Source organism: Trichomycterus rosablanca, chromosome 5, assembly GCF_030014385.1.
Source record: "Trichomycterus rosablanca isolate fTriRos1 chromosome 5, fTriRos1.hap1, whole genome shotgun sequence".
NCBI classification, from domain to species: Eukaryota; Metazoa; Chordata; class Actinopteri; order Siluriformes; family Trichomycteridae; genus Trichomycterus; species Trichomycterus rosablanca.
The window spans coordinates 10,957,231-11,101,409 of NC_085992.1; the positions used below are offsets into that span (position 1 = coordinate 10,957,231).

The window sequence follows — 144,179 nt, forward strand, 5'->3', positions numbered from 1 at the left end:
ATGTAGCAGAACATCCAGAGCTGAATGCCACAATGTTTCCTATGCTGTGAAAGAATGTGTGTGCTGCACTGAGATGGATTGCTGCTTTGTCCAGGGTGTAATCTCACCCTGTGTCCACTTTTTCCAGGTAGTTCTGGACTCACCATTACCCCGACCAGGACAAATAAACTGGTGTGAACCATATAGTTGAGAAAAGTCCAATATAAATATAAAAACAAATCCAAACCAAAAGAAAACCGGTTTTAAGTGCTATTTAGAGACTAGGACCAGACTCAAGTTCTTCAGTTGTTTCCACTTTAGAATTAAAAAAGATATAAAACAAAGAATTTATAACTTAAAGTATGTGGACACCAGGCTTCCTAAAAATTACATTAGAATCTATAGGCATGAATACACTGTATGACCAAATGTAAACACCTTTACAGTGGGGCCAAAAAGTATTTAGTCAGCCACTGATTGTGCAGGTTCTCCTACTTAGAAAGATGAGAGAGGTCTGTAATTTTCATCATAGGTACACTTCAACTATGAGAGACAAAATGAGAAAAAAAAATCCAGGAAATCACATTGTAGGATTTTTAAAGAATTTATTTGTAAATTATGGTGGAAAATAAGTATTTGGTCAATAACAAACAAGCAAGATTTCTGGCTCTCACAGACCTGTAACTTCTTTAAGAAGCTCTTCTGTCCTCCACTCGTTACCTGTATTAATGGCACGTGTTTGACCTCGTTATCTGTATAAAAGACACCTGTCCACAGCCTCAAACAGTCAGACTCCAAACTCAACCATGGCCAAGACCAAAGAGCTGTCGAAGGACACCAGGAAGAAAATTGTAGACCTGCACTAGGCTGGGAAGAGTAAATCTACAATAGGCAAGCAGGTTGGTGTGAATAAATCAACTGTGGGAGCAATTGTAAGAAAATGGAAGACATACAAGACCATTGATAATCTCCCTTGGGGTCAAGATCTCATCCCGTGGGGTCTAAATGATCATGAGAACGGTGAGCAAAACTCCCAGAACTACACGGAGGGACCTGATGAATAACCTGCAGAGAGCTGGGAACAAAGTAACAAAGGCTACCATCAGTAACACACTACGCAGAGAGGGACTCAAATCCTGCAGTGCCAGGCGTGTCCCCCTGCTTAAGCCAGTACGTGTCCAGGCCCGTCTGAAGTTTGCCAGAGAGCATATGGATGATCCAGAAGAGGATTGGGAGAATATCATGTGGTCAGATGAAACCAAAATGAAAATTTTTGGTAAAAACTCAACTCGTTGTGTTTGGAGGAAGAAGAATGCTGAGTAAACACCATACCCACTGTGAAGCATGGGGGTGGAAACATCATGCTTTGGGGTTGTTTTTCTGCAAAGGGGACAGGACGACTGATCCGTGTTAAGGGAAGAATGAACGGGGCCATGTATCGTGAGATTTTAAGCCAAAACCTCCTTCCATCAGTGAGAGCATTGAAGATGGAACGTGGCTGGGTCTTCCAGCATGACAATGATCCCAAACACACCGCTCGGGCAACGAAGGAGTGGCTCCGTAAAAAGCATTTCAAGGTCCTGGAGTGGCCTAGCCAGTCTCCAGACCTCAACCCCATAGAAAATTTGTGAAGTCCGTGTTGCCCAGCGACAGCCCCAAAACATCACTGCTCTAGAGGAGATCTGCATGGAGGAATGGGCCAAAATACCAGCTACAGTGTGTGCAAACCTGGTGAAGACTTACAGGAAACGTTTGACCTCTGTCATTGCCAACAAAGGTTATGTTACAAAGTATTGAGTTGAACTTTTGTTATTGACCAAATACTTATTTTCCACCATAATTTACAAATAAATTCTTTAAAAATCCTACAATGTGATTTCCTGGATTTTTTTTTTCTCATTTTGTCTCTCATAGTTGAAGTGTACCTATGATGAAAATTACAGACCTCTCTCATCTTTCTAAGTAGGAGAACTTGCACAATCAGTGGCTGACTAAATACTTTTTGGCCCCACTGTACATGATTAAGTTTAGGGGGTTTAAACTCTCTCATTTCTAACAGGTGTACACAGCTCAATTCTGTTAAATAAATAACGTGTCCATCTTTTTGAGCAAGCTCCTTTCCTGTTGTAGCACAACTGTTCACAAAGCTGTGCGCAACGCGAGGTCCATAGTGATGTTGTTTAGAGTACAGGTATTCCAGTGGCCTGCGCAGAGCCCTGACCACAACCCCAGGAAGATTTTGTAATGTCAGAGTTTATAAATAATAGCATTGTTTTTGGTAACTTCTTGTTTAAAGACCTGTAATGACATCAATGTGAGCTCTTCTCTAATGTCAGGAAGTCAGCACGTGGAGTTCAGGTCCAAGCTAAAGTGATGATTACAAACACAGACCCTGATGATGAGCTCAGGGATTCTAAGAAACACAAACACATGTGATGAGGAGTGTGTGTGTGTGTGTGTGTGTGTGTGTGTGTGTTTGAGTTTAAATGCTGACATACACACAGACAGAAACATTGCTTTGAACTCAAGGTAAGACGTTTCGATTAATTGTCTGCTCTCAATACGTTTAAAATACAAACTTTACATACACACTTTAATGATTTCTGCAACTGTTCTTTTTCTGTGACTGAATGATTGAAACACAAACCTCTTTGCCAAAAAAAAGCTCTACAAATTTGGGGTAATGTTTACGCTAATGTTCGGGTCAAAAATTTTCCTTTTTGTGTCTTTAATAATTATTCTGTCCACTTTCTCCAATACATTGGTTTTGGTGACAGCAAACCGGTGCTTAACTGTTATCACAGTGTGCCCGAGCGCCAGTGTCACTAATGATTAAAGAGGAATCAGAAGGCCAGACCACAAAGTTAAGAAGAGTTTAAGAGAAGTTAAGAAGTGTTCGTTCTATTCATTCAATCTGAAAATAGAACAGTTATAGAATTGATTAAAAGCACACTGTCATGTTCACTGTTTACTATCAACAACTGTTTCTCTTGAATTATTATTTAATTATATCATAATTAAATTATTTGGGGCGGCACGGTGGCTAAGTGGGTAGCACTGTCGCCTCACAGCAAGAAGGTCCTGGGTTCGATCTCCAGGTGGAGTGGTCCGGGTCCTTTCTGTGTGGAGTTTGCATGTTCTGCCTGTGTCTGCGTGGGTTTACCCCGGGTGCTCCGGTTTCCTCCCACAGTCCAAAGACATGCAGTTAGGCTAATTGGAGATACTAAATTGTCCAAGACTGTGTTTGATATAACCTTGTGAACTGATGAACCTTATGTAATGAGTAACTACCTTTTCCTGTCATGAATGTAACCAAAGTGTAAAACATGACGTTAAAATCAGAATAAACAAACTAACAAACAATTAAATTATTTAAATAAGCTCACTCAAGTGTGGCAGCAGTAAATTACGCTAGCCCACTTCCACTGGGATCCACAGTTTGAATTCCCAGTGGTGCTATTGGTCGGTTAGGCGTCTACCTACAGACATGATTGGCTATGTCTGATGGGGGCGGGGGAGGTTGGGGAAATGGCCGAGGCCCTGAATTGGACTGGCGTCCTGTCTGAGGTGTGTTAAATAATAAAAGCAGTTTTTGTTTGTCAGTTTAGATTAAAATGTTAATTCTCAGGTTTCACTGGATATGTGTTCCTCATTTCTCCAGATTAAGGGTGTTCTGTGTATTGCATGGTGATGTTCATGTCTGTCTCATCAGGAAACAAAGATCCCGGACTCAGAAGTGGATCTCTGCTCAGCAAAACATCTTCCATCATGACTGAGATGTGAGACTGATGGTTTCTATTAAACTAAATTAAAAATTCTCTATATTTCATTGATAATCAATATGAATCAAATAAACAAGTCTGAATATCCAAACGCTTGACATTAATGGCTACCATAGGTCTTCTGTATTTTATTTCAATTCCAACCTTCCAGAAGGTTCTCCTGACATCTCTGGAAGGGCTTTGTTTCCACCAGGATTGTTTACACAGACCACCAATGAGATAAAGAGATACACATTTGAATAATTTTTTATGGAGCGACTGTGTCAATGACTAATTGTTTTGTTTCAGAAAAAACTTTACACTGCCATGTTTGGACTTAGAGAACTTCCTCTCAGCAAGGATCAAACTGCGTCAAGAGGGACTTCTTGATTCAACCATAAAAACTAATTTGGATTTCGCAATTCAAATTTTAGAAACATTTCCTATTTCCAAGCGGCGTGACGTTTCTCTCACTCTTGAGGGTGAGAGGCAGCTGGTTCGGTTCACTGCAGGAGCCCCGATTCTGTTATATTCCGTCCGTTTGGGTCGAAAAGGTCCAGAGTTTCATCAGAAAGTCCAGGTTGGGTCTCGTCTTACTCTGTCATGCCTGACCGAGTCTAACTTCTCTGGCCATTGCTGCAAAGATGAGGTGGAAAGCTGTATGAATCAAGCAAAGAGACTTTTATGTGCTGAAATCGATTCAAATCCGTCTTTAGCGAGTGAGCTTGAGCTGAAAATAGTTTGTGGAGAGTTTCGTCTGACCTATGCTACTCCACAACCACAACGCAGCCTCTTGGTCCACACTCGGCGTCGAGTGCTTTTTGGAAAAACCCTAAATCTGGAGAAGCTTCTAGAGATAAAGACACAACTGGAAAGGAGTGGTGAGATGGGAGAAGGTCTGCTGGTTTGTTTCCAGCACCTGCTACTGAACTACAGTCAGTTTCAGGAGAAAAACTGTCGTATCGTCATGCAGAGTGACGGAGAAATGATCGAGCTCCTCTGTGGACGTAATGACTATCAGAGCACTCAACACTTTATCTTTACAGATGGACAGAAGCAAGCACACAGCCATCGAGTTCAGGATATGGAGCTTTGGGCATATGACTGAGATCAGATGGCAATAAGAAATAAAAATGATCAAGCATTAACAGCATCACTGAAAACCTCAATCAAATACCGACCTGCCAAATTTAAGGTTACACATACAAACACTTTGGCAGAAAACCTTGCAGTACTGCTCATCTAAATAAATACTGTATCATTTTAAACCGGCACAATACTGGTGTGAGAGAACAATAACTGTAGTGCTACAATGTGGGCATCACCAAAAACACAGACCATGAAATCTCCTACTGTATTCAGCAAGGACAATCACAAAAAGGCTAAATTAACAAGGGTTACCAGGTCTCTAGTCTTAAAACGGAAAGACTGTAGGTAAAGTAGGTAGGTGAGTGGGTAGACAGGTGGGTACAGTAGGTAAAGGAGTAGGTAAGTAGGTGGGTACAGTAGATAAAAAGGTGAGAACAGTAGGGTAGGAAGGTGGGTACAGTAGGTAAGTGTTTAGGTTGGTAGGTGATTACAGTAGGTAGGTAGATGGGTAATATACTTAGGTGAGTAGATAGGTAGGAAGGTACAGCAGTTAGGAAGGTACAGTGGGTAGGTGAGTAGGTAGGTAGCTGGGTACAGTAGATAGAAATGTGAGTAATGTTGGAAGGAAAGTAGTGGGTGGGGGGGGGGGGGGGGGGGGCAGTACATAGGTAGGTAACCAAGTAGATAGGTGTGTACATTTGGTAGGTAGGTATTTAGTTAGTAAGTTACAGCAGTTAGGGAAGTACAGTAGTTAGGTGAGTGGGTAGGTGGGTACAATTCAAGGTAGGTGGGTACAGTTTTTAGGTATTTAGGTGATTAGAAAGCTACAGCAGTTAGGAAGGTGCTGTTGGTAGGTGGGTAGGTAGGAGAGTAGGTAGGTTGGTAGGCAAATAAATTAGAAGACCGATTTATGTTGTGTTGATGTTTTAAAGTTGTGATAAATGAGGGTTGATATTTAATGTAAACAGGTTTAGCATGATGGTACCATGTCTTTCACTCTTGTCTTGTAAATATAACACTGAATTCAAACTTATTTACATTTATACCTTCATATCTCCTATATGTGAGCTACATGATCTTCTTTGTTACATTTTCTGACCTGTACATAGTTTCTACCTGCTAAAAGACAGTTCTATTATAGACCGTTTAATCAGTATAAAACCTTTTAATTATGTAAAAGGTCCTTTGGTAAAAAAATATTCGAATGATAAGTTTCTTCTCACTGTCTAGTAAACTGAGTAAAACTGGTTTAGCTCTGTAGTTAGATACCAAGGTTGCTTATATTTTGTATATAATGATGATGGCGCAAAAGCTTTTTTGGTATTTTTAATTTGTACATTGTATATCGGGCTACTTCCATCTTCCAATTGTAACTAACAGTAATGATTAATAGTAATAAATTACCAAAAATGGTTATCAGTCTGTTGCTGTAGTTTTATACACTTGTAAAAATGAAGGTCCATAAATGGCTGTTTGTTTGGTCTCTAGATGATTTTGCTGCATAACATTCCATTATGTGTGATTATATACAATTACCCTGATTGTGTCCTCTATACAGATTCGACCCTTCACCGCTGACTGAGGACGCCTCTCAACTGACGCCCCCTCCGGTACGCACAGTCAGTACAGACTGCATTTTTCACCTGCACGAGTCGAGTTCATACACTGATGGGCACTGTGCACGGAGGGCCACACCCCCATCAGCATTATTCCTCAGCCCTGTGCAGGCGCCATCAGTCAGCCAGCCAGCAGGGGCCGCAGTCGCACCAGTCATGAGGATCTATGATCTGATTTTTTTACCCTCTAACCCTGAACAACAGCCAATCGTTGTTCATGCTGCCGCCCAGCCCAGTCGGAGAGGCAGAGCTGAGGTTCGATACGATGTATTTGAGACCCCAACTCTGGTGTGCTAACGTACTTCACCGCTGCGCCACCTGAGCGGCTACCAATTGCAATAAGTTTTAATAGGTTTAATGGGTTCAGTGTGTCAGGAGTTGTGCAGTTTTAATTCGCGTATGTTCCTTTAAGAAGCAAATTGTTCCTGTTTAGGAAACGAAACTTAAGTTTACTGGAAAAGTGAAACTGGAAGAGGCTGGTTAGTTTGTTACTGTTATGCAGAAAATATAATCACGATTAGAGATCTACAGACCTGGTAATCATTTCTATACTAAATTAAAATGTCTTATCGAGATTTATGTAAGAGCTAGATAATGTTAAAAACGTTAACAGTTTATAGACGCTTATAATGGACTGAAGAGACAGTTATTCATTTATTCTTTCAATGCAAAATAACAAATAAATTTTGGTCTGATTTAAAAGATCATTTGTTTAAAACAACTAAAGCTAGGCATTGTTGGAAGCTTAAAGATGTAATATGCTACTATAATAATGATGCCAATAGACAAATAGAATATACTGTTAATTTTTTTATTCTATATGTTCTATAAGTTTTTTATTCTTCAAGTTTTTTATTCATAAAGTAAAGTTTTTAGGCTCCAGACGTATGTTACTTTTGTTTTTACTGGAATTTAATTAACTTCTGCAATCTTTAAAAGCATTAGGTTTATAAATTACTTTGAACGTTATTTTGGGGAGGATTGTGATGAAGGTTGAATGGCTTTCCTTGTTGTTTGTCGAAGTATGTATGAGTGTATGTGTGTTACCCCTATTTTTTGATAAGTTTGTTTAATAACAGAATGTGATGTTTGTACTGTAGTTTATTGTGCTGATACTTTATCCTGATCAATATTGTATATGCAATGTTTCCTTTTCCTTTGTTATTTTTCTAAAATGCAATAAAAAAAAATAAAAATAGCGCAGAGTCCCAATAACTGCCCTGTATCAGATGTATTTTAAATAAAAATATTGCTAAAAGACTACGCTCATAATAAATATGCTTCTGTGTATGTTAAACAGGTTTGTCTTTGCTGAAAGAGAAATATTTACTTCACCACGACATTGATCTCTCTTCTGCATTGTGTTTAGATATGGAGTAAGTTCATTTATTTAACTTTTAAAATAATTCATTCTTTATTTTACTGACAATGAAATGTCATATTTGCTGTATGATATTTATCGCTTCCATTGTAGCAGTACTGTATAGTGGGAGTGGCTGAACTAGTAATCGTAAGATTGCTGGTTCAAGCCCCACCACTGCCAGGTTGGCACTGTTGGACCCTTAATCCTCAACTCCCTTGTATACAAGTGTCCACTAAATTCTGAAAATATCAGAATATCCAGCACAAAAATGACTTACCTGGCTTACCAGCTAAATTTGCAGTAAGAAAATCTTCATTCGACTTTTGACTTTTGTTCATCATACATAAACTGTAGTAAATATATATTTGTAATAGATGATTTATGATTCCTTAGGATCTGTAACACAATATCATACAGTATATTTGGATATTGTTTTTCTCTGTGATCTCTGAGGCCTGATCTCAACCCTCTGATACATTTGGTATGAACTGGAATGTAGCTTGCGATCCAGGCTTTCTTGGCAGAGCTCACAAATGATCTTTTGAATGAATAGGTAAAACAAACTCCCATAGACACTCTTTAAAAAGTCTTTGCCAGAAGACTGGGGGCTGTTGGGGGTGGAAAGCAATTTTAAATTAATGCCAGTAATTATGGGATAGGACGTTCAGTGAGATCAGGTGTGCACATCATGATCAGGAGTTAACACCTTGTTGGTAATATAGTGTATTGCTAAATAGAAAACAGCATTAACAAAACACATTTTTTATTTATCACTAGACACTTAAAATGCTTGAGCTACCTGATACTTTCACAATAAACATTTTTTAGGATGCCTGATGTCCGTCCTGACACGGTATTCTGTCAGTGAAGGAAAAACTAAAGGACAATGGATGTAAAGATGAAGTTCTCCTCTCCAACCTGGATTTTTCTGAACGAGTCTTCAGACACAGTCTACTTAACAAAGATGTGACTCTGCTGATCAAAGGTCAATGGAAATGTGTGCGAATTGGCAAAAATCAAGACAAAATCTACACCGTGTCATCTGAAGATGGTCAAACACGCATTGATTGTGCTGTCACCTGTAGTGGGGATTATATTTCAAGGTGGTATATTAAGAATTTGCATTTCAGTGTGCATTCCTGCCAAGATGAAAGTAAATCGTGTTTTGAACAAGCACATGAGGCACTGAAATCCAAAATACCTGCATTAAAAATCACATGCAACAGGTTTTCGATCACCTACATGGTTAAGCATTCATTAGTGGAGCAGTGTATATCTATCAAAACAAAATGCAAGTTTCATTTTGATCAAATAACCGCTGAGGGTTTGCTAGAAAGGAAATGCTGGCTGGAAAAAGAGAAACCAAATTGCAGTAGGCTGAAAAAATGCCTCGACTTTCTAATAGAGAAATATCTCACCATGCCTGAATCTCCGAAGTCGAACTGCAAGTTCATTTTACAGGGAGATCAAGAAATGCTAGAAATCTCTTCAGCATGTCCAGATAATGAAATGCAGACAAGATACATCTTGATGAATGACTTTGCTTTAAAAGTGTCTATGTTTCCTCCAGCTTGGTAGTAAGCTAGAAGTGATAAACATCTTTGGTAAGCCAAGCACCATTTAAAGTAGGGATGGGCATTTTGTTTTTGCTATAATATAATAGTACTTCATTATTTACTCATTTTCACTAACCTTTTTATTCTGTTCATGTTAAGAGCATTATCTGTAGAAGAGATGTTTATTCAGTTGCCTTTTCATTTTTACTTTACATTTTTTTACAAATTTTACAAATTACTAATTTATTTTACTAATTACTTTAATTAGAGAATCAAATGACTTAAGCAATATTTATCTTGTATGGTCATCACTTATTCCATTCTGTCTTTAACTATGCAAGGTCTTTTACACCTCAGAAACTACCCCCCCCCCCCCCCCCCCCCCCCCCTTTGGGGGACCTTTAGTACTTTATTATTAAGAGCATTATTTTGTATATACAGTGGGGCCAAAAAGTATTTAGTCAGCCACTGATTGTGCTGATTGTTCTACTTAGAAAGATGAGAGAGGTCTGTAATTTTCATCACTTCAACTATGAAAGAAAAAATGAGAAAAAAAATCCAGGAAATCACATTGTAGGATTTTTTAAGAATTTAGAGAATTTAGCTGGAGATCATCTGTTATAGTTTTGAGTAGTGGTTTGAGGTTCATGTTATATAACTCTGACAGTTGAGTGGAAACTTTAATGCCCAGGTAAGTTATGTGCTTTGTGCTCAGGGGGATTGGCAGAGTCTGGGAAGTAGTGTCTAATTTCTCCATGTTAAGTGGTAGGATTGCTGATTTGCCCAGATAATAGAATAATCAGATATTTTGGGAAATTTCTCTATTGTTTTGATAATCTCGTGCACTGATGAGATAGGGTTCTGAAGGAAGAGTAAAATGTCATCTGCATATAGGCTGATCTTGTGCTCTACAGTCCCTGACAGAAGTTCTGTCGCTTATCCCTGTTGTGGAAACAAAAGCTTATAACCTGACTTTAAATTCATCCATTGGTTTTAGAAATGACTCATATGAAAGCTGAAACCCTCCCAAATGAGGTTTAATTTACGAAAATAATTTACGAAAAAACGAATTTACGAAAAAAAAATTTGCTTCACTGCAGAAATATTGATCATTTAATGAACACAGAAAGGTCAGATTTTGGCAAGACAAAAGTTTTGTTGCCTTGTCATATAATACACCCAATCCTAGTTTACAGCCTCACCTGTGCTTACTAATTGATCGGTTAATTAGTGGGTGTGTATAAAAAGAACCCCAGCACCCCAGACCTTCACTTGAACTGCAACTTCACCTCTGACAACATGCCAAAAGTCCAACCTGTGACCAAAGCCTTGATTATCAAGAGGCTGAAGACCAGATCCACTGCAGAGGTGGCTGGCACCTTTAATGTGTCTCAGCGTCAAGTACAAAGAATTAAAAAAAGATTTGAAGAGACTGGAGATGTTTTTGACAAGCCCAGGTCCGGCAGACCCCGCAAGACAACTGCTAAGGAGGAACGTTTGTTGGTTAGAAAATCCAAAGCCAGCCCCTCTTCCACTGCAGCAGAGCTCCACCAGGCCTGGTCACCTCAAGTCCCTGTGTCAACTAGAACAGTTTGTAGGATTCTGTCTCGAAATGGCCTCCATGGTCGAATCAGTGCCCAGAAGCCAGCACTAAACAAAAGGCAATTAAAAAACCGTGTGGCATTTGCCAAGGCCCACAGCCTGCTAAACGGATGGACGCTGGAAAAGTGGCAGAAGGTGGATTTCTCAGATGAATCTTCAGTTGAATTACACCACAGCCGCCGCAAATACTGCAGAAGACCTACTGGAGCCCGTATGGATCCAAGATTCACCCAGAAAACTGTTAAGTTTGGTGGTGGAAAGATCATGGTCTGGGGTTACATTCAGTATGGGGGTGTGCAAAACATTTGCAAGGTGGAAGGCAATATCAATAGCCTAAAATATCAAGAAGTATTAGCTACCTCTTACATTCCCAATCATAAAAGGGGTCAAATTTTGCAGCAGGATGGTGCTCCATCTCATACATCCATCTCTACACCAAAGTTCCTCAAGGCGAAGAAGATCAAGGTGCTCCAGGACTGGCCAGCCCAGTCACCAGACATGAACATCATTGAGCATGTTTGGGGTAGGATGAAAGAGGAAGCTTGGAAGACAAAACCAAAGAATCTTGATGAACTCTGGGAGGCATGTAAGACTGCATTCTTTGCTATTCCTGATGACTTCATCAATAAATTGTATGAATCATTGTCGAACCGCATGGATGCAGTCCTTAAAGCTCATGGAAGTCGCACAAAATATTAAATATGGCTCTAATAGCACCACAACTTCATTCACCAATGTTATGAAACATATCTTTGTATTTCAAGTAAATTATTTGTTTGATTTTCACATTACTTTCTGTGGGCGACAAAACTTTTGTCTTGCCAAAATCTGACCTTTCTGTGTTCATTAAATGATCAATATTTCTGCAGTGAAGCAAATTTATTTTTGTAAATTAAACCTCATTTGGGAGGGTTTCAGCTTTCATATGAGTCATTTCTAAAACCAATGGATGAATTTAAAGTCAGGTTATAAGCTTTTGTTTCCACAACATGGATAAGCGACAGAACTTCTGTCAGGGACTGTAGGTTCAGCGTCTGAATACCCTTGATATTTTTGTTTTGGCGTATAGCAGCAGCTAATGGTTCTATAAACATTGAGAATAGAAGGGGAGAGAGTGGAAAACCTTGCCTGGGGCCTTTCTGTAATGTGAAACATTATGATATTAGTCCGTTAGTGTTAACCGTGGCTTTAGGTGCAGTGGTGCACCTAAAGCCTCAGAAACTATTTTAAGTTTTGCAATTGTTGCTCCTTAAATAGTGTAAAATAACAGTAACTGAAATGATAGTGACCATATAGTGCTTCTTCCTTCAAGATTAAATTGTTCTGCTTTACACCAACCAGCATGCCTAAATATTTAAATACTGCTATGTAGAATGTACAATTATTATTAGGGCTTATTATCGGGGCCAATCAAGGCATTTTTTAACTGATCGGTATCGGCTTTACTAAGGCCGATCCTAAGCCGAGTTTTACGTCAGCATGTCCGCTGTGTGGAAATACTTTAAATTGGAAAGTGAAACAAGTCCAACAGTGAAGTGTAATGTCTGCAATGCGAGCGTTTTACGAGGCGGTAGGAGCAGAGCTGCGTTCATTACTGTAGAATTTTACTATTTATATGGTGTGTGAGTCAAGGATCACTCCGTTTACAAAACAACGTAGTGATGCACTTGCTTAATAAAGAAATAAATACACGGTATAATCACAAATTGTCGGGGGCATAACACTTTATCAACTTCTTCTGTTACGGTACCGAATAGCAGACAGCTAGAGTCATCGCGTTAGCCAAGCACGCTATTCCATGCACTATGGAAGCCCCAAAGGGTCAAAACACACTGACTTCATGTAGAAACGTCCATCAAACCATTGTCACAATACAACCACAGAAAAGTTTGTTACAGTTACAACACGCATACAAGTGCTTGGTGGCTCATAAGAAACAAACCAGATATCATTTAACCAAACGATCTACAATTACTACCAATTTGATACAGCACCTAAAAAATAAACGCTCAGCCGAATACAGCGAGTTTATTATTATATGATAAGAAGAGGGAACCGGCTAACACGGCAGAGATGCTGATTTTCCTCAAAAAGAACCTTCACTTCATCTTGAGTGTTCTAATTTTACTACTACAATGCTGCACTAAGTTTGTTTACTTTTATTTTGTAAAAATAAAAGAACATTAAGCAATAGCTTGGATGCAGGCAATTTTTTCCTACAGCACGGCAGAGCTATTCAGTTGTTAAACATATACATTGGATTAATTTAAATAACTGTAATGTACTTGAAGTGTGCACTGTGTGGACAGTATTATCTAGTTCTTATCTAGACGATATCTAGAAAATATCGGTCTAGAAAGTATCGGTTTGAGACTCGGTATCGGATCGGGATCAAAATTAATGATCAGGATCGGGCTCGGGAACAAAAAAAACGTGATCGGGACATCCCTAATTATTATACTGAACATTGTATACTTTTGTATGCACATTTAATATTTTTCTTGCGATGGGGATTGTTTGTCGATCAAATAAAAAGATCATTATTAAACTTTAACAAACCCATTTGTAAGTGGTTATATTTATTCATTCATTTCATTTTCATGTTTTACCACTGCTCTTTGTGTGTGTGTGTGTGTGTGTGTGTGTGTGTGTATTTGTATTTGTGTGTGTATTTGTGTGTGCATACTTTTTACATAGTTTATGGTAGATATGTCCTCATGTAGATGTTGCAGCCTTATTCCAGCTTCAGTTTCTGAACTGTCACATTTACTTCCAGAATTTCTTTTTTTCATGTGCCACTGCCTTCCACACAACGCAAATGGCAAAATATATCCAGCCCGCATTTAATCAAATACTAAAGTTACATTAAGCCCCCCCAACCCCCAAAAAAGACAATGTCTAACTTAATAATAAATAATAATAGTAATAAAAGACAAAAACTGACATTTGGTCATTATTTAGTCTGTTGCTGTAGTTTTATACATTTATATAAAATAAGGTTTATCAAGGTTTTTTTTGTTTAGAAAACCTTTATTTTGTATAGCACATTTTATTATGTGGAGTTTTTTTGTGGTTGAAATTGTTCTTCAGTGCTCAAAAAGATTATTGAAGGCTGAACCAAGGGGACCATTAGAATTTGTTTGTAGGCAAATTTCCAACAAGCTCATGGTCAGGTGTCCACAAACTTTCAGCCGTTTGTGGTAAAAAATAATGAAATGAGGGTTTCTAGATGATTTTTTTGTCATAACATTTAATCATTAAATAGCTTCTTTTTTATGTGCTCTGCTTGGAAGAGATCAAGATTGTCAGTGTGATTCTAGGTGAAAAGTGTTATTGTGTTTTATTCAGGGGAATTTTAATGGGTTCAAAGTATCAGGAGTTCTGCAGATTTAATTCTCGTATTATCCTTCAAGAAGCAAATTGTTCCTGTTCAGGAAATGAAACTTAAGTGTTTACTGGGACAGTGAGACTGGTCAACTTGTTTCTGTTGTGCAGAAAACCTGATAATCAGAATCAGAGATCTACAGATAAGCAGATGGTAAGCATTTCTTTACGAATTTAGAAAGTGTTATTGAGATTTATGTTGAAAACAGTTAGAAAACGTTACATGTTCACAGATGCCTGTAAGAGACACACTTCATTGCATTTTTGAAATTTTTCGTGATTTATGTTTATAAATGGATTTTCTTTACCTAAAATGTAATATATTTTATAAAATATTTTAGGTCAAATATAAAACCATCTGGATGAAAGGTTTGTGGTCAGATGAAAGAAGAATTTGAGTTGTATAATTGCAATATTAAGTATGTTTGAAGGGGAAATGGTAAGGCATTACAACCCAACAACGCTGTATAAATCTAGTTAATAATAATAAAGAACTTAGAGCAAAGATGTATGTGATTTAATCATTCAGTCACAGACAAGATCTATTGCAGAGTCCCAATATCTGCCATGTAGCGGATGCAATCTGAATAAAAAGATTTTTAAACACTTAGCACATAAAGCATATAAATTAATATATGTTCCTGTATATTTTAAAAAGGTTTGTCTTTGCTGAAAAAGAAATATTTACTCCACAACATTGATCTCTCTTCTGTGTTGTGATTAGATATGGAGTAAGTACTCGTTTATTTATTTAACTTCTAAAATAATGTATTCTTTATTTTATTGACAATTAAATGACTAGTGAACTCAAACTACCTGAAACCTTTATAAACAAAAACTATTTTCATTTTTAGGAGGTTTAATGTCTGTCCTGACACAGAAGGTATACTGTCAGTCAAAAAAAAACTAAAGGACAATGGATGCAAGGATGAAGTCCTTCGCACCAACCTGGATTTTGCTGAGCGAGTCTTCAGACACAGTCTACTTAACAAAGATGTGACTCTGCTGGTCAAAGGTCAATGGCAATCTGTGCAAATTGGTTTAGATCAAGAGGTCGTCTACACTGTGTCATCGGAAGATGGTCAAACACAAATCGACTGTGCTGTCTGCTGTTATAATGATACTATTTTGTGGGAGCATGTTAAGAGTCTTCATTTCAGTGTTCATTCCTGCCAAGATGAGAGTAAATCATGTTTTAAACAAGCCCAAGAGATGTTGAAAACCAAAATACAGGCACTTACAATCACATGCAACAGGTTTTCGATCACCTACACAGCTATGTCTGCACATTTATCAGTATATAAAAGGAAGAGTGTATCCATCAAAACTAAATGTAAGTTTCATTTTAATCAGATAACTGTTAAGGGTTTGCTGAAGAAGAAATGCTGGCTGGAAAAAGAGAAACCGAAATGCAGCGAGCTGAAAAAATGCCTCGACTTTCTAATAGAGAAATATCTCACCATGCCTGAATCTCCGAAGTTGAACTGCAAGTTCATTTTACAGGGAGATCAAGAAATGCTGGAAATCTCTTCAGCATGTCCAGATAACAAAATCCAGAAAGAATACATTTTGATTATTGACTCCAAGGTGTCTATGTATCCACCAGCTTGGTAGTAAGCTAGAAGTGATCCGAATCTTTTGTAATCGTTTGTTAATCTGTAATCTGCTTGTTCTCATGTTAATTTCAAGCACAGTTCAAAGCAGGGACAGACATTTTGACTATTTTTGCTGTTGTAGTACTTGATAATTTACTAATTTTCACTAAGCTTTTATTCAGGTCATGTTATAAACATGATCTCATCCTGCAGAAGAGAAACATGCTCAATCAGTTGCCTTTTCATTTTTATTTCAGTCAGACATTGTTAAGTACAGAACTTGCAAATGACTTATGTAATAGTTATAATTTTTGTCATTTATTCCACATCTTTATCTATACAAGGACTTTTACACCTCATGTAGGTACAAAAACTATTTTAAGTTGTGTTATGTAAAGTTGGTTGTCATGCAGGTTGTCTTTGCAGTTTAAACTAGCGTGTTCACTACATTTTATTTGGTGCTTGGAGCAAGCTCAGGTTGCTAGTGATTATCCACCATCTTCGTCCTCATCCCACGTCCAAATGGACAAAAATGTATTAAACTTTAGCTTTAAAAAAGAAGCAAAGAAACACTGAGAAAGCCAATAAATGTAGAAGTGTTAACTTGACAGAGCATTATAGATGTTCTTATTTAGAATCCCAGATATGCTTTATGTTCAGTAAACATTCCTCACTGTAGTACACTGTCTAAAAACCAATCCAGTTAAAACCTATTGCATGGTTATATTTGTTTGGACAAAAAGAGTGCAAGGTTAGTGTTTGCTTAAGTGCTTAGTGAAGAGATGGTAAAGATCTTCAGTCCCATCCAGAGGAAGTGTATTTCAACACCATGCAGAGAACAGACTTGAAGCTTGTCTTCTTAAAGTCCAGAGATGGGTGAAGTCCAACCAGTCTTGTGGCTCAGAAGGTACAGAGCTGTGTTTAACATACAAGAACAAACACCAAGTTGCTCCTTAATTAGTGTAAAATAACAGTAATGGAATAAGTGTAGCGACCATATAGCTCTTTTTCCTTCAAGATGAAATAGTTCTGCTTTACACCAACCAGCCTGCTTAAATATTTAAATACTGCTATGTTGAATTACTTTATGTACAATTATTATACTGAACATTGCTTTTGTATGCACATGTAATATTTTTCTTTGTTGGGATGAAGATTAAACCCATTTATAAGTGGTTGTAGTTAAAATTGTGGTTAAAATTGTTCTTCAGTGCTTAAAAAGATTATTGAAGGCTGGACCAAGGGGACCATTAGAATTTGTTTGTAGGCAAATTCCCAACAAGCTCTTGGTCAGGTGTCCACAAACCTTCAGCCATTTGTGGTAAAAAAAAAGAAGGGTTTCTAGATTATTTTTTGTCATAACATTTAATTATTAAATCTTTTTCATTTGCTCTGATTGGAAGCGATTAAGATAGTCAGTGTGATTCTAGGTAAAAAAAAAGTGTTATTGTGTTTTATTCAGGGGAATTTTAATGGATTAAAAGTATCAGAAGTTCTGCAGATTTAATTCTCGTATGTTCCTTTAAGAAGCAAATTGTTCCTGTTCAGGAAACGAAACTTCAGTGTTTACTGGGACAGTGAGACTGGTCAGCTTGTTTCTATTGTGCAGAAAACCTGATAATCAGAATCAGAGATCTACAGACATGGTAATGATTTCTTTACTAAATTAAAATGTTTTATTGAAATTTATGTAACAGCTAGATCATGTTAAAACGTTAAATGTTCACAGACTCCTGTAAGAGACACATTTCATTGCATTATTGAGATTATTTTCTGTGATTTATGTTTATATATGGATTTTCTATGTATGTTCCTATGTCGAATATGTCAAAATGTTTTAGGTTTCAAATAAAGCTGTTGTGTTTATAGATTTACATGCATTTGAGATGAGGTATTACTGTTCCTCCCCTTTAGAGGGCTCAGTGAGATTATGTGCTAGAGAGAATGTGAGAGGAGAATAGTAAGATATGTATGTGTGAAATGGAAGCTGTTGAAGAGAGTTCAGGAAAAGCCACTAAACTGTAAACTTGTGTCCTCCTCTGATTCACGCACCAACACAACAAAAGCCATCTGGATGAGAGGTTTGTGGTCAGATATAAGAACATTTTGAGTTATACACTGGCAATATTAAGTATGTTTGAAAAAGAAAGGGTAAGGCATTAAAACCCAACAACGCTGTCTAAATCTAGCTAATAATAATAATAATAATAATAATAATAAAGACCTTATAACAAAGAAGTATGTCATTTAATCATTTAGCCACAGACATGTTGCAGAGTCCCAATATCTGCCATGTTGCAGATGCATTTTGAATAAAAAGATTTTTAAACACTTAGCACATAAAGCATATAAATGATTAAATATGTTCATGTATATTTTAAACAGGTTTGTCTTTGCTGAAAGAGAAATATTTTTTCCCCAATACCAATCTCTCTTCTGCATTGTGATTAGATATGGAGTAAGTACTCATTTATTTTTATTACTTCTAACATAATTTATTATTTATTTTATTAAGAATGAAATGTTATATTTGCTGTATGATATTCAGCCCATCCAATATAGCAGTACAGTTCATTAAAGTATCTGTGTAGGGTATCTGTATTATATATTAAGGTTGGCGATTGTGGAACAGGACATCTGACAAGATCAGGTGTTCACACCTTGTTCAACATATCGTTAATTAGAATTCAAGAACGTGTTTTGTAGATAATCTACCAGTGAACTCAAACTACCTGAAACTTTCACAAACACTGTTATTATTTTTTTTAGGACATTCGATGTCTATCCTGACACAGAAGGTATACTGTCGGTCAAAGAAAAGCTAAAGAACAATGGATGCAAGGATGAAGTCCTTCGCACCACGCTGGATTTTGCTGAGCGAGTCTTCAGACACAGTCTACTTAACAAAGATGTGACTCTGCTGGTCAAAGGTCAATGGCAATCTGTGCAAATTGGTTTAGATCAAGAGGTCGTCTACACTGTGTCATCGGAAGATGGTCAAACGCAAATCGACTGTGCTGTCTGCTGTTATAATGATACTATTTTGTGGGAGCATGTTAAGAGTCTTCATTTCAGTGTTCATTCTTGCCAAGATGAGAGTAAATCATGTTTTAAACAAGCCCAAAAGATGTTGAAAACCAAAATACAGGCACTTACAATCACATGCAACAGGTTTTCGATCACCTACACAGCTATGTCTGCAGATTTATCAGTATATGAAAGGAAGAGTGTATCCATCAAAACTAAATGTAAGTTTCATTTTGATCAGATAACTGCTAAGGGTTTGCTGAAGAAGAAATGCTGGCTGGAAAAAGAGAAACCGAAATGCAGCGAGCTGAAAAAATGCCTTAACTTTCTAATAGAGAAATATCTCACCATGCCTGAATCTCCATCGAACTGCAAGTTCATTTTACAGGGAGATCAAGAAATGCTAGAAATCTCTTCAGCATGTCCAGATAACGAAATCCAGAAAGAATACATTTTGATTATTGACTCATGTTCGAAGGTAACTATGTTTCCACCAGCTTGGTAGTAAGCTAGAGTAGTAAGTTAGGTACAGAGCTGTGTTTAACATACAAGAACAAACACCAAGTTGCTCCTTAATTAGTGTAAAATAACAGTAACTGAAAGTGTAGTGACCATTTAAATACTGCTATGTTTAATTACTTTATGTACAATTATTATACTGAACATTGCTATCATGTAATATTTCTTTCTTGGAATGATTAGCAGATTAAAGCTTATCGTAATAAATAAAACTATAAATGTTTAACAAACTTATTTGTAAGTGGTTATATTTATTCATTCATTTAATTTTCATGGTTTACCACTGCTTTATCCTGGTCAGGGTCGGAGCAGGTCCAGTGTTCCCGGAATCACACCAGACAGGATGCAAATTCATCAGGGTGCCTTGGCTACCTCCAATCAGACATTGCCAGTCATATCTGTATATATACGCCTGACCGGTGGCCATCCGGGTGCCTAATATCATTAGTACTTTGTTGCACCCTCCTTCTTGCAGAACACTGTTAGTTCTGAGATCTTCTTGGTATGCACAGCATGTATAAGAGTCAAAGATTCATGTCTTTATTTTTAAATGTTTAAACATTGCACATTTTGACATTTAAACAGAACAATATTAAAGAATTACAGAAGTAACAGTAAACAGCACCAATTCAAGTTTAATCTTAAAAAAGATCCAAAATGTTTAAAAACACGCACAGGTACCAATACGTACCGAGTCTATAATCAGAATCTGAAAACAATTTAATCGTGTATATATATTTATTTACATGTTATATCTGAAAGTTCTGTGACTGATCGAGGATCACATCTGTACAGCGCACATCAGTTTAAAAAAACTGATCCAAAAAAGCTGATTGACCATTTAACCACTTTTTCACCTTGTGTTTATACGAATTGTTTTAAATGAACTACCATAAGTAATTCTTCAAAATTTTTTCTTAATTTATTTTCTAATTGTAGCTCATTTAGTCAAACACAATTATCCAACATAAAACCTAAAACCATCAGGACCTGCAGAACAACAAATCAAACACAACTATTTTGGAATGTCTTTTCAAAAGTCGTGACCTTTATCCTGTCAAAAAATGTTCACTATACTTCATTTTTTGTCAAGGGTCGTGGAGGGTTTGGTTTCTCTGGATTCACAGAGTGCATTACAGTAACAAACCCTGAAGAGGACACTGAGCCATCCTCAGCCACGCCCCCTCAGTCATAGCCAATCATGTCTGTATGTATATGCCAGACCAGTCAATAGCACCAACAGGGATTTGGATCCCAGAAATAGTGGGCTAGCTCAATTTACCACTGCATCACCTGAACGCCTGTGTACTGTACTAAAAATCCAATTCCATGTCAGAAAACCAACTAAATAGTCAGCCTATCAAAAGTGTCTGATCAAAGTTAGCTAAAAACAGTTAATAATGATATGCTATAAAGTTAACCTGATTCAGAAACAGTTAAAAACACAAATTTCAGAGCATGTGATCAATCTCTAGTCTGACTGCCAAGTTACGTTTGAGACTGCGAAATTAGGTTTTACCTGACTGGAATAATGTTAGCTTACTGGTTTGGATCCAATTAACGAGTTTGCTGTACACCACTATTAATCTATATAAATTATTCATCATTTACCATATCATTAAGTTGGTTCTTTCTTCAGTTTTTTCCATTAAAATCGTCGCTATTTTCTCCCTTGCTGATCCCAAACTAGCGCCCCCTGGTGTCCTGTTTCATTGCCATTTCCAACATTTGCATCTTGTTTATCTTTTATACTTTGTTGTTTTGCTCGTAACATAGCTTCGCACTGGTCCAATCCGGGACAAAGAGAGTCAAGATCCTCCTCTGTGTTGCGTTCTTCCTCACTGACCTCTTCCTCATCTAAATGTTGCTCAAGGTCATTTGTTAATAATGGCGAGGATGATGAAGGTTCAATTTTCTGTTTATAAATGCACACTGGGAATCGCACATAGCGACTCGCTTCATAGAAGCAACAACAATCAGAAAGACACTCATCTTTTTCCTCCTGAAGCAAACGCAACCTCTTATGGCCCCGGTCCGGATGGGTAAAGATCGGCATTGTCAAGGAAACAGGGGCAGGACCTGGCATGAAAGACCACGCCCTGTGGAGAAGGATTTCGGTTCGGAGGCGGCGCAGGAGGTTGTTGATGAGAACGGAGCGGCGCAGAAAAGCTTCAGGATCATCAGTAAAGCGCATCTTATCCAAAGAGAGATGAAGCACATGAGAGTGCTCCTCCAGAGATTCTACTTGAGACCCCTGCAGGATGGGAGAGAAATAAGGAAAATATTTCATCAAAGCTTGCACTAATAAATTATAATGTTTTGCACAGCATATCATGATATGTAAAGTGTCGTTATGACAAAAATATGCAGACACCTCTTCTATTTAGTGGGTTCTATGACTAACCACACCCATTGCAAACATGAGCAGTAGAATTGGTTAGCACTTGAAAGCAGAAGTTAGGCAAATTAGTTGCTTGTACAGCTGTCTTGCACTGTTAATACTCACAGTGTAACTGTAACTTCTGAATTTTATCAGAGAATCCTCGTCCTCCATGTATTTCCTCTTGAAGTAAGTGATTTGTCTGCAAGCAGGCTCTAGATAAAACACAAAACTTTAAAACTTTAAAACCTTGGCAAGAGTCCACTGTGCCATGTGTTCCAATTATTCAGACACATAAAAAAAAACAGCTGAAGAGTAACCGAGGTGTGAGCAGAACTGTATGTGTGTAAGTTACTGACCCCTACTGAGCTTGTGGGTGTCGCCCTCAGGTGTAAGGTGGTTGGGATTCCTGCGTTCAGACTCCCAGACTGGTTGGTAAATTGGCGGTGCAGCTTCAGCTTCATGATCAAAGAAAGGGTTTATGGACAGGACCAGTGTCATCGCTTCCTACACGTCTCGAAAAGGAAACCATTTTAAAAATGATATACTTTCATATTTTAAAGAGAATTCATTTCACCAGCGGATTCATCCTGGTCATGATTACAGTGGGTGTGGTGCCACCTGGAAACACAAAGTGTAGAAAGAGGGCACCAGTCCACCACAGGACACCACTCACTGACTATTCATTTATTTACTCAAACTGGAAGAGTTTTATTTATTAGTATTTGCATTTTATTTTTATTTTAGTGAGTTTTCATTTGGTTTCAGCATTTTGATTGTGTGAGTGGAATCATCTAGTTTTTTTTTAGCAGAATTAAACTATTTGTACTTGAATTTGTTTAGGTGATTTATGATTGTTGTGTTATCTATTTGATTACACCTGATAAAATTGCCGATAAGTTTAATCAGTAGAAAATGTAAGCTTTTGTGTTTTTGTTCATGAAAGTGTATGTATGCATGTGTGTGTGTGTTTAGAATGCTTTTATTTATTTATTTATTAGGATTTTAACGTCATGTTTTACACTTTGGTTACATTCATGACAGAAATGGTAGATTAATCAGTTTACAAGTTTAATGTCAAACACAGTCATGGACAATTTTGTATCTCCAATTCACCTCACTTGCATGTCTTTGGACTGTGGGAGGAAACCGGAGCTCCCGGAGGAAACCCACGCAGACACGGGGAGAACATGCAAACTCCACACAGAAAGGACCTGGACCGCCCCACCTGGGGATCGAACCCAGGAACTTCTTACTGTGCCCAGAATACCTTACTATTATTATTATTTCGTGTGAAAACCTTCTTAAATACTTATTAAATGCTTATATACAACATAAATTTAGGCCTACATATAGTATATTCATATAACATATATTCATATAATCCGGTCATTGTTTGAAGTGTTTGGTATGTTCACCTCGTTTAGTACGTTAAATTCATTAAATAAATATAATTTGTGCATTAAAACGTAGAGAAAAAAAACCCATTTAAGCTTGTTTTCTGTAAAGGCAGTGTTAACTAACCTAGAAAATCAAAACACCGCAGTGTGACCAGAGTGCACAAACTTTTGCTTTATTCAACCGTTTTTCACTGTAAGCTTAAAGCACTCGTGCATATGTATTAAAGTAGACGCTAGTACATCAGTAGTTCTGCAAAATAACCGTGCTTGCTTGTTAACACTAAAAGTACATGTGATTGTGCATGTATTCTACATAAGTGCACAAGAATAATTCTGCATGTTCTTGATGAGTGCACTAAACGTCGTTTTCTGTAAATGCAAACTAAAAGCAATCAGGGAAAAACTGCATTCTTCAATAAAACACAATGATGCATGAATTTATTGTAAGATTTATTTAACATAACGATGGCTGAATCTGCATACGTGTACCAAAAAAAAATGCTCGTGCATGTTTGTTTATGTGTGCAACAAGCGCGCGCTTACCTCGAGCTGCAGGGTTGCACGTGCCTGGATTTGTTTTGCTGACGGAAACAGTTAATAAACAATCATCGGTGGTAAATGTTCGTATTGTCCGATGCTGTATGTGCATTAATTAGATTGGCAGAAATTCTGGTTTCAGTCGTGAATTAGATACAGAAGTAAGCAGACGGTGCAGTTGGTGCTTCCGCGTCAGCAGCGCAAAACAAAAGCGTCTGTAGATCATGTCACGGAATGTCTCGCGCATCCGGTGACCCCGTCGCACACCATCATCCGAAACACGCTGGATCTGGTCTGAATGTAAAGAGACGCAGATCTGCTAAATCTTGTTGTTCATCTACCCAGCACTTTCTCACTTGGTTCTTTAATCCTCCCTCGGTTTTCTTTCTTTCTCATTTCCTTAATCCACCCCCTCACTCTTGCATTTTTCTCTCTCTGCTCCACCATCTGTCTTGCTTCATTTTTCCAGATGTTTGGATTTGCACCAGAATATCCTCAGTAACCCACAAAGTGTTTCAAGATAAAGGACAATTCCCTGCTAATATATTCGAATTCATATAAAAAGAGATTAGAAGAAGCTAATAAAACCTTCAGCGCTTCAGTCAGTGTTCTTCTACATGCATGGAATGGTTTGTGGTTGGATGTTGGAATGGGTTTAAATCTCAGCAGAGTCACCAACCTGGCCAGGCGTCCACACAATTGGCAGTGTTTGAGGGAGGAATGGTTGGACAGGGTCTGGTCCGGGCCCAGGATCTTAGGGTCACATGGAGCTTAGCATGGCTCTCTGTACAAGATACAGCTCTGTGTGGGAATCCAAAACTGGCAGGTGATAACAAGTGGTGGCGGATTAGAAACGTCAGAGTGGTGTGGTGTGCCAATTTTTCTTAATCAAATCAAGGGTTGTACAAGCGGCAGTGGATTCACAATTGGAAAATGAAAAAAGAAATATCTTGGACAGTACACAAGTCTATCGCAAGTCTTCAGCCATCTTGCCTCCTCAGACACCGCCAGTCATGTCTGCTTGTGGACGCCTGGCCAGCCAATGGCACAGCTGAGATTTGAACCAGATGTTGGTGCCATCTGAAGGTTGACAGTGAAAGTTCTGGTTTGTTCTACATCACCTTCTGTGTCTGTGTATGTTTAGATGCCCTGATGAATAAAAAGCTCAGAGACGACACAGAAATGTAGAAGAATTTTTCTTTGAAACCATCACATACAAATCTTTAGTTTTTTCATAAATCACTGCATACAACATTTTAACAAATTTCATTTGAGAATCAGATGTACATACATCACTGCAAATGTAAAAACTTCCCAAAAACCAGTAAGGCACCGACAAAATCGGTGAAATTGAAATGTTACAAAATACACTTGAGTATCCTTAGCATATGCTGATATTCAGTGTTTATGAACCAATATTACTATATCCAACTATAGTTTAAGTCAAAAGTTTAGAGACACTTGTAAAATCTGCTGGGTCAAAAATATACAGAGAGCAACTCGGATGACTAATTTAAGTGCACTTCCCAATGGCTAGGCTGGTTGGCCATCTGCCCCTCTCAAACATAACCAATCAAGTCTGTATAGATGCACAACTAAATGATAACACTGCTGAGATTTGAACCCAATATGTCAGCAGTAGTGGGCTAGCGTATTTTACCGCTGTGCCACCTGAGCACCCTTAACAAACCCACAATGAACTTGTGAAAAAAACTCAAGGTTTCTATTATTCAGTCACAGAAAAAGAACTGCTGCAGAAATAACTGAAATCCCAAAAACTGTCATATAAATCATTACAAATGGCTATAAACTTTATATACAGTAATGTTCATGTTAAAGATTATAATTCTGATTATCAGCACATACATCTCTCACACTCTCTCACACACACACACATGAATATACACTTTACTCGACCCTGGTCACTCACAGGAAACAAAAATCTTTTCATATTTAAGTTAGTTTGTTTACCAAATTGTATATATTGGGGAAACATAAAATGTGTCATAAATATATAAATAATGTTAAATTAAATAAAAATTAATTAAATTAAATAAATAAACAGTAAATGTGCATTGAAATGTGCAGCTGTTTGTGTCTTGTAGAGAACGTGTTCACTTACATTCAAGTACAAAAATCAACAAAATATGGAATCTGTCCAGGGTGCACAAACTTTTGCTTAAGCTGTTTAAAATGCTGAACACACACTGAGAAAGTTCTGATTAGTTTTGATTGGATCGGAGGTCCATGTGCTCATGTTAATCATTCCATTCAAATATTTCGGTCTGTGCTGGTGATCAGTAGAAGGTTTTTAACCCTTTGCCCTGCCTGAACACACACACACACACACACACATACAGTGTATCACAAAAGTGAGTACACCCCTCACATTTCTGCAGATATTTAAGTATATCTTTTCATGGGACAACACTGACAAAATGACACTTTGACACAATGAAAAGTAGTCTGTGTGCAGCTTATATAACAGTGTAAATTTATTCTTCCCTCAAAATAACTCAATATACAGCCATTAATGTCTAAACCACCGGCAACAAAAGTGAGTACACCCCTAAGAGACTACACCCCTAAATGTCCAAATTGAGCACTGCTTGTCATTTTCCCTCCAAAATGTCATGTGATTTGTTAGTGTTACTAGGTCTCAGGTGTGCATAAGGAGCAGGTGTGTTCAATTTAGTAGTACAGCTCTCACACTCTCTCATACTGGTCACTGAAAGTTCCAACATGGCACCTCATGGCAAAGAACTCTCTGAGGATCTTAAAAGACGAATTGTTGTGCTACATGAAGATGGCCAAGGCTACAAGAAGATTGCCAACACCCTGAAACTGAGCTGCAGCACAGTGGCCAAGATCATCCAGCGTTTTAAAAGAGCAGGGTCCACTCAGAACAGACCTCGCGTTGGTCGTCCAAAGAAGCTGAGTGCACGTGCTCAGCGTCACAGCCAACTGCTGTCTTTGAAAGATAGGCGCAGGAGTGCTGTCAGCATTGCTGCAGAGATTGAAAAGGTGGGGGGTCAGCCTGTCAGTGCTCAGACCATACGCTGCACACTACATCAAATTGGTCTGCATGGCTGTCACCCCAGAAGGAAGCCTCTTCTGAAGTCTCTACACAAGAAAGCCCGCAAACAGTTTGCTGAAGACATGTCAACAAAGGACATGGATTACTGGAACCATGTCCTATGGTCTGATGAGACCAAGATTAATTTGTTTGGTTCAGATTGTCTCAAGCATGTGTGGTGGCAATCAGGTGAGGAGTACAAAGATAAGTGTGTCATGCCTACAGTCAAGCATGGTGGTGGGAATGCCATGGTCTGGGGCTGCATGAGTGCAGCAGGTGTTGGGGAGTTACATTTCATTGAGGGACACATGAACTCCAATATGTACTGTGAAATACTGAAGCAGAGCATGATCCCTTCCCTCCGGAAACTGGGTCGCAGGGCAGTGTTCCAGCATGATAATGACCCCAAACACACCTCTAAGACGACCACTGCTTTATTGAAGAGGCTGAGGGTAAAGGTGATGGGCTGGCCAAGCATGTCTCCAGACCTAAACCCAATAGAACATCTTTGGGGCATCCTCAAGCGGAAGGTGGAGGAGCGCAAAGTCTCGAATATCCGCCAGCTCCGTGATGTCGTCATGGAGGAGTGGAAAAGCATTCCAGTGGCAACCTGTGAAGCTCTGGTAAACTCCATTCCCAGGAGAGTTAAGGCAGTTCTGGAAAATAATGGTGGCCACACAAAATATTGACACTTCAGGAACTTTCACTAAGGGGTGTACTCACTTTTGTTGCCGGTGGTTTAGACATTAATGGCTGTATATTGAGTTTTTTTGAGAGAAGAATCAATTTACACTGTTATATAAGCTGCACACAGACTACTTTTCATTGTGTCAAAGTGTCATTTTGTCAGTGTTGTCCCATGAAAAGATATACTTAAATATCTGCAGAAATGTGAGGGGTGTACTCACTTTTGTGATACACTGTACATAATTGAAAGGTTCAGTGAAAAGTCCCGGGATTCTGAGGGGTGGCACCGTTGTGTAGCATTTTGAACTGCCCTTATGTCACTATGCTTAACCAACCTGCAGGTTCCATGCCCTAGGCCAGTCCGACCCCAGTTCCAACCTCACTGTTCCCAGTCATCATTTCACTGTTATAGGTGTGTGCATGTTTGTATTTGTGTGCGTGACCTGGAAAAAAAGACATTTCGGCTCAGGTCCGACAGTGCCATCAAGCACAATAAAATGAACTGAAAGACATTTTGGCTAGCTAACCGTATTGACCCTGGGAATTCCATTCACTGCTGTACAAATGTGACGCTCTGCTTACCCGCATGGTTCATTAACCTGATTGATCTCATTTTGCAGTTGCTGCTAATGCTAATAAAATGTGGAAACTGGACAACATTAGGAATTCCCCGTTTTCTCCAAGTCTAGTCATTTACAATTCCCCATTTCTATTCCTCTGTCACCTGGCCCACCCCTGCACTGGCTGAAGGGCCATTATTACTAGTCACGCCATCCCCACTTATCATCATCCACCACTCATGCAGGCGCCTCGACCAGCCAGCAGAGGTCATGTTTTTGCAGCACCAATGAGGACCCTCATCAACCCTCCGCCAAGTCTGGCTGTTGGATGGATGACTTAGTCGATTTCTTAAGGACAGAAGCCAGTTCCATATTGCATGTGAATGTCAAAGGGAAGTTAATAATCTAATGCACATTTTGCACTGTGGCTGTGGTTTTTTTGTGTAAAGCACAAGACTATAGCAAAGGACTACTTGTTCCATTTAAAATTTAAGATCAAGACAAAAAAAGATTTTTAAAATACTATACATCCCGTTTTCATCCATACTACATTGTGTTATTTTTCAGATTTTGCTTGCTGAACAAAAAAATAGTAAAACAATTACATACAGCCAACTGTAATACTCGTTATTTGTTTTGTATTTACTCTGATTGGCTAAAAAATACATTAGATTTTTTAAAAATCTGTAATGGGGTGGGTTGCTTTGTTACTGAGACATTAGGTGTAGCCCAGCACCTGCAAGAATAAAAAAGAACCCAAGTGCAGAATGCCTAATCGAAGTAGAACAATTTTGTGGCTGAAAACCAAGGAGCTGGCAAAACTGTGAAACAGAATTCGTGGTGTATAGAAACACTCCCACCTGGAGCGAATTAACACTAACAAGGTGCAGGTGATTGTCAATTAAGAGAAATCAACAAATCAATCTGCGCCTCTGTGCCCCATCTGCCGGCCAAAAATGGCAGGGCAAAACTCCAAAGTGGATCACTGTTAAACCGCTAAGTTGTCGACTCAGCTAAGCCACATTGGAGCTTGAAGCGGCAATCAGATGGTGCATGGAGCCCCTTACTGCAGCTATGATATGTGTTCTCTGGGTCTAATATGGGTGATGGCACAAGTGGTGGAGGATTCACACAAAGCACAGCGTGACTGTCTGTACCAGATACTGCTGGTTGGTAAAGAGAGGAATCCAAAAGAAGCAGCAGAGGAATTAGTATAAAGAATCGTAAATGGCTAGATTGGGAGAAAAAAGGGTCAAGTGTGGTTGAAGGAAAATCCTGTCATCATTCTGACTCTAACAACAGAATCGGATTTGAAAAAGAAGAATCCTGATTTGAGATCTTTATAAATTAGGGTCTACGTGTCTGTGCTATTGATTTTCCCCACAATGCATTGCTGTGATGATCTCCTTGATCTCCATTGGTTTATTTCCCTTTTTATCTTCCCCCTCACCATCATTATCATGCCTGTCAAGTCTTTTCTCCAACACTTCTTTTGGTGATCATCAGCCTGGGGTTACTGGGAGGTATTTCCCTTAATGCATTGCTCATTTTGTCTGTCTGATTCCTTTACTGTCATTCTTTTCTTCTCATCATCATGTCATTCCATCGACACCGCTTCACCTGCTCTGTGATTTGAGGATGATTTTTGTTTGCTCCTCATCATCATTACTTTGAGTCCTTCACATTTCTTCACATCGTTCCTCTTCATCGTTACCCATCCTGCACGACTCACTTGAGCTCCTGGCTTGATGATTTCATCACTTTGCCCCTCTTTGTACACAGGGTGTGGTTAGGACTCTAGTAGACTGTGCCATCGACACACCTGCTGTCCTTTCGACTCCTTCATCTGAGTCCAGTGAGTGAGCTCCTCCTCCCCGGAGCTGTTCAGGCCCAGCGAGATCCAGCCAATCATCTCCTTTCGCTTGATGCTGCGCTTGTTGTAGACAGAGAGGATGAGCGTGACGTCCGAAAGCTGGAACAGCGCCACCTGGAACACGAACGTCTCCCTGTAGATAGGGTTGGGCTGGCCGCGGCACAGAGACGTCTTACACTTGGACATCTCCTGACCCATCGAGTTCAGCAGGGTCAGCTTCACATACGTGTCTAAAGAGAAGGACAAAGAGGAAGGACCATCATCACAAGTGCTTCTATACATTGAGTTGCTTTGTGTGGCCTAATGTATGCGTACATGCCTCCTAATTATTTGCTTCATGTCGATAAAATTATTTATAAAAATACATTTTACAGTTCAAACTTTGAGGCAACAGTTTAAGGAAGCCATTTCCTGTTCCTGTTAACTGGGCCCCATTTTAGTGTGGTGAACTAGAGTAGCAACATCAATGAACATTCACTATGAATTGGAACACTGATTGTAAAGACAATACAGGTGCCTGAACTTAAACATGCTTTTTTGACTGACAGGGCACAAATTCTCACAAAGACTCCAAATTTTTTTGGTCTCTCTTGTTCTACAAGCTAGTGCAATGTGGATGACAGCGTCCACAGTCACGTGAGCTCTAAACTGTCATGAGTTTAAAAGGCTGGTATGCAAGGAAGAAGCTTCTGCATCTGCTTTGTGTCTGTGCTGATTTTGGAGCAGGAGCTTCTCTTTGCACGACAGCCTCTAAGCCTACACCGATGTAAAGCTTGCTTGGCTGTGGACAGTGACACCCATGTTCCAGCAGCTTGTAATTTGTGGCAAACCTATTTTGGATTTTTGGTGGTACTTTTAGTGGATTGCATTTGGCTATTCAGAGAGGTTTATTGTCAGGATGAGTGGTGTTTTTTTAAGCGTGTTAGCTGGTCTGGATGCTGAGCAGGTTGAGAAGAGAAAAGCAGATGTGCACATAATGATCATGTAGGTAATGCAGAACAACTAAAAAGAAAAAAGAAAAACAGCAGTGACACCCCACACGTACGGCTTTGATTCATTTGCCAGCTGCTTTGTGTGAGAAGATGCTTTCAGAATCATTTCTACTCCTGCTTTATTTAATGCAGCTGCCTTCCAGCCACTCTAGATCTGCTTTTAAATAAAAAGAATATGAAAAAAACAACCCACAGTTCTCTGTATGGTTTCTCTCTCTCTCTGATATAAAGCCGTGTTGAAGTGAACTGATTTGCTGCTCGGGAATAAAAGCCGCGGTGACACTTTAAGTGCTTTAGTGAAGCAGTAATGGACCTCATGCTGGTGAAGGTGAAAGAAACGTACAGTGATTAAGTGCGAATGATTGGCTTTATTGAGCGAACCTTTGTCTGAGTCTAAAAAGGTCGCGAGGGGTTCGGAGGAAATGCTGAAGCTTTTGTGCTGCACTAACAATTTCATTTAAAAAAAAGCTCGCCGCAGGGAGGGACTGTGCATCAGTGTTCCCCAAACCAAGTCAAGTTTTAGAACAAGTCCATGTGAAGTTCAAACTCATCATGGAAAAACTCCCCACACAATTCAACTGAGGCTGCAAGCACATGATGCACAGCGAATCTACTCTGCGCTGGCTGTGCTGTTGTCTTCCTACGGAGTGAAGCTGGCACGCCCACAGTTTAACGCTGACCTTTTCAAAATGCCGCCAATCTGACAAATCATTTATATGACAAATTTATACGAGTCAAAAGAGACACACAGACACAGCAGAGAGAAACTGATTCTCATTGTTTCACAAAAACCCTGAACTGTTTCAATCCAGGGGACGGCATGGTGGCTTGCGCTGTCACCTCACAGCAAGAAGCCCCTTGGTTCAACTACCCGGCTGGACGGTCAGGGTCCTTTCCGTGTAGAGTTTGCACATTCTCCCTTTGTCTACATGGGTTTTCTCCCAGTGCTCTAATTTCCTCCTACTAGTCCAAAGAGCTCCAGTCCAACTGGAGCTACTAAAAATGGCCCCTAAAGTGTATGTGGGTGAATGTGTATGTGTTCACCCTGTAATTGACTGGTGACCTGTGCAGAGTGTTTCCTGCCTCTCAACCAAAAAATCAGCAGTGATAAAACAGACAACGAATAAATAAATGTTTTAATCCACCTTAAATCTAACATGACGTTGTGAGAAAAATCCAGCAAGGTGACTGATGAGCTGTGAAACAGTGAGAGTGGGTTTACATTACAGATAGCAATCCCACCTTCCATAATCCTGGAACTGCCTTCATCTTGTCACAGCTCCATAACTGCATGCAAATGAACTGTCAGAACTGTTTATTGTTTTCCTGCTTGCAGCTTGAGCAGAAAGCACTAGAAATAGTTTAGAATGCTTAGCACCGATATGCACCCAGCCTCACCGTAAACAAAGTCAATTACGCTAGCCCATCACCACTCACCACAGGTTTCAGCTGTGTCGATGGCCTGGTCAGGAGCTCTGCAGGGGCTGGATGAAGTACCGCCTCATTGCCTTATGCTCAGTTCACACTACATGACTTTTAAGTTGTTCAGATCACTGTACAGTTCACACTACACAACTTGATCCCTTGTAATTGGGAGTCTTTTAAGTTGTTGTGGTTTTCACACCGACGATTGATCAGCGATAGGGGGTCCAACACTACACGATCTATCACCAGGAGGAATCACAGATGAGTCTGTCTGGTCTCTCAAACTACTTTTTGTCACAAAAACACAAGAGTTCTCTCACATGTGAGAAGTAAAAAGGGGTTTAATGATACCATGTCCAAAACTGCATGGGCTTGTCTGTTCTACAGAGATAGTTGAAGGTAAATAAATATTTTTTGCAATGCAATGTTGGTATTATGGTTTGGTGTGGACGATGAGGTCACAAATACTGTAAAGCTTGTGTGTATTCGAGGTATTCTGATAGAAACTATATTATGCCACTGCCCCTCACATTTACAACTCCTCCCCCAGGTTTCCTCTAACCCCATATCTTGTATTTTTATTGGCTGTAGTTCAACACTGCACCCATTACCAACCAGTTGAATCATCAGCATCAGCAAATCAGAGACATGAGGTAATTATAACAATAAATGACACAACAACGAGCACTCGTAACAACCTGCAAGCAAAAAAAAACTGACCAGGGACAAAATGTATGTGGACACCTGGTGACATGCTTACTGGACATCCATGGGCATTACTATGATCTATTAAAATGATGATATAAATATGTATAATGTTTAAATCAATAAAATGATATTAAATAAATGAAATACTAAAAGAAGTGAGCTGCATATAACAAACAAGTCAACACGCACCACTACTGTGATCACAGTTTACAGAAAAGAAAGAAAGAACCAAACAGATATCCATGCAGACGCAGTTAGTAAGCCAGAGAGGGGGAAGGACTCACCTCGAATAATATAAACCTGCCCACCTATCAAATGCTTTACACAACAGAACAGTCCATCTGACGAGGGAAAGAGAGGAACAGTGAGAGACAGAGAGGAGTTAAAGGTTAATAACTAGGGAGGAGACAAACAGAGGAAAAAAACACTGAACCATCAACACGAGACAAAGAAAAAAAGCATGACGTTTCCATCCATCAACTTCTGACGAGAAACCAAGAATTAAAAAAACCTTATTAAAGATGTTAATCAATTAATTAAACATGGCACTTGGGTGGTGCAGTGGTACATTACGCTAGCCCACTACAGCTGGGATCCAGGGTTTGACTCCCCAGTGGTGCAATTGTCTGAACGGACATGATTGGCTATTCCTTAACGGGGGATGGTGGCCCTGTACTGGATTGGCATCCTGCTTGTGGTATGTTACTGCATTGCACCCAGTGATTCCAAGGCAATCGGACCCACTGCAACCCTGACCAGATTAAAGTGGTGCCAAAACATGAAAATGAAATAAAAAAATCATTCCTAGGTAACATTTATTAGTTTACTCACACTACTAATTGCATTTAAACCAAAGTGATGTGTTCATGGCCTGTATTGTCATCATCCACTGTGGAAACGTGTCATTCATTTGTTTATTTTAACTGCTTTATTCTGGTTGGGGTTGTGGTAGATCTGCCACTACCCGGAAACACTTTTTGCAAGGCACGAATAAATTTTGATGAGGGTTACAGTTCATCATAAGACATGACATTCCTCACAAGACCCAGGTTTCTATATGACACTTATTCTACTAGCTTTTTTTGCTAATAAAACAAATATTAAGAGGATAAAATGATCTTTACTTTGGAGAGTGCATGTTGAATAGATGATTGACAAAAGGCATAATGTGACATTCTGTACACAACATGGCTCTCTGCAAGAAACCACTGCTGGCTGGTGGAAAGAAGCAGTCTTGGTGGAAAGAAGGTGACTGCACGTGTCGGAGGGGGCACGTGATAATCTGTGGCTCTCATTGGTAAGTGTGTGGGTGGGGCATGCTGCAAAGGAGCTGCAATCGTGAAGCAGAAATGACTAGATTGGGGGGAATGACAAAGAAGAAAGAAAAATTGTGAGACCATACACAGATGTGTGTGTGTGTGTGTGTGTGTTCGTATTTACTGGGTGGTTTGTTGGTGGCGATGTTTTTAAAGTGACAACCCTTGATTACTTCCACAGAGAGACGACCCGTGGTGGCGTTGTAAACAAGGCCTAGCAGAATCTCTGGTGAGGTTCTCTGAGCTGCAGACTGGAAGGTGGAGGCCGTCTCACTGCAGGATGCAGCAGATGCACTCAACTGTGATTCACTGGCCTGAAACAAAAACACATATATGCATTTATCCATCTAACCAATCAACCAGCCAACCATCAATTTAACCAACCAACCAGCCAACCATCAATTTAACCAACCAGCCAACCATCCATCCATCCTTCCATCAAACTAACCAACCAGCCAACCATCCATCCATCCTTCCATCAAACTAAACAATCAGCCAACCATCCATCCATCAAACTAACCAACTATCTATCCATCAAACTGACCTGGTAACCATCCATTCATCCATAAAACCAACCAACCAGCCAACCATCCATCCATCAAACTAACCAACTATCTATCCATCAAACTGACCTGGCAACCATCCATCCATCTATCCATTCATCCATAAAACCAACCAACCAGCCAACCATCCATCCATCAAGCCATCAAACTAACCAACCATCTACTGTATCCATCAAACTGACCTGGCAACTATCCATCCATCCAGCTATCTATCCATCCATCAAACCAACCAAACAGCCAACCATCCATCCATCAAACCAACCAACCAGCCAACCATCCATCCATCAAACCAACCATCCATCCATCCATGCATCCATCCAACCAACCATTCATCCAACTGACCAGCCAACTGACAAACTATCCATGCCATGCATACACAATTCATCCACAATCTATTCATCTAATCATCCATTTATGAATTTATCTATTCACCTCTCCACGAATACATCGATTCATTCACTCACTTCCATCCATCCATCCATCCGACTGTCTATCTATTCGTCCATTTATTAACCCCATTCCATTTCCTTTTAACATCCCCACTTATTTGTAAATGTATCTACCTAATGCCACTAACTGCTTTTATTTAACTATTTAAGATGACCTGGTTGGAGGTCAGTTGCGGTGTGGTGGGGTAAAACCATAACTCCATCCGCCCCTCGCTCTCTACTCACCGCAGCACTGCAGCAAGGCTCCAGTGGGACGGGAACAGCCATTTTGCCCTGCAGGTTGAGTTTAGTGAGGTAGAAGATTTTCTCTCCCAGCAGTTTACTCTCTTTTTTCACTTTGCTGAAGCTGTAGAGGCGGAACCTTACAGAATAGTTCCCAATGCTCTCTGACAGGACGTGGCTGAAACGGAAAGTCTCACTGAGGTTCCGCCCTCTGGAAATGCCCGTCTTGGCACGCTGTTTTTTGGCGGGAAGGAGAACCAGGTGCAGCTGCCAGGCCAGACCTGGGGTCCGGCGAGGTGATGGGAGATCGGTCACTGCAGTGACAGTGACAGAAAGGCAGCGCTGGTGGGAGTCGTAGTCGAAAATGACGTGCAGCGTCCCGAAAGGTGAGAAGGGCGAGTCGGGGGAGTAAAGCTTAAGGAGAGGAGAGGAGGAACCACGTACTGAAAGATCCTACACAATGAGATAAAAAACTGAAGTAATTAATGTTGTAACATAGTGTATACACACACTCACGTGCACTCACACACCTCAGGACTGAGTACGGCTGTGCTGTCACTAGGGACGTCCTCCTCGAGGGCCTTGGTGTTGCTGAAACTCTCAGGCTCATGAGCTTCACTTTTGTTGTCGGCTAGTTCAGAGGCAGAGCCGTCCTCATCTTGATAGGGCGGCGGCTGCAGCTCGTCAAGGGGCGGAGTCAACCTCATCCTCTGAATGCAGTTTACTGGAGGACAAAGAAACCACAATTATTAATTGAATCATTAGTTGTGCTGAAATCTGACTGTGACTAGCAGACTAACACCAGCCGTTTGCTTATTTTACACCATCCAGCATTGTCACAGAGGGTGCAAAACTTCGTGAAATGTTCCACCAATCACATTACTCGATGCCTTATCACCTTATGCCTGGTTCAGTCCACACCTGAAGTGTGTCAAAACCTTTTTGATCATCCTGCCTTCTCCGCACTTTTCTCTCCCCCTGGAGCTTAGAGAGTAAACAGTAGGAGAGGCTGAGAAAAATGATTTTTGTCTTCTTGGCAGCCGGGAGAAGTCTTTGATCAAAAATCTTTCACCCTTTTTAACCTGAGGCTGATTTAGGATGCGGGGGTGAGGAAGTGACAACTTTCATCTCTCTCTCTTTTATCTTTTCCAACCCTACTAACTGGAGTGTTTGCTTTCTTTGCTATTAAATTCAGCTACATTTATTCACTTACTAGAACTAAAAACTACATCCTAATTAGGGTTGTGGTGTGTCCAGAGCCACCCAGAAACTCTAGGGACCCAGGACATGGCACCACACTCACACATTCATGAACTTACTCACACTTTGGGTTAACTGAAGGGCATTCTTTATTTACTTATTTATTAGGATTTTAATGTCATGTTTTACACACTTTGGTTACATTCATGACAGGACAGGTAATCGCTTGTCACACAATATAGATCAGTTTAAGTTTACTGTCAAACACAGTCATGGACAATTTTGTATCTCCAATTCACCGAAACCGAAACTCCCAGAGGAAAGCCACACAGACATGAGGAGAACATGCAAACTCCAAACAGAAAGGACCCCGACTGCTCCACCTGGGAATCGAACCCAGGACCTTTTTGCTGTGAGGCTACAGTGCTACCCTCTGAGCCACCGTGCCACCCCTAATTAAAGGGCATTAAAGAAAAAATAAAAATAGACATAGACAGAAGGGAATCTCTCCCCTCTCAAATCAGGACTATAATCAAGGCATGGATGAATACCAGGTCCTCAGGACCCCACCAATTAACTTATGATGTGAATGTGATATACTTTTTCTTAAGAATGCTTCACGTTTATGCTATTAACATAGCTCTGACACCTGGACGTTGTGAAGTGGATAATCCTATATAAGTGGATAATCCTACCTAATTCATAGCCATGAAAATCCCATCAAGTGCTACAATGACAGATTAGAAGAGTAATCACATGACTTGTAACTTTTGTTCTACAGGACAAAACACCCACAATTGAGGCCCTAATGAGTGTCAAATATAAATCTAAACACAAGCATTTTATGGTGCCTAATAGCACGTCTAACTACAAGATGCTCAATCTGATGTATACTCACCGTCTTCAGCTGAGGCTTCACTGCTGTAGCCATCATACTCAGACGACAGGGGGCAGTATTTCGTCTGAGACTTCCAACTAAAACTTTTGTGATGAGGGGCTTCTGCCCCTGCGCATTGACCCCGGAGGCCCCGCGAGCGTGTCATGGCTTCCTGATACTGACCCATCACCTCATCATCACTGTCTGATGACCAGGCCTGAAAATCTGCCTCTCCATAGCTTTTATCTAATCCAGACACACACAGACAGAGAGAGAGAGAGAGAGAGAGAGAGAGAGAGAGAGAGAGTTAGTTTATAATTTCCTCTAATTATAAACATACAGAGAAGAGCAATCAACTTCTGGAACCATCTAAATGAGAGCGACCCCCAATCTTATCATTATAAAGCCCTGAAACACCAAGAGCTGAGCAAACATAGCAGTCCCCTCATCCAACTGGTCCTGAGTCACTACACCCATACACCACTAACACACACCGACACACTAATAACACACACAGACACTCTAACACACACAGATACACCACTAACACACACAGACACCCTAATAACACACACAAACACATTACTAACACACGCCGCCACACCACTAACACACACTAACACAATAAAGACTCAGGAACAGAAGAAATCTGCAAACCCAATTAGAATAAACCAAATTACACAAAAACTCCGAACTAAATATCTGAATTATTGGGAAACTGAAACTAAATCTCAAAGTAAAATGCGGTTATTTGTTATTTGGCCCTAAACAGACACTACAGTTCAGCACATTATCTGAGCACAGTATCCGACCCTAAATTAAGAAACACCCTGACGAGGTACAGACTGAGCGCACACGACCTGGCCGTGGAGACGGGGCGACACACCCGGTCCTGGCTGCCCCGGGAGGAGAGGTTGTGTCAGCACTGCACTCTCAGTACAGTAGAGACGGAGCTGCACTTCCTCACCCGGTGTACCAAGTACCACCACGTCCGCTCCCAATTCTTCCCTAAATTTAATAACATCATCCCCAACTTCACCTCCCTCCCAGACCCCGACAAACTGCCCCACCTACTGGGGGAGCACAGAGAGAGCTGCACACTAGCAGCACTCTATACACACACCTGTCACCAGGTGAGGGACAGTGGGTGACCATGTCTCATACACACACACACATACACACACACACACACGCACAAACTGATTGTTTTACTACCTCATTATTGTAAATATTATACTTTTTATTGTTATTATTTTGCACTGTTTTTATTAATATTTTATTCTATTCTATATTTTTTGCACATGTAACTATTCTGTATATTTTTGTTCTTTCTTATTTTTATTGTTTATATTTCTCTGTAACTTGCTTTGGCAATACGAATGTCCTTATTTGTCATGCCAATAAAGCTTCTTTTGAGTTTGAGTTGAGAGAGAGAGAGAGAGAGAGAGAGAGACTGAATGGTCACTAGAGGGCAGAAGAGACCAAGAAACACCAACGTGCACTTGCAGTCAGGCACTCACACGGTCTGCTGTGACTCTGGCATATTGTGTCCCATTTTACACAGACATACCAAGTTGCAAAAACTCATTTCAGGAAGGTATCCCCGGACCTCCACCCCCCAAGCCCGAAAAAAAAAAAAAAAGCTAAAAAACCTCTCGCACACACCAAAGGATATGGGTGATAACAGAACTTTTAGGAGCTGCTAACTGAGCTACTAAGCTAACTGTTCGCGTCACAAACATTAATGTGTACTACATAGTGCACTAGATAGTGTGAAAGATAATAGATTTATGTTCCCTACATAGTGCACTAGATTGTATATTAGAAAAGAATGTATGTTCCTTATTTAGTGCACTAGATAGTGTACTAGATAATAGACTTACGTTTCTTACATAATGCTTTAGGTAGCGTATTGGTTAACGAATTTAGGTTCCCTACATAGTGCACTAGATAGTATTTTAGATATGAATTATGTTCCCTACGTAGTGCACTAGATTGTGTATTAGATAACGCATTCATGTTCACTACATAGTGCACTAGAAAGTATAACTAGATGATGATTTGTGTTCCTTACATAGTGCACTAGACAGTATATTAGACAAATGATTTATGTTCCCTACACAGTGCGCTAGATTGTATATCAGATAACGGATTTAGTACGCGATCGAGGAATAAAGTCTGTGTCGCCTGCGTGCGCGTGTGTGTGTGTGCGCTCTTGGCCGCTCGTTCTAGATTCCGGGAGATTTTATCTGACTTGCGGGCATCAGGGAGCCGCTGTGTATATGCGGGGAGACTCCCGGAACTTCCGGGAGACTTGGGATGTCTGTTTACACGACAAGCTGTGTGACATTATGTAAACATCACGTGTCAGATTATACAAGCAGGTTTGCCATTTGATCCACCTCAGATCTTCTGGTCTGTACCAGACACGACAATCTTCATGTACTCTACGTCTCTCCTCGGACCACAGAGAGTCTGTGAGTACTCGCCACTGCTGCCTGGAAGATACTTCAACCTAGTCCATTAAGCATAACAGTCTAGTCCTTTACAAAATCCCTCAGGTCTTTATGCTGATCATATCTCCTGCACTCAACATGTAAATTACGAGGACCTACCATAGATCCCTCTCCCTCATGTGCACAACTGGCCACAGTCTACATCCCTACACAAACACACAAACACACTCACCTGGCAGGTCCTTGCTCTTCCTGTAGTGGTCGAGTGGTTGTGGAGCGACGTTCTCAATGGATAGTTTGTTATTGAGAAAGAGAAAAATGATGATCATAAGAAAAATAAAAACAGCGATGGCGGACAGGAAGCCCAGAGCTTCAGGAGACACTGCAGAGAGACAGAAAGAGTGAAGAACATCTCTCAATACACTGTGCTGACGTGTGTGTACAGATACTAAAACTGACTCTGTGTCCATATTATTCATTTAAGAAAAGAATCCCTTAATGGTGCGGGTCAACTCGTCTGAGTGTAATCTGATTCTGATCTGAACTGAAGAGGACAGAGGAGAGAAACCATATGTTCATGAACCCAAACCCCCTCCAACATCCCGCTGCTATTACGGGAACTCTGATTGATTGATGTGTTGAGTGTTACCAAACAGAGGCTGATCGATGGCGTGATCATTTTCTCCTTGTGTGCCTTCTGTCCTTCATTAGTTTCTACATAACCTTTATCAGTGCCTGGTTTTTGGGCTGATCAGTTCTTCTGTTTTACTTCTAGGGCAAGCAGTAGCCTAGTGGTTAAGGTACAGGACTAGTAATCAGAAGGTTGCTGGTAGGGATGCATCGATACCATTTTTTCCCAGCCGAGTACGAGTACAAGTACATGTATTTTTGTACTTGCCGATACCGATACCTATTTAGAATACCGTTTTTTTTTAAACAAAAACACACGTGAGAAGTGACGAGAAGTTTAATGACACCACGTCCAAAAATGCACGTCAACAAGTAGCGAGAGATCAAAGTGTTTGTGCGCTGACGTGATGAAATCAAGGAGGAAAAATAAATGAATCTGAGTGGATTTGGCAACACGAATAGCATGGATTGTTCTGTAGTGAGTTGGAGGTTAATAAATATTTTTGCAATGCAGTGTTGGTGTTTTGTTGTTATGTTTTGTAGAGAACGATCAGGTAAGAAATACTGTAAAACGTGTGTGTGCCGGTGTATTCTGATATAAACTATATTAAACCCCTGTCCCACCGGTTTACACTCCTCTCCTGCGTTTCCCCTCACACCGTATCCTGTGTTCTCATTGGCTGTTCGACATGTCACTCACTGCCAGTCGCACATCTGAGATCAGATATCTGACATGCTAGACGAGCGCTCGGTGAGCCGGTCGGATCGAGTTGTTGGATAGTTCACACTTAGCGATCGAGAGCCGAGTTTTGATCACCGAGCAAACGCCGAGTTGCTCCCGAGCACCAGTCGCTGAGCGAAAATCAGGGCAAAAATCATGTAGTGTGAACTAGGCATAACGCAGCAACGTGCACTAGGCACACGGTATCGGATGTTTAGCATCGAAGCCTCGTTTGCGAGTACGAGTACGAGTTAATGAGCGCGGTATCGGGCCAATACCCGATACCAGTATCGGTACTCATGCATCTCTAGTTGCTGGTTCAAGTCCCACTACTGCCAGATTGCTGCTATTGGGTCCTTGAGCAAGGCCTCTAACCTTCAATTGCTCAGACTGTATACTGTAACTGCAATGTAAGTCGCTTTGGATAAAGGCGTCTGTTAAATGCCGAAAATGTAAATGTTCTGTCCTCTACATGTTCATCTGAAGTGTGTTGGTGGTTGAAAGTGAGTCCCAATGCTACAATAGTTTACATTTTTAAAACTATGGAATTATAAAAGCAGAGCATCCAAAGTAGGTTAGCTAAATCCACAGCCTTGCAAAAGGTTGCAACACGCTCACAACATCATTTATTCAGAAACGATGTATCGGGTTCTCAGCTGGCACGGAGGTGTAGCTCACTGCGGAGCGCTCCAAGTCGGAATCTCAGCGGTGCTACGAAGAACAGACACATTCGGCCTGAGGAAGGAAAGGTCATATGGGGTTTCTTCTCGCTGCCGCTTTGATATGCAAATATCTCCGGTTCTGGCCACTGGTCTGTGGTGGGGGGAATTCACATGGAGCATAACATGACAGCTTTGTGAGATAAACCTGCCACTGGCAGGTAATAAGAAGTGACTTGTGAGTGTGTGCATATGCAAGTGGAAGTACAAAAAAACCAATATTTACTCTACAGTTCCAAAATGTATGTGGACTTGACTCGTACTCAGTGAGTTCTGTAACAATATCTGCTTCCAGCACTTCCGTCAGCAACAGAAAGCACAGAAGCATTGTAGTCCTAATTAAACTACATTCCTACATTCATGGAGCACTCATCAGAGAGTATTCGCATCACCTGGTCTCAGCACTGTATTAGTGTGATCTTGGATCAATGCGGTGCTGAGTCCTTACTCCACACTTCACTGGTGTTGAAGAGATTTCATAAAAAAAGAATTCTAAAGAATAATCTTGAATGTGATAATTGTTGTTGGATGACCGAGCAACAGTTACTTCCTCTTGTCCTGCAAACCGATCAGTGTAGTCAAGTTTTAGTTCCTTTCATTTCTGTGTCAGTCACCCAGCGGTTCAGCACAGTGAGTAGAGCATTAGTTTTCAACACTCTACACTGCCCGTTCAATCCCTGCACTTGGGTCCTTGTCATTTGGTTTTTCACCACCCCACCTTACAGGTTCAGGTGTTTTAGCCACACCCTTTGACTACAGATATATATAATTTGTGGCAACATTTTTTGTCCCAGCATGACTGTTTCCCAGTGCACTTGACCTTTAATGGTCTGCACAGAGCCCTGACCTCAACCTCACTGAACATCTTGATCATAAACAGAAATGTTAATTTCAGATCTGTCCAACATCAGTGCCAAGTCCAAATCCAACGTTTAATCCATATGATTTGGCGTGGCACTAAACAGGGCTGCTGCAAGGATCTAATGACTACGATGAAGATCAGACCAATTAATAAGGGATTAATGCCTGTCCTGGCAAAGGGTTCTCCAACTTTTTCCCACAATGCCATTCAATTTCCTACACTATATAACCAGATCATGAGCTTGTAAAACATCTTATTGCAAAACCAATGGCATTAATATGGACCTTGCCCTACCCCCCAATTTTAGATATAACAGCCTCCACTCTAAGAAGGCTTTCCACAAGATTTTGTTTGTGCAGGTGGGAATTTGTACCCATTCAGTCAAAATGGTGACAAGTAGGCCTGGCTTGCATTTCAATTCATCCCAAAGTTGTTTAGTGGCAGTTGATGTCAGAGCTCAGTGCAGGCCCCCTCACAAAAACAAAAAAGTGTCCACATACTTCTGGCCATATAGTGCAGACAGATCTGAGCTTTGTGAATTTCCATCATGTTTTTGACCGTTTCTGTGTGTGTGAGTGGCATTTTGGTCCAGGATATGGTTAGACAGTCATGTTGTCATAGAAACAAGCATCATCATGTCAGTATGCACACACACAAACAGTTCTCTTAAGTGCCCACGTATACAAACACACTCGTGCTACACGTACCACACGTACTACATTCTGTCAAGGTCAAACGTTTACATGCACTTCATGACAACATTGGGATCTCCATGAATTCCGCAACAGTCGTTTTCTGTGACTAAATGATTAAAACACACACGTCTTTTACTTAAAAACATATGAACAGAAAAGAGATTCTGTAAATCTGTTTAACTTTGTGGCATGTTGTCCAAATTCCTCATTAATAATTATGATTGGTGGGCGCTCGGGTGGCACAGCAATCTGTTACGCTAGGCCACCTAGCAATCAGCTGGCGGGTGACTATACAGACATGATTGGCTATGTCTGGGTAAGGGGGGCAGGGTGGATGAAGCCCTGTGATGCATTGGTGCCCTGTCCAGGGTACTCCTGCCTTGCCAGTGTTTCCCGGTCGTGACCCTGACCAAAACAAGGTGATTTATGGAAATTACTGCTTGACCGCAATTATTCAGAAGTCGTGTCATGCCAGGGTAGCAATAAGCATCTAAACTGCCCTGAGGGTCAGGTGTCATCTAAGCAGCACTGAAAAACTTCGGTAGGTTTTTTTATTCATGGCAGACCCTCCCCTGGTTTATGTACTTTTATTAGGTACAGCCAAATTAGTCCTATTACTTTTCCAGGTTTTCTTCATTCATAAATAGACACTGTGGTTCGGTGGAGTCTGAGCTGATTGACTGCTTGATTTTGAAGGTAGGGTTTTTGATGACTTATGTGCTTACTGGGTAACAAAGCGTGTAATTGCTTTATGCTGAGGGTGATGGGTGTTGGATATATTGATATCTTCATTTCATATGAATGTGATGGTGTTTTTATAACATGTTTTCTTGGTGTATTTTCATGTTTTGTTTAGTAATGAAAAAGGATTTAGTGTGACAAATGTGCAACAAAAGGGGCGATTCATTTTTCACAGCACATCAGGACAGCAGCGTTTCTGAAGTGGCCACCTACCTTTTCTGATGCAGATGAGTTCATGTACTCCACAGCTACGCTCGCCGCCTGTGTACAAGAAAAACACTGATCAGAACTGAACTGTGAGAACAAATACAGAAATAAAAAACAGTGTTTTCAATTGCCATGATCAGGATCTTGGTGGGTCCAGAACAATCTATGAGTGTGAGAAACACAATCACTCATTCACTGACTCATTTACTCACATAATCACTCACTCATTTGCTGACTCATTCACTTATTCATTCACTCATTTACTCACTCACTCATTCACTTATTCATTCACTCATTTACTCACTCATTCACTGACTCATTCACTCATTTACTCACTCACTCATTCACTTATTCATTCACTCATTTACTCACTCACTCATTCATTTACTCACTCAATCATTCACTTACTTATTTCCCCATTCATTCACTGACTCATTCACTTATTTATTTACTTGTTTACTCACTCATTTACTTACTCATTCACTCATTTACTCACTCACTTATTTACTGACTCATTTACTTATTCATTCACTCATTTACTCATTAATTTACTCATTCACTGACTCATTTACCTAATCACTCACACTAACTTATTTACTGACTTATTTACTCTCACAACCACTTATCCACTAACTTACTCATTGACTAATTTCCTCATTTATTCACTCTCTCGCTCACTCATTCACTGACTCATTCACTCATTTGTTCAAGCATGCGCTTACTCATTCATTCACTCACTCACTCACTCTAACAGGTGTTGGTAGTAAACTGTTGGAATGGTGAGAACTGTTCAGGATCTGAGCTCTATATAACAGTACACAATGACAAAGGACAAAACTTCAAATTTCATTATCCACATACACCGATCAGCCATAACATTAAAACCACCGCATTGTTTCTACACTGACTGTCCATTTTATCAGCTCCACTTACCATATAGGAGCACTTTGTAGTTCTACAATTACTGACTGTAGTCCATCTGTTTCTCTGCATGCTTTGTTAGCCCCCTTTCATGCTGTTCTTCAATGGTCAGGACCCCCACAGGACCACCACAGAGCAGGTATTATTTGGGTGGTGGATCATTCTCAGCACTGCAGTGACACTGACATGGTGGTGGTGTGTTAGTGTGTGTTGTGTTGGTATGAGTGGATCAGACACAGCAGCACTGATGGAGTTTTTAAACACCTCACTGTCCCTGCTGGACTGAAAATAGTCCACCAACCAAAAATATCCAGCCAACAGCGCCCCACGAGCAGCATCCTGTGACCACTGATGAAGATCTAGAAGATGACCAACTCAAACAGCAGCAATAGATGAGCGATCGTCTCTGACTTTACATGTACAAGGTGAACCAACTAGGGAGGAGTGTCTAATAGAGTGGACAGTGAGTGGACACGGTATTTAAAAACTCCAGCAGCGCTGCTGTGTCTGATCCACTCATACCAGCACAACACACACTAACACACCACCACCATGTCAGTGTCACTGCAGTGCAGAGAATCATCCACCACCTAAATAATACCTGCTCTGTGGGGGTCCTGACCATTAAAGAACAGCATGAAAGCAGGTTAAAAAAGCATGCAGAAAAACAGATGGACTACATTCAGTAATTGTAGAACTACAAAGTGCTCCTATATGGTAAGTGGAGCTGATAAAATGGACAGTGAGTGTAGAAACAAGGAGGTGGTTTTAATGTTATGGCTGATCAGTGTACATGCAGCAGATTGTAGAAAGAGACTGTACACACAAAAATCCTGGAGTTTAACTGTAAACTTTATATCTGCAGTTCTACTGGAGAGAAACGTCATCTCTCACACCACTGAGACACAAATCTAAGAGATTCTAGAGTTATCCACCAAACCACCCTGCAGTCCTTCAACAAACAGCTCACTCCTCAAATCCCTCAGCTGCCTGACTAAAAAAACAACACTACTGACAGAAATGGCACATTTAAGCTCTCCGACCTTCTTTCTCTCCTGCTTTGGCTAATGAAGGCCAACAGTCAACTGGAAATTCCAATCCAACAATCACTATCCAGAATACATTATAACCAGCCACATTAACTGGTGTCTGTGTTTCCCATTGCACCTGGACCTCTATCACATTCATGACCCACGCTGGCTGAGGAGGGCTGCAGGCCAGCATAATTCTTTTTCCATGGTAGAGTGGCAGATTCCTGGCTATACTAGGATTTAGATGATTCTAGATAAAACATGTTTATCGTGTGTATACTGAATCCCCAGCATTGGGTATAAGAGGGTGTAGTTCCTAAGAGACAAACAGACTGGTTACCAAACACACACCCATGCCAGTCGGCTTCCAGGGACTGATACCCTGGAGTCAGTGGTTCATCTGGGAGATGGTAGGCATCAGCAGACTTAACTTACTCACCGAGCACTTTATTAAAAACAGTAATCTAATATCTGACATTTATTAAGTATTTTATAACATACACCAACCATACAGATATATTTGTAGGTAAACAATAACTGACTGTTGCCCATCTGTTGCTCTGTACCCTAATGTTTGGGTGGTGGAATAATCTCAGCACTGCAATGATACTAACATGGTTATGACAAGGCAGTGCTCCTTACCCAACAGACTAGCTAAAAAATATATGATGTATATAAGAATTTTTAATCAGATTTTGTGAAGCCGTGCCAGCTGATATGAGAGCATAAAAGCTGACGATCTGTAAGGAGGTGTATTCATCTCTGTGATGATCATCATGAGTGTTGGACTACATTAATGTGTGTGTAGGCTGGATGTGGGTGAGTGTGCGTGGGAGGTTTTGAGAGGAAGGTTAGACACTGGCAGCTTTAGGCTTTTAGAAAAAGTGGCAAAGCTCCATCACACAAATTCACACCAGACTACTAGAAGCTCCAGGACACAGTCTAAATATGAAAAATTCAAAGGCCCGTGAATCTCCAGACCCAATGTTTACGATGTGGTGAAAATGCACACTGTGATGAGAAGAATGATACATACGTTATGGAAACCACAACAGGTTGTTATGAGTGGGCCACACATAAAAAGAAGGAAAAACAATAAGTTTAAAGATGTAAGGCCCCTGTAAAGTCTGTGATGTGGAGAAGAGAGATTAAATTGAGGACTAGAGAGATTAAAAAAAATACCAGATACTGTAATGTGGGAACCCAACACTGGCAGGTGATAAGAGGCTGCAAATTGGACACGTGTGAGGCGCTACTCACTGCACCACTGTATGTGTTTTGACTAGGGCTGGGTATCGCCACTAATTTCCTGGATCGATTCGATTCTGATTCACAAGGTCCCACACAAGGAATCGATTTTCGATTCAATTTCGATTCAACACATTTAGGCATATTTGAGTTACATTAACAGGTCTTGTTTAAATATGTACAGATGTTCAGAGAACAAATGTGATAATTGTACAAAGAACATTTATTATTAAAAATATTTGTGTATTTTGTTTACATAAATAATTAATCCAAAACAGAAAACAGTAACATTCATTTTTTATTATTATTTTATATGTCTGACACGCTACAACATTGTAAATGTAATGTAAACATACACCTGGCTGTTGAACAGCTTATGCCAAGTTTACACTACACGACACTCTGATTAACACCGGGTCGCTGTAATGTTCACACTACACGACTGATCGGCGATGGGGGGTTTTACACTACACCATCTATCACCAGGGGGAATCACAGGCGAGCTTCTCTGGTCTCCAAAACTACGTTTTGTCACGAAAACACACGTGCGAAGTGATGAAAGGTTTAATGATACCACGTCCAAACATGCACATCAACAAGTAGCGAGCAATCAAAGTTTGTGCGCTGATGAAATAAATGAATCTGAGTGGATTTGGCAACACGAGCAGCATGGCTTGTTCTATAGTGAGTTGGAGGTTAATAAATATTTTGTTTTGTAGAGAACGATCAGGTCAGAAATACTGTAAAACTCGCGTGTGCTGATGTATTCTGATAGAAACTATATTGCGCTCCACCACCTGTTTACAACCTCTCCCCTGTGTTTCCCCTCGCTGTTTCTCACATTGATCGAGAGCCGAGTTTTGATCGCAGAGCGAACACCGAGTTCCTCCCGAATCCAGCACCGACCCGTCGCCGAGTGAAAATCAGTGCAAAAAGTTGTGTAGTGGTCATAACTTGAGCTTCTGCCATGCTGAACTGATGTGCAGGTCAGATCTCGTTACATGAAAAAACACTGGCTGGTCACGAGAAATTAAAGGGGGTAACAGATTTCCGTGTGCACCGTAAAAAGGGGCGTATTTAAAAGATCGATCTCGCGTTTATATGAATCGATATCGGATCGTTCAAATAAAGATCGATTCGAATCGAGAAATCGATTTTATAAACCCACCCCTAGTTTTGACCCTGCAACTTTTATATTTTCAGATTGTAATATTTTCAGAAATTCCACAACAAACCCTTAAAAAAACCTTCTGATTTTTGAACAAGGAATGAAGTTTTAATTATTCAGTTACAGAAAAAGAACCACTGCTGAAACCAGTCTAATCCCAAGAAGGAATGTTTTGTTGGTAGCTTCGACCCCAAACCAGTACAAAAACTAGAAATGAAATTCTGGACCGATCAATGAGCTATGTCGGATGTGGGATTCAGTGCAGCATGGAAACAGACTGGTAGAAATGATATTAAGGTTGTGGATCAGGCACACGTTGCACATGGTGGAATGTTGTTACCATCTCATATTGTGGAAAGAGAGTCAGCTGGAAAATGCCAGTGTGGTTTAGCATTTCTCCATGTTATGTAGTAAGTCCATTACCACATCATGCTCACTGTAGAGCACACTATTTTGGGACTCCTAACTAAAAGCATATTAGAGAATGCTCCCACCAAAAAGAAAAAAAGTGTAAGATGTAAAGTATGTCGACTGATGATGGTAAGGCATTTCAAATAATGATGAACAAAGTGTGTAGTAAAACATCTTTCATTCTATTGTGTGTATCAGTGTGCTGCATGGTGCACTCTTAGTCCTCAAATGGTGTTTCAGAAATGTCACAGACTAATAACCTTTCATTTTGACCTTACTGGGAGAATTAATGAGTAGATCTGGCATTTTATAAATGTGTATCAGTGTAAATGTGTGTCATGGAGGTCTTCAGATTTTAATGATTTGTGGGCATTTAAATTTTTTTCTATGTCTAAATGATGTCTGAATTCTGTCTGAATGCTTTGAAGATTAATTTCAGCTGTGCTATTGACCGACCAGGCGCTAACACAGACATACCTGGCATTGTCTGATGAGGGGGGGTCAAACAGGTTCCTCATTTCATGCAGTAGAGATGGTTGTTTCATGGACAGCAGTGTGTGACTCTCCTTAGGCAATACTCCTCTCTGTGAGACTCAGTTATTATCCATACTATTTCAAAAAGCAGTGTGTGATCCACAATCCAAAATCACTAAACTTTTCAGACTTGAATCTCAGCACATAGTTGAATGAATAAATGAATGAATGAATGAATGAATAAATAAATTAATGAATGTATAAATGGAATATAGAGTAGGCATAGACACTTAGGTGGTGTAGCAGTCTATTACGCGAGCCCACCACCAATGAGATCCAGGTTCAAATCTCAGCAGTGCTATTTGCTGGCTGGGCGTCTACACATGATTGGCTATGTCTGAGGATGAACAAAGTCTCGTAATGATTTGGCACCCTGTCCAGCGTCAGCCTATTACAGAGTTTTAGGGAGCTGTTCCTTCAGCACCACAGACAGCAAGCTGACCAAATGAGGGTTTGATTTAAGCTGCCATTACTTAGTACTGTGATTCTGGGTGACAACAGACCTACCATGACCCTGACCAGGATTAAGCAGCTGGTAAAAAAGTAAATAAATGATGTTCCATAAAGATCAGCACAGTGGAGCAGCAGATCATGTGGGTGCAAACATCTGGGTTTGATCCTCACCGAGTTTGTCCTCTCCCTGTTTGACCTAGTTTCCTCTGGGTACTCTGGTTATCTCACACCTCCCAAAAAATATGCCAGCAGTTTGAGGCTACTTTAATTAACAGTCAGTTTAAAGTGTTCCTTAAATATTATAAGGATAGGAACTGGATTTCATGCCCAGGGTGTATTTCAGCCTGCCATGAGTGTTTCCACCACAACCATGACCAGGGTGAAGAGGTTACCAATAAGGAATGAATGAATGATCATTAAAAGTCAACTACAAAAACACTAAAATAAAAAAGGCGGCTGTTTAAACCAGAATTTGGCCATGTTTGCATTTGAGGAATGTAGGAAATAACTACAACATGACAGACAGAAGAACAGAACAAGTCCAGCCAGAACCAGTGTTTTTCATAGTTAAGATCAATAAAACACTGACCAGGCCTTCTTTAATATGTTAGTGCATATCCAAATGCTGATTTATTCCTATTAGTAATATTTCCTGATCTTGTGTGGGAGGTTTAAAGCTTTTAATAAAGGTTATGTAAGATTTTGACATTAAAAATGCACCCCAGTAGAAAACTCTTCACCACATACCCACACAAACTCAACGTGTTGCCATAGCAACCAAAACCCGTCAATCCAGAGCAGAGGACTTAGCATCAGCGGCTAACAGCAGCCGTTACTGTTAATCACAGCTTCACACTCAAATCCCTTCTGATTCTCCCTCACTTACACCAGAACATCACATTCCCCCGAGCACTGAGGCTTAAAACACCCAGAAACAGCACATAACCAAATACAGACCGATATAACAGCAGGGTTCATAAATAATAGACACATATATAATAACAAGAGAAAACCGTTACTGCTTACCATCAACCGCCATGGTGTTCTGGATCAGGACTAAACCATTCGAGCGTTTAAACAGGGAGAGAAAAACCACTGATGTCTAACTGGGAGGGAGCAAGACATAATGGTACATTCTAGAATGATGCTTCACTTATTATTAATGACCGTTACGAGTCAGTTCACCGAATCGATTCTTTGAGCATCATAGTTGAAATGAAACAGACTGAATCAAACGATTGACTTGATTCCTTATGAAGCTTCCAATCAATCTAATCGTTGCCAACTCCACCATTGCAATTCACCTGTTAGTGTGATACAGTTATCTCATGCACACAGTCACGCTATACACACAGTAAATACTACCCCAACAGTGCAGGCACCTCGACAAAAGCTGAAACTGCACAGCAGCAATGAAACCCCATCAGCTTTCCTGCAGGTATGGCCAGTTGTGACTGTTAAATGCTCAGTGAGGTTGATAATTCAAACGTCTAAAGGGTTTGAACAACATTTTCAGGTCTGTTATCCCTTCCCTGTTTTTTGAATGACATTTCCATGCTTCCTGTCAGATGAAATGAGATCAGACCTCATTAATTACAGGAAGTAATTATAGAAATGAGACTGGGAGGCAGAGATGAGAGAAAATGATGCAAATGATGAGATGAAATGGGCAGCCTGTAGTGTTAGAGCTGCACAGTCATGCATGGCTGTATTAGGATTGTAATGATTTCTTTAACCATTCTTTTCTGTGATTAAATGATTGGAGCAAATATATGTTAACACAGGTAAACAAAATGCAGAAGCTTGTGTGGACAGTGAGACCAGTGTTCCATGAGATTTTAATAGACAAAATAAAAAAGAGAAAATAAACCCTTCAGTAAGATGCCCCTCTGTTAACTTTCATTAAAAACCTGTTTTCATGTGTAGAAGTGATAAATAATACATTTTAAATAATAAAGCCCAGCGAAATAATGCATGTGATTTAAAATGTTGAATTTAAACAGTTTATTTTTGATCGGTGTATGATAGCCTCAAATTATCTGGTGCCCTTATTGTTCCATACACTCTTATGCTCTTTTACACACTGGAGAATCCCACAAAGATTTCCATTATAATCGGCTCCCACCATCATAGACACACACACACACACACAGATGAGTGAATGGGCAAATGAACAGTGTGACCTTCAGCACTGACAATTTCTATCTGCAACCCCCACCCCCCAAAAGAATCCCAGTCATTTACCAGTCCAAACTAAACATGGTGAAGCAGCATTTAGCTGTTGGGCTGCATATAACTGGAACAGACTGCCAGGAGATATTAGATGTTCCTCAAATGTAGAAATCTTTAAATCCAGGTTAAAAACATTTCTTTTTTCTTGTGCCTATGATTGAGCTCAAAATTTTTGCCATTACCCTCATTTTACCATATTTCTTCATATCTCTCTTGTTTGAATTTCATGTTCTTAATTGTAACTAAATGTTTGCAAGAAGTCTTTCTGAGGTTTTAGATCTCAGGAATGTTTTAATGCTTTTAATTAATATATACAGTGTATCACAAAAGTGAGTACACCCCTCACATTTCTGCAGATATTTAAGTATATCTTTTCATGGGACAACACTGACAAAATGACACTTTGACACAATGAAAAGTAGTCTGTGTGCAGCTTATATAACAGTGTAAATTTATTCTTCCCTCAAAATAACTCAATATACAGCCATTAATGTCTAAACCACCGGCAACAAAAGTGAGTACACCCCTAAGAGACTACACCCCTAAATGTCCAAATTGAGCACTGCTTGTCATTTTCCCTCAAAAATGTCATGTGATTTGTTAGTGTTACTAGGTCTCAGGTGTGTATAGGGAGCAGGTGTGTTCAATTTAGTAGTACAGCTCTCACACTCTCTCATACTGGTCACTGAAAGTTCCAACATGGCACCTCATGGCAAAGAACTCTCTGAGGATCTTAAAAGACGAATTGTTGTGCTACATGAAGATGGCCAAGACTACAAGAAGATTGCCAACACCCTGAAACTGAGCTGCAGCACAGTGGCCAAGATCATCCAGCGTTTTAAAAGAGCAGGATCCACTCAGAACAGACCTCGCGTTGGTTGTCCAAAGAAGCTGAGTGCACATGCTCAGCGTCACATCCAACTGCTGTCTTTGAAAGATAGGCGCAGGAGTGCTGTCAGCATTGCTGCAGAGATTGAAAAGGTGGGGGGTCAGCCTGTCAGTGCTCAGACCATACGCCGCACACTACATCAAATCGGTCTGCATGGCTGTCACCCCAGAAGGAAGCCTCTTCTGAAGTCTCTACACAAGAAAGCCTGCAAACAGTTTGCTGAAGACATGTCAACAAAGGACATGGATTACTGGAACCATGTCCTATGGTCTGATGAGACCAAGATTAATTTGTTTGGTTCAGATGGTCTCAAGCATGTGTGGCGGCAATCAGGTGAGGAGTACAAAGATAAGTGTGTCATGCCTACAGTCAAGCATGGTGGTGGGAATGCCATGGTCTGGGGCTGCATGAGTGCAGCAGGTGTTGGGGAGTTACATTTCATTGAGGGACACATGAACTCCAATATGTACTGTGAAATACTGAAGCAGAGCATGATCCCCTCCCTCCGGAAACTGGGTCGCAGGGCAGTGTTCCAGCATGATAATGACCCCAAACACACCTCTAAGACGACCACTGCTTTATTGAAGAGGCTGAGGGTAAAGGTGATGGACTGGCCAAGCATGTCTCCAGACCTAAACCCAATAGAACATCTTTGGGGCATCCTCAAGCGGAAGGTGGAGGAGCGCAAAGTCTCGAATATCCGCCAGCTCTGTGATGTCATCATGGAGGAGTGGAAAAGCATTCCAGTGGCAACCTGTGAAGCTCTGGTAAACTCCATGCCCAGGAGAGTTAAGGCAGTTCTGGGAAATAATGGTGGCCACACAAAATATTGACACTTCAGGAACTTTCAATAAGGGGTGTACTCACTTTTGTTACCAGTGGTTTAGACATTAATGGCTGTATATTGAGTTATTTTGAGGGAAGAATAAATTTACACTGTTATATAAGCTGCACACAGACTACTTTTCATTGTGTCAAAGTGTCATTTTGTCAGTGTTGTCCCATGAAAAGATATACTTAAATATCTGCAGAAATGTGAGGGGTGTACTCACTTCTGTGATACACTGTATATATATTTTTTTCCCTTATGTAAAGCACTTTGAATTGCCACTGTGTATGAAAGGTGCTATACAAATAAACTTGCCTTGCCTTGCCTACCTTTTCAATGAAGACCAAAAAAAGACAAACAAAAATGTACTTTGTATTCTAACTACACCTTGTACTTTCTGTATAGGATCGGTACCCAGTGCAGGATGTACTTCTGTCCTGCGGCCAGTGTTTACAGCATTTACTGAACCCAGGGTGACACTGATCAAGATCAAGCAGTGATTAAAGATGACAATGTGTGTGTGGTGCTTGGCTGAGACACTATGAACAGTTATTTAATTCTCTGAGTCTGAAGAATTTTTGCTGAACATTATGTGATGTTTGACCTTGTTTTGCTTTACAAGGTTTTTCAGGCTGTACAGGTCAGTGGAGGTGTGGTTGTGTACAGTGGCTTTGAGGTTGTACAAAGGTTGAGCTGTGTCCTTGTAAGATTATTTTAAAAGCCTTCTAATGTTTTGTGAGAATGGAGCATGGATGGAGGGATGGATGAAGAAGGTAAATGGAGTACATCAGATGGAGCTCTACAAGTACAATCCGATCCATCCCATCACAGAGCAACACTTCATTAAAATCCAATCTCTGATAATGGATGCACATCCTGGTCTGGACAGTAGGTGCAATCTGACCTTGTACATTCAGATTGTTATTCGATCTGCATATCTTGATGAAAATCACAACCTGAATTGCGATGTATTTAAATAGGCATTTTATTAAGAACACCTGTACCGCCCTTGATCTGTTTCAGGGACCAACACCAGAAAGGAAAAGAAGTCTGACTGGAGTAAAGTAATTTTCGAGACACCAGTTTTTTCTGGTGGAATCCGGGGAATGCAGTTCTGTGGGCAGAAATGAAAGAGAGGTATACTCTCTCCTTAGACATACATTATAGAGCAAAAGTATATGGACACCACTCCTAAATACTAAGTTCAGGTGTTTAAGCCACACCCATTGATAAAAGCTGTATAAATGAATTTATAGAACAAATAATTTGCTTCTCTCTTTGCAGCAACAGTTTAGGGAAGACTCATTCCTGCATGAACTGAGCACAATGCAAGGGTTTGACCACTTTGATGTGAAAGAACCCCAGTGGCCTGGCCCGAGCTCTGACCTCAACCCTATAGAACACCATGGAGCCTTCCCATCCAACATCACTGTCCGGCTACATCACTGTCGGCTACATCACCTCCTGACCCCAAAAATGCACTTTTGACAGGATGAGCATAAATTCCAACACAGTCCAAAATATTTAAAAAGAAAATGGAAAAGTGTATGCTTTTAGAACAGGATGTCTGACAGGCTTATGGTCAAGTGTTCATGTACTTTCTGCAATATACAGTACATGTGTATTTAAAAACTACTGCTTTTGAAGTACTTATGCCAAATCAAACCCTCACAATGTACATGGAGCCACTTGTTTTTCTGGACTAGAAAATGAATGTGTGGAAAACAATACAGTATACAATAACAATTTCAAATAATATTTTCAATAATTTCAAACACTAAAAACAAACAGAGAGAAAATTAAATCCCTTTATTTTTATAAAGGGGTATAAATGTAAAGTTGTCCAATCTCAGTAGGGCTGAGACTTGCTGTATTGCCAGTCAACTGTACAGTCTATCTGTCATATTTTCATTTATTGTCCAAACTGCACCCCCTCCACTCTCATTAACTCTTCTCCTCACCAGTAATGAAGAGATGGACAGATTTGTTGGACTGGATCATGTTGGCGGCCCGCTCGGCGCCCACGATGGCGGCCAGCGTGTACACGTCATAACGGGAATACAGGGCGGTGCAGGTGAAGTTGGCGCTGCTCTTGACTTCAGTAGTGCCAACGCACAGCATGTTACATACCTCACTGTAGAAATTAGCACGAGTGGGCAAACCATAAAAGATCAGGTTCTGGATTCCCCTGATGGTGTATCTGAGAGGAGAGGAAAGCAGTGGAATGTGTTAGATAGAACCATCAGTATTTCTCACATGAAACACAAAGTCCATTATTTCCATTTTCTCCTCCCAGAGTTTCCCCTTTAATTCCCCACTACAATTCCTATGTGTATCAACGTCTTGACCAGGCAGCAGAAGTCGCTACTGCGACCCCCCCCCCCCCCCCACACACACACACACACACTCTCACCCCAATAATAATACTCGAATTAGATTGAATTTATTTCAGTATCACATCAGCAGATACTTGTAATATCAGTACTGACAGGGAAAAATCAGACAGGGTGCCTCCCTAATCATTAAGTGTGCTGCCAGTTACCTTTTGTAAAAGTGGAATCTCTCTGTGAAGAGCAAAAACTGTTTTTCTCCGGTCAGGAAGTGATGTCGTGCCCGGGAGATTTCTGAGCTGGAGGCGTACTCGCCGATGACAGTAAAACTTGCATCCTGCTTCTTCAAAAAGTTCCTCAAACGTACGAAATCAAAATATGATGGTACGTAGATCATAGTGTGCGACATTACAGAGTCTCTGTACTGGGGCAGCACCTTGTCCACAAAGAACTGGAACCTGAAGCATTATGGGACATAAATTAACATGTTGGTTTTATAGAAACTATAACATTTTTATGTAAATGCTGCAGTTTTTCTTTATCTTTGGAAAAGAAATGAACTGAACGGCTCCATCTAGTGTTCAGTATCCATACAGCAGGGTGAGAACTAGATTTCACCATGAGAACGGTTTGGAAAATATCATTATTTATACCAAACTGACCTGGCATCATGATCTGTAAAACTCTCAGCCGGGAACATCTGGAAGACGTGAGGCAGCTGGATGTGGACCTGGCAAATGGAGCCAGTTTTAGGGAGGTTTTTAACACACACCTGAAATGCAGAGAGAAAGCATGATGTGCATGTGTTCGATAATCTCAAATCTGTCAAAGCTAGACACCACAAGAAATCCTTGCTAGTGTGTGTGTGTGTGTGTATGTTACCTGTCCTCTGTAGCTGTGTCAGTGTGTGTGAGTGTGTGTGTTACCTGTCCTCTGTAGTTGTGGCAGTGTGTGTGTGTTAGCTGTCCTCTGTAGTTGTGGCAGTGTGTGTGTGTTACTTGTCCTCTATAGTTGTGGCAGTGTGTGTGTGTGTTACCTGTCCTCTGTAGTTGTGGCAGTGTGTGTGTGTGTTACCTGTCCTCTGTAGTTGTGGCAGTGTGTGTGTGTGTGTTACCTGTCCTCTGTAGTTGTGGCAGTGTGTGTGTGTGTTACCTGTCCTCTGTAGTTGTGGCAGTGTGTGTGTGTGTTACCTGTCCTCTGTAGTTGTGGCAGTGTGTGTGTGTGTTACCTGTCCTCTGTAGTTGTGGCAGTGTGTGTGTGTTACCTGTCCTCTGTAGTTGTGGCAGTGTGTGTGTGTTACCTGTCCTCTGTAGTTGTGGCAGTGTGTGTGTGTGTTACCTGTCCTCTGTAGTTGTGGCAGTGTGTGTGTGTGTGTGTGTGTGTTACCTGTCCTCTGTAGTTGTGGCAGTGTGTGTGTGTGTGTGTGTGTGTGTGTGTGTGTTACCTGTCCTCTGTAGTTGTGGCAGTGTGTGTGTGTGTGTGTGTGTGTTACCTGTCCTCTGTAGTTGTGGCAGTGTGTGTGTGTTACCTGTCCTCTGTAGTTGTGGCAGTGTGTGTGTGTGTGTTACCTGTCCTCTGTAGTTGTGGCAGTGTGTGTGTGTTACCTGTCCTCTGTAGTTGTGGCAGTGTGTGTGTGTTACCTGTCCTCTGTAGTTGTGGCAGTGTGTGTGTGTGTTACCTGTCATCTGTAGTTGTGGCAGTGTGTGTGTGTTACCTGTCCTCTGTAGTTGTGGCAGTGTGTGTTACCTGTCCTCTGTAGTTGTGGCAGTGTGTGTGTGTGTGTGTTACCTGTCCTCTGTAGTTGTGGCAGTGTGTGTTACCTGTCATCTGTAGTTGTGGCAGTGTGTGTGTGTTACCTGTCCTCTGTAGTTGTGGCAGTGTGTGTTACCTGTCCTCTGTAGTTGTGGCAGTGTGTGTGTGTGTGTGTTACTTGTCCTCTGTAGTTGTGGCAGTGTGTGTGTGTGTTACCTGTCCTCTGTAGTTGTGGCAGTGTGTGTGTGTGTGTTACCTGTCCTCTGTAGTTGTGGCAGTGTGTGTGTGTGTTACCTGTCCTCTGTAGTTGTGGCAGTGTGTGTGTGTGTGTGTGTGTTACCTGTCCTCTGTAGTTGTGGCAGTGTGTGTGTGTGTTACTTGTCCTCTGTAGTTGTGGCAGTGTGTGTGTGTTACCTGTCCTCTGTAGTTGTGGCAGTGTGTGTTACCTGTCCTCTGTAGTTGTGGCAGTGTGTGTGTGTTACCTGTCCTCTGTAGTTGTGGCAGTGTGTGTGTGTGTGTTACCTGTCCTCTGTAGTTGTGGCAGTGTGTGTGTGTGTTACCTGTCCTCTGTAGTTGTGGCAGTGTGTGTGTGTGTGTTACCTGTCCTCTATAGTTGTGGCAGTGTGTGTGTGTGTTACCTGTCCTCTGTAGTTGTGGCAGTGTGTGTGTGTGTTACCTGTCCTCTGTAGTTGTGGCAGTGTGTGTGTGTGTTACCTGTCCTCTGTAGTTGTGGCAGTGTGTGTGTGTGTGTTACCTGTCCTCTGTAGTTGTGGCAGTGTGTGTGTGTTACCTGTCCTCTGTAGTTGTGGCAGTGTGTGTGTGTTACCTGTCCTCTGTAGTTGTGGCAGTGTGTGTTACCTGTCCTCTATAGTTGTGGCAGTGTGTGTGTGTTACCTGTCCTCTGTAGTTGTGGCAGTGTGTGTTACCTGTCCTCTGTAGTTGTGGCAGTGTGTGTGTGTGTGTGTGTTACCTGTCCTCTATAGTTGTGGCAGTGTGTGTTACCTGTCCTCTGTAATTGTGGCAGTGTGTGTGTGTTACCTGTCCTCTGTAATTGTGGCAGTGTGTGTGTGTGTTACCTGTCCTCTGTAGTTGTGGCAGTGTGTGTGTGTTACCTGTCCTCTGTAGTTGTGGCAGTGTGTGTTACCTGTCCTCTGTAGTTGTGGCAGTGTGTGTGTGTTACCTGTCCTCTGTAGTTGTGGCAGTGTGTGTTACCTGTCCTCTGTAATTGTGGCAGTGTGTGTGTGTGTTACCTGTCCTCTGTAATTGTGGCAGTGTGTGTGTGTTACCTGTCCTCTGTAGTTGTGGCAGTGTGTGTGTGTTACCTGTCCTCTGTAGTTGTGGCAGTGTGTGTGTTACCTGTCCTCTGTAGTTGTGGCAGTGTGTGTGTGTTACCTGTCCTCTGTAGTTGTGGCAGTGTGTGTGTGTTACCTGTCCTCTGTAGTTGTGGCAGTGTGTGTGTTACCTGTCCTCTGTAGTTGTGGCAGTGTGTGTGTGTGTTACCTGTCCTCTGTAGTTGTGGCAGTGTGTGTGTGTGTTACCTGTCCTCTGTAGTTGTGGCAGTGTGTGTGTGTGTTACCTGTCCTCTGTAGTTGTGGCAGTGTGTGTGTGTGTTACCTGTCCTCTGTAGTTGTGGCAGTGTGTGTGTGTGTTACCTGTCCTCTGTAGTTGTGGCAGTGTGTGTGTGTGTTACCTGTCCTCTGTAGTTGTGGCAGTGTGTGTGTGTGTGTTACCTGTCCTCTGTAGTTGTGGCAGTGTGTGTGTGTGTTACCTGTCCTCTGTAGTTGTGGCAGTGTGTGTGTGTGTTACCTGTCCTCTGTAGTTGTGGCAGTGTGTGTGTGTGTGTGTTACCTGTCCTCTGTAGTTGTGGCAGTGTGTGTGTGTGTTACCTGTCCTCTGTAGTTGTGGCAGTGTGTGTGTTACCTGTCCTCTGTAGTTGTGGCAGTGTGTGTGTTACCTGTCCTCTGTAGTTGTGGCAGTGTGTGTGTGTGTTACCTGTCCTCTGTAGTTGTGGCAGTGTGTGTGTGTGTGTTACCTGTCCTCTGTAGTTGTGGCAGTGTGTGTGTGTGTGTGTGTTACCTGTCCTCTATAGTTGTGGCAGTGTGTGTGTTACCTGTCCTCTGTAGTTGTGGCAGTGTGTGTGTGTGTGTTACCTGTCCTCTATAGTTGTGGCAGTGTGTGTGTGTGTGTGTTACCTGTCCTCTATAGTTGTGGCAGTGTGTGTGTGTTACCTGTCCTCTGTAGTTGTGGCAGTGTGTGTGTGTGTGTTACCTGTCCTCTGTAGTTGTGGCAGTGTGTGTGTGTGTTACCTGTCCTCTATAGTTGTGGCAGTGTGTGTGTGTGTGTTACCTGTCCTCTGTAGTTGTGGCAGTGTGTGTGTTACCTGTCCTCTGTAGTTGTGGCAGTGTGTGTGTGTGTGTTACCTGTCCTCTGTAGTTGTGGCAGTGTGTGTGTGTGTGTGTTACCTGTCCTCTGTAGTTGTGGCAGTGTGTGTGTGTGTGTGTTACCTGTCCTCTGTAGTTGTGGCAGTGTTTAGACAGGATGTTGTTGATCTGAGGATCAGGAATGGAACTGAAGACCAGCGTCTGTCTGTAGAACTGAGCCCAGTTGTTCAGGTTCCACATTCGTACCCGGGAGAAATCCACACCGTGAGAGTCCAGCGGCTGCAGGTTCATATGCTTCATTATGTGCTGCAACATGAACACACATCCATCATCTCACATTACTGCTCCTACTGGAACCTCAGCCGAGTTCATGAAGTCAACAGTTCATGGCAACATAACCACCTGACCTCACAAATTCTCTTTTGACCAAACAGACACAAATTCCCCCAGACACACTTCAAAATCTTTTGCAGACCCTTTCCAAAAGAGTATCAGGGGTCCACATACTTTTGGCTGTGTAAAGTGGCTTAATCATTTTGAAGAGCAGCTGATGTTCTCACCAGTACATGTTCCCAGTTCTGCATGAGAATCACGTCACTCTGTTCCAGCACCAGCAGCTCAATGGAGGACAGGAAGTCAAAATCCCGCTGAGCGTCGCCCTCCACACCAATCAGTGTCCTCACACCCAGCGGAGAGGCGATGATGATGTCAGAGGAGTAAAACGGAGAGTAGAGACGCATGCTGCGCTTCAGGATGGACACGCCTATTCACACACACACACACACACACACACACACACACACACACACACACACACACAGCAGTTTAATGTTGAGTAAAAATCTTTACAATATGTGAGTTTATATTATTCAGACAGAGATAAGGAAGTGTTGCAGAAATGCAGTCTGATAGCTCAATTAGCTGCACCTTACACACACACAAGCACTCTCACATTCACACAAACATGCACTCACACACAAACAGACGCACACTAACAAACAGACACAAACACATGCACTCACACACAGAAACACACAAACACATGCACTCACACAGAGACACAAACACATGCACTTACATAACACACACTCACACAGTCACATGCAAGCTCATACATGCAGACACACACAAAAACACTCACAGACAGAGACACACACTCAAACACACACACTCAAACACACACACTCAAACACACACACTCAAACACACACACTCAAACACACACACTCAAACACACACACTCAAACACACACACACACACACACACATTAAACCTGCTTTAGTCAGTAAGAGAGCAGGCTGATCTGATACACACCGATCCTGAAGTGATCATCGATGTTTCCTGAAAACACAGCGTGATAATCATCAGGTCTGTTCAGATTGGTCGGTTTGGAGTTGGGCCCCTCTCCGTATTCATCTTTATATCTCTTCTTGTTACTGACGTCCATCTTCTTGCCATCCTTCTCCAGAAGGGAGATGAAAGTCTGAACGATCCGCAGAGCCCCGTCCCGAAACGGCACCAGAATTAAAACCTGCAAGAGGACAAAGAATGTGAATTTACTACTGGTACATCCTTGCAACAGACTACCAGCCTTTCACACTGCATAACTAAAAGTATGTGGACACCCCTTCTAATGATCAAATCACTTGTTTTAGCCACACACGGTTTCCAACTTTATGGCAACAGTTTGAGAAAGGCCCTTGCCTTTCCTGGTAATTATGAGCCAGGACGTCAGGACATGCTCTTTCAACAAGTGCAACTCTTTCAATAGGTGCAAATGCCAACAGACACACTTTAAAATCTCGTAGAAAACCTTCTCAGAAGAGTGGAGGCTGGTATAGCTGCAAAAACTGGAAACTTAATAATAATAATTCCAATGGCTCCAGAATGGAATGTTTAACTCAGGTGTAGTCAGGTGTCCCCATTTTTCTAGTCATTTTTCTAGTCATCTCTACCTTGTGTCCATGTTTTCTAGAAAAATGACCCATTGCAACCCTGACCAGGTTAAATAAGAATAAAAAAATGTGGCACGTTACCTTAGGTCTGGTGAGTCCTTGGTCTCGGAACTCACGTTCCTCCCCACCTTTGACCTCCTTGAGCGTGGAATTATGGGTAAGAACTCTGGAATTAGCCTTCAGCACATGGTTCAGTACGTGAAGACAGTACACTTGCCGTGTCTCTGCTACCCCACCCAGTACGGAGCATTCTGGGTAATAAATGTCTCTGTAGGAACCTACACACCAAAACATCACACAGACATCAAATCAGAGCCTAATCAGACCAGTGTGAAGCTGCAGGATTCCCTACTGTACCCTGTTCACCATGTAGACACACTACAAGGCAGAATCCTTCTGTTCTGATTAAATGTGGTTTTAGCTATATAGAGACAAAGGTCATGCCATAAAGAATCCATATAGTGAATTGGGTGTGAGGTTTGGGACCTCATTAGTAACTGTATAGTAAATAAGGTGTGTGGTTGACCTTGGAGACTATATAGTATGATATACAGTATACAATATAGTATAATACGATGGGTGAGTTGGAACACAGTTACATAGTTTAGATTATATAGTGCAACGGGTTGGGACACATCCCGAGTGATTATATAGTAAATAGAATTGGTGGTTTGGAACACAGCCCCTGACACTACATAATAAACAGGGTGTGGTGTTAGGCATACGGTCCCAGTGTAGTGAACATGGTGTGTGGTTTTGGACACATCCAAGTGATTATATAGTAAATAGGACATGTGACATGTGGACAGATGATGGTGTGTATGGGCGTTTACACTCACCCATGATCTTCAGCAGCTCGTTCTGCAGGTCGGAGAATCCCGAACCTTCAGATGTGGTGGGCTGATTGAGTGCAGACCATTTAGGCTCTAGTGTTTGATGGAAGTGAGGAAGAGGGACAGATGAGGACGGACCCAGTGAGGGAAACCGATCTAGTGGATGCACACACTGCAGAACCCCCAATCTGGACCACTGAGGATGAAGAAACACATTTTCAACCTAAATCTAATCATGTAGATGAAAAAATAATCACCACAACAACCTGTGTAACATCTTACTCCAACAGACTGGTGACTTCTCTGTGCCCATAAATAGAGCCTAGTTCTACTGTACCACCCCTTCCACCCCCGACTTGCAATAAATGAGAAGCTGCTGGATCACAAGTGACAATGTCCACAGTGCAGTGAGCTTTACACCAACCAGGTGCAACATAACGCCTGTCTGACTGTGAACAGTGTCAGCCATGCTTCAGCTGCTTCGTACTCATGCCAGAGTTGTTTCATTGTAATGCTTATTTCCATTTCTCTCTGCATGAGGTTACAGTATGGGTTTCCTTCCTGATCTTGGTAAAGAGACCACTGCTCCACACACTTCAGGTTGAACATGATCTTACCTTGAGCTGAGTTCTGATTTTAAAGCCTTCCGAGATTTTCTTCACCTCCGCTTCACTCAGCTCCGTTTCCTGGTGCTTTATAAACACGTCTGTGTAAAAGCAAGATGGGGATACATTACACCACATGGCCAAAAGTATACGGACACCTGAGCATGAACTTGGCATTAAATTACGAGGGATCTTCAAAAAGAGAGAAGTAGTACTCGGTCGTGTCTGAGAGACTGAGAGATGCTTATAGTCCGGATTTAGCGCCATCTGATTTCTACTTTTTGGACACTCAAAGAAGCTTTAAAGGAAAAAGATTTCCATGTAATGATGATGTGAAAGCAGCGGTGCATCAGCAGCTACATGCTCAACCAAAAACATTTTTTGCTGATGGCATTAAAAAGTTGGTACGACGCTGGGAAAAATTCATCAAAAGGTTACTGTGTAGAAAAGTGATGTCATTTGTTTTTGAAATTCTTAATAGAGTTAAAAAAGTGTGGAAACTTTCTGAAGAACCCTGGTAAAAACGTCAGTAAGAAACATTTTTTCATGTCTTGTTTTCTCACATTGATAAATTTCATGATATTTGCTCATTTGAGGCCTTCTACACATCCCCAAAAATGGGACGTGGCAAATTAAGACCTGGAATGAGGTGAACGATGAGATTCAATTGACAGTACGATACTGTGACCTTGTTTTCATTAAAGGGTGTAATTACCTTCTTGTAGATGATTAGTTCTCTCCTGCTCCCCATCATTTGACAGATTTGACTCTAAACAGAACTCAGCTTCATGTGATTTATCAGTGAACTCCTCCTCTCCCTCCGTTTGCTTCACTCCATCCACATCTTCATCCTCCACAGCTTCTCCATCCACTTCATCCTCATCATCTCCACTTTCTTCTACATCTTCCTCCTCTGTTACAGAAAGATTATAACTAGAGACTAAAGATTATAACAAACAGATTCCTTTTATCTGTCAAGTGGATTCTGGTTTTTACTTCTGGTACAAACTAAACAAGGCATACATTTCAAGTCAAAACAACAATAACAAAGAACATGGGGAAGGTCAACCGGGTTGCTCATTGCTGCAGCAGCAATTGTGCCCTCTGCTGGCTGGTCGAGGAGCCTGCAGGAGAGATGACTGATTCACCTAAACGATAATGCCCTTTGTGAGACTGAACAGAAGTGGTCGCAAAGGGAATGATAGCCTGTGGGTCTGCTTGGTCAGGGTGGGGTGTGCAGCAGTGGAGTAAGTTACAACTGAGAACTGGATATGACTAGAATGAGAGGAAAATACAATCTGTATTCAGATTGTTGAACTGGTTGCACTGGCAGTGCTTCTGTTTATCCTACTTTTCCACTTTACTGTGACTTCACCTAGGTTACGCAGTTTTTTATAGTATAAATTATAAAGACGTGCTGACCTGAAGCTTGTGATGCATTTTATATCGTAATCAGAGGCCTACTGTATATGGGGAACAAAATGTGTGTTTGAGGTTTCAGAAAATAACCTTCATCAGCGTCAACCAATTCCTGCTCTGCATCATCTTCGTCCTCCTCTTCCTCACTCTCCTCATCCTCACTGTCATTATCAGCGCTGGTGCCCATGGTAGAGAGCAGCTTTTCATATGCAGTCAGTTTTTCCTCCTCCGTTTCATCATCACTCTCAGCACTGAAGTTCTCAGATCTCTTCGTCTGTCAGGGTCAGGAATTACACACAGGTGGAAAATATGGAGGAATCTTCCGGTTAGTTAAACGTTAAACACATACGAGCAATTTAAAGCAAATAACTTACCTATGTGTACACACACCATGCCTTGAAAAGAGCGGTTCCCTAGAACAATTTCACTTAAGTTACTTTTTTAAAAACTTTGAAGTACTACGACAGTCGAATGATCTCAGGTTGTTTTAGGGATAATTACTCGCATGCATCAGTGCAACCACTTGAACCTGAGACTGAATATTTCTGTGTTGTGTGAAAATATAAATGTTTGTTTTTTGGGAGCACAGGTGCAATCTCTTCTAACACCTTATTGAGCTCATGACGTTGTGTATCACACTCAAATTTGACCACAAATCAGATTTCTTTCCACCCAGTTCCTGCTAAAAATAAAAATCCTGGATGGAATTTGCTTGTCTTTAAATTTCATCCCTGCCCAGAGCATCTCTGTCTGTGTAGTCAATGTGATAGCAACAGTTAGTTTTGATTCTATGTCTAGTAGGAACGGTTATCTAGGAAGCCAAAAAGGAGTGTGAGCGTGCTGTTTCACAGTGACAAATAAAAATCATACCACTCTGCTCAAGGCTTAATTCCTATTGATAATTGCCACATCGCTTTACTCTTAATCTGCATAAAGTTAAACTTTGCTCAACTTTTTCGAGGGCCCACTTTCAGACGTCAACACTGGAAATCACCAGCTCTAACTATTAATGAATGAAAGCTGGTTGCTTTCATTACATTTACATTACTGCCTCTGTGAACCCAAGTTAAAGAGTGATAAAGTTACTGTGTCCTTCCTGTCAGCTTTAAACCTTCAGGTTGTTCTTCTCTGACCTCTGTTATTAACAAGGTATTGCAGAACTGCCGCTCACTGGATGTATTTTTCGTTTTTTGTACTGATCTATGTAAATACATGTGGAGGCGTTTAGCTGATAATCCAAGCAGATCAGCTGTGTTTGTCAAACTCAAACCAGGCTGTCTGATAGCAACAACCAACACTCCAACTCACTATATTAATGATAATTTAATTTATTGATAATATAATAGGACACTTCTTCATTACGATGTTTGATGTGAAGACGAACTAAAGCTGCTGTTCCGAGTCTGTGTGTGCTTTTGTTGTAGTAAGTTTTAGAAATCTTTGCTGACATTGATCACTGCAGTTATGAAACTGATAAACATTTCAGATTTAAAGACAATTAAAGTCATAATTATCCAGGTAGCTAACTGTGACTGGACATAAACATTTTAAGCAATAATATTGTTGTTAGAACTCACCAAGTGAATAATCTGAGTTTTCTCAGGCCTTTCCACGACACTAAAACGAAACAAGATAATAAAGATTAATAACTATTTATTGATGTATTTACTGATTTCAGCTAGTGAGTTAGCATTAGCTGCTAGTTGTTATTATAGCGTTATGCCAGTAATAAATGTGCACTAATAGATAAATCGATACGCACTGATCATGAAACGGATGCTGCTCTCCGAATTCCTTCAGGTGTTTCTTCTGTTTCTTACTTAAATCAGTAAAAATCTGTTGTTTTTGTTTCCGTTTCCCCATGATTACACTCACATGTGCTGCTCGCTGCAAATCTTCTTTTACTGCTGGTGATTCCTGCAGGTCAGTGCGCCGCTGTTTGTTTCGCCTCCTGTCGGTCTGCAGCAGTACTGCAGTACAACACTGCGTGCGTCAAGTCACAAGTTTACAGACACTGATGAGAGACGTGTTTTACATGACATTCTTGGAATTTTTATAATTTCTTAAACTGTTCCTTTTCTGTAGGAAATTTTGTGTCAGTTTGTGGAAGGCCCTTTCTTGCTCCACTGTGATTGCAACCTTAACCACTATAAAGACATGATTTGATGGCTTAACCAGTTTGGTGAGAAGAAATGCCAGTGGCCAGCATAGAGCTCTGACCTCGACCCTAATGAACACCTATTAAATGAACTGGAACATTGACTGTGAGCAAGGCCTTTTGTCTAGCAGCAGTGTCTGCCCTTACAATAGGGCACACATTTTCATAGACACAGGCCAATTGTTTTGGGAAACCCATTACAGAAGACTGGAGGCATTTATAGTCAAAAATCAATTTGGGATAGGATGACAAAGAAGATCATGGTTAGGTGTCTGCATACTTTTGCCCATATAGTATCTCAATTTAGCATTTTTCTTCCACTATAGTCATTTCCAGTTCCCTACTGCAATTCCTACTGCACAACCTTGATTTATCTCATTTACACATTTTGCAGCATAATGCCAAGAAAAGAAATGTTACAAAAGCAGAAAGAAAAGGAACTACAGCAAGCAGCTCAGGGTAGCAGCTCTCTTTTATCCTGGATTAGGCCATCTACCAGTAAAGCAAATGAGGGAGATGTATCAGTATCAGTTGTTTGGTTATTAAATAGCATGAACAATATGGACTTGTTTTTGCCTGTTTTTCATTTATTTATGCAATTTGATAATTTTAATTATTTGATTAGATGTTTATTGATTGTGTTAACAAAATAAATATGTAAGTTAAATATTCTACTGTTTTTTTTTATTAATAATTCTGGCGATGGGTGCCCCTTTTTTTGGCTTGAGCACCTGCCCCCAAAAATGTCTGTGCACGTGCCTGACCACTAGTACAGCTGACTTGACCAGCCAGCAGAGGTCACATCTGCAGTGGCAACGAGAAAACAGTTGACCTTCCCTCTCTCTTAGTTACAACCAATTGTGCCTGTTAAATGCAGAGCCAGATCAATATCACTGCTGAGATACAACCTCAGCTCAAACTCTCTTTGGTGATGAGTTAACACAATAGACAGCAGCTCCACCCGAGCGTCCGATGCTAGTAAAAATTAATCATGGAACTATGACTAAATGAATTTGTTACGCAGATCTTAGCATGACAGTTTGTAGAGACACAAGGGACCCAATTTCAACTGCTTTTATGAAATCTTACACATTTAAATACAGTTGAATCCTGTGAGGAGTCTTTGTGTTTAGAGAACCTCATGCTAAGCTACTGCTTCATAAATGTCCTTTAAAATTAGCAAAATGTTATTATTTCTGTGGCCACATGCAGCATTTTATATATTTTTTATCCCTCTTTTTGGACAGTGTTGGACAATAAATAATTCTCAGAAAGGTGAATCATATTGGTTTCATTTCTGTGCCAGGGTCTCAGGGCAGATCAATAATGGAATGTGTGTAACCTCACTAATGTTTGGCTCTGCATGTGATTGATTTGATCATTGAAAATCAGAACTTTTTTATAAACAGAACCACATGTACACACACTGAGCACATGCAGCATTTTATACCCTTATTTATTTATTTTTCACCCCCGCACTGCATCATTTAACCCGCTCCAGCTTCTCGTCCCATACACTCCCTGAGTTTCAGCACAGGGGGTTTAAACAGTGATTAGGATGCTTATTAATAACAGCCGGGCAGGCGGCCAGCCAAAACACACACACACACACACACACACACACACACACACAGTGCTTGGAGGGGAGTCATAAACACACTCAGAGGGCTTGAAAAACAGAGAGCTGGTGCCAAAACCTCCCTCCTAAAGTGATCATCAGAAACCTTTCACTCTTTATTCACTACGTACACCTAGGGATAATTTAGAGCAGACAATCCACCTTTGGCAAGATTTTAAAGAACGGAAAAAACTGGAATAGCTGGATTCAACCCACAAAGACGAGTTTGAACCCAGGTCCTCAGGATCTGTGAGCTTTGCAGCATTCACAGTACCTGCTGCACCACAACCAGTCACCCACACAAGCAGAAGCATTGATGCCCACACTTCTAAACCTCAGGTCTGTTACTGAAATGCATTAATGCACAGGTGGCAAGACCAGCTTTGTTCCACCTTCACACCTTTGCAGCTCTAAGTTACTTTTAGTTGTGAATGAATAAGTGAGTGAGTGAATGTGCCCAGTAATAGATTGGAAATTGACCCACTACAACTCTGACCACAAAGGAGTGAGTAATAGCTGCTAAGTGGGAGCAAAAAATAGATGAATGTGGCCATGGTTTTTATAGGTTGCCAGCCATTTTGCTTGATCACCTTACTTTAGCCTCACTGGAGGGCTTACGAGCATGAAGGACCCATTTAAGGTCCTCCCACAGTGTGCCAGTAAGGTCAAAGTCCAAGACCTTAATTTGTCTGCTTTGTTTGAGAACCTGAAAGAAAAGGTGTGAGGTGCAAACTATTGTAAATAGTACTGTTAGTTTATTTATTAATCTGACTGAAGTCGCTGCTCATTTCTGTACTTTTTGCACTTTTTAACTCGTGATGCTGACTCAGGATGATCATCATGATCATGGTAAGCTCGCAGCAGGTGGGTTTGATTTTGCTTCGTTGAAGCTGCTTTATAAAGAGATCAGTGATGAAACAACACACATGTTTACAGCCGTCACAGTTTAATTATCCACATCAAGATCAACACGGCTGTAAGCTTTAATTAGTAGAGGAGAACGCTTTTGAAGGAAAAGCAGGCCGCGGGCTCATGCCATGTGTGTTGTGCACAGCTGGAAAGCATCTCCAGCTGCTGAGTTCATGTGGAATAGTATTATAGTGAAATGCCATTATAGCTACATAAGCAACACCTGTGTTTTCGATTGGAATGGCACCCTGACGGGCAGTGCCACCCTCAGAAAGAAAAGTAAATGGAGAAAGGCAAGCATTGACCAGTCGAATCCTATTAGTTGAACTGGCATAAAGCACTTGCACATTTACTTATTCACTCACCAATTGAAGCAGTCAAACCTCCATCTGCTTGAATGCAGGGGGTAGTAGGAAGCCAGCACACTCAGAGTTTTTTTTTTTTTTTACTTTTTAGACAGTGACCAGAGGTGAGGATTGAACCCAGGCCTCTAGGACCCTGGTGCTTTGGTGCTTACCTAGATTGCAAGCATCACAACTTCTATCTAGGCTGAAATCCCCTACACACACTCAAAAATCTCTTAAAAGGCCTTGACAGAACAGTGGAGGCTGTTATAGCTGCAAAGTGTATTCAATAATGACCATGGTTTTGGAGTAGGATGTCCAACAATCTTAAAGTTGGTGTCCACATAATTTTGGTCATATGCTATATATGACATAGGATATTTAAGATCTTGGAAGGTTATTTTCACACCTCTGTTAACGTTGTAGGTTGTGCTTTTTGTGTGAGCTTTGCAGGATGAGCTTTCCACTTTTAGGAAGAGTAGCAAGAGTACTGGATTTTCTTTATATGTAGACAGTTTTAAGACTCACCGTGGACTGATTTGTAGATTTTTTATGGCTTGTTATACAGTTTTAATAGGACAAGTCACTTCTGTAACTTCCACCTTAAAAATGTCCCAATAATGAATCAATGTGTTGAATTAAGAGATTTTAATTTATTTATTTCTAAATTATTTATTTATTTTAACATCATGTTTTACACACTTTGGTTACATTAATTTCAGGACAGGTAATTACAGGTTACACAAGTTTCATCAGTTTAAGTCTTTAATGTCAAACACAGTCATGGACAATTTTGTATCTCCAATTCACCTGGACCTTCTTCGACCTTCTTGCTGTGAGGCAACAGTGCTACCCACCGAGCCACCGTACCGCCCTGAATAAAGAGATAAGAGAACAATAGTGTGTGTTATACATTTGGGCCTGAAGGTTTATATTTTGAAGGATTGTAAGTTCACTCCAGTGGGTTCACAAACTTTTTTCCTGCAACCCCCTGTAAGTTGCAGCCCAGCTTCTTCCTGGGGCAGACTGACTGTATGAGGATTTTAAGTAGTAAGTCTACAGGAGATTCTTCATTTCTTCTCTCTGCTGGAAGGCCATCATTCGATCTGTTTCTCCACAGCTTTTCTTTCTCGAGGAGGAACCTCCTCATCCCTTCATCCCTCCATCTCTGCTGGGGTCTGTGATGAAGAGCCAGTCAGAAGATGAAGCAAAAACACTCGACTCGGCATGAATGCACAACTTTGTTTATCTACCACTGATCTCCTGCAATGAAATGATTTTTGTCTTCATTTCATAGTGTTTTATTTGAATTCTCTGAAACGTGGGAAATCAGGACATGGTTCCACTGAGAAATTCAACTATTTAAACTCAAAGAGAAAAAAAACACGCTGAGAAGAAAGAAATATTTAACCACGTTAGTTTGAACTTTAGTTTAAACTATTAATGTTATTATATTGTTTTATTCTATTATTTATTTGTGGTCATTCTTCTTCTTAATATAATTATTAATATTATTACTGCGGTCAAGTGGATTCCGACTCCTGGCCACCATACGAATACTGTTTCTCCAGACTATTCTGTCTACTGTTTAGTGGCTTGTTTATTGTTCCTCTTGATGTTTCGATCATCTTGTCGCTGAACGTCCTTTTCTAAAATAATTGTCATTTCCAAATAAATTGTTTCTTCTCATAATGTGCCCAAAAAAGAGCTTCAAGTTTGGAAATTTGAGATATAAGTACTAAACTAGAGAATAGAGAATAGAATAGAATGCCTTTATTTGTCATATATACATATACACGTGTAAAGTACAATGAAATTCTTTTTTTGAATATCCCAGATTGTTTGGAAGCTGGGGTCAGAGCGCAGGTCAGCCATTGTACGGCGCCCTGGAGCAGAGAGGGTTAAGGGCCTTTCTCGAGGGCCCAGCAGTGGCTGAATAGCAGAGCTGGAATTTCCTTTCGTTACATAGCCCAAAGCTCTACCCACTAGACTACCACTGTCCCGTTACTTAAATATTAACAGAAAACATAATGATAAGCAAAAAACTATTTTAATTACAAATATCAATTCCAGAAAAGTTGGGACTACAATCTTTTTTACTAAAAATGTATAAATTGTAGTAAAAAAAGAATCTGTGATTTGTTTTACTCTATTGAATCTTTATTTAACTTTCCACATATTTCCACATATTTTTCTGATCAGCTTTATTGTATTTCATAAATATTAATTAATTTAGAATTGATCTGCAAAACACTCTAAAAAAGTTGGGACAGAGGCAAAATAAGAGAGAAAAGTTAATAGAATATTGGAGGTACAATGTTTTGAAATGTTCCACAGTAAACAGGTGAATTGGTAACAGGTGAAGGAATCATGACTGGGTCTAAAAGGAGGATCAGTCAGTGAAAGCAAAGATCGCTTTGTGCCACACCATCCAGGATGAATTCCTGCCCTATACCCGGAGTTTCTATGCAGGACTATGCAGGACCAACTGCAACCCTGACCAGGATGAACGACAAATCAATTTCTTTTGTTAAAAAGAACAAAAGACCAACATAACATACATAACTTCTCATGATTTAATTGGCGTAATTGTGAAAAAATTACAGAAGCTTGTTGAGACCTTCATATGTTTCCAATTTCAGGTATGATGATTAATTTTGACATTTTTCCCTCAGTGTATCACATTCCCACTGATTTATCCAATATCAGGCTCCTGTAACCCAGTATCCATGACGATAGTAACCTTATCATTAGCTCATGGTTAGACCTCTCAGTGGAACTGATGAACTGATGAGGAGGCCGAAGGTGAAGAAAAGTACAGCTGGTGTTTTCCAGTTCTGTATTTATTTCACATTCATTAACTTTCCGTTTCCTGTTAGTTAAATCAACTTGGCCATCTTCAGGATCATTCTATTAGTTTATCGGCTCGAATTAAGTAGTTTAGATAAGGAACCGGGTCAACATCACTGTAGACTTGAGGAGCACAACCAGCTGGATAAAATACAGGAAAAACCTCAAACAATATGTTAATATGTTAATATGAGCTGACAAGCAATAGGACCACCATGTTGCTTCAAAACATTATTTTCTGAAAGTTTCGATAGATATCCTGAATTGTTTCCTGTGAAATGTTGGAGGAATTTCTTCCATCCTGTAGTCCAGACTGTCCCATAACAATTTAATTAAATTAAACTTTAGTAAGCATGAAAAAGGCTCAGCTTCATCCTGGACTTCTTCAAACCACCAATAATTTTGGCAGCATGTATGTGATCAACAAGTTGGAACATGGGAACATCTTCAAGAGAGTGTTTAGATAAAAAACACAAGGAAACAATAGTTCCATGAATTAAAAACAGCTGTAACACTGATGTAACTGTCCACAATCAAGTAGGCTTTACATTGCCTCAGGGTTTGATGATGCAGAGCAGAAGAAAAGAGTGTTAAGACTGCTGATTAAAAACACACGCTGGAACCAGAGCTGTGATCTCGAATACATCGTATCGAATCTCAGCTCTACCTGATAACTAAGGCTGAGCGGCCACATGAACAACGATTGGCCTGTTGTTCAGATATGGGCGGGACTAAGCCGGATGGGGTCTCTCTCCCATGACTGGTGCAGTTACGACCTCTGCTGACTGATCGATGGTGCCTGCACAGAGATGAAAAAAGAGTGCTCTCAGGGTGTGTCTCTCCGTACACAACGCTGAGCTGCGCTGCACTTGTCAAAGTGTAGGTGATAAGATGCATACGGCACGCTGCCCACGTGTCGGAGGGGGCGTGGGTTAGCTTCGTTCTCCTCAATCAGAGCAGGGATCGGCATTGGTGGAGAGGAAGCATGACACAATCGGGTAATTGGATGAGCTAAAAAGGGAGAAAATGCATAAACAAAAAAAAAACAAAAAAAGATGGATCACATGGATGAAGAAGAAGCAGGAGCTTCATTCATCCTTTCTTTCTTTCATTTAAAGCTTGTTTGAGTATGGACATTGTCAGCCACGTTCCAGCAGCTCCAGCAGTTTTTGGTGGTCATTGGAATACATTTTAAAATCCAAGCACACGGTGACACGACATTTATCACGACAGTAAATAGTATCCATGAAGCACCAACATCTGGAAACATCTGCACTTATTACAGTTCTAGAAATCAGTTTCCAGTGTGTTACTGAAGCTGCTTTTCTAAAGATCCATTGATACACTTGCAGATTTTACACGTCAGGAACATTTAAAAGAATCCTGCAGTTTCAGCGATACTGACACAGTGTGAGTGTGTAAGTGTGTGTGTGCTTTAGCAGGGTGTGTTCATTCTCCTCATGACTGAACCACAGTAATAACAATAATCAAAACTTTAACAAAGACGCCAGTGTGCTGGGATGAAACCTGCTGTTCTGCTCCGTCCATCAAACCACTTTCTTCTTCTAATAATAATAAAAATGAGCATTTTTTGGTGTTTTTTTTATCTGGGACATGATTCCAATTCCCTGCTTTTTGTGTTGCTGGAATTCTTTTATGTACATGATTAATTATATATCAATGTTAAATTTGTTATGTTAAAAATCACAATCGGCATCAAAAGAACAAAAAACAGCTTCAACTTTTTCCTTTTTTTATTTATTAATGTTTTTATTTCAGGAAACTTGAAATATATTGAAAAGTTTGGGGTGGCAAGGTGGTGCAGTTTGAAGCAATGTTGGCTCACAGCAAGAAGGGTCTGGGTTTGATTCCCCAGCCGAATAGCCAAGGTCCTTTCTGTGTGGAGTTTGCAAGATCTTCCAGTGTCCATGTGGGTTTCCATCAGATGCTCCAGTTTCTTTCCACAAGGAGTTATGAGGAGGCCAAATGGAGCTACAAAAATTGCCATGTGTGTGTGTGTGTGTGTGTGACCTGTGATAAATCTGCCCGAGTTGTTTCCTGCCTTTCGTCCAATGAATCGGGCCCACCGCAACCAGGACCAGAATATATCGGTGATAAAACAAACATATAAAGAATGAACGAGTGAAAAGTTTGGACACTGAATGTGAATTTGTTTCCACTAGATGTCCTCATCACCCTACAAACTTTGAACCGGTACTAACCTCATGACTCGTGTTGAATCGTACTGTTAAAGTCCCACTTTACCTGTGTAACTGGGATTTTGTCCCCAGTGTGAAAACATTAAATGGCCCCCAGCAGAAAACTGGTTTACAAGGTGCTACAGCTATTTTTAATTATTGTGGATGCGGTAAATCATGTTGTTAAAACATTCAAAGCCAAATTTGAATACAAATCAAGTGTCAGCATACACTGCGGACCATGCTACTCTCTAAGTATTCTTCCACCACTCCAGGTGTCCTGACCAAACAGTAGAAGCTTCTGGTGTGGCAGCATGGAGGCTATCCTCCATCATCTTTTTCTCTTCTGGACTCAGGTTCAGTGTCTGAGTCTGGGGTCCCGGTGGCTATGAGCTAAACCAGTGGTCCCCAACCACCGGGCTGCGGACCGGTACCGGTGCGTGGGTCATTTATTACCGGGCCGCACAGAAAGAATAAATAATTAGAGCTCACTACATCAGCAATGCAAACACTGCTTGCATTTCCAACAAACTGGTGTTTATCGTCTCATATCACCCCCAGGTGGAAGCAGCATCTCGTTGCAGCGAAAAAAGCTAATTTGTGAGCAGTATAGTTATTTTATTTTAAATCCTCCCGCCCCCGCCGGTCAGTAAAATAATATCTTATATGAAACCGGTCCGTGGTGCAAAAAAGGTTGGGGAGCACTGAGCCGTGAAGGTCTGACCGAATTTTTCAGTAACGAGTAATCTAACGCGTTACTATTTCCAATCCAGTAATCAGATTAAAGTTACATATCCAAGTTACTGTGCGTTACTATTTTTGTCATTTTCCTTAGTAAAAAGATATATATTTGCTTTCTTCTTGCGTCTCGGGGAGTGACGTCTGGCCTATGCGACAGTTAAGTCACGGGCTGCGTCCGGAATCGGTTACTTACAGAGTGTGCACTAGATTGGAGGAAGTGTGCACTACTCGGCCAACGCCGAGTGATGACGTGGGGACGTGATGACGTAATATCACCATGGTTACAGACTCATTACAAATCCCACTCGCCAAAATGTAGGATATTTATCGTCTTTTTGTTATTTATTTGTCTTTAAAAATGTAATTTTTTTTATCTTACTTACACTTGTGAACAGAGGACTCCGTTTTCCGCGTCTTTCTTGTTTCTTATTCCGCTTCAATCGCAGCTCCAGTTGCATTATAGGATACATTAGCGGACCGCATTATATAACTAATAAAGTAACTTGTAATCTAACTTAGTTACTTTTAAAATCAAGTAATCCATAAAGTAACTAAGTTACTTTTTAAAGGAGTAATCAGTAATCAGTAATCAGATTACTTTTTCAAGGTAACTATGCCATCACTGGCGCTGAGCTAAAGTATTATACTGCCATGTTAGGATTTTAATACTCAGTATTCTAAGGTGATGCAGCTGAAAAAGTTAATGTGTTGCCTCTGCTGTCTGTGAGGAATTTGGTATGTTCTCCTGTGGGTTTTCTCCATGCTTTGGGTTCCTCCCACTGTGCTGAAACATGCTGCAGGTTGATTGGCTGCTCCTGATATAAATGAGTAAGTGAGTGTGTAAGTGAGGGTAAAGGAACGTTTGAACATGTGCTGCCTAGCCATGAATCGCTGCAGGTGTAGGTGGCCCTGGATTCACCACAATCCTGACCAGGATGTATCAGTTGTTTTGTTTAATATTTCAACTTTCTAACATTTCAGCTAATATTTCTTTATTTTAGAATGCAGAATGCAGATGTAAATTATGGTTCAGGTCCAATTGTAGATCCACTTCTGACTTTTTGGACGTTCTAACTGACTCAATTCTCACATGTGAATCAGTGAGGGGGGTTCAAGGGTAGGTTTTGCCTGTGGGGGTGAAAGGCAGTGAGCTAGCCGTGCGTAAAAGGTTTTTTTTTTACGAGGGACGTGGTGCTCGGTGCTTTAATTTGCAGTGTGCACCTGTTCATTAATGACTTCTTCTCGCTCTCCCTCCATCACCCTCTCCTGCAGTTTTAACACCTTCTGGAGGACCAGGTGTGGCCCAGGGTTCTGCAGCTCCACTGCCAACAATATACAACACACACAGAGAGCTGAGCTTTTAATCACAAGCAGCTGAGGATCAGATCTGGGTTCAGTATGAGGTTTGCACCACTCCATGCCAGCTCTGGATTAAAGTAGCGCGGTTTTCAGACGGAGTTGTGAGTGTGTTATGCTAATAATAGTTACGGTGGAAAATTCAACCTCACCACTGTTTAACAAGAGGCATTTTTCTCTGGGCGCTGCACCTGTTTTGTCGAGAAGGTAAACAATGGCGTTTTCATTAGAGGCTGAAGAGGGTTTTTACGAGGCTGAATCATCATGGTCGCCCTAAACGGCGAAGGCTAATGCCTTCCTTCACCCTGCAAACATTTACAACCAGCAGCTGGAGCTCATGAGGCTTTTTTAATCTCAGATCCTCAGAGAAACCGCACACTCTAAAACATCTTAAAGCTCCTCATGTGCTCACCACTGAGAAGAACGGATTAGTTTCAAATCCACACTGTATCTGATTTCTCTATAAAAAATATTGAAGGAAACAGAGCCTTAAAATCCGTTCACCATGCGTCGTTATTTATTGACATCTTTATTTTCATTATCGGTTCCTGAGCGGCTTTTTCTACTCCAGAGTCTCAGCAGTGTCCAGGACAATGTTTGAAAACCCTTACACAGAATCTACAATTTATGCCCAAAGTATATGGACACCCATCATGATTATACAGGGATTTTAGCCAGAAAAGGGGTTTTGTGCCTGTTTGTTTGTTTATTAGGATTTTAACGTCATGTTTTACACTTTGGTTACATTCATGACAGGAACGGTAGTCACTCATCACACAAGGTTCATCAGTTCACAAGGTTATATCGAACACAGTCATGGACAATTTTGTATCTCCAATTCACCTCGCTTGAATGTCTTTGGACTGTTGGAGGAAACCGGAGCTCCCGGAGTAAACCCACGCAGACACAGGGAGAACATGCAAACTCCACACAGAAAGGACCCGGACCGCCCCATGGATCAAACCCAGGACCTTCTTGCTTTGAGGTGAAAGTGCTACCCACTTAGCCTCCGTGCCACCCGGTTTGTGCCTGTCTGCATATAGGTGTATTTGTAGGTGTGAATGTGTGTGTGTGTGTGTGTGTAATCCCAGCTTACTTAGTTCTATTGACTTTACTTGTAAGTGTTTATAAGCTGTAGCAGCTGGAGGAGAATCAATCGATGTTTCGGAGCTAGCGTAAGAGAGAGGATTAATATTTGGTGGCTGCAGCAGATGTTAGCCGTATGTAGCATGTTTTCATATATAAAACAACGCCTAGCGCTTCTCTGATGGAAAGTCCGTGTTTTTATTTGCTTTGTGGTGTTTGTGTAAGATCAGACAGATGCTAAATCATCTGTACACCAAATGAGACGGCAGCTTTTTGTTCAGGCGTATGCGCTAATGCTTACACTATGATAACAGTCCCCCATTATTAATAAGAAGATTAATAATACAGCAAAGCAATTTCCATAGACAGACACTGACCACAAAACAACAGTACAGCTGTAAAGTCAGTTGAACACATTTGGGAGGAATTGGAACACCGTTTACAAGCCAGACCTTCTCGTCCAACATCAGCGCATGACCTCACAAGTGTTTTCTTTTATAAATGGGCACAAAGTTCTTTTTCTAAAGAGATCAGACTCTATATTGATGCACATCATTTCGGAAGGGGACGTCCAACAAGCTTCTGGTGGTCTGATGTCCACATACTTTTGGCTTTACATTATACCTTAAGTAAATTTGTTTGTAACTGAATGTGATCTGGAAGGAATGTTGGAACGGATTATAGATTGATTAGAATTTCTTTACGTCATTAGCCGCTCTGCTCTCAGTGTTTCAGTCCTCAGGCTGTGTTCACATTCTCCGACCGTGTCTGCACTAATTTACGAGTCTGTAAAATTCCTTCAGTGCTGCTTTGATACATGTACAACGATAACGGCTTGTAAAGAGACTTCAGCACTGGGACTGTTACAGGGACCTGTTACACCCTTTAACATCCCAATCACACCAACATGACTAGCATCTCAAATATCTTCTCAAATGGAACAGTAAGGCATGAAACAACAAACCCTCAGTTCAGTTTCTGTACTTGAACACAAAGAAGTGTTTTTAATTGTTTTTTCTGGATTTTTTTCTCTATATCTCCCAATTTAGTCTTTTCCTATTCCCAATTGTAAATCTGCTGCTGCTTGCACAACCCTTGATCTTATCATGGAGAGCCAGGTCACCACACACCCCTGTCTGACACATATCCAATCTGCAGCCGCTTCTTGTCTACAGAGCTGTATCATGTACAGAGAGCCATGCTAAGCCAGTCCAACCTTACCTCCCTCAAACATGGCCAAACACCAACCAGGTTGGTGGCTCTGCTGAGAATAGAACTCATGAGTTCCAGCTTTCTGCAGTGATGCTAGCATGTTTGACTGCTGTGCCACCCGAGTGCCCCACATAGCACATCTAAAATAGAAATGCTTCACTTATCAGGAGTGGAAGAAGCTCAATTCCACGTCTGGAACCATCCTAAATCATGGTGTTCACCCACTGTAGCTTCTACATGACCAATTTCTTCATCCCAGGCACGCCATCAACAAGTGCTTTGACTTACAGTGATCAGTCACTTTGTGGTGGTGGTGGGTCTCCAGCCAATGCTATATCTTATTAACCATCCCCACAGGTTGTCCATATTGCTTCCAAGGAGATGTCTAATAATTCTTACATTTGCATTTATGGCATTTAGGCCCAACAGTGGTAACTTGGAGGTGGTGAGGCTTGAACCAGCAACCTTCTGATCAACAGTCCAGTACTAGAAACAGCTACAAGTCCCTGCACCAGGAAAAGCCATGAACTCTTATACCAGTAACTGGAAAATATTGTAAGAGCAAAGCCCTATTAGCAGCACTCAGAGTTCATGGAGTCATATTTTGGATGGAACACAAGCAGGAGAAAATTTTCCTTTACTCAGTGATTCTTAAACCCTCTTTGAGTAGCCAGACTGGCACGTTTACAGCAGTAAATAACAATAAAGGATAGCGGGTAGTTGTAACTACTTAATAAATATGACTAAACCTGACAGAAAGTGTCAGGAAAAGCCTTATGAATTTACAGCCTGTTGTGCTTAACTTTCAAGCTGCAGGAAACAGGAACATTTTCCATTTTAAGTCTTTAAGGTTTTCCAAGTTTGGGAACACACACTGCTAATGATGGTCCTGAAACAGTAGGCTGATTTTCATTCCTCACCATCTTTTCCAATTGCGTCTTTTATAACCTCCTACTGTCGACTGTACAATGACACTTCATCATCGTGTTGGATTTATTCTCTCAGCATGAGGTGACAGTTTAGGTTTCTTTTTCCGACCCTGTTTCTGAGCTACAGAAGGAACATGCCATGATTGTTGCCAAATCTAAACCAGTTCTCATGTTGTAAATGATTGTAAATGATGTAGATCTGAACACGGAGAAAGAACACGCCATCGTTCAGGACTCCAAGATGGATTCTTTTCCGCCTCTCATTTTGGAAGAGAAGTTTCGGGCCTGGTTGGTAATGGAAGATTTCGTCTCATTGCAAGCTGCAGGAGGTCGGAAAACACAAACCCAACGCAGATCACTTGATTCATGACTTAATCCTATTTTTAAAAACAAACCGCTGCTGCTGCTGCTGTGGGGGATTTTTTTTTTACAAATTTTTATTTGGTTACCTAGATGCTCAGGCAATGACAAAGCTCTAAAGTGACGTGTCTGTAATTTTCACAGCTGCAGTAATAACCGACATGAGGCTAGCGCTAATCAGAGCCATGAACAAGCACAATACGATGGTTACCTCATTCTTAAGCTGGGATATTTAGGAACAGTAGAAAACAGTTAGCTTAATGATGCTAAGTAAAAAGCTAAGGACAATCTACATTTTGAAATAGAACAGGGAAGGACATGAGCTTCCGGCCTTCCACTTGATTGTCCAGTACAATAACACTTGACCAGTCAGTGTCCCTTTTTATTTCTCTAAAGCATTTCTGTAAAAAGAGTCGAAATAGTCTCTATAATAACTTATTGATGTACTACATTGCACACACAGGGAAAGTCTAGAACAGCTAGGTTACCTACTGGTATGTTTTTGAAAGATGACACCCACACAAATAGAAAAAAGAACATGTCATGGGAAGAATGTTTCAAGACCAGGGACCAGCCTAAAAATGAGGCACTGATGCTAAGTAAAAAGCTAAGGACCATCTACTGTACATTTTGAAATAGAACAGTGGAGGACATAAGCTTCCGGCCTACCACTTGATTGTCCAGTACCATAACACTTGACCAGTCAGTGTCCCTTTTTATTCTAATTATTTCTCTAAAGCACAGGACAGGAATAAAGAGTCGAAATAGTCTCTATAATAACTTATTGACGTACTATATTGCACACACAGGGAAAATCTAGAACAGCTAGATTACCTACTGGTATGTTTATGTTTTTGAAAGATGACATCCACACAAATAGAAAAAGAAGATGTCATGGGAAAAATGTTCCAAGACCAGGGCCCAGCCTAAAGATGAGGCATTGATGGGGCAGGTGCAAGTCTGCAGCTCTCCTTGGCCAGTGAGGGGGTGGTGCAAGCAGCAGAGGAGCTGTAATAGGGAACTGGAAGTGACTAAATTGGTAGAAAATGCGAAACAAAATGCTAGAAGTACATAAAGAATTTGCAAACAAGAACCCAGTGGATCTTTTATAAATCACTAAAATGTATAAATGTATAAAATGAATGAACAGATTCTGTTCCTTTTTTTTTTTGTAGCATGTATCTCATTTGAGAAGCAGAACAGCAAGATTATTAAGATTTAGTAATAAAAAGTTAAAATAGGTTGGATGATCTGATATTAATTTTGTGATCTCCCGATGTGAACCGTAAGATCAAATGTTCTGTATAAAAGGTGTTTTGACTTGCCAGGACATTATTTTTTGCAGTTAGGATTAGCAGCTCCAGCGTGACCTATGCCGGTGGAAGGTGGTGGTATTTGAAGCAGCCCGTGATATGTGATCCGTTCGTAAATATTTTCGAGGTGGTTTGCATCAGGAGGATTTCTAAGAAAATGTTTTGACAGGCTGAAAATGGAGTTTCAATATTACAAAAGACACTGTGAACATTTCTGAAGAAGTCACCGACTCCCCTCGCTTCCTGTCGTGTGTGCAATTTAATAATGTTCGGTCGGCTCGCCCCAGGCCGACTGCTCACATTTGTATCGATACCAGTGTTGTGGGAAATCCGAGAGAAAACGTTCACATCCGCCGACACTCTGGACCTGTCTGCTTCAAAAGAATAAGCAGGTGGGGTCGATGCGTCACAGCACCAAGGGTCCTGGAGACCTGGGTTTGTCCAAAAGTATGTGGACACCCATACTAAATAGTGAGTTCAGGTGTTTCAGCAACACCCATTGCTGAGTGGTGCATAATGTCAATTGCATCTCTGTGGCAACACTTTGGCGAGGGCTCTTTCATGTCATGGTTTTATAAATTTGATGCTGGAAAACTTCAGTGTTCTGCACAGAGCCCTGACCTCAACCTCACTAAACACCTTTGTGATGATTTTGAAACCTGTACGCCAGGCTTCCTGTCCAACATCAGTCCCAGAAAAGTATTAAAATGGTTTGAAAATGGGATGTTGAACAGCACTGACTCTAGGGTAATCTACATATTTCATCTCTCAACGTGTTTAAGCAAATCTTTCATTGGTGTACACATCTGAGTAAGCACATGTTCAGCAAGGAAGACAATCAGCTCTTCTGTAAAGTATTCACTAAATGCTGTGAATACATAACAGAAGCAAATAAAACGAGAAAACAGGCCGTTACATTTCACTGACAGGTTCTTTGTACTTAGCAAGCTTGAAGGTTTTTTTCTGAAGTAGAATTTTAGGATTTGGATGCAGTAATGGATTCAGGCTGTGTTTTGGGTCACCGCTGCCCCCCTGCCAGAGCTTATTGCCTTGTAAACTGTGTTAACATAAATGTTAATGCCCATCGTTTACCTCACCCAGCGTAAAACGTACCAAATGTCCTGCAACAACCAGAGCCTCTCGTAAATCATTTACTTATGCACTGCTCTGGTGGCACAGCAAGAGGGGTTGGTGCCACACAGCTCTAGGGTCATTCTCCTGTGGCCACTGTTACTGTCTAAAAGAGTGAGCAGGGCCACAACTAAAGCTGACCTTGTGTTTGCTCTAAAGTACACTATATGGTCAAAAGTATGTGGACACCTGGCCATAAGCTTGCAGAGAGCTTTTTGGTAGTAATAGCCCGACAACCTTTGGGATTCAGTCAAAAGATCCATTGTACAATTAGGGACTGACGTTCCAATTCATCTCATGAAAAACTGTCACCTTGTGCTGAAAGAAAATTCATCCAGATTATTAAATGTAATCCAAACATCCATGCTGGTGGACCAGGAGTAAAGCTGCACACAGTTAAACAAGCTTTATATCTCTGCTAGCTTAGAGGCATGTGATTAGCAACAAACCCGTCCAGCTTAATGGTGCTGATTTTGAAGCAGATGCCTTCTTGCACTACAGCCTCTAAGCATGTGGTGACATAGAGCTTGCTTGATTGTGAACAGTTTAACCCTCGTTTGAGCAGCTGCTAATTCATGGCAGACCTGTTTAGTGGGCAGAAGAGCAGTACTGTACTGTTTAATAAGCGCAGTCAACCTAGACTTGTTTATATTGACACAGAAAAGTCATTAGCTGCACTTCATCACAATCATTAGGTTGTATATTTTTGACCCATCAGACAAACCAAAAATGAACAAATCATACAAAGAGCCATATCGTGTATGAAGTGTGACCCTATGGCCTTCGGGAATCACCCACCACTCATGTAGGCAGCTCTGCCAGCTGGCAAACTTAGCTTCTGCTGCAGCACTGATGAATCTCTTCGACCTCCCCTCCAAGGACATGGCGAGGTTAACATCAACTGTGCTTTTGGATACACAAATGCTACCCTGGTAGCCTCCTCTAAAAATGAGCACAGGGTGGTGCGAATAATAACAATATTATGTGTGTTCAATATCTCAGATATCTGAACATCTGTATTAGCTTTCTTGCACCCACAGCAGTAGCTTCGCTGCTCAGGTAAGGGGGCAAGAAACAACAACACAACCAGTGTGTGTGTGTGTGTGTGTGTGTGTGTACTCTTGGTGTGTAGAATGTGTAGAATGTATTTGCTTTGCTTCTCTGTGTTTTTGTAGGAAACAAACAGAGGCTCGATGGGACAGAGATATCTTTCACCACATGTTTGGAAATTGACCAAGTACAACACGCACACACACACACACACACACACACGAGCTGATAATGTAGATTAGAGCAGAGGGTTGATGTAATGATGTTCTTTGCTATTCCACTCAGGTTCGTTAAGCTTGTTAAGACACAGCTGTCTGATTTATAGGTCATTTATACTGTGGCAGTGATTTAATCATCTAATTAGACAAAACAAAGTACACATCGTAACCGAAACACCCCTCTCATTCCTCATTATTACCTCTCTCTATCCCTCTCTGTCTCATGTTCAGTCAATTATTATGCAGTAAATTAAAAAGTATTCACACCCAATCCTGTTTTCCACATAAAAATGTGTAAATCACACACATATTTTCTCTGTAAAATCCAGCTTTCCCCCAAAAAAACCCAAAGAACAAAAAACAAAGCATTGTTTGTGAGGTAATGTTTACTATCTCACCTGACAATGAGCCTGCTGGACATTCTGTTCCAAAACCATGAGCATAAGTATGTGAGTATGTAATTGCCCCCTCCCCCCAGGCCTATCACAGCTTTGATTCTTCAGGAAAACATTTTTGAGTGTCCATTCAGTCAAAAGAACATTTAAGGTCTCTTTGACAAAACACCTTAGTATTTAATACCACATCAGATGACACCTGAACATCACTTAAGAGTGACCCATAGTGTCACAGTCACTTATAAAATAAATGTCCTTCTTTTATGCATTTTCTCCCCATTTTCCTCCCGAAAATAGCACACTCAATTTTGTCTTCCGCTGCTGAGAGATACCAGATTGCATCCGACGAGAGCACGTCGCTGTACATGCCTCTTCCGACACGTGTACAGCCCTCATCTTCACGCCCTGCATTCTGCACAGGCGTCTCTTCCGGCAATCAGGGTCCTTACACAGCGTATGAAGACCCACCCACCCACATATAGTCCGGCCCCTACCCTGCAGATACGGTGGCCAATTAGTATCTGCTGCAGGCACTACCAATTATGCCCGCCAGATGGCGTCCAGCCGACCGGTGGCAACACCGAGTTTCGAACCGAGGAGTTTAGAAACTCGGTGCTGGTGCGCAAGCGGAATATCCCGCTACGCCACCTGGGCATAAAATATCCTTTTTTGTTTGTAGACCTAGCCTTGATTAGGCATTGTGGCTGTATGTTTATATTACCTTTCCCTTCTTTATGAACTGAACCAATCTTCGAGGTAGGTTCTTCTAATCTTTGCTTTGATAAATTGATTCACCTTTGACTTTATTTTCATCACATAGACCTCACAAAGTCCTCACATCTGTCTGTATCTGAGTGTAGATAAAGAATGATGTCGGGGTGACAGTGTGAGGAACTTTGTATTGAGATAACTCTGCATGTCAGATCTATCCAACAGAAAAAAACCTCCCTGGAGTCCTGGAGAGAAAAATAACAAGAGAGATATGAATTCTCACCCTGATAAAACACTGGACTGATGGGAAACCACACTGCACTGGGTGCTGTCTATTTATCTCATCTTACTCAATAGCAGTAGCTCAGCTGGGACCTGCTGCTTGGTTTAGAGGGCAAGGAAAACCAACAGGACTTCCACTGTGTGTGTATGTGTGTGTGTGTGTGTGCGCGCATGTGTGTGTATGCATTTAAAACGTATTTGCTTTGCTTCTCTCTGTTTTCATAGGAAACAATCAGAGGCTCTTCAGGATGAAGTTATCACTATGATGTTTGGAGAACACCCATTAACAACAAGAACTCACACACACACACACACACACACACACACGCACGCACACACACACACACACACACACACACACACACACACACACAGAGACCTCTTTTTGATAGATGCATGATAGAAAATTTTATTTATTATATTTAAGGCAATTAAAGAGTAATATGGAAGCATAATGGCAGAATTAGAATCTTATGGACCTCAAATCAGGGCTAGTACGAGCTTGTGGCCCGAGAATAGAGTGAAGGTGCTTGCACATCTGGAGATGTTTGGCAGAAAATCTCAGGATGGCAAAGGAGGGAGTTTGTAGGCCTTGGGATGACAGGAGAGCTTGTGGACCTTAAAATGGAATTAGTACCAGCATCATCATAGTATCAGGATGGCAGGAGAGTGTACTTAGAAACTTCAATCAATAAAAAATGCCCCAACATGGCAGGGGTGAAAGCACAAAGGCCCCAAGATGACAGGTGTATGAGAACGAAGGTTTCAAAATAACAGGTGTATGAGTGAAAATGCCTCAAGCTTCAGAGAGTGGGACATAGGCTAACAGAAATAGGAGCTTCACGGCCTTTGATAGGAGTAGAAAACACTTGTGGGCCTCAAGATGGCAGGAGTTGAAGCTTGAAGGTGTCAGGATGGCAGAAATATTAACTTGTAGACTTAGTAATGGCAGAAGTAGAAGCTTGAAGGTCTTCATATTTCACAGATTTCAGACAGAGGACCTTGTATGCCAAAAGAGGGCGAAAGTAGGAGCTTGTAAGCCACAAGATGAAATAAATAGAAGCTTTTAGACCTTCTGAAAGAAGTACTAAGCACTTATAATCTTCATGGTGGCTTGCGTAGGAGCTTGTGTGCCTGAAGAATGCAGTAGAAGGAGCTTGTGGGATGCAGGAGGGCTGAACTAAAAGGTTGTAAGTTTCAGGCTGGTAGAAGCTCGATAGTGTAAGGATAGCAGGAGTCCAAGAGCCTGTTGTTTTTTTTTTTATAGATATTATATACAGTATATATATATACAGTATATATATACAGTGTATCACAAAAGTGAGTACACCCCTCACATTTCTGCAGATATTTAAGTATATCTTTTCATGGGACAACACTGACAAAATGACACTTTGACACAATGAAAAGTAGTCTGTGTGCAGCTTATATAACAGTGTAAATTTATTCTTCCCTCAAAATAACTCAATATACAGCCATTAATGTCTAAACCACCGGCAACAAAAGTGAGTACACCCCTTAGTGAAAGTTCCTAAAGTGTCAATATTTTGTGTGGCCACCATTATTTCCCAGAACTGCCTTAACTCTCCTGGGCATGGAGTTTACCAGAGCTTCACAGGTTGCCACTGGAATGCTTTTCCACTCCTCCATGACGACATCACGGAGCTGGCGGATATTCGAGACTTTGCGCTCCTCCACCTTCCACTTGAGGATGCCCCAAAGATGTTCTATTGGGTTTAGGTCTGGAGACATGCTTGGCCAGTCCATCACCTTTACCCTCAGCCTCTTCAATAAAGCAGTGGTCGTCTTAGAGGTGTGTTTGGGGTCATTATCATGCTGGAACACTGCCCTGCGACCCAGTTTCCGGAGGGAGGGGATCATGCTCTGCTTCAGTATTTCACAGTACATATTGGAGTTCATGTGTCCCTCAATGAAATGTAACTCCCCAACACCTGCTGCACTCATGCAGTCCCAGACCATGGCATTCCCACCACCATGCTTGACTGTAGGCATGACACACTTATCTTTGTACTCCTCACCTGATTGCCGCCACACATGCTTGAGACCATCTGAAGCAAACAAATTAATCTTGGTCTCATCAGACCATAGGACATGGTTCCAGTAATCCATGTCCTTTGTTGACATGTCTTCAGCAAACTGTTTGCGGGCTTTCTTGAGTAGAGACTTCAGAAGAGGCTTCCTTCTGGGGTGACAGCCATGCAGACCAATTTGATGTAGTGTGCGGCGTATGGTCTGAGCACTGACAGGCTGACCCCCCACCTTTTCAATCTCTGCAGCAATGCTGACAGCACTCCTGCGCCTATCTTTCAAAGACAGCAGTTGGATGTGACGCTGAGCACGTGCACTCAGCTTCTTTGGACGACCAACGCGAGGTCTTTTGTGAGTGGACCCTGCTCTTTTAAAACGCTGGATGATCTTGGCCACTGTGCTGCAGCTCAGTTTCAGGGTGTTGGCAATCTTCTTGTAGCCTTGGCCATCTTCATGTAGCGCAACAATTCGTCTTTTAAGATCCTCAGAGAGTTCTTTGCCATGAGGTGCCATGTTGGAACTTTCAGTGACCAGTATGAGAGAGTGTGAGAGCAGTACTACTAAATTGAACACACCTGCTCCCTATGCACACCTGAGACCTAGTAACACTAACAAATCACATGACATTTTGGAGGGAAAATGACAAGCAGTGCTCAATTTGGACATTTAGGGGTGTAGTCTCTTAGGGGTGTACTCACTTTTGTTGCCGGTGGTTTAGACATTAATGGCTGTATTTTGAGTTATTTTGAGGGAAGAATAAATTTACACTGTTATATAAGCTGCACACAGACTACTTTTCATTGTGTCAAAGTGTCATTTTGTCAGTGTTGTCCCATGAAAAGATATACTTAAATATCTGCAGAAATGTGAGGGGTGTACTCACTTTTGTGATACACTGTATATTCTCCCTTTTAGCACGACCAACTGCGTCTTGCTTCCTCTTCACCAATGCCGATCCCTGCTCTGATTGAGGAGAACAAAGCTAACCCACGCCCCCTCTGACACGTGGGCAGCAGTCGTATGCATTTTGTCACCTACACTTTGATGAGTGCAATGCGAATCAGCACTGTGTAAGGAGAGACACACCCTGACAGCACTCTTTTTCTCAGGTCGTAATTGCATTAGTTATGAGACAGACCCTATCCGGCTTTAATATCCCACCCCTATCTGAACAACAGGCCAATCGTTGTTCATGTGGCCGCTCAGCCCAACCGGCAGGCAGAGCTGAGATTCGATACGATGTATTCGAGATTCCAGCTTTGGTGTTCCAGCGTGTGTTTTTACCGCTGCACCACCTGAGCGGCCCAAGAGCCTGTTGTTGACAAGAATGTGTAAGTAACCTACAATTGCTTATAATCAGGACTCTTTAGAGTAGCAGGAGTAGCAGATTTTGGGTGTCACATTGGGAAATTTATAAATGTTGGCTTAAGGCCTGCATGACTATGATGCTGGGATGATTAGAATGAAAAGTTATCATCTCAGACTCAGCAATCTGCAGCTGATGGTTAAAAGACATCTCTGAAGACCATGATGAAGATGTCTTGTACACGTCAGTACTGAGCACTTGTAAAACATCTAAAAGATCTCATAAAACGTTTCATATTAGTTCCTGAGAGGACATCTTTTGATCAGCTGACCTCAGCTGACTAGGACTACATATAGTAACAGAGCGAATATTGCGATAAAAAAATACCAAATCTCAGACTGATTAAAAACAGAGGGCAGGTATGAATCCAGATTTAGGGATTAATCTGGATTTTGGCACAAGCACCTGCTCTAAACCTTTCTTACAGTTCTGGTTTCACACTTTCTTTGAACTCAGGCTATTTTGATTTGATGTTCAGCATGTTTCCTGAGGTCAGACTGCCTGAGGACTGAAGTCACTTCATGAAATTAAAGTGTTTTTCTTTGTCTTAATCCCCTCAAATATGTACAGTATGCTCGCTTCGTTGCACTTCACACTGTTTATTTTCTTTAGGGACCGAGAAACAGGAATTGAATGCAGAGAGCGGATTTCATTTCAGAAAGCGGGAAAACTTCTGAGACCCGATGGTTGTGACATCATGGATTATCAGCTGCAGGGTTTGGATTATCAAAACTCTCGGAGGGGGGTTTCACCACAGGTCAGCAGCCGGATCAAAAGTTGAAGTTGACTTTATCTCTGCCATGTGTGTTACGGTTCTTGTTTTACAGTGAATCACAATAAAATCTGATGAAGATGAAGCAACTGAGTTCCAATGAGACCAAATATTGAGTAGCCAAATTACAGACTACCAAAAACTGAGGCGTCTTTCAACCATTTTCTAGCTTCTAGAGGATTCTAGAACATTACCTACAATCCTCTCTACATTAAAAGATTGTAAACAGAAGAGAAATAGATGAAAAGAGGGCGAGACTGATTAGGAACAATTATCATAACGTGACTCTCTGACAAAAACATCCAGAGTTTGTAGGAAAGTGTAATGGGCCACGCACGCACCTTCAAGATGTGACTGGAAAGCCACTTTCAAAAAGGGGATATTTGCAAATAAATAAGGTGGCCAAAATAACAGCAACAAATGAAGGACACAAAATCATTGGGAGCCCCCAACGAAGAAAGTGGATAGAACAGGGACAGTGCAGACTGGATGTTGCCATTCTGGCCATCTGCAACAAGCTCTTACAAAAGAAAACATAAAAGAACCAGCTGGACCAGCAATGCACGAGCGGCACCCTGCACATAACTTGGATGTACTGAACCTGTACCTTTGTGAGGCCCAAAACGCTGCAACATTAGGGTGAGTTCTCAAAAAGCTAAAGATTGCTGACATCGCATGTCAGTGGAACACCAGACTGGACTGAGCGGCCCAGCATCACAGCTTTAGAGAAATGCAGGTGTACCAACAAAGGAGCTGGGAAAAGTACGAGAAAGAAACCGTTATATATAATAAACCTGAGGCAAATTAACACCTCCTAGGCACAGGTGACTTTTAATCAAGAGAGTCTGACACATCAATCATCTGTGCCTCCGTGCCCCCCTACCGACCAAAAATGGCAAAGCAGAAGGACGCTCTTAAAACAGATGTGGTAAAAAACAAGACTAATTTTATGATTACTGTCAATGTGGGTTCTCTGTGGGTTCGATTTAGAGCAGATATATGGCTTTTGACCTAAAAGTATCATAGGAGCTCAAATGTACAAGTTGTTTACTTCACTACTGCCATGTTACAGGAAAAGCAACTCAAAAAAATCTTCTTCCTCCCTGGTCATTTTTTTAACCACTGAATACACTAAATGCACCAATGTTTCATCTCTGCAGAGAATGAAAACTGTCGTACAGATGTCCACTGGTGGACGTATTCGACACGAATTGGGCTTTTGCTTGTAACTAACTAGAACATACTCCCATACACCCTCTCGTTTATTGTCAATCATTTCCAGATTTCTTATAATGGCTAACAGAATGTAGGAAATCGTTTAGGGAATAATGATGAGAGAAAAAGTTGAATAACCATGATGATTTTGATGATAATTGCTGTATGGTGCTTATAGTGTGTGAGGTGATGAGATGTGTGGCACTGTAGGGGCACCAACAGGACATCAGAAGAACCTTCATTAGAAGAACCAGCTTCTGCAGAATCATGATTGCAGAGCTATTGGAACTTTTCCTTCATGGTCGGTTCAATTTGCGAATACGGAACCCGAGGATACAGATGGCCAACTGTAGTATGGTAACGACTTGTAGATTTGAGCTTCTAAGATACTTTTAGGTCAAAAGCCCAAAATGTGTAAAGAACCCACACTGACCCATGCTGTAATCATTACATTAGTTCAGTGTTTTTTACCACATCTGTTTTAACAGTGTATTATTAAAAACTGAAACAGGCTTTTGAAAGTTTGGTAGGCTGAGAGTTTCCGCTTGGGGGTGCTGTAATATAATCAAGACCATGGAAAGAGAGCGTTTCAGAAGGACAAGCAAGAGTGAGAGAGGCATCTGAGAAAGCCATAAATGAAACACTGCTTGCAAAAATACGAAACACCTGCGAGCAGTGTGCAACCTGCCAGGCCTCCATCAAACATGGCAGCCTGCTATGAGCTAACTGTAAGATGTAACAGACAAGGAAAAAAAACCACAGCCTTTTTCATTTTTTCTCTCTCTTTCTCTCTCAGTTTTACGAGGCCTTAAAAGCTGAAATGGTGCCTGAAGATGTTAAAGCTTCGTAGCAAACGGGCTATTTTTGTCAAAGATGACGTCACTTATTATTACAGCCCTTATTCTCTTTCATATTGGGTCTAAAACAATAAAAATGTATGAAGAGGACACCCAGCATACCAAATCTGATTCTTTTTCATTCACCAGACACACAACATATGCAAACAATCTTCTAACCTGACTGAACTTTACAATTCAAACCCATGAACATAGATCTGTTTCTCCGTTGCTGCTATACCAGCCTGCACTCTTCTGGGAAGCTTTTTTAAAGCATGAATGTTGGATCCACTTTATTCAGAGCATTGGTAAGCACTGGCACTGGTGGGTACTGGTGACAAAGGTTTGACCTACAGATGCGGTTCCAGTTCATCCCAAAGCTGCCTCTATGCAGGCCAGTCAAGATCATCTTCAACAAGGTCACCAACGCAAGCCATTCTGAACCCCCAGATCAATATTGCAGCTTTACCAAACTAGCTTTAATAGAATATAATAGAATGCCTTTATTTGTCATATATACATATACACGTGTACAGTACAACAAAATTATTTCTTCACATATCCCAGCTTGTTTGAAAGCTGGGGTCAGAGCGCAGGGTCAGCCATTGTACGGCGCCCCTGGAGCCGAGAGGGTTAGGGGCCTTGCTCAAGGGCCCAACAGTGGCTGCATGACAGAGCTGGGATTCAAACTCTCAACCTTTCAGTTGATAGCCCAAAGGGTTGAGAGTTCGAATCCCAGCTTTGGGAGTTCATGTAACCTTTAAACCCAGATTCATCCATCTGACTGTTAGTTAGTAAACCCCAAAAAGGAGTGCTTCAAGGTCCAAAGGCAGTGCATTTTACACCCCTCAAACCAACCAACAAAATCTAAAAATTTTGCATGGTGACCTTAGTTCTGCGACTGGCTGCTCAACCTAGGAATCTCTACCCATGAGGCTTATGGTGAGCAGTTCTTTTGTCAGTTTGGAGCTTGTTGTGTAAGCTTGTGTGACTTCACAGTTGAGCTGGAGTTGCTCCTAGATGTTTCCATTTCACAATAAAAGCTTTAGAGCAGGAAAGTTCAATTCGGGTCTGAATTTGATAGACTGACTTGTTGAAGGTGGCATCCAACTAAATCATTTTCTCCCAATCATAATTCTTCTGATTACCTTTCTCCGGCTGCTGCAGCCTCCCACCCCAGATAGCGTCATCGTCACTGCACCCTCCGACACGTGCTCAGCCACGACCACCTCTGTATATCTGCCAGGGATGTTGATAGAGCACAGCTGAGATGATCCATTCATCCAACCATTCAGCCATCCATCCAGTAAGCCAGTCATCCATCTAGTGAAGACAATAGGCTGTTCCTCATAAGGGTTTAGGAGAAACGTGTATAGTGGATAAAAGAATCGTATGGTGCATTTAAGAAAGAGAATGAGATGAGCTTTGTTTTTCTGCTCTTTCTGGGATGAGGAACTTCCACAGATGTTTCTTCACTAACAGTGTTGAAGGCCAAAAGAGCACGAGCTCTAATCCCTCAAAAATGAAAAAAGAAAAAAAGAGAGACATCTGATCTGTCATTCCAGTCATGTTCGAGTCTGTGGGTCTGAATCCTCACATTTTCCACTATTTCATTTTGTGAAGTTGTTTGTCTGATTGAAGGCAGAGTTGGAACCGTAATCAGAAACTATTCTGCGATTTTCATCCCGTTTGTTTCGGACTGTCAGAATCCTGTGGTTACATGAGCTGCTACAGATATCTTGACATCATTCTTGACGTTCAAAACCATGAAAATTAATATTGAGTTGACCTCTTGCATCTATAACAGCCTTTATGGCTCTGGAAAGGCTTTTTACAGGATTTTGGAATGTGTCTGTAAAAATTTGTGCCCAGCCTATTTAGGCAAACAGACACTGTTTTTGGATGAGGTCTGGCTTGCAAACAACATTCCAATTCATCCCAAGGGTGCATTACAGTGACATTCCTTCATAGAAAACCATGTATTTGTGGACCTTGCATTGAGCACTGGGGCATAGTCATGCTGGAACAGTATGGGGAAGACCCCATCTGCTACCACAAAGACTTCCTTCTATTTTTTTCCATTTCATTAGATTTTCATGTTTCACCTGTACCACTTTATCCTGGTAAAGATCACGATGGGTCCAGTTTCCCCTGGATCACTGAGTGATATGCAGTAACACACCCCGAACAAGACGGCAATCTATTGCGGGGCCTTCCAGACACAGACGATTATTTCTGCATATAGCCGTCTGACTGGCCGACAGCACTGCTGGAGATTCGAACCCTGGATCACCTGAGCATCCTTCTGAAATGTTATGCTCCACAAATCTTAGAATAAATACTGTCAAACCAGCCTTATTTATGTGGACACAAAGCAAGAAACAGCTGTTTTTAATCATATTCAGTAGCAAGGAATCAGTAGGCCAGGCCACAAAGTTCAGCGGCATTGTTGAACTTTTAAAACCACCAGATTAATCATATCAATTGCTGTCTGTATATTTTCAACCCAGATGATTTTTGAAATATTTACATTTTGCTTGAAAAATCAATGAAATGAAAAAAAAATGTTCATGTGTAAGTGTATGCAAACTTTTGACCTTAATGCTACATTGGTTGTGCAGTGTGTTGAGGGTTAATAGAATCTCTATAGGATTTTTCTCTCTCCTATTAATTTCAGTGTGGCAGTTATGATCTGCACAAGCTTTTATGTGCTTCTCTTTTAATCCTTGCCATCCCTTTTATGTCTTTGTTTTGATGTTTTTCTCCCCCAAAAAACTGTAATAATTTCTTTAGAAAGAAACAGAAATCAGAGCCGTTTTCAGCAGGAACCCCTTACAAGAATTCCTCAGTGGGCGACAAAAAAACCTGCAATTATTTTCATGTGACGCAGCGGGAGGGCCGGGTGTGTTTCACATTGGCGCTGGATTAAGGAGTGCAGGAATCCAGTGGTGTAAGTACAATCTTATGAGCCCCAGTGCTAAAAAGAAATGTGCACCCTGACAGGGCCTGGTAGTACCACTGGTAGTGTGGGTGCTTTACTCCAACATGAGGTCTGAGAGTTCTTTTATGTTCCAAAAACGTGTAGAAGGTGGGTGGGCTGCTACTACATAAGCGTGGCAAAATGTGTGATCAACAAATTCTGTACTAGTAGCCAGCACAGAGCCCTGCCCTAAATCCCACTGAACATTTTTTAGATGATTCTGAATGTTAATTGCAAACCAAGCCTTCCCCTCCAACATCAGTGCTTGCTTACAGCTGCTGTTTTGACTGAAAAGGCATGAATTTCTACTTAAACAATTAAAAATCTAATGGAAAGCCTTGCCAGGAAAGCAACTCAGTTCATGTTTTTGGAACAGGATGTCCAACGAGCTTAAGGTAAGCTGTCCACATATTTTTAGCCATGAAGAGCATGTATATGGTGCATATATGGATTAATTTGTGTAAATAAGTGACCTAGTGGTCAATGGGGGGTGGTTCTTCACCAACTTACATTTACATTTCATTAAACACCAGTACAAAGTACTGATGGTGAGTGGAGCTCAGCGTGCACTCATCTTCAGGTTTTGGATCCTGGCTACTGTTTGGCCCTCACTGCCCCTGTAGGGCTGACCTTGGTCTCTGGTCCCTTCGTCTGCCTGGTTCCTCTCAAGGTTTCTGCTTTCTGTTCCATTTCAGGGAATTTTTCCATCCACTGTTGCCTCTGTAAGGATGTTTATTGTTAAAGGTGCTAAATATGTATTAAATTGAGGTAAAACTTTGGGCCTATTTTACCCTAGTTATTTGGGCTCCTGGTATGCTCACAGCCTTTAAAAGCTCCTCATGCAGGTGTCATGTCCTGCTGGTTGGATAAGAATTTAAGTCCTGTCATCAACACCATTATAACATTCCTGTGAGGTTCTGATCACCATCAGCTTCTGATTCACTTCTTAAAATCGACTCCTTCAGGGGTCCTTGTTAGTCAGGACATCCTGTGTGTCTGAACAACACATTATTTAAATAAGGAGATGATCTAAGCCTTGTGGATTAGTGTGTTGTACACAAATAATGAGTACATGAATAAAGTGTGAGTAGATGAGTAATGATGATGTGGAAACCATTTAGGTTTTATTCCTCGTTTCCTCTTCATAATTGGTGGATGATACTGAAAACCTTAGTACACTTCCTGCAGAGAATGTTCGTCGGCTGCTGGGTTGGCACAGTGGTCTAATATGCAGTGCAGTTCTCTGTGAGACTGCACCTCTGGCTGGTGAAACAATGCAGCTGACAAATGTACAATATAGAAATCATTAACAATTAAACTGGAAAAAATATGCAGGGGGGGGGGGGGGGGTGTTCATCTCCTTTCAGCGTTACAAGCAGAAGAGAAATGCAGAAAAAATATTGTAAGAATTCACTGATAAGACTCGACTGGTGGCGTCTGTTGGCTTGTGGCCCTTCTCGACCAGCGTGAGTGTTGCAGCAGCAGAGGAATCACAGTAGAGAACTGGAAATAAGAGCAAGAAAAACTAAACACTGAAATGTTAAATACATGCAAGAAAGAACATCATAGATCACTTGTGCTATTACATAATGAACTGGGAGAAGTTGTGGTAATTAAAGTCTAATTTAAATGCGTCATGGGTGCATTTAAACACATTTCTAAGTGTCTCATCCCTCTCCAGACACAATCCAGATACTAAATCCACACAAAACATCCTGCTGTAAACACGGTGCATGCAAAATCAGGCTATTTTATTAATGCGTCCCATAATTCCTCTCCACCCTGCTGCTGGTGATGAGTTCCAATGATGCAATTCTGTACGTGCAGTAATGTTGTGGACATACTTGTGTGATTGCTGAAGCTTATTTTGGTTTAATCAAAGGTCAGAACTGAATCTTCCAGCCCTGAATAGGCAGAGGAATAACACCTCACCCAGACACACAGACACACACTGAAGGTTCTCATGGTTTCTTTAATTTGCAGCTCCCGGCGGAGAGTGTTGGAATGGGTCAGAGAAGGCTGGAGAGGGTTCAGGAGGGTTAGAGAAGTTTGGAAAGGGTTGGGAAGGACCAGACGGAGAAGGTTAGAAAGGGTTCGGGAAGGGCTGGAGTAGGCCAGAGAGGGTTGAGGAGAGCCAAAAAGGGTCAATGAGAGTCTGAAAGGGTCAAAAAAATTCAGCGGAGAGTTAGAGAAGATTTAAAAGGTTCAGTGGAACGTTGGAGATGATTAGAGATGGAGAGGGCCAGAGAGGGCTGGAGAGAGAAAGAGTTAAAGGGTCATATGTTTGGTTGCACACTTACATCTCAGAGTGTTTATTATTTCGATTTTTAGATTATTACAATTTAATTTCATCCCACTGAGTTTTGTTTGCTCAATATAAAAAAAATGAGAGGAGGTTTTAAAGGGTGCCACCAAACTGGCCGGGCATCCACATAAACACAGTTGGCCGTGTTTGAAGGAGGGAAGGAAGGACGGGTCTTTTCCCACTGCTGCTGCAATAAGTGATTTCTGGGACTGGTGCGAGCATCTGTGCGAGTGAGTGAGGGGTCACATCGAGCTTAGTGTGGCTCATCGTACGCAATACGACTGTATGGGAACCCAGCATTGGCAGGTGATAAGAAGCGGCAACAGATTGAACACATGAAAAAGGGGGCATGTAGTGATCTGGCTCTCCTTGATTAGATTGAGGGTTGTGCAAACTGCTACACAGTAGGAGTAATTAATTGGGTGTTGATGCTAAGAATTGCTTTTTTATTGCATCTTCCATCTACATGTCAACTTTTACGCCTCAGACAAATTTATATTTCATTAGTGTTAATTTTAAGGTTGTCATTTGTGTAGATAAAAAGTCAGCTGTATCTAGTAAATGAATTGAAAACATGTGACCTATAGAGAACTGGAGGAATTCAGCAGAAGAGTGATTGCATGCAGTAATCCAAGTAAGTCTGTAAATAGGAAAACAACTCCCAACAATCAGTGATTCAATTCTCCAACCATCCATACTAATGACAACTTACTAATGAGATTTTAAATACAATCCGTACTAAATTCTGCCCTTTTGCCCCCAGTTTTTTCCTGTCAGTACTGTTTACGAGGGCATTTTTTTAAAAACTCCCCAAGCGGGCCTGCGGCTCATTTGCAGCAGTAGTTTCTCCCTGTCCCACCTCAGTCAGGAATAACGCACAGCTGCTTTTATAGCAATGCTAATCTAGTGAATTAATCACATTCCCGAAGCCAGCTTCCTGTACGCCGCTCCCCTCGGAGGCATGTTCATTTCAGACATGCTATACTGAACGGAGGAAGTGGGAATTTCTGCGGAATATCGTGTATGAGGTGTTATCAGGAGATTTCGATTGGGTTACCAAGTTGTTTCGCTTGGAAGCTTTAATCATGGGAGCAACTCTGCACTAGTGCGTTCGCCAGTATGTGCTGATTGTAAACATATCCATGCTAGCAAATTAATATCACATTTTTTCCAGCCTGGAAGGCTCTGTGTGTACCTCAGGTATTTAATGGCAGTTCAACTTGGAAATTCAATACTGAGTGCTGCTAATGGGACTCTACCTGTGCCTAAGTGCCGGATTCTTTTCTAAATTTCCGATCTGAATATCCTGCTCACATCATTTTTTACAATAATGCATAGTAATACATGTACATGTCAAAGACGGTCATATTTAACAGCAGTAGTTCTTTGGCAAAGGCATTTAGGCAGCCTCCCAGGGCAGCATCTAGAAGGAGGGGCACCATTCTAGCATTCCTTAAACTTGTTGAATGTTGAATAGCATTATTTATTTTCAGCTCCATCCATGGTGAAGGTCGGAGAGGGTCTGGTGCACTCTCAAAACACTGGGTTGAAGTGGGAATACAACCTAGACTGGGCAACCCACTCAACCCACACACATTCATTCACTCACATCTAGGAGCAATTACAATCAGCTAATTTAACCTATGTATGTTTTTTCATATGTTTTTTTTCACTGAGTTACAAGAAGCGAGGAACAAACCTAGGTCTTCAGTTCCACCATTTGCACCACTGCACCGGTTTAATTACACTGTTACTATTACTTATCATCATATGAGGGTGCTCACCTAAATCTTTGGTTGTTTCTGTGACAGTCGTACATTTGGGGAATTTTGCAATGCCCCTGTAAATTGCCCACCCAAAGGAGGGACGTTCTGGATAAGTGAGCCAATTATTGGGGTTTGGCTTCATTAAATGATTAGCATCAGAAACAATCAGCTGTTTCTGGGGAAGGGGAAGCCAGATGGGAATTCATATTCATGTCTCCACCACTGCAACAGCAAATCCTACTGTCTGGTCCAGGTCCTAGCGTGGTAGAATACTCAGAAATTAGCATGTTTCTCCATAAGTTCTGAGACTGACTGTACACATACCAGAGGAGTGCACTAGCCTGTGGCTGTCCTCAGCCAGCAAGGTTGTCATGAAATCTTGTTTATTAAAGATTTTTTATCACTGATGAAATAATAATAGTTCCTGGTTGTGGACTCTGAGACATTTACAGCTTGGCTAATTGCTCGTAATGTACATCTAAGAACAAATCAAAGGCTAGCATTAAATTAGCATTAAGAACTAATATTTATGCACCCAGGGAGTGATTACACCATGTGTTTCCTTATCATCCTGATAAATAGATTTTGTGGGGGAAAAGCACTTTTGCTCATTTTCTAATTTGATCAGCCCAGTGTAAGATACTCCCAAGCAATGAAGAAAAGCAGCGACGTTTTGTTATTTTTAGACAAACTATAGTGAACAGGTTCAGATTATTCTCCTCAGGATGGAGGGATGCGGAACCCGGAACAGCGAGAGGATTCCTACATCCTCCTTGATTGGAAACATATGTGCCTCTGCCTGCCTGTAATAATCCAAATAATCCTCTGTAATCTGCGCATCCACTTCTGCTCACCGACGCCTCCACATCTGTCTTGGCAGCACTAATGCATCGCTCTCTGTCCCAGATTAGCTGCGAGTCTGCTGCGTAAACTTTTATGGCCCTGTTTGTCTTTTGCGACGATCCCCCGAAGTCTCGTTGTTCTGGCCGTGAAAACTTTCTGCCTGAGAAAGTCTCCGTTTTTGTTACAAAGGGCAAAGAAGGAGGTTTAAAACCAGAGATGAAATCTCAAGGAACTTCTTCAGAAGGCAAAGGAGGAGCAGCAGAGCTTCTCAGAGGCTTCCCTCCCCCTGAGGGAATAATTACTGAACAGCGATGGTATTACCAGCATGGACGGCTGGTGATTTTTTTTTTTATAAATTGCTACTGCTGAAGCAGAGGTGAAGGTGATGAGGTGACGGGGGTCAGACAGAGAAGTGAAGAACTTAAATGACGAAATATGTACCAGGACAGGGACAAATCAGAGGTCAACAGTGCACTACAGAACAACGTGCTTCGTAACAGCTCAACATCTTCCAACATAGTACTGGGTTAATTTTATTCCTTAATTCATTCATTTTTATCAGCTGCTTCATCCTGCTCAAGTCGCAGCTGGAAACACATCTGGAAATAACTACAAAATCATTTTTTAAATGGGGCTGTGGTGGCGCAGCAGTAAATCAGCCCAATACCACTGGGATCCAGGGTTTGAATCCGCACATCTTCATACATGACATGATTGGCTATGTCTGGAGGGGAGGATGGCTGAGACCCTGCGTTAAATTGGTGTCATGTCAGGGGTGTGCTACTGCATTGTGCCCATTAATTCTGGGAAAAACGGAACCTCAGCGACCCTGACCAGGATAACCTGGTGGTAAAACATGACCATGAAGATGAAACATTAATTCTAAACCTCTGTTGTTCACAGTTCTACACTAAGTCTAGAAACTGTCAAGGAAGTTCAGTATTCTTGCCTCTACTCCTTGGAATGTGTGTCCTGCAAAGATCACACCAGAAGCATAATATGTAATGTTGACGGGCTAAAGAAGAACAAACAGCAAAAGATCTGCCAAAATCTCTCAGCTTAGGTTTAGATTTCTGTGTTTACTATTAGAAAAACATTAGAGTTGTCAGCCCATCATCTGCATCATTTAGGAAATAGGAGAAAGGAAGCCAGGGTACCTAGAGGTTGCTTTGTGGCACCCACTCTTCTGCCAGCTGGTTATTTCACAGGTTCACAATTTTTCTGGTAACTGTAGTTTGAATGTGTCTAAACCTTTCATCAATATAACACTAAAATGTGAAATATTTATTTATTATATAATTTGGATCTAGTGATTGAAGCTAGTCATAAACGCCCTTTATAAAACCTCATCCACCAACATCTAATTGATGGTATTTGTGTGTAATAAAGATGAATGTGTAATGGTGGAGCTCACAGATTACGTTAGTTCTGAGTGTTTGGGGTCAGCGCAGAAGGACAAGCTCGTCTGCAGTGTTAATGATGATGTACATTTGGAAGGCAACGGCATCGAGGGAACGAGAGCTTGAGGTCGATCCGCACTTTTCAGCTCACGTCAACAAGCATTTCAGCACCTTCACCTCCCTGATGATCAGGCCTGATGTATTATTAATAAATCAGATCATCTAAAAAATGTGAAGTGTTAAGGGTTCAACGTTTCACTCCACAGCTACTCCACTTCTGCTCCTCACTCCGGTCACCTCACAGATATGACATAATGTTTACAGAGGTTTTGGAACTCCACAGAAAAATGCACAGAAATTCCACATATGATCATTTTTTAAAAATGGAATAAAAGATTATTGTTACTGCACAGTCCGCTCATTATTCCATCCATCCATCCATCCATCCATTCATCAAAATGTGATGGTGATGGTGATGAAAATGGATATGAATGAGTAAATGTGATGGCGCTGATGAAGGTGATGATGGTGACGAGGATGGTGATGGGTAGAACAGAGGAGAGAAAATGGAGGAGAAAATGAGCCTTGGCATCTTGTGACTGGAATCATTACAGCAGATTATTATATGATGTAATTACCCCAGACTCAGAGGATTTGATGGGGTGAAGTGTAGAGGGTGAAAGGATTTGTTGTGGAGTAGAGAGTGGGTGGTGGATAGGGTAGAGGGAGAGGGTAGCAGAGGGGTTGTATTTCATGTAAGGGTCAAAGGTTGAGTGTTAGTAAACTGTTGTGGGTCAGTGTGACTTTACCGTTCTGATGATGGCCAAAAGTACATGGACTCCTGACCATAAGCTTGCTGGACATTCTATGTTCAAACCATAGGCATTAATATGAAAAATGTGTGTAGAACTGAGTTCAGACAGCTGTTGCAGTGGTCATGTATTATGAACTGAGGAAGAAAGGAAAGAAAAAAAGAACTATATATAAATATTATCTTTTATATCTCGCCTCTAATACTGCTTTTATATTATATTTTATCATAGTTTGGACTGTAAATATGAACAAAAAGATAAAAAACGTTTTCTCATTACAGTAACTGCTTTAGTCTTATCTGATAACAGTTGTTTGTTAGAAATCGCCAAAGAAATGTCAAATAAAAAGATCACAAAGACATCAGACAGATGATAAAGACATCAGACAGATGAGAAACGAGTTCCGGGTTTAGAAAAGAGAAGCAACTGAAAGAAGTCAAAAAGTAAACTCATTTAGTATATTTGTACCTCACTGTACATGTGCAGGGTCCACGCAGAGAGATTTTGGACACATCAGTACAGGTGCAGGTTTAGTCATTGATACTGCTGAGGGGCAGGGTTGAGAAAGGAAGCATTCACCCGTAATGTTTGGCACGGGGTTGAAAGAAGAGTTTTGACCTACTGTACAAGGGCAGGGATTAGGAATCAAGTGTTAGAACCCTGTTGTACAGGTGTAAGGTTCAAGAATTGACTATTTGGATGCTGGTGTACAGACATAGGGCTCAGGAATCAACCATTTGGACACTACAGTTCAGGTGCAGGGTTCAGGAATGGACTGTTTGGACCATGGTCTACAGACATAGGGTTCAGAAATGAACTGTTTGGATACTGCTATTCAGGTGCAGGCTTAAGAACTAAACCATTTCAACCCTTGTGTACAGGAAGAGGGTTCAGGAATCGACTGTTTGGACTCTACTGTGCAGGTGTAAGGTTCAGGAATTGACCGTTTTAACACTGGCGTACAGGTGTAGGGTTTAGGAATCGATTTTCTGGACTCTGGTGTATGGACATAAGGTTCTGAAATTAACCATTTGGACACTACAACCCGAATAGCAGGGGTCAGGAATCAACTGTTTCAACCATGTATGAAGGCGTAGGGTTCAGGGATTGACTGCTTGGATACTGCTGTTCAGGTGCAGGGTTCAGAAATCGAACGTTTTAACACTGGTGTACAGGCGTAGGATTCAGGAATCGATTTTTTTGGACTCTGGTGTACAGAAGTAAGGTTCTGGAATTACCCGTTTGGACGCTACAATTCAGATGCAGGATTTATGAATCGACTGTTTCAACCCTTATGTACAGGCACAGGGTTCAGGAACAGACCGTTTGGGCACTACTGTTCAGGTGCAGGGTTCAGGAATCAACTATTTCAACCCTGGTGTACAGGCGTTGGGTTCAGGAATGGACTGTTTGGACACTACTGTTCAGGTGCAGGGTTCAGGAAGGGAGTGTTTGGACCCACACCTGTGAACAGCTGTGCATAATTTGAAGAGCAGAACGTTAACCCTGTCGTTTTTGTCCGCTGGCACTCAGTCAAAACACACAGACTCTGGGCTTCCAGGTTAGCTCGTATGAACATTTTCCTGCTGGGAAAATGCGTTGCAGATGCCACCTGTCTGCCTCAATCACTCAGCCGGGTAGTTAAACATCCACCTGATTTGAAACACGTCCCAAAATGCTACACTGGAGTCAAATAAAGTCGTGTATTTTAGCACGATTAGGAAGAGACGAGACGAGGCAAACTGCAGACATTTAGACATTTATGGACAACAGTTTGTTGCAACAGCCGTCTTTTGGTTCTTCAGGTGATAAGTTAACATCCAGGAGGTCTTTTAAAATGGGAGAGAAATGAGACGAAATATTTTTTCAGGAGCAGTGGATTTCTGTATGGTGTCCCATTATTAAAACCATGTTTGTGTTGTTTCAGAGTGAATTTCTGGAAATAATTTGTAGATTTTCTTTAAACTGATGAACTTATTAAGTGATTAAAATGCTTTTGTAGACCTTCACTGTTCTTTTAAGCTTCAGTCACTTTTTCTGTTTTTTAATTTTTTGCATTTTTCTCCCTTTTTTCTCCCAATTTTTAGCGCATCCAATTTGTACCCAACAGTGCCACGCTTCCTCTCTACTGGAGCCGACTCCCTGCCCCGATTAAAAAGAGCGAGACTGCCGCACGTCCCCTCCGACACGTGCGCAGTAATCGCACATCTTTTTACCCGCACGAGACGAGTTTACATGCCGATCAACTCTGTGCACCACCCTGATCAGCACTATTCCTTGACTCTTGTGCAGACGCCATCAACCAGCCAGCAGAGGTCGTAGCTCGCTCAGTTATGAGGAGACTATCCGGCCCCCCATGAACAACAGCCAATCGTTGTTCATACAGCCGCCCAGCCCAGCCAGATGGCAGAGCTGAGATTCGATATGATGTATTCGAAATCCCAGCTCTGGTGTGCTAGCGGCCCTCTATTTGATTCTATCAACACCCCCCCCCCCCCACCCCCCCACACACACACTTTCAGGAGTGTTCAATTCTTTGCTAAATCTTGCACTGCAGTGTTGAACATATTCATGAAGCTGCGCTAAACTGTCATGTGATCTTTAAAGCCGCTTGTTAAAAATCTGTTTTTTCCCCTTGTTTTTAAAGTATAAAGAGTTTCAGCTGCAGGGTTTAATGAAATCAGTGCTTCTCATAAACTGTACATGTTTGTCATCGCATGCAGCAGGACCAAGAGTACTCCAATCATCACCAAACCCAAAACACTTTCAGTCCTCTCTTACACAGAGGAAAAACAGATATTCAAAACAATATGAGCTGATATACAAAAAAAGAACAAATATGTACTAAACTTCTAAAAAATACCGAGCATATCCAAACAGTAATAGAAAAAGAAGTGAAAGAACGAGACGCAGAAAACTAGAGAGCTAAAAATGTAAAATAAAAATAACTTTATTTAAAATTAATTTTTACTGGTCAGGTTGCAGTGGGTCCAGCTTTAAGGCCGGAATATACATGAACAGAGGAGCAGTCCATCTCACTCACTCACATACTAGCACCTAGGGGCAATTTATAGCAGCCAACCCACCACGAGCAAAACATGACAGACTAAATACTGTATCAGCTGTTCTGAAAAAATGATACAAAGTGCGCTCTCTACATAGACACATTTTACATCATCCTGTGCGCGCTCCCGAGAAGGAGGCTGTTCGAAATCCTAGATGCCTTAATATGCTGTCTAGTAAGGCATCTTAAAATTTCAACGCTATTTTGACTCAAGAACGAGTGAGCATCCGATGCTGCCTTAGCGGCGAAGGCAATCCCAGCATTCATTGCGGCACAACTTTTCTCACAGAAAAATAAGAAACATGGCGGACGGTGCAGAGAAACGAACGGAGTTCTTTTCAAATGTAAATAAATTATGATTGTTTTTTAATTTGTATAAACTTGTGTATTCATTTGCAAGTTCGTCTACCATTTTTGGTACACGGAGGGAGATGTTATTTCTCATGCTAGTGCGTTGTGCCACCTCATCCCATTGGTTTGAATGGCATGATGCTAACTGTGTTAGCGTAGTAAGCGAAACTCAATGTTATCGCTGTCTAAGTAGTGCGTTTGAATAACTTGCCTTATGAGTCGATGACTTATTAGAATCTTCTCTACTTAGGCAGCTGCCTATGTAGACAGTAAGACAGCAAGGCAGCTCCCTAGGTTTACAAACACACCCGAAGAGTTACCGATGCCATACTCACCCTGTGGTGAAAGGTTTAGCCACTAACCAGGAGTACGTTACAGAGCAGTTCCAGGAAGTGCTTCACATCTAAGAATAACTAGAACTATATAAAATAATAAATGGAGTAGATCAGACCGACATTTATAATATCAACACACAGATTCACTATCACCCTGTCTCTAACACACACACACACACACACACACACACAGTGTAGCCTTGAACTTTCTGACCTTAACTGAATCAGTTCAGTTTCCTAAAGAACAAGCTGCTCTCGGTTCTCCAGTCTTTAATTCTAATTTTTACTTTTACTTCAATTTTTATTCTTCTACCCTTCAGATCTTCGGATCTTTTTTCATTTCTTTCTTTCTACATGAATTCATGAATTGTATTTCTTTTACATTTAAGGGTTGTTTAAATCAAATTTTAAATGCTTTTGTGTCCATTTGGTCACTCATTTCAGATACGTGTGAGTTTTATAGTTTTATAGCTGAAGTGTGTGTGTGTGTGTGTGTGTGTGTGTGTGTGTGTGTGTGCATGTGTGGGAGAGTGTGTGTCATTCACCTTCACTTGTTCTCTCTCGTGTTCCTTCACTCATTCTGGAGAACCTGCAATCAATTTAGTCTGCTTGATTGGCATGTGAGAGAAGCAGAGGGATTGAACAGCAACTTTATGATCATCTCTTCACAAGATACTCCTGTGTGTGTGTGTGTGTGTGTGTGTGTGTGTGTGTGTGTGTGCGCGCACCTGTCCTTGCTGGCAGAAAAAGGCATTCTTTATCACAATAGTAAAGCAGAACCTCTAGAGAACCTTATATTTAATTTCCTACATCAGAGTTTCCCATCATGTGTGTGTGAGCGTGTGTGTGTTTTCACAAAACTTTGGATATGTCTGTGGGAATTTCTGGCCATTCGGTCATAACACTGCATGTGAATGCCCAACATGCAATGTATGTATGTACAGTGTATCACAAAAATGAGTACACCCCTCACATTTCTGCAAATATTTCATTATATCTTTTCATGGGACAACACTATAGACATGAAACTTGGATATAACTTAGAGTAGTCAGTGTACAACTTGTATAGCAGTGTAGATTTACTGTCTTCTGAAAATAACTCAACACACAGCCATTAATGTCTAAATAGCTGGCAACATAAGTGAGTACACCCCACAGTGAACATGTCCAAATTGTGCCCAAATGTGTCGTTGTCCCTCCCTGGTGTCAGGTGTCAAGGTCCCAGGTGTAAATGGGGAGCAGGGCTGTTAAATTTGGTGTTTTGGGTACAATTCTCTCATACTGGCCACTGGATATTCAACATGGCACCTCATGGCAAAGAACTCTCTGAGGATGTGAGAAATAGAATTGTTGCTCTCCACAAAGATGGCCTGGGCTATAAGAAGATTGCTAACACCCTGAAACTGAGCTACAGCATGGTGGCCAAGGTCATACAGCGGTTTTCCAGGACAGGTTCCACTCGGAACAGGCTTCGCCAGGGTCGACCAAAGAAGTTGAGTCCACGTGTTCGGCGTCATATCCAGAGGTTGGCTTTAAAAAATAGACACATGAGTGCTGCCAGCATTGCTGCAGAGGTTGAAGACGTGGGAGGTCAGCCTGTCAGTGCTCAGACCATACGCCGCACACTGCATCAACTCGGTCTGCATGGTCGTCATCCCAGAAGGAAGCTGACGCACAAGAAAGCCAGCAAACAGTTTGCTGAAAACAAGCAGTCCAAGAACATGGATTACTGGAATGCCCTGTGGTCTGACGAGACCAAGATAAACTTGTTTGGCTCAGATGGTGTCCAGCATGTGTGGCGGCGCCCTGGTGAGAAGTACCAAGACAACTGTATCTTGCCTACAGTCAAGCATGGTGGTGGTAGCATCATGGTCTTGGGCTGCATGAGTGTTGCTGGCACTGGGGAGCTGCAGTTCATTGAGGGAAACATGAATTTCAACTGTACTGTGACATTCTGAAACAGAGCATGATCCCCTCCCTTCGAAAACTGGGCCTCATGGCAGTTTTCCAAAAGGATAACGACCCCAAACACAACCTCCAAGATGACAACTGCCTTGCTGAGGAAGCTGAAGGTAAAGGTGATGGACTAAACCCAATTGAGCACCTGTGGCGCATCCTCAAGTGGAAGGTGGAGGAGTTCAAGGTGTCTAACATCCACCAGCTCCGTGATGTCATCATGGAGGAGTGGAAGAGGATTCCAGTAGCAACCTGTGCAGCTCTGGTGAATTCCATGCCCAGGAGGGTTAAGGCAGTGCTGGATAATAATGGTGGTCACACAAAATATTGACACTTTGGGCACAATTTGGACATGTTCACTGTGGGGTGTACTCACTTATGTTGCCAGCCATTTAGACATTAATGGCTGTGTGTTGAGTTATTTTCAGAAGACAGTAAATCTACACTGCTATACAAGTTGTACACTGACTACTCTAAGTTATATCCAAGTTTCATGTCTATAGTGTTGTCCCATGAAAAGATATAATGAAATATTTGCAGAAATGTGAGGGGTGTACTCACTTTTGTGATACACTGTATGTACAGTATGTAGATGTTGATTTTTTCCCTCTCTCAGTAACCTACAGAAGCTGGTGGCTTCACAGTGGGCACTTTACAAGCTCTATAAACTTTTATATGCATTTACCCACCAACCCCCCCACCCATTGCCACCAGTCTGGACCTGTAGTGCCTTTCACCCACAAGTACACCCCTCTCAAAAATGCCTCATATTATCCTTGTAGCAGTACTGTCTAAATATTTTTTTAACTGCTCTCCAGCAACGTGGTTCTGATAATAATTACACAATGTTCAGTCTTATATTAATGAATTAATTAATTCATTTTGAAGCGGTGAAGCAAAGGCCGAGCCAGCATTTATTTTATTAGCATTATTATTAGTTTCAGATGCCATTTTACTGCTCTGATCGAGTTTCAGGCCCCGCAGATATCACACCGGCTTTCCAAATACAACCAACAAATAAAAACGAACTGTGTAGAAACCGCAGACTTGAACAGGAATTCTGGGTAATTGATCTAATTTGAGTACAAACACTCAAAAGTTTCCATTTGCAGCAGGAACACAGATGGTGTACCCTAAAAAAATCATGTTGCGTACATTTATCCTCCTGAACCATTCATTCATTTATTCATTCATTCATTCATTACTATTCGCAGCTTTATCTTGATAACAGAGTGGGTCAAATGCCACCCAGAAACACTAAGCTCAAGGCAGGAACACACCCTGAACAGGGTTCCAATTCATTCCAGGGCATCCTACTTACTTACTTACTCAAACCTAGGGGCAAATAAGAGCAGCCAATCCGCCAACTAGAAGTTTATAGTAAGTAGAAGAAAACTTTAGAACCCAAAAGAAACAAAGACAGGAAAAGAACATACAAAACATACAAAAGAACATACAAAACTACACAGACAAAGATAACCAAAGATATCACCAAAGATAAAGACTGAACTGTGTGACAGATAATACCTGTAATATTGCAACACGAGTCCCAAGTAACTTAATCCTCACCACAGTCACAATCCCTGTCTGTAAGAAGTTGTATGTTCTTTCCATGTAACAGCTGGTGTCTGACCCACCACAACCCTGACTACGATGAAGAAGTGGTATATTACGCTGGCCCACCACCTAGCTATTGGCCGGCTGGGTGTCTGCACAGACATTACTGGATATGTCTTGGGTGGCCAAAACCCTGTGATGGACTGGCGCCCTCATCAGGGTGTTTCTGTGACCCTGACCAGAATAAGAGTAAGAGTAAGATAAAAAAAACAAATATATAATACAATAAAAGAAATTATAGCATAATAAAACATATTATAACAAGGTACTGTATAACATAATAATAATAATAATAACAATAATGTTAATTACAGGAACAACAATAATATTAATAATAATAGTAATAAAAATATTTAAAATTTTTTGATTTAGTCTTTTATTGATGTAACGCTAAAATTTACACAGAGGATTACTCATTGTAGAACATTAAAAATATGATTTTCTGTGATGGATTGGTGTCCCGGCTAGGTGTTATGTTTATTTCATTTAATGTCACTACATTGCGCGCAGCAACTCCAGGGAAACCAGACCTGTCACCCCCCGGACCAGGATAAAGCAGTGGTAAAACATAAAAATAGAATGAAATTTAAAAAATGCTACAAATAACATAATTAATTAATGATACATATGAATTTATTATTAATGAATAATTTAAATATGAATTAACACAATAAGAATGATGATATGGAATATTCCAGATTGTTATGATGTTATTCCCATGTGTGTGTATTTTTGTGTCTTTTTGGGGAGTGGGTGAAGCTTCCTGTTCACACACCGCCCTCATGGGGACATAAGATGCCGTCGGGAGTAAAATTCCCACTAACCATGAGGAAAAAACATTTTGGCAGAGGATCAAACAATGTGATTTATGTGAAACGAAACTTTTTTCCCTCTATTTTTATTTTCTTTTCCTTCTGTAACTTCACAGCTTCATTCCTTCATTAGTTTATTCACTCAGTCATTCAGTCGCTGAATCACCAGCCCCCCGATTCTAATCATGTTTATGGTGAGTCCAAAGCCTATTTATTGCTGAGCATCTCTCATCCACTTAGTCTCACCAAGGAGCAGTTTAGAGCAGCCAATCCACCTTCTGATTTTTGTGAGATGAAAGAAAAGTAAAGTCCATAGATAAATGAGAAGAACATGCCAAACCCTTCATAGAAAGTTACTTGAAGCAAACCCACGTCGTCATAATTCCAGCTCTGTGTGGCACTCAAAGTACCTGCAGCACCAACATGCTATTTTTAAATATATATATATATAGTATATACAGTATATATATACAGGGGTTGGACAAAATAACTGAAACACCTGGTTTTAGACCACAATAATTTATTAGTATGGTGTAGGGCCTCCTTTTGCGGCCAATACAGCGTCAATTCGTCTTGGAAATGACATATACAAGTCCTGCACAGTGGTCAGAGGGATTTTAAGCCATTCTTCTTGCAGGATAGTGGCCAGGTCACTACGTGATGCTGGTGGAGGAAAACGTTTCCTGACTCGCTTCTCCAAAACACCCCAAAGTGGCTCAATAATATTTAGATCTGGTGACTGTGCAGGCCATGGGAGATGTTCAACTTCACTTTCATGTTCATCAAACCAATCTTTCACCAGTCTTGCTGTGTGTATTGGTGCATTGTCATCCTGATACACGGCACCGCCATTGGATGCACATGGTCCTCCAGAATGGTTCGGTAGTCCTTGGCAGTGACGCGCCCATCTAGCACAAGTATTGGGCCAAGGGAATGCCATGATATGGCAGCCCAAACCATCACTGATCCACCCCCATGCTTCACTCTGGGCATGCAACAGTCTGGGTGGTACGCTTCTTTGGGGCTTCTCCACACCGTAACTCTCCCGGATGTGGGGAAAACAGTAAAGGTGGACTCATCAGAGAACAATACATGTTTCACATTGTCCACAGCCCAAGATTTGCGCTCCTTGCACCATTGAAATCGACGTTTGGCATTGGCACGAGTGACCAAAGGTTTGGCTATAGCAGCCCGGCCGTGTATATTGACCCTGTGGAGCTCCCGACGGACAGTTCTGGTGGAAACAGGAGAGTTGAGGTGCACATTTAATTCTGCCGTGATTTGGGCAGCCGTGGTTTTATGTTTTTTGGATACAATCCGGGTTAGCACCCGAACATCCCTTTCAGACAGCTTCCTCTTGCGTCCACAGTTAATCCTGTTGGATGTGGTTTGTCCTTCTTGGTGGTATGCTGACATTACCCTGGATACCGTGGCTCTTGATACATCACAAAGACTTGCTGTCTTGGTCACAGATGCGCCAGCAAGACGTGCACCAACAATTTGTCCTCTTTTGAACTCTGGTATGTCACCCATAATGTTGTGTGCATTGCAATATTTTGAGCAAAACTGTGCTCTTACCCTGCTAATTGAACCTTCACACTCTGCTCTTACTGGTGCAATGTGCAATTAATGAAGATTGGCCACCAGACTTGTCCAATTTAGCCATGAAACCTCCCACACTAAAATGACAGGTGTTTCAGTTATTTTGTCTAACCCCTGTATATATATAGTTACATTTCTGCAGATATTTAAGTATATCTTTTCATGGGACAACACTGACAAAATGACACTTTGACACAATGAAAAGTAGTCTGTGTGCAGCTTTTATAACAGTGTACATTTATTCTTCCCTCAAAATAACTCAATATACAGCCATTAATGTCTAAACCACCGGCAACAAAAGTGAGTACACCCCTAAGAGACTACACCCCTAAATGTCCAAATTGAGCACTGCTTGTCATTTTCCCTCCAAAATGTCATGTGACTCGTTAGTGTTACTAGGTCTCAGGTGTGCATAGGGAGCAGGTGTGTTCAATTTAGTAGTACAGCTCTCACACTCTCTCATACTGGTCACTGAAAGTTCCAACATGGCACCTCATGGCAAAGAACTCTCTGAGGATCTTAAAAGACGAATTGTTGAGCTACATGAAGATGGCCAAGGCTACAAGAAGATTGCCAACACCATGAAACTGAGCTGCAGCACAGTGGCCAAGATCATCCAGCGTTTTAAAAGAGCAGGGTCCACTCAGAACAGACCTCGCGTTGGTCGTCCAAAGAAGCTGAGTGCACGTGCTCAGCGTCACATCCAACTGCTGTCTTTGAAAGATAGGCGCAGGAGTGCTGTCAGCATTGCTGCAGAGATTGAAAAGGTGGGGGGTCAGCCTGTCAGTGCTCAGACCATACGCCGCACACTACATCAAATTGGTCTGCATGGCTGTCACCCCAGAAGGAAGCCTCTTCTGAAGTCTCTACACAAGAAAGCCCGCAAACAGTTTGCTGAAGACATGTCAACAAAGGACATGGATTACTGGAACCATGTCCTATGGTCTGATGAGACCAAGATTAATTTGTTTGGTTCAGATGGTCTCAAGCATGTGTGGCAGCAATCAGGTGAGGAGTACAAAGATAAGTGTGTCATGCCTACAGTCAAGCATGGTGGTGGGAATGCCATGGTCTGGGGCTGCATGAGTGCAGCAGGTGTTGGGGAGTTACATTTCATTGAGGGACACATGAACTCCAATATGTACTGTGAAATACTGAAGCAGAGCATGATCCCCTCCCTCCGGAAACTGGGTCGCAAGGCAGTGTTCCAGCATGATAATGACCCCAAACACACCTCTAAGACGACCACTGCTTTATTGAAGAGGCTGAGGGTAAAGGTGATGGACTGGCCAAGCATGTCTCCAGACCTAAACCCAATAGAACATCTTTGGGGCATCCTCAAGCGGAAGGTGGAGGAGCGCAAAGTCTCGAATATCCGCCAGCTCCGTGATGTCGTCATGGAGGAGTGGAAAAGCATTCCAGTGGCAACCTGTGAAGCTCTGGTAAACTCCATGCCCAGGAGAGTTAAGGCAGTTCTGGGAAATAATGGTGGCCACACAAAATATTGTCACTTCAGGAACTTTCACTAAGGGGTGTACTCACTTTTGTTGCCGGTGGTTTAGACATTAATGGCTGTATATTGAGTTATTTTGAGGGAAGAATAAATTTACACTGTTATATAAGCTGCACACAGACTACTTTTCATTGTGTCAAAGTGTCATTTTGTCAGTGTTGTCCCATGAAAAGATATACTTAAATATCTGCAGAAATGTGAGGGGTGTACTCACTTTTGTGATACACTGTATATATACAGTGTATCACAAAAGTGAGTACACCCCTCACATTTCTGCAAATATTTCATTATATCTTTTCATGGGACAACACTATAGACATGAAACTTGGATATAACTTAGAGTAGTCAGTGTACAGCTTGTATAGCAGTGTAGATTTACTGTCTTCTGAAAATAACTCAACACACAGCCATTAATGTCTAAATAGCTGGCAACATAAGTGAGTACACCCCACAGTGAACATGTCCAAATTGTGCCCAAATGTGTCGTTGTCCCTCCCTGGTGTCATGTGTCAAGGTCCCAGGTGTAAATGGGGAGCAGGGCTGTTAAATTTGGTGTTTTGGGTACAATTGTCTCATACTGGCCACTGGATATTCAACATGGCACCTCATGGCAAAGAACTCTCTGAGGATGTGAGAAATAGAATTGTTGCTCTCCACAAAGATGGCCTGGGCTATAAGAAGATTGCTAACACCCTGAAACTGAGCTACAGCATGGTGGCCAAGGTCATACAGCGGTTTTCCAGGACAGGTTCCACTCGGAACAGGCTTCGCCAGGGTCGACCAAAGAAGTTGAGTCCACGTGTTCGGCGTCATATCCAGAGGTTGGCTTTAAAAAATAGACACATGAGTGCTGCCAGCATTGCTGCAGAGGTTGAAGACGTGGAAGGTCAGCCTGTCAGTGCTCAGACCATACACCGCACACTGCATCAACTCGGTCTGCATGGTCGTCATCCCAGAAGGAAGCTGATGCACAAGAAAGCCAGCAAACAGTTTGCTGAAGACAAGCAGTCCAAGAACATGGATTACTGGAATGCCCTGTGGTCTGACGAGACCAAGATAAACTTGTTTGGCTCAGATGGTGTCCAGCATGTGTGGCGGCGCCCTGGTGAGAAGTACCAAGACAACTGTATCTTGCCTACAGTCAAGCATGGTGGTGGTAGCATCATGGTCTTGGGCTGCATGAGTGTTGCTGGCACTGGGGAGCTGCAGTTCATTGAGGGAAACATGAATTCCAACATGTACTGTGACATTCTGAAACAGAGCATGATCCCCTCCCTTCGAAAACTGGGCCTCATGGCAGTTTTCCAACAGGATAACGACCCCAAACACAACCTCCAAGATGACAACTGCCTTGCTGAGGAAGCTGAAGGTAAAGGTGATGGACTAAACCCAATTGAGCACCTGTGGCGCATCCTCAAGTGGAAGTTGGAGGAGTTTAAGGTGTCTAACATCCACCAGCTCCGTGATGTCATCATGGAGGAGTGGAAGAGGATTCCAGTAGCAACCTGTGCAGCTCTGGTGAATTCCATGCCCAGGAGGGTTAAGGCAGTGATAATAATGGTGGTCACACAAAATATTGACACTTTAGGCACAATTTGGACATGTTCACTGTGGGGTGTACTCACTTATGTTGCCAGCTATTTAGACATTAATGGCTGTGTGTTGAGTTATTTTCAGAAGACAGTAAATCTACACTGCTATACAAGTTGTACACTGACTACTCTAAGTTATATCCAAGTTTCATGTCTATAGTGTCGTCCCATGAAAAGATATAATAAAATATTTGCAGAAATGTGAGGGGTGTACTCACTTTTGTGATACACTGTATATATATATATTATTATTTTTATTTTAAAAAATTTTAAGAGTGTGTGTGTGTTTGTGTGTGTTTTCTGCTAAACAAAACCCAGTCCAGTGGAGGAAACACTGATGTTGATATTATGATAAGGATTTTGTTAATTATATGAGCTGACTCATTAATTAATTAGACGAAAGTCGAGACGCTGTTTCTGTTATCTTAGTGTACGATTGCTGTGAAACAGGAGAGCGTCTTATCACAAATATATGACCACCAGCACCCCGACGTGGGTCAGAGGCCAGATGTGTGTGTGTGTGTTGCTCACAGCATCTGGATTTAATCCTGCTTTTTCGTTCCTCTGTTTTTCTTTACTCAGGTAAGAAGAGCGAGACCTGTGTTTCACCTCGTAAAATGGTAAAGTGTGTAAAACGACAAAAACACAACCTGACTCGTAAAAAAAGCACACTACAGGGTCTCACCAGGACACCTTTCAACATTTATTTCAGGCCCTGCACCTTCAGTGCCCCCTTTTCTTCTTTTGACTGTGAACAAAGTGCTTTTTGAAGAGGTAGGGGAAAGCAAGTGGGAAAGAAGTGGCTACCAATTAGCTGGTCAGGACATTTCTTAACACTATGAATATGGGCGGTATTTGTGTTGTGCTTCTTAGAAGATGGCCATGTGGTGGTCATGAATATTTTAGCCAGTGATGTAGTCAGGTTTGTCTTAGTCAAGAGCAAGGCAACATTAAAACATAAACTTTCACACCTGAAACCAAGACGAGTTTGTCAACGACTGATGCATGACTTGATGCCAGGAACACACAAACTACACCACTGAGCAATGAAACAATGTTTTCTACCCTTGATTCTACATCCACTGAAAATCACTGGGTCCAAGAATTGCTTCACACAGTCAAATAACACCAAAACAATAAAGGTGAGTTAATTTTAAAACTACAAACCCATTAAAGATAATCTTCCCATATTACAGGATGATACGTTATGAGGGGTTTAATGATTACCAGTATACAATTAAAAGAAGCTTCATGATTACTGGATTTTGCCTATGTTGATGCTTTAAAGGAAGTTCTTGCATGCAAACTGTGAAGTAGATCTTCATACCCCTCATCCTGAAGTCACTCCAACAACTTCAATAACCTTTTACGTGTATGAGAACAATCAGAGAGAGATGAGGCTGGATCCCTGTTAGCTCCTCTATGTTGATATATTCTTTGGGTTTCAGTTATGGAGTTATATTACAATAATAATGCATTAGATCACATATTTTAGCATGGCATGGCAGCATGATGCAGTCCTGCAGAGAATCTCAGTGTTTCAGCTACACAGTTTCACTGTTTACAGTCTGGTAGGTGTGATGTAGTCAGTCAATTATTTGGCAGGAGTTTATACATATTGTTTTCTAACAAAAAATGTTTTGATCCCAAATGTTTTATTGTGTGTCTCTCTGTGTGTATGTGTGTGTTTTCATGGTTAAAGAGAAACAGGCATTTTGGCAGCCTGTTGTCCTGCCAGTTCTCCGAAAATGTAGACAGGGGGAATGCAGTGGGAAAAAAATACCCTCCCTGAAAAAGTCCGAACTGGCCGTCACCTCTGCACTTAGTCAGTAAATATTATTGAACAGGTTGGGGTGGTCGTCATTGCAGCATATGATGACCTGGAATCTATAAAATCTACCATATAGAAGCACTTTGTAGTTCTACAATTACTGACTGTAGTCCATCTGTTTCTCTGCATGCTTTGTTATCCCCCTTTCATGCTGTTCTTGGTCAGGACTCCCCACAGGACCACCACAGAGCAGGTATTATTTAGGTGGTGGATCATTCTCAGCACTGCAGTGACACTGACATGGTGGTGGTGTGTTAGTGTGTGTTGTGCTGGTATGAGTGGATCAGACAGCAGCGCTGCTGGAGTTTTTAAATACCGTGTCCACTCACTGTCCACTCTGTTAGACACTCCTACCTAGTTGGTCCATCTTGTAGATGTAAAGTCAGAGACGCTCGCTCATCTATTGCTGCTGTTTGAGTTGGTCATCTTCTAGATCTTCATCAGTGGTCACAGGATGCTGCCCACGGGGCGCTGTTGTGAGGTGTTTAAAAAACTCCATCAGCATTGCTGTGTCTTATCCACTCATACCAGCACAACACACAATAACACACCACCACCATATCAGTGTCACTGCAGTGCTGAGAATGATCCATCACCCAAATAATACCTACTCTGTAGTGGTCCTGGGAGAGTCCTGACTATTGAATAACAGCATGAAAGGGGGCTAAAAAAGCATGCAGAGAAACAGATGGACTACAGTCAGTAATTGTAGAACTACAAAGTGCTTCTATATGGTAAGTGGAGCTGATAAAATGGACAGTGAGTGTAGAAACAAGGAGGTGGTTTTAATGTAATGGCTGATCAGTGTATAAAAACAGGAATGCTCTCCATTCCTCCAGTGAAATATGTAAATTACCTGCTTTAAAAGGTAATCTTCATATATGGTCTCACACCACCTGAATTTTTGTGTCATTGTAATGCAGTAATGTCTATAATTCTCCCACTTTATACATTGTCCTGACCTCAAGAAGGACTGCAGGCTAGCACACAAGTGAAGCCACGTGCTGCTTCTTTTCAGAAGGTAGAGACAAACATCCGTTTCCATAATTTCCTTGGATTATATTGGTGCATCAACCAGACAGCAGGATCTGCAGTCGCAGTGCTAGTGAGGAAAAAGCCTATCAAGCCTTTCCTCCTTCAGACATGGACAACTACGTTTGTTAGGTGCCCAGTCAGGGTGGTAGCACAGTGTACGAGTCTATTGTCCATTTTGATGTAGTAAAGGAATGCTTATGTAAAGCTGCAGGTGTATCAGCTGCAGCTGTAGCCTAGTGGTTAAGGTACTGGACCAGTGATCAGAGGGTCGCTGGTTCAAGCCTCACCACTGCCAGGTTGCTGCTGTTGGGCCCTTGAGCAAGGCCCTTAACCTTCAATTGCTCAGTCTGTATACTGTAACTGTAATGTAAGTCGCTTTGGATAAAGGCGTCTGCTAAATGCTGAAAATGTAAATGTAAAATGTATCGTCTCCATACATAAAATACACATCATGTCAGTGAATAAAACCTCCATTAGCCTTCAGTCGTGGCCTGTGTAGTGTGCATGAGTTTTTGGGACACAGCCTGAGGATGATTTGTAAAGAGAATTCAGATTTGGCTTGTGGTGTTCCCTGGAGCACAGCAGATAAAATCAGGAATTTGTACATTCTTCTTCTTCTTGTAGTTTTTCGCAATGTCACTTCCAGAAAAGCATCTCTCCCATGGTTTACGTAATCTCACACAATATGTTGCACGTTTACCAATTCGGTAGGGCCTGAGTGCACCTGGCTCAGACGCAAAGTGATTTGTATCCCAAAAAGGCTAAGTACCATCACATTTTGTACAATTTAATAATTATCAAGGTTCTAAATAGATCAAATGTAACAGTTTTGACACCTTGTTCAAATGCTTTCACGCAAAGGATTAGTTGAATGGTACGTCCATGTCCGACGACTTCAATTTCGGTGAAGGAGCTGTGCTTCTTTTTCGTCTGCAACATGTGAAAAGTCACACTTTCTTTTTCATCCCAAATTCATTACATTTCTCTCTCAAGGGTGTCGGTCCAGCTGCAATACGAGGCGCAAACAGGCCTCTGGAGAGGCTCAGAGGAGCGACCGAGAAGTTCCTGAGAGCGTTTTGATCTTCGTGCAACATCTGAGCATATGGTTCGGGTTTGAAGGTGGGTGGTGGTCCTGCAGAACTATTTCCATTGTAATTCTTTGTAAGGAATTGTAAATTAAAGTGTCCGTGCAGCCGCAGGGGTCGCCGAATATAATAAGCTTTCAGCGCTTGCAATTTGCAAAGGGAGGAAATAATGAAAATGTAATATTTATACAGGGCAGGTCCTAATGCTCTCTGCAGTAAAGCCAGGCCAAAAAATCACTCACGATTACATTACAATTTGAAATGTTTCCATATTCGCAAATTGAGCTCAAGGAGCTGTCGTTAAAAAAAGTGCTATTTGTAACAGCTTTGCAAATTTCAGACCAAACGCTGAGCTCTCTCTCGGGTGGGTTCACATAAAAGGCCCGATATCACAAACAATGTATTGCGTAAGCAGCCGTGAAGAGCCCTAGTAAGAACATGTGTGTTTGAGTGTGTGTTGACTTGAAGGACTTCGGAAAAGCTCTAAGTGGGACATTCTTTGCTGTTTTGGGTGATTCGCTAATATGCTATTTAAACGGCTGGTTAGCAAAGTTCTGAGCAAAGCTGACCTTAAAGTGACAAAATCACATCATAGTCAAAAACATACTGGTCAGTGTGTTACACTGATTACAATAAACAGAGATTCGATTTGCATTCTGTTCATTTTTACTGATCTTGACTACCATTTGTTTTTATTGCCACTCATGCTCTCATATTGTTTCTGCTGCAATTGATTGGAAGATGGGTGGCCAGGGTCCTTTCTGTTTGGATTTTGCATGTTCTCCCTGTGTTTCCTCCGGGTGCTCTGGTTTCCAAAGACATGCGTTCAGGCCAATTGGAGCTACTAAAAATGATAGTGTGTGTTTGTGTGTGCATGCACTTTGTGATGGACTGGTGACCTGTCCAGGGGTTTTCTTCCTTTTGCCCTGACCAGGATAAAGCGGTGGTAAAACAGACAATGAATGAATGAATGGCAGGTACTTGACTAGTAATCAGAAGGTTGCTGGTTCAAGCCCCACCACCGCCAACTTACCACTGTTGGGCCCCTGGGAAAGGCTCTCAACCCTCAATTGCTCAAATTGTATTAAATGATTATTGTAAGTCACTTTGGATAAAAGCGTCTGCTAAATGCTGAAAATGTAAATGTAAACAGAGTGTATGGGCAAATAAAGTCTCTCACGTACACATTCATTTGTATGATTTTAAAGCAACATCAGGCAGCTAACAGAGTTCCTAAGATGCCAGATAGTGGGTGCCTGAACTGCAGGAGCACCACCTACACACATGATCGAAACAGCAAACAACATCAGGAAACTTCACAGGTTTGTTAAATAACCCCAAATAACCCCAGCACAAAAAATACCCTTAAAACTAAATGTGCACCTCAACACACCTCGTCCAGTCTTGACCTAAATCTGGACATCGTGCACACACCTCTCAATGCAAAATCTCAAAAAAGACACACACAACCTGGGTCCCTGAGCAACAGAAATAATATGATTCAACTTACCAGATGTCCTATAATATCTGGAAGGATTTATATGTGGAGAAGCCAAAGAAGTTTTTTTTACCCACAGTTATTCACTTCTTTAATGGCATGAGCCCATGAAGGATTGGCGTCCAGTCCAGAGTGTGTTAATGCATTACGCCCAGCGATTCTGGGGAAGCCAGAACCAACGCAATCCTGACCAGGATAAAGGTAAAGTATGGGAATGAAATAAAATAAAATAATGGTATGAACAGCATCTGGTGGAAATCATATAACAGAACCAGGTGCACCCTATGGTGCAAACACTGATGATTTTCCTGATGAATTTTGTACATATTTCCAGATGATAATGCCTCCATACATCCTGCAAAAAAGATTTAGACGTGGTTTGATGAACGCCAGGATGAAGTAGAGCTTTCCTGATGTGAAGTGAAAAGAATATTTTAAAGTGCAGACTGAGGTTGGCCGTCAATTTTTTTCTTCTTAAAAAAGCCCTGACATCCCAGCACAAACCATTCAGGATTAGTATGTAGGCTTAAATTAAGTTTTAAAATGTTATGGATATAAAGTTCTGAATTCGAAATTATGTGGGCACTTATTCTAACTATTGCTTTAAATGGTTTCAGCCACAAATATTGCTAATCTGTATGAAAGAAAAACATTGTGGCAACAGAAGCCACAAAGAGCCCCTGTGTATCAGTCATCCGAAGCACAAACCGAAGTCCATAAGAACACAGTTTGACAGTTTTGGTGTGGATTCATTTTAGTGGCATGTACAGAACCCTGACCTGAACACCTTGGAAAGAATTAGTTGTCAGCTGCAAACCAGATTTTCTCATCTAACATCATTGCCTGACCTTATAAATGCTCTTTAAAATGAATAGGCACACACTCCCACAGACAAATTCCAAAAACTAGTAGTAAGCTTTTGCAGTATTAATCAATACAATATAATATACACTGATCAGCCATAACATTAAAACCACCTTCTGGTTTCTACACACACTGTCCATTTTATCAGCTCCACTTACCATATAGAAGCACTTTGTAGCTCAACAATTACTGACTGTAGTCCATCTGTTGCTCTACATACCTTTTTAACCTGCTTTCACCCTGTTCTTCAATGGTCAGGACCCCCACAGGACCACCACAGAGCAGGTATTATGTAGGTGGTGGATCATTCTCGGCACTGCAGTGACACTGACATGGTGCTGGTGTGTTAGTGTGTGTTGTGCTGGTATGAGTGGATCAGACACAGCAGCACTGCTGGGGTTTTTAAATACCGTGTCCACTCACTGTCCACTCTATTAGACACTCCTACCTAGTTGGTCCACCTTGTAGATGTAAAGTCAGAGACGATCGCTCATCTATTACTGCTGTTTGAGTTGGTCACCTTCTAGATCTTCATCAGTGGTCACAGGACACTGCCCATGGGGCGCTGTTGGCTGGATATTTTTGGTTGGTGGAGTCCAGCAGTGACAGTGAGGTGTTTAAAAACTCCATCAGCGCTGCTGTGTCTGATCCATTCATACCAGCACAACACACACTAACACACCACCACCATGTCCGTGTCACTGCAGTGCTGAGAATGATCCACCACCCAAATAATACCTACTCTGTGGTGGTCCTGACCATTGAAGAACAGGGTGAAAGCAGGCTAAAAAGGTATGTAGAGAAACAGATAGACTACAGTCAGTAATTGTAGAACTACAAAGTGCTTCTATATGGTAAGTGGAGCTGATAAAAATGGACAGTGAGTCATATTATTGTACGTACATGCATTTAAAATGAGATGTGTAACAAATTCGTGGTCATGTGTCCACATACTTTTGGCCATACAGTGTATAGCTACAGGTCTGCATTGTTTTGTTGGATTTGTTGGATTAATCATAAGCACCTGAAGTCAGAAATTTTTTTTGATTGAGGAACATTTCAAAAAGATATATTTGATACAACTGGTTAACATGTTTACTGGAATATTTCTAAGAAAAGAAACCCTGCAAGCCCTTTTAGGTCAAAAAGAGGAAAAACAACTTGCTGCAGACTTGCTGCCCCCGAGTCAATTTATTGGCCTTCATGTTGTTTTTTAGCTCGAGATGATCCGTATGATTTGTGCAAGCTACTGTTCCGACATTCCTGAGCCAGGATAAAAAAATATCAAAGGCTTGTGATTCATGTACAGGTTTCTTCTCTTTGAACCGTGGGAAAACATTGTGTAAAAGTCTTGTAGAACCCAATTTATAGCTTTATACACTACACTGGACTCAGATAAAGACTCAGATGAAAAAGAGAAGTTAGGGAGGAATACTGGAATAATCTGAAATACTCTGAAATGTTGGATAGGGCGGCACGGTGGGTAGCACTGTCGCATACAGCGAGAAGATCCTGGGTTCGATCCCCAGGTGGGGCGGTCTGGGTCCTTTCTCTGTGGAGTTTGCATGTTCTCCCGGTGTCTGCATGGGTTTACTCCGGGAGCTCCGGGAGTTTCCTCCTACAGTCCAAAGACATGCAAGTGAGGTGAATTGGAGATACAAAATTGTCCAATAGTTCGATATAACCTTGTGAACTGATGAATCGTGTGTAATGAGTAACTACCGTTCCTGTCATGAATGTAACCAAAGTGTAAAACATGACATTAAAATCCTAATAAACAATAAACAAACAAATGTTGGGTACAGTTTGTACATACAGCGCACATGCTATCCATTTTTAACACACAGTTAGCATCATGATTGCTGGTTGTCAGCGTGCAAATTGGAGATGTCTGATCTGAAACAGTAAAATAGTTCTTTATTACTGATGATGTCAGAAGCAAGCATGTTAACACAATGTCTTACTTAGGATTACGGACATCAGACATTTTTGGATTTATACACTTCGGCTGAATGTAGCATAAACAGTCAGTACTGAAGCTTCTAACAAAAATCTTTGTACTTCTTTCATCTTGTGGTTTTGTTAATTTTTTGAGTTTCATCATGTGATTGTTTAGGTTGATGGTTGATTGGTTAACACTTACATCAGAGTTTAGAGCTTGAGCAGTGAATTCTCAGAGCCTGTATTCCAGTCAGCTCCTGTATAATAGACTGGGTATGTAGAACGCAGTGCCTGATCTCTCACAGCATGTAAATTCACTCTTCCTCGGACTGTCAGTATATAAGAACTGTTCTTTTTCTGTGATTGAATGTGATGAGAACATACTGCTTTGTTGAGTTTGTTGTGGGATTTCAAAAAATCTGCAGGGTCAGAAATATATGGACAACAGCTTAGATGCTTGATTTTGTGGTGTAGAGAGTTCAATAATTGCATTCAACCTTCTATCATGGTCTTCTTATGTCTCATATCTGATTCTGATTGACTCCAGCTGGCGACTTCTCTGTGAAGTCAGATCTAGTTTGACTGTACACATTAGAAAGCACATGGAACAGTGGTCTCTTTTTCAGAGTCAAAAAGACAATAAAATATTTATCTGAATGGTCACATGTGGTCATGGAACCATTGGATATGTGGCACCCACCTGCTTTTGGCTTTTCTAATTAGCATTTAGCATCAGCCTAAATATTTACACTTTATATGTGTGGATCTTATGGTTTGTGGATTATTTTTTATTCTTTTAGCACAAGATGGACTCCCAAAGCTTTTTGATATCTGTTCTCAGTAGGTGCTCATGTAACATTTCAGGAACTATGAGAAACGTCCATATACATCTTTTAAGATCAGCGTCAGAGCTGAACCAATCTGGAAGAAGCTAGCTTGCTAATCTCGAACAGATCTGTCATTAGCTGATTTGTCTTGCTAATGAAAGTGAGCGTAGCTTGCGATTTTCTGGCCACGCTGGCACATATTTCAGTATTAGATTATTTGCATGAATATGTTTGTTGTGCAACAGGATTACGGATGATGTCACTGCATTTTTGTGACTGGCGCTTAAAGAAAAACTCTGCTGCCTTTTGTCGACATGGGACTTACTCTGAGATATGGAAATGATTAAAGAGCTGGCTTCCTCTTCCCTCCATCGACTTCTGGATGTTTCGGAGTTGCCGTTCGCTCTTTTTTCTCTCTTTCTGTGTGTTTCTCAAGGACGGAAACATAACTTGTAGGAATAATATTTTGTCAACATAGCAACAGTCAGGGGGAAAATAAGGAATGAGCTGTGAAGTGTTGCAGTCAACACAGCAAATCGGGCAGGTTCACGTAATCAAAGCTTATACCGTCCCGGTTTTTGTTTTCCACTCACTAGCCTATGATCGAATGTGTTTATCAGGGATATTAGGTCATCATGTGATCATTAGAGAGGCTGCTCGACAGCACAGCATTCGCTAACATTTACACTTGATCAGTAAAAATCAATTCACCTCCGGATCCTCACTCTGATATGACGGGGCTGTTCATTTTAATTGGTTTTATATGGCCAATACAGGCCAGTGTATCAGATTTCAACAGCCAATCAAAGAGCTTAATTGTAACATTAAAACCACCTCCTTGTTTCTACACTCACTGTCCATTTTATCAGCTACACTTACCATATAGAATCACTTTGTAGTTCTACAATTACTGACTGTAGTCTCTGTTTCTCTACATGCTTTGTTTGCCCCCTTTCATGCTGTTCTTCAATGGTCAGGACCCCCACAGGACCACCACAGAGCAGGTATTATTTGGATGGTGGATCATTCTCAGCACTGCAGTGACACTGACATGGTGGTGGTGTGTTAGTGTGTGTTATGCTGGTATGAGTGGATCAGACACAGCAGGGCTGATGGAGTTTTTAAACACCTCACTGTCACTGCTGGACTGAGTCCAGCAACCAAAAATATATTCAGCCAACAGCGCCCCGTTGGCAGTGTCCTGTTACCAGGTCTAGAAGATGACCAACTCAAACAGCAGCAATAGATGAGCGATCGTCTCTGACTTTACATCTACAAGGTACATCAACTAGGTAGGAGTGTCTAATGGAGTGGACAGTGAGTGGACACGGCATTTAAAAACTCTTACCAGCACAACACACCACCACCATGTCAGTTTCACTGCAGTGCTGAGAATGATCCACCACCCAAAAAATACCTGTTCTGTAGTGGTCCTGTGGGGGTCCTGACCATTGAAGAACAGGGTGAAAGCAGGCCAAAAAGTATGTAGAGAAACAGATGGACTACAGTCAGTAATTGTAGAACTACAAAGTGCTTCTATATGATAAGTGGAGCTGATAATATGGACAGTGTGTGTAGAAACAAGGAGGTGGTTTTAATGTTATGGCTGATCAGTGTATTACTACACTTTAGATGTGACACAATGCTAAGCATCAACTGATAACATCATCTAACAGCGTCATAAACAAAGTTAAGCCTAATACAGAACAACACTCAGCTAGTATCCAGGTATCCAGCCAGGTAGCAAACTTAATCGTAAAGCTCTTGAAATCATAAGCTAGGCTAATTCATTATCTAATGCAAAGCTGGCTAACTTGAACAGTATAACCTCAGCTATCCAGCCAATAACAAACTTCAATTTTATGTTAATCACTTGGTTTGAACTGTTTACGTCACAGCTAACAATGTAATACAAAATAATCCAAGCTTATCCCTTGGTACACTAGCACTAGCTATTTTATGTTATACACCTAGCCAAGTTTGCTAAGAAGCTATCTAGCCAATAACCACTCTGGCTTGATGTACTGCCCAGCATAAAGAACTTACACCATAAACTAAGTTAGCTCATTACCTGAACACAAACCTGCATTTTGCTATTTTGCATTACAGCTAGCCAGGTTTGTTAACAAGCTATCTAGCCAACCAAGTTAGCAACCTTGATCATTTGACATCACTACTGTGGCTTATGATTCTGTGCGACATAATGTATTCATACGATATCTTTATAGTTTAACACATAGGGTGCTAAGCTAACTTGTTGCCTAATGCAGAAATACTCTAGCTACTTTACACCACACAGCTAGCCAAATTTGCCAAGGAGTCAACTAGCAGATTAGAAATGTTTTAGGCTTAACATTCCGCTTAGCTTAAACAAGCTAACCCACTTCATTTGGCTTACATTAAAATGATCCCACTATCAGTAGGCATCTGACAGGCAAGCTATCTAGCCAATTAGCAACATTAACAACATGATCTTACCATGATATATTACCATGATATAGGGTGGCCACATTCATAGTCACAAAAAGGAGGACATTACACCCCAAAAGGAGGACGTCATACCAGGAACAGGGGGACATGATACTGCAACACACAGAATGAAACCAGAACCCATATAACAGAGTTTTTGACCAATTTAGGCAAGAATTCTATAACAAATGACTGTTTTACTCACCAAATTTTGGCATTTTTACAGCGTCCCTGAGCATGAGAGCTGACTAATTGACTCAGGTAGAGGTGTATGCAGAACAGAGCGAGCGGGCGAAATTCAACCACCCAATCACAGACTAGCATTTAGAGGGCGGACCTTCTGCGATTGGCCCACTCCTCCGCCCACGATAGGTAGCACTATAAGCAGTCAAATGAGGCTGTTAAACCAATGAAATACAAAGCATTTGTTTTGATGTGTACCTGAGTCAATGACAGATAATACTCATAGACCACTGAAGTCGTGCGTCATTCTGTGGTCCTCGTTATGCCCATATTTGGAGACCCGGGTCTAACTCAGATTTCCTATGGGAAAAATGAACGGGGTTTTCAAAAAATCGACTCTAACGCATCCTGTGCTAAATAAACATTTTCAGAACCCTGTACGTTTTGTCCTGTGTACATTTTTCTCCTGTACATCACTGGATCCTCTGAATTACGAGGTTGTTAAAGGGTCGTAATTCTAATAATGCTACACGAAAGCTAATGCTACTGCACATTAATTAGACGTCACTGAACTACACCAATCAAATCAACGCAACGAGCGGCTCGCTTTTGTTGAGTACAACCAAAGGCGTAACACCCGACCATCCTTGCTTTCTACTTTAATGTAGCTACCTACTAAAAATATCAACCAAAACTTGTGAATATCACTCCACTGTTACACTGGTGAATCGCGCTGCTTCGTGTGGTTATTTAAGAGGCTTATACAAGAAAAAAAAAAGAAAACATTAAGAGGCTTCCAGTTTAGTGACGTCAATTCAGTGCGCAGTAGCATTAGCTTACATGTAGCAATATTCAAAATGACGAAACGACTTCAGTGGTCTATTAAAAATGTAACCAGTTCACTCCAAAAGGAGGATTTTTAAGTGTCCGTCCTAGCGTTGCGTGGGCGGAGGACTGGCAGCTGAAAAACCGGACTGTCTGACCTAAAGCCGGACGGTTGGCCACCCTACCATGATACCACAATATCATTACCATGATATTACCAATGCCACTGGCTTAACATTCTGCTCTGCACAAAGGATTTACATATGCTAAGCTACTGTATGCCTCAGTGTAGTGACACGGCACATAATCAGACAGAAGGTTGGGTTTGATAGTGTGACTGCTATGTACTTCAGCTCTTTTTACTATTCATGAGGGCTGGGTTAGCTTAGCTGACTAACAACCAAATAAAAGCATTTTAAAATTGAAATAGCATGGCTAAATTGCTGAGCCCTGTGTTCCCAGATCCCTTTTAAGATTTCTATGCTTTCAGGCTACTATATTCATACAGTCCTGTGTGTCCTTGTGTGTCCAGTGTTCCATATGTTCCCAAAGATTTATGTAACGAGTTTAAAGAGGTTTCAAGTGCCCTATGTTCAAGTTCCATATGCTGCAAGGCCCTGAAGCTGTGCAGCACCAACACTACTTGCTTCACCACATTTTATCTGAACACTTTACAGTACTTCTGCTTCTAGCTAAAAACGTGTGTTGAAAACCTTCCAGTTTAATCCCATGTTTAAAATATCAGTAACGTGCATTAAAGCACCCCCCAACACCACCCCCACATCTACACAAATAGAAGTATCAATGATGAGAAAACATTTCATCCTGATCAAAAAGAATATGTGGTTTTATTTCTGTATGAGTTTTTTTTTTGCTGAATTGCTGATGATTTGAATCCAGCAGCTGATAAAAAGAGCGACTGTGGCTCTAACATGAAAACATTTAAAACTTTCTAAAGATTTTCCTTTAGCTCTTAACATGCATTTAAGAACAAAGGCCGAGAGAAGCGAGTCAGGCTGTGAATAAAAACAAGATTTATTACCATGTGTCCCACTCAGCTGCGGACTGTGAAGCCTCTGGATTCTGTAAAAATTGGTTTCTTTTCCCTCTTTCAACTAAGTGATAATAGGTTTTCCTCAACGCTGATGGGGATAGCAGAAGGTTTCAGCGATGGGCTTCATGGGCTGATGGAGAATCGACTCGTCAGTCTGGAGTTTGCATTAGCGCACGTGGCGGTTATTTTTTATTTTAAAACAGACGCTGTCAGCTTCTGGAGGAGGATGAAAAGTCCGGCTCTAATGCCAACACACTGGAAGACCCAATAAAAACAAACACACGTGTGCTCCTAAAGCAAATGATCTAAAGTGATGCGGGCAACGTGTAGGGTCTCAACATGTTCCTGTTCGTAGCATGATTGAAATTACAAATGCTTTTGGAAGCGGCGGAGTCATTACCAGCAGAGGAACATAATTATTCCATGTTTTTTATGGAATGTGGGGCTTTGAGGGACAGTAAATCTGTGAAATGAGAAAATACAACCTGAACTAAACTAAAATAATTACTTATATGCTTGCAACACTGCAGGTGTTGTAAGTGCTGCACAGCTCTGGGAATTAGCAAACCTAGGTTTGAGCCACATGTCAACACCCATGTGCCTCTTCTGGGTAGATTTATGCAGAAGGTGGATTGACTGCTTTATATTGGAAGAGGTGTGTGAGCAAAGATAGCAGTCCCCTCATCCAACTGGTCCTGAGTCACTGCACCGATACACCACTAACACACACAGACACATTACTAACACACACAGACCCACAACTAACGCACACTAACACCACAAAGACTCAGGAACAGGAGAAATCTGCAAACCCAATTACAATAAACCAAATTACACAAAAACTCAGAGTTAAATATCTGAACTATTGGGAAACTGAATTAAAACTCAAAGTAAAATGCGGTTATTTGTTATTTGGCCCTAAACAGACACTACAGTTCAGCACATTATCTGAGCACAGTATCTGACCCTAAATTAAGTAACACCTTGACGAGGTACAGACTGAGCGCACACGACCTGGCCGTGGAGACGGGGCGACACACCCGGTCCTGGCTGCCCCTAGAGGAGTGGCTGTGCCAGCACTGCACTCTTAGTACAGTAGAGACGGAGCTGCACTTCCGGTGTACCAGATACCACCACATCCGGTCCCAATTCTTCCCCAAGTTTAACACCATCATCCCCAACTTCACCTCCCTCCCAGACCCTGACAAACTGCCCCACCTACTGGGGGAGCACAGAGAGAGCTGCACACTAGCAGCACTCTATACACACACCTGTCACCAGGTGAGGGACAGTGGGTGACCCTGTCTCACACATGCACGCACGCATGTATAAATGTAAGTGTATAAGTGTATTACTACCTCATTATTGTAAATGTCACCATTTTTATTGTTATTATTTGCACTGTTTTTATTATTATTTTATTCTATTTTATTTTTTGCATACACAAGCCTGCACCCATTTCTAGCCAGCAAGAGTGTTATGCAACAGGTAGAGGTTGCTAGAATGCACAGGGAAATGTGATATAACCAGAATTCAGAGCAAAGAGAAAAAAATACATCCAAAAAAAATAAAATAAAATAAAAATAAAAATAAAATATATATATATATAACCCACTGCAAACCTGTTTAGAATAAAAGGGTTATTAAATATTAATGAATAAAAATAATGCTCATAAAAAGTACAAGCAATGTGACTTTACATACTTGATGAAAAAAATTTGATCTTTTTTTAAATAAATAAAAATTTAATTCAAAATATTTATTATTATAACCATTACTATAATGTAATAATACTACTGCTAATATAATAGTAATAATCTGGTATATTGTGGCACCCAGTGCTATTTAAAAAGTACACTGAAGTGTGGTATACAGCCAAGATCATAAAGGAAACCCAACTCTTACCTTATACTAAGTGGGAATTTGTCTGAATGGTCAGATATACAGGTTCTTCTAAAAAAATTTGCATATTGTGATAAAGTTCATTATTTTCCATGATGTAATGATAAAAATTAAACTTTCATATATTTTAGATTCATTGCACACCAACTGAAATATTTCAGGTCTTTTATTGTTTTAATACTGATGATTTTGGCATACAGCTCATGAAAACCCTCAAAAAATTAGCATATCATGAAAAGGTTCTCTAAACGAGCTATTAACCTAATCATCTGAATCAACGAATTAACTCTAAACACCTGCAAAAGATTCCTGAGGCTTTTAAAAACTCCCAGCCTGGTTCATTACTCAAAACTGCAATCATGGGTAAGACTGCCGACCTGACTGCTGTCCAGAAGGCCATCATTGACACCCTCAAGCAAGAGGGTAAGACACAAAGAAATTTCTGAACGAATAGGCTGTTCCCAGAGTGCTGTATCAAGGCACCTCAGTGGGAAGTCTGTGGGAAGGAAAAAGTGTGGCAGAAAACGCTGCACAACGAGAAGAGGTGACCGGACCCTGAGGAAGATTGTGGAGAAGGGCCGATTCCAGACCTTGGGGGACCTGCGGAAGCAGTGGACTGAGTCTGGAGTAGAAACATCCAGAGCCACCGTGCACAGGCGTGTGCAGGAAATGGGCTACAGGTGCCGCATTCCCCAGGTCAAGCCACTTTTGAACCAGAGAAGCAGCACTGGACTGTTGCTCAGTGGTCCAAAGTACTGTTTTCGGATGAAAGCAAATTTTGCATGTCATTCGGAAATCAAGGTGCCAGAGTCTGGAGGAAGACTGGGGAGAAGGAAATGTCAAAATGCCTGAAGTCCAGTGTCAAGTACCCACAGTCAGTGATGGTCTGGGGTGCCATGTCAGCTGCTGGTGTTGGTCCACTGTGTTTTATCAAGGGCAGGGTCAATGCAGCTAGCTATCAGGAGATTTTGGAGCACTTCATGCTTCCATCTGCTGAAAAGCTTTATGGAGATGAAGATTTCATTTTTCAGCACGACCTGGCACCTGCTCACAGTGCCAAAACCACTGGTGAATGGTTTACTGACCATGGTATTACTGTGCTCAATTGGCCTGCCAACTCTCCTGACCTGAACCCCATAGAGAATCTGTGGGATATTGTGAAGAGAAAGTTGAGAGACACAAGACCCAACACTCTGGATGAGCTTAAGGCCGCTATCGAAGCATCCTGGGCCTCCATAACACCTCAGCAGTGCCACAGGCTGATTGCCTCCATGCCACGCCGCATTGAAGCAGTCATTTCTGCAAAAGGATTCCCGACCAAGTATTGAGTGCATAACTGAACATAATTATTTGAAGGTTGACTTTTTTTGTATTAAAAACACTTTTCTTTTATTGGTCGGATGAAATATGCTAATTTTTTGAGATAGGAATTTTGGGTTTTCATGAGCTGTATGCCAAAATCATCAGTATTAAAACAATAAAAGACCTGAAATATTTCAGTTGGTGTGCAATGAATCTAAAATATATGAAAGTTTAATTTTTATCATTACATCATGGAAAATAATGAACTTTATCACAATATGCTAATTTTTTGAGAAGGACCTGTATGATCCAAAAACCACCAACCAATTAAATGTGCTTTGAGTTAGAAGCTGCTGGAACACATTAATACAGTTGTATGTGGTTTATGACAGAGAGAAAATGGTGACTGTTCTGGTTTATTTCAGCACTTCTGATCTTTTTGACAACGAGTAGCAATCATGGTGAAGGTGAAGGAGCTTCCTAAAGTTCCAAGGACAAAATAATTAAGGAACGTTTGAATGAGAAAGGCTTTAGAGCTTTAGCAGACACCCCATATAAGCCTGTCAGTAAAATGGGTTCCATCGTCCGCAAGTGGAAAGTTCATGGGAACACAAATGGTTCTTGTGCAGGTGCACAACATGCTCTTAGAAAGATGATAGGGAAGGTTAGAAGGTTAAACAGAGTTGAAGGATGACCTGAAAACAGCAGAAACAACACTCACACTGGGAGGAGATGTTTCATGTTGGGTAGCTTGGGAATGCCTTTATTCATTATATATACATACACCGACCAGGCATAACATTTTGACCACCTTCCTAATATTGCTCTGACCCGTCGAGACATGGACTCCACTAGACCCCTGAAGGTGTGTTGTGGTATCTGGCACCAAGATGTTAGCAGCAGATCCTTTAACTCCTCTAAGTGGCAAGGTGGGGCCTCCATGGATCGGACTTGTTTGTCCAGCACATCCCACAGATGCTTATTTGGATTGAGATCTGGGGAATTTGGAGGCCAAGTCAACACCTCAAACTCATTGTTGTGCTCCTCAAACCATTCCTGAACCATTTTTGCCTGGTCGGTGTATACCTGTGTACAGTTCTTTGGAGGCTGGGGTCAGAGGAGAGGGGCAGCTATTTTACAGAGCCCCTGGAACTGAGAGGGTTAAGGGTCTTGCTCAATAGCCCAACATAAGCTGCATGGCAGAGCGGGTATTCAAACCCAAAACCTTCCAGTTGGTAACCCAAAGCTCTGTGCAATATACTATCATTGGCTCAGTGTTTGAACTTCAAATAAATGACAGAAGGCTGAATCATTTAAATGGTGACTTTGAGCTAAAGTAACCAGACAGTGACATTGGGACAGCAGGAGGACAAGGATGGAGTTAAGATAAATCTGTAGACATGATCCAAAACCATTTTTGCAGTAATTAGAAATATAAAACATACAGTAAAACTGTTTTAGGGACATGAAGCTGTAACTTTAGTGATGCTCAAAAAAATCCAAGTCCTTTTCTATAAAGCACAAAATGCTAGCAGTATTATTTCTAAGTAGTCTCCAGCCTGACAGGTTTAAAAGCTTATCGAACAAGTCATCTTCAGTGCTGCACTATAATCTTTTATTAGCTGTGTACCCACAGCATCTGCAAAGGTTTGCTGCACATTTCCAAAGACCAATTACACACAGGGACATGCTAGCGGCTAACGGATCGATAAGCATCTTATTTCCACCGGTTTAAATTAAATTACACTCTTTAAAAACTTAACGGAAAACTGCACAAATGAATTCCAGGTTGAGTTTTGTGCAGGTTGAGTTAGGACACCATTACACAGCAGTAAATGTTTGTTTGTCTTGTGCAGCTTTGTGCATAATGTTTGTCCACCGGCGCAACAGTTACCAAGGACAGGCGGATCTGCTGACAGTCCACTGCACGCACCACGAAACATCCAAAACGATGTTTTTACTTATCAATCTTCACTAATCTAATTCAAAACAGGCCGTATTAATGGCTGCATGCAGTATTATTAATGTTATTAAAACATTTTAGTGGCATATTTTTTAATTTAAGGTCCTAACAAGTATTAAATTGCCTTAAATTTCAGGCTGCAGTCCAATCGAATCTGCTATCGTTTATGTTTCGTTATGAGACTGAATCTGTTTAACAATTTTTAAGCTCTAGTGGCTGCATTTGATGTAAACTTGTACAAAACATTTGAGAAATATGTGGTGATGGTACAGTTTTAGGCTTCCAATAAGTTTTGGAACATTTAGATATGATCATAGATAACCAGTCGCTGCATAACACTGAAATGTTTATGCACAGCTGAAACAGAAGAAAAAGCTTCCATATTGATTAATGGGAGCAGGGATTTTAGATTTGGATGATGTCCACAGTCAAGTAAGCTTTTTACTATGGACTAAGAGGCTAACGTGATGAGCAACAAACGTCAGTCACAGGAGCTTCTTTCTTGCTCCTAGCTTTTTTTTTTTGTTGTGGTCAGTCATTATCAGTAATGATGATTTCAGAGGCTATGCTGCAAAGTTTATGATAGTATAGAACATTCTACACCACCACATTTATCATCTAAGCTGCTGTCTGTATACTGAATGAATGAATGTATTAATAAATGTGTCTGCCCTAAATAATGCAGGCAGTGACACAGCTGAGACTCCAGCTCAGACGCTGATCCTCTTAGTGATGGTGGTTTTTGCAAACCCGCTTTAAATAAATAAAATAGGATCTCTTTTGAAATGCAATAAAATGAAGAATTTGTGATGTCAATTCTTTGAGAGTCTTTATGTAACTGACAAAAGTACAAAAAAAAATTACTGATCAACTGAATTGTATTTTGTAAAAACAAAAACATTTGAAATGTAATGCCCGCAACACACTCCAAAAAAGATGGGACAGAAGTGTGTTTACCCGTGTTTCATCACCTTTCAGATGAATGAAACATTTTTTTAATGCTTTGGGAACTGAGAACACAAATTGTTGCAGTTTTGCTAGTGAAATTTTCGTCCATTCATGTTTGATACGAGACTTCAGCTGCTCAACAGTCGATTCATCATTGCTTGTAAAGACGGATCATTTGGTGGATCCTCCTTTTATATCCAATCATTATTTTCTTACCTGTTACCAACTCACTTGTTTATTGTGGAATGTTGTAACTTGAATGTTCTATTAAGTCTTATTTCGCCTCTGTTGCAACTTTTTTTTTTTAAATTGTTGCAGGCATAAATTTATGTTTCTATTTACAAAATACAAGGACATTGATGACTGAAAAAATTGGACATCTTGTCTTTCTACTTTTACCAGGTGGCTAAGTGGGTAGCACTGTTCGATCCCCAGGTGGGGCGGTCCCCAGGTGTTCTCCCTGGGTGTGTTCGAAAACCTAGGGAGCTGCCTTGCTGTCTTACTGTCTACATAGGCAGCTGCCTCAGTAGAGAGGATTCTAATAAGTCAATGACTTATAAGTCAGGTTATTCGAACGCGCTACTTAGACAGCGATTCCATCGGGTTTCGCATTTCGCGTTTAGCATCTTGCCATTAAAACCAATAAACTGAGGTAGCACAGCACGCTAACGTCAATATAACATCTTCCTTCATGTACCGATAACGGTTACATTTCCTGACAAGCCCGAACTTGCAAATAAAAACACTCGGTACAAGTTTATACAGGTTAAAAATCAGTAATATTTTATTTACGTTTGAAAATAACTCTCATTCGTTTCTCCGCCCCGTCAGCCATGTTTAATTTTCTGTGAGAGAAGAATTCTGGGATTGCCTTGATCACTAAGGCAGCATCTGATGCTCACTCGTTCTTGAGCCAAAATAACATTGAAATAATAAGATGCCTCAGAAGTGAGGATTTTAAGGCATCTAGGATTTCGAACAGCCTCATTCTCAGGAGCGCGCACAGGATGACGTAAAATGCTGTCTATGTAGAGAGCTCCCTAGCTTTTCGAACACACCCCCTGTGTCTCCTCCCACAGTCCAAAGACATGCAAGTGTGGTGAATTGGAGATACTAAATTGTCCATGACTGTGTTCAATATAACCTTGTGAACTGATGAATCTTGTGTAACCAGTAACTACCATTTCTGTCATGGATGTAAGTAAAGAGTGTAAAATAAAGCAATAAGCCACGAGAGGCCGTGCGTTACTGTGATTTTAGCATGGGGATGACGTTTTTGGCACGACGCGAAGCGGAGTGCCTAAAACTTCTTTCCCCGTGCTAAAATCATAACAGTAATGCACGGTCTCGAGTGGCTTATTGCTTTTATAAAACGGCGGTCAACATAAAATATAATAAATACAACAATGTTTAATTCATAAATGTATTTATTGTGTATAAACTTACAATAAAGCATTCTTCCGCGACGCAAAATAGTTCGATTAACAGTGTTGCTAGGCAACATGAGGGCGAAAATAACATTAATTTTTTCTATTCAGTAGTGTATTAATATGGAATGATGTGAGGTGGTCATAGGTGTGCGTTTATCGGGGATTTTACAACGGCTTCGAACGCGGCTCAGCCAATCAGATTTTAGGACCGGAACTATCCGTTTTATAACATGACATTAAAATCCTAATAAAACAAACAAACTTTTTACCAGTTAAATAAAGATTTAACAGAATTTACAAATCACAGATTTTTGTTTTTCCCAGCTTTTTTAGTTTTGGAGTTTTGGTAGTTACTAGAAGTTAATAGGAATATCCTTCAAGGATTCCGTCCAAAGGTTAAGTTATTAATAGGAATCATAGATGATTTTACCATTTTAAACATCATGTTTAAATTAGGACGTGCCTGAAACATAAACTGCTCTGGTCAGTTGTTCAGTCTTAGACTCCGGACTGTGGTTTACTCTTTAAGTAGTAGGGAGTTTGAAAGCGTGACGTGCATTAAAGTCGGTCAGTCTTAAGGCTGTGAGCTACCTGAAGTTCAACGGCAGCAGTATAACACAGTTTATGACTCGACCTACTAGTTCTCTCTCTCTCTCTCTCTCTCTCTCGCTCTTTCTCTTAGAGCCAACATCTTCCTCTCTGAGAGATGGAGGGATGGAAACCATTATGAGGCAGAAGAGAGAAAAAAGAGCGAGGCAGATGGGGATTCCAGCGATCTCTTCGGGAATAGATAAATAGATTTTGAAATCATTCACAAATGATGTGCAAAATGTGCTGGCCATCTGCTGGAGCACAGTGCTGAGAAAAACCTGCAACTTTTTCTTCTGTTCTTTTTTTTCCCTTCTTCTCCTTCAGCTCCTTTATGAAACGAAACACAGCCAAGCCTGAGAAACTCTGCAGATGACTAATAAAAGAAAAGAAAAAAAGAGAGACAGAGACAGCTCTGAATGACATAAACCCTGCAGAGCAGAGCGTGAAATGAGCGGCCTGATTGCATGCTTGTGCTGCGGACCGCATTTCCCAAAGTGCAATGGTAGAACCAAACCAACACCTGAGCATTACCGGAGCACTGTAACAACGGGACGGACACTGCCAGTTTAAATAAACTCTGATCACTCCCCGTTACAGACGCTCCTAGCTTAATTACCAGCATTTATCAAAGTTCTGGGTTGTTTTTACCATCATGTATCAGCAGTGATGTTCCCACAGTGATGTTCTTAACCTCGGTTGGCTTCAGATGACAGATATATATACACGTATAGTCACCATAGACCAGGCGCCAGTCCATTCACTCACCCACTCACTCATAGTAACCAGAGGTGATATCTCTTTTTTGGTCTTCATGATGCTAGAGTTGTGTGGCACCCACACTGCTTCTTGTGTTATTAAGATAACCTAGATTTACAGACTCATGATTATTCAAGCTAAATCTACTCATTAATCTAATATGGCCAAAAGTTTGTGAACACCTGACCATGAGTTGTTTGATATTTTATTTCAAAATATAGATGGCACTTCTGTTTGCAGCCACAGCAACTTTTGCTTTCCTAGAACGGCTTTCCACAACATTTTGGAGTGTGTCTACTGGACTTTTTGCCTATTTAGTCAACAGTGATGGATTTTTTTGTTTAATTCGTCTTAAAGGAAGGGCGGCACAGTGGCTCCGTGGGTAGCACTGTCACCTCACAGCAAGATGGTCCTGGGTTTGATCCCCAGGTGGGGTGGTCCGTGTCCTTTCTGTGTGGAGTTTGCATGTTTTCCCCGTGTCATGGGTTTCCTCCGGGTGCTCCGGTTTCCTCCACAGGCCAAATACATGCAAGTGAGATGATTTGGAAATACAAAACTGTCCATGACTGTTTTTGACATTGAACTTGAATTGATGAATCTTGTGTAACCAGTAATAACTTGTCATGAATGTAACCAAAGTGAGTAAAACATGACATTAAAATCCTAATAAATAAATAAATAAATATATAAAATAAATTCATCTTAAAGGAGTTTAATAGGGTTGAGGTCAGGGCTTTGTGCAGGCCACTGGAGTTTATCCACAAAAAATGGTCAAACTAAGGCTTTGTGGACCTCATGTTGGAACATAAAAGGGTGTAGACCTTAACCTTTCTATCATCAATTCATGACAGTTAGACGAGTAAAAATCCCTTTAAATCCTAGTTCTGGATAGGTCAGAAGCAGGCAGGTTCTTGGGTAACATTTGCAGTTATTGGAACATGCATGTAAAAGTGTAAAGACACAACTGTAAATAATATCCATTGTGGTGATCATGTGGTGGTCTGGTTACATCAATGAACAGGGGAGAAGGGGCTAATACATTGTGCAGAGCTACAGATGGACCTGCACACCTACATATATGGTAGGTGCACCTCATAAAATGAGCAATGAAAGATGTTCCAAACATTGAACACTGCAGCCTGTCTCATGTGGCCATGAATATAAGTGAGTTATATGAGCAGCGAGCTGATCCACACCAGCTTTAATCAATAATCAATGACAGACAATCATAATGTGTTCAGCCTGCACTGAAAATTCAAATCACTCTTTTTTTTTTCTCTCCTTCTTGCTTTTCTCTCTTATTTATAGGTCAGACTTTTTTCCACAATGAAACAAAAGATGCCTGCTGGAGACAGCCTGGCTTTGTTCCAGTGCTAACAAAAAAAGAGTGGTTTAAAAAAGAAAAACAAAAAGAGCTGGGATCTTATTAGTAACACTTACTTGGTTAAATGAAAGTCGGAGAGAGTGGTAACAGATCCACATGCTTTTCATCAGCTCCGAGCGGAAGAGAGAAAACACAGAGAAATAAATATACTGTTATCTTTTGCTAAAAATAACACCGTCACTATATGAGCCATACGGGTTCGTTACTTTAACAAAAAAACATTATGTTATGACCAGATCATGATACAATACACCAACTAAATTTCAGGTCCATGTCCCTTTATTAGTCCCGATACTTTTCAGTGTATGTTGTTCAAAGAAATGTCATGTCTCTGGATGTACACATTTTAGGCAGTGATACATTTGTTCTAAGTGGGCTCTATTTATCACAACATTAAATTTGAGCCGGAGGTGGGAGTCGCAAAAGTCTAATGGCTTACCACACTAAAAGAGCTAATTGACTCATGGCCCTAGGACACTGTTTCCCAACCTTTTCCGGGTCTTGACCCCCTTTTTCAGTGGCCAAGTAGGCTGCGACCCCTGCCACAACTACATTAGGAGGCATTATTGATCAATCCTAAAAAGGTCTTGGACTTAGAGTCCTTTAGCCTTCTTAGGTCTTATACAACTAAATAAAAACACAGTGAAATAGATTTTTCACAATACAATTCTTTAATTTAACAGTTCAAAACGAATATTAAACTGTACCAGAACTAACATTAAGCTTAACAGAACTAACATTAAATAAAATATTTATCGGAATTATTGATGACTAATCATCGTTAATCATCTTTAATGCGTTGTTTGGCTCTGCATTTTGGCAGCCAGCATTGGTATTCGTGTATCATTTCCATGACAGCGTATGCAATTAAAATTTACAAGCAATCGTTTGTTCCGACTTTAGCAAAGTCATTCCGGCTTTAACAAAATGTAATATTGTCGTCTGATTTACGCATCGAGTCACGCAAGAAAACACGCTTAATACACTGAACCTACCTAAGGCACCTACACAACTTACAGAGGTTCGGTAATTAAGTAAGTATACATGTCATATAACAAAGTACTTTTTATGATTTAATTATTGTTAAATTAATTACTTTAAAATTATTAGACTAATATTAAATATTATAAAAACCTGTGGCGACCCCCCAAAAAAACCTCAGGGGGTAGCGACCCAGCGGTTGTGAATAGGATGATGGAAAAAGTAAACTGTTAATTAAGCATGATTGAAAAGAATGATGATTGATGCTGCATATTTGCCTTACCACCACTGCAGCTGCATTTCTGGAGGCAATAACATTGTTTTAATGTAACATGGTGCGTTTAGTGCCAGCTTTGTTTACCTACTATTTCACCAGGTCTTTCATTTTGACCCCTGGATTTTCCCCCATTAATTTCTCAATCTAGGTGAAAGAACCACACTGGGTGACACCACTTCACATTTTTGCCAGCTAACTACCAATCACCAAAAGGCAAAACAAAACTGTAATTAAAGACAACTTATGGCGATGTAAAGAAATGAGGTTGAATGCGTAGCTTTTAAATATCAGTTTGTATTGATTACCGTCACATCAACAAAAAGGGACAAAGAAAACATATTAATTCACTCACTCACTCTCAACCGCTTATCCAGTTAGGGTCGCGGGAGGTGCTGGAGCCTATCTCAGCTTTTCAATGGGCGCAAGGCACACAGTAACACCCTGGACGGGGCGCCAGTCCATCGCAGGGCAGACAGACATACACACCCATTCACCTATAGGACAATTCAGTGTCTCCAATTAACCTGACTGCATGTTTTTGGACTGTGGGAGGAAACTGGAGCTCATGCAGAAAACTCATGCAGACACGGGGAGAACATGCAAACTCCAAACAGAAAGGACCCGGACTGCCCCACCTGGGGATCGAACCCAGGACTTTCTTGCTGTGAGGTGACAGTGCTACTCACTTAGCCACTGTGCCGCCCTAAAACGGATCTTGAAATAAATATGAATATTTTATTTCAATATTCTGAATAGCTCTATTCTGGTACTACTCAACCCTAAAATAGTCCAGTGCAAAAGCTAGGACGGTTCCTCTATATGAAAGAAACTTACAACATTTTTCTGCAAGTTTAGGGCAAAAATATTAAATATTAATGTGCCATACCTTTTGCACATGCTGCATTTATGTTTCCCAATGTGTTTAATTCAGTCAATGCAAAAAACTTGACAGACATTTAGAGGATGTGTTCACTCAGAGAAACACCAAAACACGGAATCTGACCGGGGTGCACAAACTTTTGCATTGCTCCACTTGAGCACACACACTGGACACACACTGGTATGAGTGACATGTTTAAACCGAACGGAAACAGAAGTGTGAGCTACAAAACTGTAATTAGAAGCAAATGCTAAACAGATGCTGCATTATATTTCACCTCCTTGTTTGATGGACAGAACCTCCTATAGTTCTGATGAACAATGGCAGCTCTGGACCTTTGGACGTTTTTTCTGGGCTGCTTTCTGATGCACTTCTGCAGAAGCACATCGCAGTGTTTAACCTTTGACCTGCATCGCGTGGTTCCTCAGACACCCTGCTGCAGGTCTGCTACTGCTATAAATAACACAATGTGTCCCATTCAAACATAATGTGAGTTTGGAAAAGCGTTAACACGAGTTGTCTTCTTTGGTATGAAGCCGGAAGTTTACATACACTCAGAGGAGATTTATCTAGTGTTTATCTTTACAGTTTTCTGGAAGTGTTCCATTTCTGTAACTGCAAACCAAAAAAAAAACAACATACTGCAATGCAGAAATATACAAAAAGCAACTTAAAGGATTAAACTGTTGGCGTAGAAAGTACTATGTCATTCAGTATTGTGATTTTGATTTACTAGACCTGGTCTCTTCCTGTACCCATTTAAATAGGGAAAGTTTGACTACACCCATTACTGGTACGTCACTTAGCTTTTATAAAAAACTGATATTAGTACCTGTTTTCCCTAACCAAAAATTATCCAAAAAGGATTTAATGAAGCAGTTGTTTTGTTTGTACATTGCAAGCAGTGAGAGTGGTGCTGCCAATTCACCTCCCATGTAGGAAGCCTTCCAGTACGCTCAATATCTTCTCAATTCTGGTAAGTGAAGCAATGCTGTGCGTACATTATTTCTACTTTCTATCAGGTGTGTATGTGTATTATTCCTGCTTGAACTATATTATTGTATGCTAGTTATTTGAGCTTTATTTGGTTTGCTTTGGTTGAATATTTTCCGGGTCTGAGAATGCTCAATTTATTCCCATGTAAATTAAAAGTAAGTGCTTTTCTGTTTAATGCCATGTTGGTTTATAAAAGGCTACATAAATATACTTTATTTACTTTTGGATAAAGACGAAACCTGCCAAGAAAGAAACCCAAACTGTAACCTTGTGGTTAAACAGTTTGTCTGAATGGTTTGTACACAGTGAAGCAAGCTTTGAATTGACATTGGCTTAGATGCTGCAACACAAGACTGAAGCCCCTGCCCTAACATCAGCATCTAAAGAAAAAGCAGAAATGGAGGCTTCATTTTTTTAGAAAGTAAAAGAAGTTTAAATCATCCCTGACAAAGAGGCAACCTAATAATTTACTTTTTATTAGGTGCAGTCAAACTATCCCTATGAAGAGCACAACTTTTTGTCTCCTTATCCCCCAATTTGGTCATTTTCAGTTCTCATTGTGAATCTGCTGCCTTCCCTTCCCAAACCTGCCACCCTTCCATACACTTGTGCAGGGGCCCGGACCTGTCCAGGATATAGCATATCACAGCGGTAATGGGAAGAGACGTTGTCCGACCTTCCCTTTCTCAAGCCCGGCCTGGTAGGTGGCTCTGCTGAGATTTGTCCTCACAAGTTATAACAGTGTGTAGTGGTGTGCTAGCATATTTGACCACTGCACCACCCAAACACCATGTCTGCATATTTTAGACCCAGCAAAAAAATCAACTGATGAAAAACTCTACTAAAAACAGTAGAACAGCAGAAATCATTTAAGTCTATGTCCCCTATAAGAGTATGTAAACGCTGGACTGCCTCCTCGTTTCATTTTTAATGCTGATTGGTTGTGAAAGTCACTCTGCAGAATCAGTTCAGTAAAACACTTCCATTTGGAGGAGACGAATGCAAATCCCCCCCTTCATCCCTGCTTGCCTTCATCCCCCCATTGCTGCTTGTGTTAATATGTAAATGTAATCCCTTTCCTGCTCCAGTTCAGATCCATAACTGATGTAAAAAGTACTACTGAGATGATCAAAGCACAAGGGTAAGTGTATCTGACCCCTAGGTAGGCAAGTGTATTTTTTGCCGTTCTGCTTACTGGCAGGGATTCAGTCTCCTTTTTAGGAAACATCACCCCTCCTACCATTTCGAAAAAGTCATAGCTACTGGCACCATTTATAAGAACCATTTACATCTTTCTTTTATTTTTGTTGAAAAAAATCTGATGAAAGGTG

At 41.1% G+C, this 144,179-nt stretch overlaps 3 protein-coding genes and 3 long non-coding RNA genes across 6 annotated transcripts; 3 read left to right on the forward strand and 3 right to left on the reverse strand.

Moving 5' to 3' along the window:
- The first annotated feature begins 6,881 nt into the window (after positions 1 to 6,881).
- Positions 6,882 to 9,393, forward strand: LOC134314310 (uncharacterized). The gene is made up of 3 exons (XR_010012363.1): positions 6,882 to 6,981; positions 7,746 to 7,821; positions 8,637 to 9,393. It is a non-coding gene; the product is annotated as an uncharacterized LOC134314310 (long non-coding RNA).
- A 5,824-nt stretch (positions 9,394 to 15,217) lies between these two features.
- On the forward strand, positions 15,218 to 19,670 carry LOC134314309 (uncharacterized). The gene is made up of 3 exons (XR_010012362.1): positions 15,218 to 17,591; positions 18,331 to 18,403; positions 18,715 to 19,670. It is a non-coding gene; the product is annotated as an uncharacterized LOC134314309 (long non-coding RNA).
- A 1,481-nt stretch (positions 19,671 to 21,151) lies between these two features.
- sertad4 (SERTA domain containing 4) lies at positions 21,152 to 23,947 on the reverse strand. Its single transcript, XM_062995415.1, has 4 exons — positions 23,815 to 23,947; positions 22,231 to 22,378; positions 21,998 to 22,086; positions 21,152 to 21,745 (listed from the first exon to the last, which is right to left on the reverse strand). Exons 2-4 carry the CDS (start codon positions 22,370 to 22,372, stop codon positions 21,152 to 21,154), a joined length of 825 nt encoding a protein of 274 aa, XP_062851485.1. The 5' UTR covers positions 22,373 to 22,378; positions 23,815 to 23,947.
- Positions 23,948 to 29,461: 5,514 nt separating this feature from the next.
- On the reverse strand, positions 29,462 to 50,147 carry syt14a (synaptotagmin XIVa). The gene is made up of 8 exons (XM_062994887.1): positions 50,044 to 50,147; positions 44,794 to 44,841; positions 40,445 to 40,594; positions 37,778 to 38,002; positions 36,210 to 36,403; positions 35,683 to 36,132; positions 34,570 to 34,759; positions 29,462 to 30,234 (listed from the first exon to the last, which is right to left on the reverse strand). The coding sequence occupies exons 1-8, from the start codon at positions 50,048 to 50,050 to the stop codon at positions 29,921 to 29,923; spliced, it is 1,578 nt and encodes a 525-aa protein (XP_062850957.1). The 5' UTR covers positions 50,051 to 50,147; the 3' UTR covers positions 29,462 to 29,920.
- A 4,959-nt stretch (positions 50,148 to 55,106) lies between these two features.
- On the forward strand, positions 55,107 to 56,184 carry LOC134314312 (uncharacterized). Its single transcript, XR_010012364.1, has 3 exons — positions 55,107 to 55,391; positions 55,527 to 55,640; positions 55,788 to 56,184. It is a non-coding gene; the product is annotated as an uncharacterized LOC134314312 (long non-coding RNA).
- Positions 56,185 to 56,297: 113 nt separating this feature from the next.
- utp25 (UTP25 small subunit processor component) lies at positions 56,298 to 67,670 on the reverse strand. Its single transcript, XM_062994888.1, has 13 exons — positions 67,542 to 67,670; positions 67,357 to 67,396; positions 65,870 to 66,053; positions 65,076 to 65,273; positions 64,373 to 64,461; positions 63,762 to 63,951; positions 63,004 to 63,200; positions 62,282 to 62,498; positions 61,527 to 61,729; positions 61,090 to 61,272; positions 57,496 to 57,605; positions 57,046 to 57,291; positions 56,298 to 56,703 (listed from the first exon to the last, which is right to left on the reverse strand). The coding sequence occupies exons 1-13, from the start codon at positions 67,640 to 67,642 to the stop codon at positions 56,448 to 56,450; spliced, it is 2,214 nt and encodes a 737-aa protein (XP_062850958.1). The 5' UTR covers positions 67,643 to 67,670; the 3' UTR covers positions 56,298 to 56,447.
- Between the last annotated feature and the right edge of the window lie 76,509 nt (positions 67,671 to 144,179).

What these genes read in the sequence shown, in the direction of transcription:
- sertad4 (XM_062995415.1), bottom strand. Translation starts at nt 22,372, where the DNA reads ATGACACTGGTCCTGTCCATAAACCCTTTCTTTGATCATGAAGCTGAA. An exon ending in CACCCACAAGCTCAGTAGGG is followed by an intron (nt 22,087 to 22,230) that starts GTCAGTAACTTA and finishes TGTTTTATCTAG; the next exon opens with AGCCTGCTTGCAGACAAATC. An exon ending in TCAGAAGTTACAGTTACACT is followed by an intron (nt 21,746 to 21,997) that starts GTGAGTATTAAC and finishes CCCATCCTGCAG; the next exon opens with GGGTCTCAAGTAGAATCTCT.
- syt14a (XM_062994887.1), bottom strand. An exon ending in CAGCCGTACTCAGTCCTGAG is followed by an intron (nt 36,133 to 36,209) that starts GTGTGTGAGTGC and finishes CTCATTGTGTAG; the next exon opens with GATCTTTCAGTACGTGGTTC. An exon ending in AGCCTTGCTGCAGTGCTGCG is followed by an intron (nt 34,760 to 35,682) that starts GTGAGTAGAGAG and finishes TTTTTGTTTCAG; the next exon opens with GCCAGTGAATCACAGTTGAG.
- utp25 (XM_062994888.1), bottom strand. Translation starts at nt 67,642, where the DNA reads ATGGGGAAACGGAAACAAAAACAACAGATTTTTACTGATTTAAGTAAG. An exon ending in AAATCAGAACTCAGCTCAAG is followed by an intron (nt 63,952 to 64,372) that starts GTAAGATCATGT and finishes CTTCATCCTCAG; the next exon opens with TGGTCCAGATTGGGGGTTCT. An exon ending in TTTACAGATCATGATGCCAG is followed by an intron (nt 57,292 to 57,495) that starts GTCAGTTTGGTA and finishes ATAATGCTTCAG; the next exon opens with GTTCCAGTTCTTTGTGGACA.